Raw genomic sequence first — 143,841 nt, forward strand, 5'->3', positions numbered from 1 at the left:
GTTTGTTACAGTTTGCTCAGCCACTGTCTAACGCAGCTTTTTAGCCTTGGTCAAATTTTTAAAAATATTTCAGCCCCCTTCACGAAAAATTGGTCTGTTGGTTGATCAATATTATGTTGTTTTTAAAAAAACAACTTCTAGGTAAAGTAGGAAAAATGTCCTAAAACTTTGTAAATAAATAAAGTGAAGGACTTTTTAAAAGTGGTAAAATAAATGAATAAGTACTTGAGTGATTCAGGTGAAGTACTTAAACTTCTGCTCCACTATAGTTTGGATACAAATATTGTACTTTTTACTCCACTACATTTATTTGACAGATGCAGTTACTTGTTACTTTGCAGGATGAAAATATTAATACAGAATATGATCAACTAATTATTATATGATGTATTATTAAACACTAAGCTATCCAGCAGCATACAAAGCAGTGGACATTGGCCCCAGCTGTGCCGGCTGCAACATTAAAGGGATGCTTACACATCTCTGCATCCAACAATAGAATATAGACTGACCGGGCACTTTGCTGGGAACACCCGTACACCTGATCCATCGTGCCGTTAATAAAAGACCACGAGCCGCCTAGAAGCCGTGCAGGAGTTTTTTCCAGCTCCGCTACTTAAACCACTGCTGGGGCTGAGGGCGGGCGGAGCGCTGGCGGTAATCGAGTGACGTCAGCAAACTCAGTCGACCAATAAGAAGCAAAAAAAGGCCTAACAGGTGCAGCGAAACTACCGGGGGGGCGCGGGAGAGGTCAGTCGGTCAAACGCACACACCCACCCACAGAGTCCGGATGCAGTGCAAATGCCAGTGTGAGTGGACCAGGGCACTGGAGGAGCTTTACTGGTGTTACTGGCCAGTTACCGGCTCTCTACATTTAGTACGACATTACAATGGACTGAAGAAATAATATGCAATTCATCTACATCCTCCACAATCCATTAATCCCTTTAGTCATTTTAAGGGGGTTCGGAACGAATGAATGCGACATTAATGCGATTTTCAGAATTATCAGAGTCTAATAACCGAAGACTCTGTACACAGTATCAGTCATTTCTATCATGCAATCATAAAAAAAAAAATTCCCATTTCCTCAATTTTCTTTCACTCATTCTCCTCTGAATGGTTGATGAAAAGGCTCTTTTCCTGCTTTCGAGTGCGCTGTCAGATTTTTCTCCAACAGAAACAACTTTTCTGGTCCAGCTCCAGCCGCTGATGGAACCCAGATGCCCGTTCTGATGACTCATCTCCTTCGTCCGCGGCGCTCTCTTGAAATATGGTAGCGCCGGCGCAGTGCAACTGTGACATTCTTGCATTGTCTGATGTCCATGAGAATGAGCAGAGCGGTCTGCAGCGCATGTGTTGACTGACCGGTGCCGTACATGTGGTGCGGCTCTGCTCGCTGACAGATGATGCATCGAGAGGCCGGTGCTTTTGGAGAAAATGTTTGGCCTCTGCGGTCGTGTTTATATTCTCACAGAATCTGATACGCACTCTCAAGGCTGAGCGCGGAGCGCGCTTGGTCCAGCGTGGTGGTTTTTTGATCTGTGTTGGCTGTGAGATCCGCTCCGTCCGAAATAATCCAAAACTGCTTCCTTCTCAGAGGGAAAGTGTGAGTTTCACACTTTTGTTTTTCTATCTCGTGACGACGATAACTTCCCAGGTGGATGCTGCGGCGGTGAGGGCTTTAAGAAGTGCTTTATCTTAGCAGCAGCAGCAGCAGCAAAAAAACAAAATGAAAAGCCTGGCTTGTAGGAGTGGCAGCAGCCATGATAGACCACCATGATTTAAAGGATGGGTTGGATTTATGTTGCCGTGGGAATGTAGTCAGCTGATGCAGCCCTACAGGCCCACACCATACCCAGCTCAATTTAGGCTACGCTAGGCTACTGTACACTTTACAGATCCCAAACTGGTATCAAATGCTCGCAGTACTTGGGCTGACTTTTCCTCCAAGAAAAAAAAAACCTGCGGGACGTTGTTCACCCCGAGCGGAGGTCGGCTGTAATGAGGCGGAACGTTTCAGGCCATAAAAAGCCGGCGGTACCGATCCCACCCGCTTCTCACATCCACATGTGGGTCAGATATTCTCAGCTCCGCTCGCTGTTTTGACTGGAAGGTTCAAGCTGTCCATCATCGCAGGATCTTTTGAAGTTATGATGCTGCGTCGTTAATGTTTATGCCTCCGTCACCGTGATTGTTGCAGGGATTTATCGTGCTCCTGCACCGTTAGGCTGCATGCCTGCTCCTCTATGCAGATTTATGGGAGGCCTTCAAGCGCCGCTCATGCTCCTGCTTGTGTTTGGACGCTTTTCTCGTCACGGTCACAGTCTGATTAAAGCCACTCCGCCCACCGAGGTTAATGTCCACAGAGTAAATCTTTCAAATCGATTGTTTAGTGCCGTTTTACCTTCTGTCATTAGTCTGACGAGGGCGAGAAAAGCTGTGAGGCTGCTACTGTCCTCTGTCACTGCTGGTTCCTCCACCTGGTGGTCAGGACCCCTCTAGGGATCACGGAAAGACTTAAAATGGGTCACGGGATGAATTCGGAAAGGAAATTACATGACATATGCAAAAACTAGGATTTTTTTCATTGTACATTGGTTATTTTGGCCCAGCTTTCTGTCCTGTTTCCTTTTTCGCTAACAGATTTCAGCTCAGTAGAGCTGAGGTGGTGTTGGCAAGCAGCAGCCACCGCAGATGAATGTAACGGGCTGAGATGCCTGTCGATCATGTGAACGAGCCAGAAAAATAAATTAAAAAAAATTGTTTGCCCTGAACCTCAAGTGCGTCATACAGCAGAGGCGTACGAAGGCTTATGTCCTTGAGTGAACTCATCAGGACACGACACTGTCCGATTTCCAAGCGTCACCACTCGTCAACTCTTCATCACATCTGCTCCTGGATCCTGGATTGTTACATCCCGACGGTCGGGTCTGAAGACTACAAGTTGTTCAAGAGTTAGAAAAACATGAGCTCACCAGACGTCTGTGAGAAAAAGACAATGGGTACTTTAAATTTGGCCAAGTTTGCTCCTTCCTTCCCTTGAACACAAAATAGAACAAAGCTGCAAAGAATATTTTCATAATTCATTCATGATTCAGGCTCGACGCACATAATGTTTTTTATTTCATGACACAGCTGCTGTTGGCACTGCCATTCCTGCTTCTACAGATATTTTCCCTACGGTATTATAAATCATGCCAAACGGCCCTGCCGCTCCTTTTCTTGTCCCATCAGATCAGCTGGCCGACAAATAAGCTAAAAAAAAGATTCATTATGATGAATCGATGGATCGAAATCAGACCAGAAGTGGAGTCTCACTGTAAAACCAAACACACATCCAATACAATTCCGCCTGGACCAAAGCCAGAACGGATCGCAGCATCAAAAACGGTTACTTGACATTGTAAAATATTTGTTAAAGGTGTACAAAGCAAATTTCTACCACTAGAGGATTGAAAGACGCCCTGATATACCGTAAACCCATTAAGTTGCTTTGACCAACGTGTTAGCCAACAGTTGCGTATTTCCACATCCAGCAGTTATTGAGCAACATTATCATTAATTTGGACTCCTGTTTTTGTCCGTCTGATGCATGTTAGTCCATATTCACTCTCCTTTTGGCTCTGTTTTGGTCTCCACCATCTCCTGAGAAAAATATCTGGATAGTTTTTGTCTGTCTGCTGTTTGGAGCTGGATTTATCAGAGCTTTTTCGCTAAAAACAGCTGCTTCTGCTGGAAACAAGACGGCTGAGTCCGAACCATGCAGCAAACGTTTCTTCTAACTGATTTGATTTTCAATGTTAACATCAAAAATATCAATTACTGGATCTTAAATCTCTGTAGAGCTCTTTGTTTTTTAATCCAGCTCTGAACAAGAGGGGACAACGTGGCTAAAATCCAGCTGGCTTGTTACTGGTTCGGTCAAAACTTCCCTTACCTGGTTCACTTTGGCATTATAGCAGGTGAAATGTTTCCCTCTTGAATCTGTCCTTATTTTTCTGAGGCACTTAACTAACTAAAGTGGACATCAAAGTGGGTCTCCCCTAACATAAACTCCCAACTCTTTTAGTTTCGGTTTGTTCTCTCAAGTTCAGACTCCCAATAAAGGAACGTATATGTTTCACCCTGAATGTAAATATTCCACTTTACAGATGTGAAACACCATTAAAATTAAGTTTAACCTGGGAATTTAAAAGCTGCTCTCCAGTCAGAGTTTGAAGAGTTTAAATGTTGGACATAAGTCATGGCTCCTACTTCACTGTAAAGTCCGCTTTCAGTGTATGTGCACTGGAGGTTTCAAATTTCCCCATCACACTTTTATACGTTTCACACTGGCTCCAAACTAGTTGTGGTGTCACAAATCCCGGCAGGTACGTCCAGGTGTGAACCTGAGATTTTAGGTCAGTTCAGAGGTTCAGTTATTTCAGCCGATGAATGTGAAAACCAACTCTGCACTTACATCGTCGTGCACAGTGAAGCGACAGGAACCAAAACACTTTTTTGAGACTTTTAAAAATACCAGTCATGTCGCACAGCGCATGTAAACGCAGCCACTTTACCTGTGTAGAAATACAACTACCACAAAAATTTGGTCCAGACAAAGTTATACGTCTAAAGCTGAACCAGGGTTTGTTTAATTCTATTTACACGCCGAAGATGATGAAGAGAAGGAGCAGAGCAGGTGGCAAACCGGTCAGCGGGAGGTTTGGGCCGCCGTGCGACGCAGCGCTGGGCTGACGATAGTCGTCCGCTCTGCACTCACTGCAGCCGTCACCACAGAAGGAGCAGGTGGACATATCACTCCTCCACTCTGACTTATACGTCCTCGCCGTCCTCCGTCCTGGAAGAAGGAGTGAGAGGTCAGAAGTCAAAGGTCGAACACGGTTTCTATCAGGTTTTCCGTGTCTGTGCTTCTGTAACGTAAAGTTGGCATGTGTAAAATTTGGACATTTCAACTTTCAGTCTTAAAAAAGACGGCGTGGCAGACCTGAGGAAGAGGACCTAAGACCAGGGGGAGTCAAATGCTGCACAAACTGTAAAGTTCTCTGAGGCAAATCTGTGATTTTGTGGTGTATGAATAAAAGTGACTTGGACTGAGATGTGTCATTGATCAGAAAGGGAACGTGCTATTCCTCAGTAGCTGTTAGTCCAACTGACACATCAGCAAACTCGATTCGGTGCAATTAAGCGGCATACCTGCTGAAACGGAACGAAAATATGAAATATGAAGCAATTCCTGCAGAAACACTACTAACTTGTAGGTTGTTTGGACGCTACCTAGGTTTCCATCCAAACAGATCACAAATTTTCACCGAACGTCCAGAAACTCAGAAAAAGAAAATGCAAATTTCACCATGTGTCATGCAAATATTAGGAGCCTGCTCGTCGGGATAAACAGAGGGTGGCGCTAGGTCCCCAGTCACTGCCGCTAAACCACCGGAGAAGAGGACGGTGCAACCAGACAGTATAAGTAATGCCAACTGCTCGGAAGCATTTTGTGGGCTGTTTGAGAAGATAATGATTCCATAATTATAAGACAGCCGCTCCAGTTTGTTTCGGATAAACACTCAGTGCAGCTTCTTCTCTGCCGTCCCGTTAGAGGGACGCAGGGACAACCCTGGAACTGAGCCGTCTTTCCCCTGCAAAAAGACACCTGTGTACCTTCTGTGCAGTAGCCCGAGCATTAGGAGCAGTACCTGCACTAAAGCTGTACAAATGAGAATGATTAGCGGACCGTGGCCTTACTTGGTTCATAATAATCATAGATGAGAACAGCTGCCTCCTGGACTTTGGCGACTTTATACTCCATGACCAGAGGAATCAGCAGACACAGCTCATCTGTCGTCACCTGGAAACACGTTTACATTTTGTATTCCAGTCTTACGCTTCAGACAGAGAAACAACAGTCAGACACAGTACAGGGTGTCTATGGTACAGAATGTTTCGCTAACACCTACAGAGTCCAGGTACAGGATGATTTTCCCCGGCCGCGCCTCCACTCTCCTGACGACGCCGTCAGTCTGGATGCCGTCCGGTGGCAGGCCGAGGCCGCTCAGCAGACCCACCTCCAGGACGGCCATGCCGGTCGCACTCAGACCCAGACCCCCTGACAGGCTGCAGAGGGCAACGCAACAATGTCAGGACGTCAGAAGGCTACATCACCGGGATATGGAGCATTTCATTTGTCTGGCGAAATAAATTAACAGGACTTCATCCATGTCCAACTGCAGGAACAGACTCTAATGTCAGATATCATCGTCTGAAAATAAAATAGTAAGGTGTAACATGTTGGACAGCAGGAAAACTGCTACTCTATAACATCATTCGAATAACATTTTGATCATCATTTTATTTAGGAGTTATTAGGTTAATACTTTAAAATACATTAAAATATTTATTTTATTTGTTTGTCCTTTTATTTTAATTTTTAATAGTTATTTTATTTAACATTTTGCTGATGATACATTGATCATATTAGAAATAAAATGCATTTAATTACATTAAAATCAACAGAAAATAATTGTATTATTCTATTTTTATTATTTATTTTATTACATTTTTTCTTTTTTACAAATTTAAAACCTGTTGCTCATATTTATCAGCACATTCCCTCATTTTACGGAGCAAATAGCGAACAAATGGTAGAACGTAATTCATCTGAAGCACATTAATTTAGTCACTTTTCAGTGCTGTAAGCGCGGCGGCAACCGGACTCGCTCGAAGTTCTTGAAGACGTTTCGCCCGTCATCCGAAAAGGCTCCTTCAGTTCTACCGGACTAGTTGGGGGTACCAGGTATTTAGCCAGGATAAGCACCCCCCCACTCGTCGGACGAGAGGCCAAACGTCTTCAAGAACTTCAAGCAAGGTCCAGTTGCCTTCACATAGCGCTCACAGAAGACCGTGACCTGCATGACTGAGAATCTTCACAGACATCATTTTTCAGTTTTGTTTCTATGTAACCCCTTTTTCTCAAATTGACAGCTGCTATTTTATGATCGTATTGACTTACATTTTGACTGATTATGTTTTATTGGCCGTAAAAAGATGTCATAAACGTTTGGCAGACATCATGCACATGTTGTTGATTGTTATGTTGCATCATGCCGTCGGGTATGTGAACAAAAAGGAAAGAGGATTCAATTCAGTTCAGTTCAATTCATTTCAACGTTAATTATACAGCGCCAAATCATAACATACATTATGTCAAGCTACTTGACAGGGTCTGGTTGCAAATTATAGAGAGAAACCCAACAGTTCCGAACGTGAGCAGGCAATTGGCGCCAGCTTGCTTTAACGGGGAGAAACCCCCAACAGAACCAGACTCGGTTTGGGCGTCCGCCTGCTTCGACCGATTGGGTTGAGAGGAGAAAGATCCGGGGAGAGAGAAAAAAAAAAGACAGACCGGGAACAGCTGTCAGAGAGCCGGGCCGCCCACCTGCTGCAGATGTACAGATGTGCTGAGTTTAATTCTGTGTCAAACAGCTGGAGGTACAGATGAAACGCGCCGTGTTCGCCGGCCTCTCGTCTCCTCCCCAGCAGCTCCTCACTCCTGACGTTGTAAAACACGTTCAGCTGAGGGATGAGAGGAGGCGCATTTTAAGGACAGGAGGGAAAAGCAGACTGAGACTGTTCAACAAGAGAAAGGCCCAAGCACCGAGAGGCTCAGTCCGGTTGGATGATAGCACCTTAAGACTTAAAGGCGTTCGTAATGTCATGTGACCAACGGGGGGTGCTGTTGTCATGGACTCAAGACCCTTGCATGTTAAACTTTTTTTTACGCCTTCACGTTTACTGCGTTACGTTTACAAGCTCCAAAGCCGCCGTCACTCGTAAATGGTTTTGAAACAGTCTCGATTTCCTGCAAATGGTTTTACTGTTTCAATGACACCTTTTACAATTTTCTTATACTTTTCCCAACAAGAGTAACAGAATCATCCAAATAAAAAAACACCCAAACACATCTGATTGAGTGAGCAAGGTTTTTTCAGACATTTTTTTTTTTTTTTTTTTAATTCTGCATCAGAATGAAGAAAAATGAAACCAGATTTTAGAAGATTGTCTTTGGAAACCCTTTCAATATTGTTTCTCTGTTGGCAGATCATTTCACTTTTGTTTTCTTGGGGCTTCAAGGACTCAAATTCTGAAAAGCATGATCAGTAGCAAGTCAAGTATCCGACCTGCCAACGTCATTTCAGTCGTGACGGAAGGTGTTTTGAATTACAGGACAACATCTGAGACGTGGCGGATGATTCAGGGGTTTGGAGTCACGCTAGATTTTTGCGGTGGTGACAAAACTATTTCACTGATCAGCAGAAGTTTCCATAAGAGTTAAAAGATTTCTGTCGTGGTACCTGAAACAGAGCGAGTCCACGACCCTCTGCAGTCACCTGGAGGTGCAGCTCCCCCTCTGGCTCGATCTGAAACGCAACAAGATGAGACAAGATGTTGCCTCCAGATTTCTGTGTCCTACCTCCACATCAGTCCGTTCATTACCAAGATGACAATGACGGTTGGTCAGTCAGTTGGTCCATCTGTCCATTTTGGTAAAGAACTACCATCCTCCTTCGATTGATTTCTATTAAGCTGTGTTGTGTGTGGAAATTCATTGTCCCCATATGACTGCATTTATTTTAATCGAGCAGTGACCAATGGGTGAATGGTAGCGCGCTGCCATCAAGCCCAGTGAACGGGTGAATGAGAAATTGCAAAGCACTTTGGGTAATCCACTGATGATCCTGTGGTTCCCAAGTTTGGGGTCAGGATCCCCCTAAGCAGTCTTGAGGTAAACCTTATAGGATCAGGGAATGATCCCAGCGCTCACACCTCATTAACACACTAGTGAGGCCACAACCTGTGACAGGGGATCAAAAGCAGACATTACTTCATTTTAGACGGTCACGAGCCAAAAGTTCTAATCTTTAAGCCAAAGTGCCACAATCCCAGAGGATGAGTCCTTCAGATTTTGATGGCGCCCTCAGGAAAAACTTTATATTTTAGCTCCACTGCTGACTGGGCTCGGAGATCAGTTATGTATCATGTTTAGATCACACGTGTGGTCTCTGGTCTCGGCGTACCTGCTGACTCTGCTGGAGCAGGAAGTTGCTCTGGTGGACGTGGAAGGAGGCGACGGCGGTCGACGCGTCGGCGTTCACCCCGACGGTGAGGTCGAAGTCGTGAGAACGGCCGAGAGCCGCGAAGGTGGACAAAGCCTGCAGGGCCAGGACTGTGTCCTGAGGGGACAGCAAGAGAAGTCAATTCATATCTGTGTGCGTCCGATTCAACCTCACACATCTGCTCCAAAATATTCCGTTGCGGTTCAGTAACCGAGGGACTCGCTTTGATATTTGCCCCTGACTTCCTGTTTACAGCTGTGTATGTTTTTGTGTGTGAGTGAAGCTGCATTTCTGCCATTTCACATGTGTCTGCGCATCTGTTTTTGTGGTCAAATTGAGGAATTTTTGCCTGCCTGAGAAAAACCTTTATTCAGTGTGCTGTGTTTGGAGCCACTGACACAATATTTAGATTTTCGCGTTTCCCCGTAGCATCTGCCATGTGTGTTTGTGGGCGCATGAGTGTCCACGCATTCTAGGCGGTTAATCACATTTCAGTCACCACATGCACAGAGAGCCACAGTCTGCCTCTGATGTGAAACAAGCCACAGTTGGAAGCGGAAGTGGCACAGACGGGAATTTCTCCTTTTGCATAAATCCGGTTGTCCGAAACTGAAGAGCCTTAAATGCTTAAAGGTTGAGTAAGGTTTGTTTTTGTTTCGGTGTTTTTATCAGACGTGCCAACAGCCCGACGGCAACAGGGATGCACATACACCTCAGAGACAGAGTGGATGCGAAGTGAATATTTCTGCAGAGGGAGCTGGTGGCAGTAATGCAACATAAAAGGTAGTGATTCACCTGTCTGTGCCTCTCAGCTCCGAGCCCATCGGTTCATACCGGAGACGCACATTTTTAAAAACAGCTCACAGATATGTAGTTTCATTTCAAAAGGGAGCCAGTACTTTCCCAAAACAGCTGCTCGGTTGAGTATTTGTGGCAGCGGGACGGTGTGTGTGTGTGTGTGGGACTGGGTCTAAATGAACTGCAGCGTGTGTGTGTTCATGGTGACGACAAAGGGAAGAAAAATACAGAATATCACCAGAATGGATAAAGAGGAACATTCTGCTTGGCAACTTTAACACAACGAATCGATCACATTAAAGTTGTCATATCTCCAGTTTGGATGATTTTCCGTCCCGGTCAAGCTCAAAGCGTCCGACCTGGGTGCTTCCGAATCCTCCCCTGTGGTTACGCTGCTGACTGAGCCACCTCCCGAGGCCGAGACCCTCGGCGGCGCGGCCGAGTTTATGCTGAGAGAGCAGCAGGTAGGACGCCATCTCGATGTCTGCAGAGCGAGGCTGCCACGACGATGACAGGCCGGCGTCCGGGGAGGCCCACACGGGCACGCCGTCTAATCCCAGTCGGAAGAGATAGAGCCATCGTTAAAATATGGTCAGTCAGGAAAATTACACTTTAGAGATTCAGAAGACAAAGACAAACCTTGAAGAAACGCACAAGATTCGCCCTCTGAAACCAATGAGAGTTACGTTTTGGTTTTTTTTGAGATGGAACATCTCCAGCCTAAACACTTTCTCCTCACTTTCCTGCTGCTAACGTTGCTGTACCACGTTAGCAGGCTGCTTCATGCTCAAATTAGAACAGTTCTGATTGGCGGCTATTTGATGTCATTCTACTTCCATGCACCAGTCGGGATTTAGCAACATTTGAATCAGAGTCTGGTCCAACCACAGGCACACAGTCCTGATGAAGCTGATTATTCAGTTCCTCGTCAATAATAAAGAAGGTCGGGGTTTTTTTCCTGAACTCTATACTTTGATTGCTGCATATTTAGTCATGAATATCGAATATTATTGAGATTATTGAGATTTCTCATTGGGTTAATCTGCACACACAGAGAAATGTAGGCATGATGATTTGGTGTTACGTGCTGTAGTTCCACCACATTTACGAGATACAAATTTCTAATAAGAGAGATTTAGAGGTGGCGGTAGACGTGCTTTTGAAGTTTGAACAGAGCCAGGCTAGCGGTTTCCCTCTGCTTCCGGTCTTTATGCTAAGCTAAGCTAATTGCCCCCTGGCTCCAGCTCCGTGCACGGACACGATATTGACAATGACATTCTCATCTCACTCTCGGAAAGTAAGCAAGTAAGGGTATTTCCCAAAATGTAGAACTATTGCTTTGAACTATGGAGTCAAAAGTTATGTCTTTCCTGAAGTTCCCCACCCCCACATTTCACACACTCAGTCAGTCATCACACCTCTCATCTCTGCCCGTCCAGTCAGTTCGCTGAGTGCCGCGCTGGCGCCGGAGCCGCCGGACAGAGCCAGAGCGTAGACGAGCAGGTTGAGGCTGTAGTTGCTGGGCACTCCCAGAGCCAGACGGGTCTCCAGGAAGACCAGGGCGGCAGACACCTGGCTCCCATACTGAGCCTGACGGACAGAGAACGGGGCAGCAGCATGTCAGACGTCAGTTCAGCTCAATGGCATTTATGAGATCAGATCATAAAGACGCAAAGGGATGAGGCAACATCTTTGGACCCGAAAACGCTCATCTTGTTAGGATTTTCAAACACATCTGAGGTCACATTAGTTCTCCCAGCTTTCGCTCTCAGTGTTTTTAGAGACTGCTCATTAAGATCAAACTTTATTGATCCCTGTGGGGAAAACAGACATGCACCAAAGAGCCAAAATCAAGTCAAACAACTGGCCTTTTTGTTACAAAGCCCGATCTGTGCTGTGGCTGCGGGACATCTCTGCCTGTTTGTTCAGAGATAGTTTTCTCCATCGCTCGAGGATCTGTAAACACCAATGCAATGTTTTAACAAATTATCTATCGTAATTTTAAAAAAGGATAAAGAGTCGGTTTGGTTATAATGTATATTTTTCTTACTGTCAACCAATCCTATGAAAATACCAGAACCAACACTGAATGTCTCCCATGAATGTTCCTGTTTGAGTAAAAAGTATTATTTGTGGATCCAAAGCCTGATGTGTATTATTCCTCTGAGCCACAGAGCTCCATTGTTTCCAAAAACCATTAAAAACACATTAATGAGCCGCACTGTTGCTCTGGACGACATGTTCCTTCATGACCGCGAGCACACGCACACGCACACACACACATACGCACGCGCACACACACACACACACACACACACACACACACACACACACACACCGTAGTTTATTTTGACTCAGTCCCACAAAAACCGTCCTGCTGCCACAATGACTGACTGGGGCACTAAATGTGGATTAATCCGCCGCTGAAAATAGTCCCCGACAAACGCACGGTTTCCTCCTGTTTGAGTGACGTTCACACGTGACGCAAATGTTACATTCCCACTGAAGAAAGCAGCGAGCTTGGGGCTGGGAGACACAGACAAAACGGAAAAGTCAGAATGTGTTGAGAGAGTAACACATTGTTGGTTGGTTTGACATTTGTTGACAATAGCAAAAATACAGAAGCCTTATCCTGATAGTACACTGGTGTAAAACTGTAGTGACACACAGGAAATAATGCATTTATGTGTTAACACAGAAAAATTATAAAAACTATATTACTGTTCCAGGAGTGTTTGTGTTTATTGTTCTCAGTCTGGGGGTCGGGACCTCAACGAGGGGTTACAAGATAAATCTGAGGGGGGGTCGCAAGATGATTGACCGGATCGGCAGGAAAATAACGCTACATAACCTCATATCGTTCCTCTACGTTTGGCTTTTATTCCATGTGGATTAATGGACGATTCTACCTCTTTATGCCTGCCATTTTTTTAATAAACTAAAAAAGACATTCCTCGATTGGCCCGGTCATAACATAAAGACATATGCAAACAATGATAATGGGTCACAAGGAGGCCGCACACTCTCCTGTTTTTAAGGGGTCACAAGTATAGCCCGGCCGAGACTTGAGTTTCGAGGCCAGTATTGAAATTTTTAAAAATGGTTATTGGGGAATTTAAAAAAAAAAAAACTTACCAGATCCAGACACAGGTGAAAACGTAACCTCCGTGGTGGATGTAATTATGACCTCACGTCCACTGTGGCGCCAATGTCCCAAATGATCACATCATCAAGTGTTTAGGGTGAAATTTTCCTGTAATCTGTCTCCTTTTTAATGTTTTTACTCCATCTAATTTTGACTTTTATGTATTGACTGTTATATATTTGTCTTATTCTCAGCTTGTCAGTCGTCTTTAAAGCACTTTGAATTGCACTAACCTGTACAAAAGGTGCTATGGAAGCAGTTTGGTGGTTTTATGGACTCTCACCCTGATGTCACTGTCCTCCAGCAGGGCGATGAGGACGTAGGCTGTGAGGGAGACGGGCCCATCCAGGCCTCCTTGGAGCTGAGTGTGGATGACCCGGCCGGGCTCCTCGAACCTCCCGTCAGCCCCCTGCTGGGATCCTAACCAGGCCGCCATTTTGTGCAGCAGGTGGACGTCGATGCTGATGAAGGGCCGCGCCTGCAGGAAACATCTCAGCACAAAAGCAGTCAGCCTGCGGAGATGGGAGTTTCTTTCATCAGTGTTTCCGAGAAGCAGAAACGGGTTTGTGGCGTTTTCTGTCCGCGTCTTAAGCTGAATGTACGAACTACTTTCTTACGCACCAGGTGCTTCCAGATGAGTCCTGGTCTCCGAACGCGCTGAAGGAGCCGTCCGCTCTCTGATAGGACAGCTCTCGCTCGTAACCTGAGGAAAGGGACAGCAGAGATTACGTCATTATCTGGGTTCATATCTGTAGATGCGCAAACATTGTTTTAACTTGGATATATGTCAGGAGGTATCTCCCAAAATCTGATTATTTTACTCAGGAGAAGCAAAATCTGTCTCCAAATGACAGTGAATCAAGTTGTTGCAAGAATTTTGGAGACTGAGATATTTCTTGCTTTGTGTATTGAGATTTGGTTACATAAACGTAATTCACACGACCAATTATAATCCTGTAATCCTGAGCTGTACCACTGATCTTCTCGTTGTGATTTATGAATTCGTTGCTGTGACATAAGCCATGGCCTCTACCTTTCATCATGTAGCCTTTGGCTCTGTCTGTGGCGTCCTGGTTAGCCTGACCCGTGGCGCTCAGATACTGGAGGACGTAGATGTTTGGAGCAAAGTTGACCATGTTCTGTTCACCGCAGCCACTGGGCAGCTGGATCAGAGAGTCCAGGCCGCTGATGGATGGGCCGAGGATGTCACCTTCATCACCGTTGGAAACCAGGCGAGTCGGACATGGTGAGAAACACCGGGGAGAAGAGTAACGTTTACATGTACTGAGCCAAACTAAGCGGTCAGATCACATCGCCAGGCCGGGCGGAGGAGCTGTGAATAAAAAGATGTTTTTCTGCAGCAGCAGATTAATGTCACAAATATTTTGTTGATCTGGAGGCAATCCCACTGGTTGAATTAAACCTCAGCAGACGAAGTTAACCAGTCACAGTAGTCGTAGATGAATAATAATGAGAGGAGCCTTCACACGTAACACACTTCTGCCTTCTGTGAAATCTGCAGACGTGGCCTCTTTGAGTTTCACTGTTTGTTGATGTTAATTCAGCCTCATATCTTTGAATTATTTCATTTATACAGAAAAGACAAATCAAGCTGCTTATGTCCGTAGAGTTACTTCTGCTCCCGCACGAGTTGTTTTTCTTCTGCAAACGAAGCGCAGACAAAGGTTTTACCGAGCTCTTATTGTTATGGGAAACCTTCAGTTTGTCAGCAGGTGCATCTGTTTTTGGTCCACACTTGGGAAAAATCGGGGCAGAAATTGGATTATCAAAACAGCATGATCATGAAAACACTAACCGTTTATCACCTCTGCCTAGGAGGTTATGTTTACACCCGTTTGTTGGTTTGTTTTGTTTGTCAGCAGGGTTACGCTAAAAGCACTTAACCATTTGCACCAGACTTGGTGGAGGGATGGGGTCTGGGCCAGGGACGAATCCATTCGGTGTCGGTGCGGATCCATTGAAAGGGACGGATCCGGGGAGTAATTAGATTGAATCTAAAATTGAATCTGAATTTCGTCAGTATTTGGCCCAGGCGGAGGTATGCGCTCTGCGGTATGCAGTTCTAGTTGTTTCAATGTATCGCTCCGGCGAGGATGATTTGCTTACTTCAAGGAACTCTGGCACATAATTAGCAGCTCGTCTGTTTTTCCAAAAAAAATTAAAAAGATGAGTCTTGATGAGATGAATGCATAAACAACCGGTGACCCTAAAGTGCCCCTTTGCACCAGTGTTCCATATCCTCAGCAGTTTTGTAAATATGACATTATCTGTGTGAGCTTTGGCCTGAGTTAGCCATCCCCATCGGCAGCAGTTCAGTGTTTATTTAATTAGGATTGCACACTGAACATTTTCTTACTGGTGGATATTCAAGTTGCTAAATCTCACTGTTGTTATAAATATTTTCCATGTTCAACACTTGAGCGTAGGGGAACTTATGACCGCAGCCTGGTGCTGCATGTTGTGCGGCCCGTGCGTGTTCATGTCGAACATCTGCACCCTGTTAGATGCAGAAGCGCCACTTTAACTTCCTGCACAGCTTTCTGTTTGAACACGCGTGTTTCATGAAAACCGGAAGAAACTTCCTCTGGTCATTACAAACCATGTTGTTTGGCAAACACATGTCTGACGTTTCAAGCACGTCTGAGTCGTTATGTGAGACAAACCGTAGGTTTGCATCTGTCCGTTACAACTCTGACAACAAAGCCATTCCAGGAGAGTAAATTATGTCTGTATCAATCAAATGCAAGTGGTCTCATTTTATTTCTGACATTGTGGTTTCCTTTCTGCGACTCTTACTTCTGCAAACCACTGAATTGTCAAAATAACCTTTCATCTACATGAATCTCTTCTTAATTAAGGCCAAACCACCATAAAATGAACCAACGGATGCTGGTAACGCAGGAGGAGAATACATCAGTTTTACAGTATTTTGCGACTTTCTGAAATAATGAAACGAGACAGAAAATGAAAGGCCGTGAGGCTCATGGAACTTGTAGAGTAAAAAATGAAAATGAATGTGGTAACTTTAACTTCATCAACATGAAATAACTGAGCACCTTTGATTCCAAGATTTAGTCGACAATGACGCTGGTCATCAGGTTTTCACTGGTTTTTATTTATGTTGCACCATAAGTTGACATTTGTTGTTTTGTGCGTGTGTAAAATATCTTGGCAACTACCGGATGATATTTAGTTCACACATTCATGTTCCATTTTGGATGAACTGTGATAACTTTGGTCTTTCCTTAACTTTTCATCTAGCGCCATCATCTGGCAAAATGTTCTGTTTGTTCAATACTCTGGTTTTTGACTGAATATCTGCAAAACTAATGACACTCCCATCAGCCTCAGTTGTACTCAGGGTATTTCCAGGTTTTAAAAAGTCATTAAAAAGACTTGATTTCAGGTTCCTTTATAAAATGCCTTCAAAAGTATTACATTTGTTTTACGAAGAATTTTCTACCCTGCCATAGGCAGCAGTGTTAGTTACAAAATGTTTTTGTACGTGACTTTAGCAAAACTTGCTGAAATTATTATTGTTCCAGACCTCTGACCTTATGTAAAATATATTGGTTATTTTATTAATTGTTTATTCTGTAATCCATTCACTCATCAATTTTCTGCTGCTTATCCAGGTCCAGGTTGTGTTTGTTGATTAATTAAGGGAACCATTAGGAATTATTGTTATATACAGTTATATACAGTCTTAAATTTAAGTCAGACATTAACATTTAGCTGGAAGCCTAAGTACAGCTTCAGGGAGCTGCTAACACGACTGCAGACACTTTTTCTTGCTAAATTTTGGATTTTTTGTGTTTTAAATTAAAAATTCCTCGGTAGAAGAACTTTTATTGTATAGATTCCCGATGGTTTTCTATGCAGATGACAATAAATTTGGACTTGATGATCTAAAATTTCATTAAGAAATTTTGCAGCCCTCACGGTAATATACATGTCATACATACACAATTTTAATTTTGGAGGTACTTAATCTACAATAAACAAAGGGGGCAGGTACAAATCCAGGGGCCCGTAGTTTATCGGATCATAGGAAAAATAAGCTGAATCTTGGAACATGTGTTTGTTTTTTTGTATATACTTTTTAGTTAGGAATCGATAGTTTTCTTTTGTTCCGTTGTTTTACAGAAATCCGACCTCAGATGATCTGAGCCTGGATCGGTTCCACGGCAGGGTTGTGACTCAAGGTTTTTCCTCGGCGTGTTTACATACCAACGACTGTCACTGAAGCTCTCTCGCTGCCCTCAACGACATCTGCCGGGAAGGTGAACGCGACGCGTCTGGAAAGACTGGGCTGCGATGGAGAAACCTCAAACAGCAGCGAGGCGGAGAACGACTGCTCGAGTCCTTCGGCCTGCAGAACCAACAGCCGTGAAAAATGAACACGCAGCACACAAACAAACATGCTGAGTAATATTTCTGGGAAGGCCAGAGCTGTAAAACAAGATCAAGATTTGTTGGGTTACAGCGGAGCAGCAGATGAGGTTTGATTTCATTAGGAGTGTTTCTTTTCTTTGTTTTGGAGCCGTGGCAGTTTGACGGACGCTCTGATAAACACGATCTGACAGGTTCCAATCTCACTGGCAATGAAGTTTTGTTGAGCAAGATGCTGAACCTCTGACTTCTCTCTTCACAGGCTGTTTCACTTTCAGTTAAAAGCGTCAGATTTAATAGAAATATTAAATCATATCAATGCGAAACACTAATCCAGTGGTTCCTAACCGGGTGCTCAGGACCAACTCGATTAAATCTGGGGGGCCACAAGATGATTAACATGTTGGGAAAGAATAAACTGAAACATTTTTCATAACTTTTATCAGGACTCAGACAATATATCAAAATTAAACAATATGAGAAGGGAAATTAAGTTGTTGGAGTTTTTGGTTCTGTTATTGATCATAGATTCAGTTTCCCTGAAACATGATCAACATTGAGTCACCAATGTTCCACGCTTAGGTCACGGGAAGAGACCTGAACAATCAGAGGCCACGAGAAGCAGCTGAAAGCCACAAAAATGCTAATATGTGGACGTCTGAATGTGGATTATTTTGCCACACAAATTGAGATTCCACACAGAAATAGTCTTGTTTGTAGAAACATATAATTTGGTCAAATGCTCGAGGTATTGCACCAGGCTCTGCAGATGCAAATGCAAAGATTTTCTGTGTCATGGTTTTGCTGTGTAAAAAAAAAAAAAAAAAAAAGTAGCTTGATAGCTTGTCTGCAATTAAATACATTTTTTTTAATTTTAAATTTTTTCTTGTATTCTTATATCACACATTCAGGTACATTTATAACTGTTAAACTCCAGCAGTTTTAAAAGCTAAATATTGTAATACAAATTGAGACAAAAACTGTGGCCTTAAAGTAACAGTTCGCCACCTTGTGAAACGTTTATTTCTTTGCTTTTCTTGCGGAAAGTTAGACAAGAAGATTGATACCACTCTCATATCAGACAGTAGTTGCGGCAAATAACTCCCCATTAAACACAAAGGTGTTGTTTTAACACGTTGGTGTTTGCGTGGATTTAAAAAAACAAAAACCAGATGCTACTTGTCAATCAGTGAGCTTTAGAGGTGCTGAAAGGTGCATATGGTGCAAAGCCAGGCTAGATGTTTACCTCTGCTTCCAGTCTTTATGCTAAGCTAAGCTAATCCACTTCGGTCTGGTTTTTGTGTTGTATCTCCAGATGTACCTAATTTGCTTTCATTGTTGTATTTTTGCAACTTCTCCATTGCAAGCACATTATTTATTGCCTTTCCCCCGTGCGCCTTTCTCACCGCACCTTGACGAGCACCGTCCTCCGGACGAAGTCGGACGCCGCAGACGACATGGCTTTCACGGAGATGGGGATCTCTCCGAGGACCAGGGGCTTGATGGGAATGAGGACGGCCGTCCCGCTGTCGCTCCCCACAGACACCTGACGAACACTGGGCGTGGAGAGCTCCTCATTGTCCGGGAAGACGAACTCGAAGGTGTCACTCTCCGCTACGATCACCGTGACCTGACAACAAAGACGGGGAGAAACCACCCAGATCACGTTAAACAAAATACAAAGAGTGTGGGAGGAAACAAAAGATGCATGTTGTAACCAAATATCAAATTACAAAAATAATTATAAGACCAATAGCTCTCTGAGGGTTCGATGGGATCTTTTATTTAGCTTTTATGCGTTGAAGGATTTAAAGATTAAACAGTGCCCGGGTCCTGTTCGTATCATATCTTCAGAGGTAACAGCAGAAGATGTTAAAACCACTGATGCTACTTTAGATTATCGCGACCTGACGCCTTACACAACCCCACTAACCCCGTGAACCACATTTAGTTCACAACAGTCACCAGTACACAAACACCCGCTGCATTCTGCAGCTGGTACACAGTGACATATATCGCGCTGTTAGAGTCAACAGACTGGTTTAAATCAGACACGGTAAAGCTCGTGGTCTGGGAAATCCGACATCACTCACATTCTGCCTGTTATGTTCACAGTGACCTACATTTTCAAAACACTGGATTAACAGTGGGCGTTGTCTATTGTCGTTGGCAGTAACCCCAGACCTGCTACAGCTCAACAACTTGAACTCCAGTTAAACCGTGTGAGTGAACTACAGCACCACAGTCAGAAACTGACACGAGCTTTTATTAATCCCCACAATGGATCAGGATTGTTGATGATTTGATACGTGAAAATAGTTTAACGTCATTTTGTCAGATTCAGACGATATGGTGAATACCTTCATCTCACATTTTCGGGCCTTTCTTCAAAGCAGTACATTTCCAGATTTGAGCGAAATGACTTCTTTACACAATATAGAGGAATTCCTTTTCAAAATGCATAAAATCCTGTGCACCCTTGCTACGGACACTGTTGAAAAGACCAGATCAGTGTAGAAGAGAGACTCTGAAATTGGAAATCTGAATGAGGATAATTGGAATAAAGCCATAAACCCAATTAATTCTTCTTGTATTTATCTGTCATCGGCTACATGGAACACAGACACAGACTCCCAAATCACACTTTCAGTTTTAAGCAAATTCAATACCCAGGTCTCTCTGGTGTGCACAAAATGCAAATTTAACGCTGCCTTCTATATACATTGTTTTTTGCTCTTGTCCCTAAATTACATCATTGTGCGAGGGTAAAGGTTCATCCCTCCTTTCGCCTCCTTAATGTTTAGAAAGCGACATTAGACCTGGAGGAATTTGAATTTAAAACTCCGGGAAAACTTCTGTTGCTTGAAAAGAAATACATATAACGGAAATGGGTCGAGTCTGAGCCCCCTGCATTTAAAATACATTTAGCAATCTTCCTCTGGAGAGGTTGTTGGCAGTCCTTAGTGGCAGCGAAGGGAAATTTAGTCAAATATGGAGTTCTTTCGGAAATCGCTTACCATAGTGGATTGGAAATAGAGTACCCTGTTTGCAGGAACAACCAACCGCCTGTTAAATTATCCTTATATATCAAATCTGAAATGAAGGGAATTGCAGAATAGGATATTTATTTATTTATTTGGTGGTGCGGTGCCGTTTATTTTCGGGGCTATTTGATCTGAACGCTCTCCTTTTCGCGCTCTGTATCACATTAGGGTGTTTTCTCGTCTTGCATTTGTCTTGGTTGCAGAGCACTGACTGGGCATGTTGTGTGTAATTATTGGTGTTGTTTGTCAGGGTTGCTGGGGATGTGGTTTTTGGGGGGAGGTGTTATTGTCAATATAATTTCGTTTAGTCTGGTGCCTATAACGTGTATGCAAATGATAAAATGTAGCGCCACCGAAATGACCGATCCGAAAATCAAGTAGTTAACCTCAGAAAGGAGGACTATATTTAATCTCTTTACTACTCTCTTTATTTATTTAGAGAGAGTAAATAAATGGAGAGATCCATCACATCGATCCAAGTATTCAGCCACTGGTCTCCGCTAACCACCACCAGACTGTCTAGACTCCGCTGGGGGATACTCCTCCATGGTTCATGGCGTGACTGCCCCGAACAGAAATGATAACGTCACGATGGGGTATAATCCCCAAAGGCTCCTCACATTTCTCTTCAGTTTTTATTATTTCCCTTTTATAGCCAGCCTCTCTTCCCTCACCATCCAGTAGCTCTACCTCAATTGGTCCTCTGGGGCATGGCAACGAGGAATCGTTCCAAACATTGTGAAACTATGCATGGGAATATCCCCGGTTCTCTTAAACCAAAGCAGCGGAGGAGCTGGGGCATGGGCGTCATCCCTCAGTCCATTAAACGGAGACACAGAGTCAAGAAATTACTTCTGTGGGAAAGTTTTTGGATTTCCACCTTTAAAACAACATGGTAACCTGGGTTTAATGAATCCACTGATATTGCTCCTCTGTTCTAAAAGTTGTGTTTGTAGGAGGTGTCTCAACATCTACTCGTCTCACTGTGGAATTTTCAAAAGCACTTTACCGTATAGATGATAAAGTACAAATTTGGATGCTCAAACAAGATGGTGTGTGTTTCCCCTACGACCCTGATAAAGTCTTTTGCTGAAACCTGTAGCTGTCAGCCACGCAATGTTAAAGGTTTTTTATTTGTCATTCTCAGGACTCAGGAATCCTAATTCTCTGAATCTCCCGTTTGCTTTTTGCACGGTCATCCGGCCCAGCCCTGTGAGGAGCGACAGACTGACCGCCAGGTCCTGCGGGAGGTAGTTGAACAGAATGATCTCCAGCAGCAGCTCCTCTCCTCGGACGACGTGGGCCGGCAGGTTCAAGGACAGGAAGAAATCCTGGAACACTGTGAGCTGCAGGAACGACACATGGAAATTGTCTTGTTAATACTGACAGGAAAGAAGCGCTAATACCAAATAATAAGTCTAATAAAATAGGTCCTTAATTTGCTTTTGTCTAGTACAAGAATTCAAAGGGTTAAAAGGTGTTTTAAATCCAAGGAGAGACAGACTGAATGAATAATTCAAATTTCAAAGCAATAAATTAAAAAGAATAGACAAGAAATACATAAAGGAGGGTTTCTCCACATGTTTTTGGGACAATTATTCTGTCTTTTAAGGGAAGTCGGCAAAATGACAAACACCTCTGCAGGCCTCTCCACGATGCCCAGACCCAGGTTCTCAGACATGACAAAGGCGGTGGCTGTCCAGGTTGTGATGCTGTCTGGTACAGTCAGCGTTACCTCTGCTGTGTCTGAATCACTGCGATTAAGATAAGAAAAGGTGATGTTTTACCATGGGTGTTCGTATAAAACCATGGTAAAAAATTAGGATACAACAGCTACTGTATATACCTCATATGAAACGTACGTTAGGTTTGCAGGTTAATCCATATTTTCACAATGGCAACCACGAAGAAGCGCTGTAACTGAGCTTCATCCTACAGTGTACTTTTAGTTTCTTTGTATTTTTTGAACAGTTTAGTCTTAGTGCAATTGCGATCAACTGAAATATGCCATTCTTTTACTGTATAATTTCAGCTTTAGACTCTGCAAATGTGCAAATTGGCTTGAAGGTTAAAACAAACACAAATTTTATGAGTGGAAATTAAACCTCATTGCCGCTTTTATTATCTGCACACAGATGCATTCTGTAGTTCATCTGGCCTCAGCTATGAGACGTTTTGGCCTTGGTAGCTCTACTTCAGGCGTTTTTTGGTTTGTATTTGACTCAGTCTTTACTCAATCGTGACAAATTATACATTGTTTGAAAGCTCTGAGTCCCCTGTTTCTATCTGTGCTAAGCATTTTAGGATACCCACATCACTACAGCAGCTTTTGACACAGAACTGGTACAGACTTGTGGCTCCAAAGTATTTTCCGTACAAAAAGTCCTACTACAAATCTTATATTCCATTTTTTTATGCAATTTTCTACCATGTTTGTGTCTCTCTAACTTTGGCTCAGTATCTCTTCTACTCATTCCGACTTTTTCTCTGTGCAACTTGAAGAGTTACCTTGCGAAGGGGACCAGCGTTATGCCTGCAATGACTGTAATCAGAAGGATCGAAGACCTTTTTATTTTAGGCACATTATTGTCTGGCTTATGCACAAAAGTAGGGGCGTCTGGTAATGGGTCACACTACCATATCAGTGACCTGACACTACGTTCGTGCTTTTCCACTAGCTACATAGACGATCAATATTCCTCCCTTACAACGAGATGGACACCCCTGAATCTCCACTCAAAGTGCGGCCAATGAACGAAACCCTCTCCACCAACAAATCATAAAGTTTACTTTATCATAGAGTTAATGTACCCTGTCAATAGGACATGTTGTTACGGTGTGAGGGTTTTGTGGATGTCAGACACAAAGTTTCTTGCCAAACATGGCCGATTCTAATTCAGCAAGAGGCTGAACATTGTACTCGTTTATTTTTCCTGAAGCTTCACCCTGTGTTAGTATCCGCCCATATCCAGGTCTCTGGAAAGTTCCGGCGCTCTCGTGGCTCCTGTTGTTGATGTATATGTGGACCGTCTGTCTGGGACAGGGGATATATTTCCTCCCCTGCTGTTTAGAAGATCAGCGTCAGATATGTTAGCTTTGCATAGTCACAAAAGTCATAACAGTTAAGTGAGGGCAAGCTCTCGAGTAACGTTTATTTTTAAAACTTACGAAATACAGGCCTCGGCGGATGTTCCATCATGTGTGAACTGGCATCAGTCAACACCACAAGATCACATGTCTGCGCAAAGACGAGGAAGACATGAAACGCGTTTCGCTCCAGATACGTCCGATACCTTCAACAGCCTCTATGGCCACAGGCCAGATCTACATGACTGAAGCTTCACATTCTGAGCTGAGGTATGTCATCATTACTTTGAAAAAAAAAAAAAAAAGTAGATAAATTAAGAAGACGCTGAACACTGGTGCACCTTGTTAGAAATTTCAAAATGAAGGGGTTTCAATTAGATTACTGATAAGTATCAAATATCAAATATCAAGCATCAAATAGCAGAACAGGTATTGATGCCGGTATTGATAAAATCCTAACAATACCCATTGCCTATTCACATAGCAGATAAACATAATGGAGTAAAGCACACTGATTTATTATCATTACTTCTGTAATAACTAATCAGCCACAGAGAAAACACAGTAGCTGGTGGCCATAGCTTTTCACTACTTCGGTGGACTAGATTAAGACGTGGAAGACACAGAACTATTCCCGTAATTGACATACAGTGCTGATGAAAACAGGCTATCTATTATCTCTGTTTTTACTTTTACACTTTAAATCAAGACTATGTTCTGAAGCTAAGCAAAGCTAACCTTGAAGACGGAGTAGGGATCTCCAATTGTCAACATGTCAGAGGCGGCGTCAGCCATGGAAATGCTGTACTCCTTCAACTCCTCCAGCACCTGTGAAAGCAACACCAACAACATCCCCAGAGCCGCTATTGTTACAGCCTACAAGGACCAGCGACACTAAGCGGGACACAAAAAGAGCACTTGTTGTTTAAAACCAGTTTGACTGAGCTGGGATAGAACAGTTCGTGGTGCTTTAGATCACGCTGAACTGATACTGGGGTGGGGTGGGGGGGCAGCAGATTGGGTTTCATAGGTGTCCCTGCAGGGGATGTTATACCAGGAAAAATATGGGTGTGAGGGTGATGAACATACAGCTGGAGAACGGTTACTGGAAAATATCAAACTGGAGAAGACCCTGGAGAGTTACGGGAGCGTCTGGTATTCACGGATCACAGGAGGGACTGTTGTAAGCAACAAAGCATGTTATATGACCAACAAAGGTCCCCACAAAACAGGGAACACATGACCAAAGGCTCCCAGATTTATCTCTTTAACTGAGGCTCAGATTGAAGACACAACGAGCTGATTCACTTTCAGTGTTTTTGAGAAATGTATAAATAACAAGTTCATGACTTAAAGCCAGTGAAGAAGTTTCCGAATCCCACGATAACAAACAGCATCCGCAGGATCCCCCGTGATTAACATCATCGCTAACATCAGCATCCTAACATGCTCACAATGATTGTCACTGTGCATGCTATCATGATGATGTTTACCATGTTCACAATCTTAGTTTACATCATTAGTTTTGCAGGTATTTGGTCATAAGCCGAAGTACTGGACAATCAAATTTTTGATGATACTTCACTGGATAAATACAAATTTTGACCAGCTGGCAGCGTTAGATGAAACGTAAGGAGATCATGATGGTCGCCGGCGATCATCCTCTGGGCGCCATGGTGATCTGCACCAAATAGTCGTCGAGATTTTTAAGTCTGGACCAGAGTTGTGGACCAGCTGACGGACTTTACCATTCACAGAGCCATGCTTCTGGCGTGGCTGAAAACTAACTAGCTATGGGAATCAAACTCTGGTGAGACTCCATATCTGCAGCCTACGCAGACTTAGTCTCACGCCCCTTCTGTTCTCAACGGAGCACTGTCTAATTAACCCAGACTTTCCCCCCAGTTCACTGTAAGTGGTTATAAAGGTTATAAAGAAGTGTTCGGCATGTTTGTGCTCATAAATAATTATTGTGGTGTTTTTGGAAACAGGGTTTTTGACTAAAATTTAAGAGTCGGCTTTGTGGTTTCAAATCATTTTGGGCTGTGCGCACTGAGGTTGTAATGATGCACCAGTTGTGCTTGTAGAAGGGTTGAAGGTTAAAGTAATGTTAAACATATTTTTAACTATGACAATTTCATATTTTACCATACTAAGCCAAAATGAGTGCAGGGCAAATGAAAACAATATGAAACTGAAGTAAGACAGCAATTCTGAGTAAAACACTATAAATGCAATGCATTTTTAGGATAATTGTGGCTCATATACAACTATCCAACTCATAAATGGTGACTCTGAAGATTGTAAAGTATTTGTTGATGCTTCAATTCAGTTTACCGTGAATGTTGTCCTGATGACTTTGCTGTAGAACCGAACAGTACCTTTACCTGTCCCTGTGAACTGATGGCAACATGCTGTATGTGCATTTTACCACAGACAGCTCTGCACACATGTAGTCGAAGCCTGCAGAACCAGCCGTGCCTCGGCAGTCAGTCGGCATATGTTCTCACCCTCTCCTTGGTGATGTCGTTGTGTGATCCTGTCCGCTGCGCCGCCTTGTCGACCACCAGGATCCCGACCAGAGAGCCAGGCTCTGTCGCTGCGACCCTCAGCGTGACCTCGTCACCTGGCTTCCTCGTAGCGCTGCTCCAGCTCAGGGACACCTGCCGATCACAGTCTGGTCAGTCACGTACCAACCATGAAATACGCCAACATTACACAGAGTCCTACACCAATTTTATACCACTGTACACTGTTAAATCGGGAAACGTGGCCATCAGATTTTCCTCCGGAAAACTGGTCTGAGGAGGTGAAATGTATCAAATGTAACAGGTATCAAATTTCTTACATTTTGGTCTAAGATATGATCAAAGTTACGTTCAAACTTCAAGACGAACAAGTCTGTAAGGCTGTAAAAACTCCATAATCATACAAAAGCATGGATTTCTTCAAGGAATATGTAGGGGTCAGCTTCAGAAGATGAGTAAACTGAGTTCAAATGTGTTTATGTTACAAATTAATATGTGAACTGAGGACCTCTATGAAAACCACCTTAAAGTATGTGTTCCCCTTCTGACTGCATGGAAGTTGTCATTAGCTGAGCTCTGTCTCTGCATGACGTCTTTTGTTACAACTAGATGACGGCTTAATTGATAAATATCTATTTTTCTTTCTGGAGATCTGTAATTTCGTTGAGGCGGTCCACCTCCTGCTCCGTGCGCTGTCCGGGCAGCTGACTGTTGTGATTTAAGAAAGTCAAACGTGTCCACTAACTGCTCCTTTTTCCAAACATTTCACAAGACCACTCCGGTAAAGCTAGTTAGCATTGATTAACTTGTACTCCACTTTTCTGTTCACTGGTTTTTCCACTGACTAAAAAATTGTAAATCACCTGGTTCTGTAAAGTTTGTGTGATGGGCAGCTGGAGCACGTCGTTGACGATCTCTCCAGTAGGATGCACACAGTAGACGACGATGCAGGCCAGAGGAGCCCAGGAGATCTCTGGAACCAGAGTTAGATCGCCAGAACTTTTCCCAGCAGCAACCACCTGACCTCTGGACTTCACCTTCACACACAGAAAACAGATGCAAGGCATTATTCAAAGTGCATGGTTTGATATATCAGAGCACCTTGCGGTGTAAAACGGTCTATAGCAACGAGGGTCGTGTTTACATTACAGCATCAAATCCCTTGTTTTCCAATCATTTGGACAAAGCGTTGCACGAGATGTTGAACACACACAGTGTAAAAACATAAAAAAATATTGTAAGTATAACAGAAAACATCACAAACAAGTAGCAGTGCAACATTGAAAATAAAATTAAAAAGTGAGAATAATGGCATTAATGGAATTTTGGCATTACATATATACATATACATACATCTATATCTATATATATATATATATATATATATCTATCTATCTATCTATATATATATACACAATTCTAGATAATGTTTATTCCATAGTTTCACTTAATAACTTAATATAAGTCACTCTGTGACTTTATATGAAAGCCACTGGAATACTGAAAAAAGGTATATCAATTAAATGCAATATATTAAATGATTGAAGCATGCTTTTTGAGTATTATCATAAGTTTCTTACCATGTAGTGAATCTCAGTTATTGGAAAATTCCTCTCAATGTTCAGCAGGAGGGGTGAACCAACCTGAAGGAAGAGAAAATGGTGATATTTTATTCCCACCACAGACAAAATATGTTTAATCGCTTTTTTTTCTCCAAGCGTTTACCTCTGGAGGTCTGGTGGGTTTCTGAATCTGAAGGTAGGAGTGGCTGGGTGATGTGTAGCTTCTATAGAGCTGAAGAGTGCTTTGGCTGTCCTCAAAAGAAGCCTGGAAAAAAACAAAAAAAAAAAAAAAAACCCGACAAATATGTGAAAAAGGCTTTAGTTTTCTGTCCTGGTACTAAATCATCTTGCAGAAAATCTTTGACGTCTGCAGCTGACTTGAAAATCCCATTTTGTTTTTGGACATGGTTAACACCTGTGTAGCTTTAACCCCCTTTTTTTACTTCCAATAGTTTAGTTTCATGCCCTCTAATATCTTTTCCATAATGATCAAACACAATGACATTACCTTTACGTTGTCCCTTTCTCCCTGTGTGCTTTAATATTGAGTACCTAGTGCTATCGAGTCTGAACTAGTAGTCACGTTTTCCGGGATAAAAACAGCTGTGTAGGTCACATTTAGTTGACCTGAGAATCAGTTACGATAAATAAAGGTTTGAAAATGGATGGGATTTTATAAAGATGATCTTAACCGACCAAAAACTGGTGTGATCTGCATCATTTGCCTCTGGAAATCTGCAAGTGTGGCTCTTGGTCTTCTATGCAGATGATAAACCACTTCATATTTCAGTAAATCGCCTCAAAATGAACACTGTGTTCAAATTGCACATTAAATATCAATTGCATAAAATGATCACTATGTTTTAATGTTAACACTGCACTATGGCAGAAGACAATAAAGTTCCTCGCTATTTTGTACCCACAGGAAATCATAGAGAAAATGCACCGCCAAATGTCAATTATACTGTTATAATGTAATGCTCCTGCCAATTTAAAAGTTGATGGTATTTTACAAGTGCATACTTTGTGAATAATTTGAAGGAGGTTTACTATTCCATTTGGTACATATTAAAAGGAAAAACAGTAATGTCACTGGAAGAAAAGCCCAGTTTAAACCCAAGTAAATATTCATTACTATTCAGTAATTCTTCATTTATATTTGGAAAATCTACCATTCATATGTTGACAAATTTCGCGTTATTGTATTTTCAGCTGTGCACTGCCTAAAGGCTCTAGGTTGTGCAACTAATTCACTGGGATTGATTAACTGGAAGTTTACCGATTGAGCACTGTCTAGGTTTTCCTCATAATTAGTACCAAATTACACAGTTCTTTCAAAAATGACAGACCCGCAAAATAAAGCATCACCATTTTTACAAGTTCACAGTAAGCTGGTAATTGTTTTAAAGGATTTATTCATTTTTTTCTAGTCTGTCACTGGATCCACTGAATTACATTTTTCCCACTTTTTACCAGCTGTGAGCGCTTCCACGGTTTTCTGTTGAGCACTGCATTGTGGGATAACAGTGATGATGTCCTGCATGCCGACATTTTAAGGTCCATTTATTTGTAATTTTTACGGTGTGAAGGTACTGTTTTGTTACTTACATCAATAGTGAGTGTTTCAGTTTCATTCATGACCTGGATATAGAGGGATATGACTCCATCCGCGGGGACAGGAAACTCCATTTCTTCAGGCGGCGTCTCCTCTGGACGGGGAGGCCTTCCTGAAGGACCTGACGTGTTTGATGTACGAGGCCTCATTTCTTCCACCTTGTCCATTTCCCAAATCCACGGACTTTGCTTTCGTTGCATCACTGACACTTGAACGATCTTTTGCTGATCCTCCAATGACAGCGCTTGATCGTTGTATGTAGATATTTTCAGCTGCAAAAATCAAGAAATGATTCAATTTTAACTATTGGCAATATGCTTTTTAAATGAAATGCTTTATTTAGAAATATACAGCAGTCTATATAAATAATAAATATATGATATATAATCTATTGTGCATGGGACTGTCTGTGCTAAGAGGCTCAGCTGGCCCTGGTCCTTGTGTTTCAGTACATTAAGTACTGAGGAGTCAAGTAATTTTGAAGATGAACCTGATAAATCCGAAATAGTATGACCTGTTGTATTGTTGTGGTGGCAAGACTGAACTAAAGTTTTGAATGTGTTGTCCTGATGATCTTATAAAAAGGTTTGTAGAAACATTGGGGTATATTCATAAAAATGTTGATTTCCTTACCCTGGCAACGAAGTTTAACGACGGCCTCAATATTCTGGGATAGCCATCAAAGCAAAGTTTATATCTGTGTTTCGCCAAAGAGACTTTTGCCACACTGTTATATGTGAGACCTGAGAGATGAGAAGCATTCGCAACGGTCAACGATGCACAGAAATATCAAGTTAAAATTCAAAACCATTGTAGAGTAATTAACTGTAACTGTGATGCAAAACATAACACAACAAAACAAAAGGCCCACTAGTTCCCCCTAGAGGCCACAGTGATCTTTACACCCCCCAGTACAAACAGAGCAAACTGCATACTGATGATTTGTTTTGTTTCAAACGCATTTCACAGCGAGATAAAGGCGGGAATGGAGCCAGGACTCCTCAAGGAAACATGGAAGTCCCAGGATGTAGATTGTTTGCATGTAACCTATTCAGTTAACCGTCCAATTTCATTTCCCACCATGAAAGGTCTCAAGGCCTGGTCCCACCAGAAAGTGGCACAGGGACTTCGCGTCTTCGGAAAATCTGTGGTGCTAGAATTTTGGCAACATAGTGACGACTCGCAGGGCTGCTTGGTGAATACTGTACCTAGCGAGCTAACTGCTAACGTGCTAGCCAGTCCTATTAGTTTCTAATTTCTTTGTACTGGGCCGTTAACCCCCCCCCCAGCATTTGTGCTCATGTTTATACATCATCTCATTTCATTCGGAGTTTTATTGAAGATGGGATAAAAGCTCTTTCAGCTAACAAGCTTGCTAACCACCTGTTAGCTTGGTTGCTACCAGGACATTAAGTTCGCACAGTTTAAATAAGTCGCACAGACTTATTTGTACTATTGTACCTTAACAGTGTGTAAATGTCAAGTCTCTGTTGTGGAGCAGTTTAATAAAAGTGGACGGTGCAAATAAGCTACCGGAGCTTCAGCTTTTCCAATCTCCAGCTCTCCGTTTCACGCAGATTTGCTGGTCAAAGTGTACCAGAGTTGGACGTAAAAAATTTGTGCAGATTTACTTTGCCTCCAGGAGCAAATCCATAAGTTGCAGTGATTAAATTTGGAGTGAAGGGATTTTTCAATTTTAAATTTGGGTGTGACCAGACCTTAAATGATGTTCCCAAGCTTTTTCAACACTGCCAAAAATAAAGTTCTACTACCGAATCCATTATTTATTAAGTAATTTGATAGCCTATATTCAGTGTAATTCAATATTGAAGCTAAACAGTACTGCAATCAACCTGTAAGTGCTTTCTATTATAGCACATAAACTCCCCAGATGAGTACTGGGGGCATGACCTCAGTATCTTCAATGGTAGCTACAGCCCTGGATAGAGCAAACCCATCCTGTGAATTAAAACTTTTAGCTAACCGTCATTTATAAATCAACCTTTAAAACAATGCGCCGAAAGTCATACGAATAAATGTAACCTGGAGGTGAGGTTGGGACGTAAAAACTGTACCTGTCAGGCGTTCGGTCACATTAACCACAATGGTTATGAATTCATCATTCATGTATTCGTCGTAGAAGACCATTTCCAGAGCCCTTTTGTTCATTGGATGGTAGTCAGGAACGTCAAACGCGAAGTCTTCGGTGCCGTCAATCTAAACCAAAGTAACGGTGATGTAATCACGGATATATCTCGCCATCAGTTCATCCGCTAATCATATTTATTAGTTCAATGATTAACTGGTTGGTCAAAAAAATGTAAAAAAATGATGATAAATTTACATCTCAACAGTCCAAAAAAAAAAAAAAAAAACTTACATAAAAATACTTAATGTTAAAAAAGTGAATCCTCTAATGACTAGCAACGTTTTGTACTTTAACTTGATAAATTACTTAAATAATTGATGTGCTCATCTTTTTAGCGCAGGATACTGTACATATCTGACCAAGTACGGTGGGTAACATGATAATGTAAATGCAGTTATTATTACATCAGGAAACCTTGTGTGTGTTGGGTTCATTCTGTGAATCCTAAACACAAGACAATGTTTACTTTTGTAGTAATCAGATAATAATCAATACGTGTATCAGTCTGCCTTCAGATCACACCTTTAAATAGAATCACATACCTCTCCGTCTTCATCGTAAGCCTCTGCAATGCCATGAAAGTGATGAAGGAATGTTAAGTTCATGTGTCCCCGAACAGGTTTCCCGTACAAGTACCTGAGGGTGAAAACGCAATCGTGCGAAATAATCCTCCAGTCTCATTCACACACGAGATTATCAATATAGAGACATTTAAATGAGAGTGACAAAGCTTGAAGACTGAACGAAACAATGGTCTCACTTTGCTGTGACGGAGCCCCGCAGAGCGTCCTTATGATAAATGACATCTGGGGCATCTATCGCAACCTTAAACCACGGCAGCACTGCGACCAGACACACAGTGAACGGATTTTAGAGTTGGGTGATGCTGACAAAGTTAACGATGCAACAGTGCGTTCTGGGGTTTCATGTCTGTCGTGGACGTTTTACGCGTCCCAGCTCTCAAATGTACAAACATAATATATGTACAAACCGTAATGAGCCACTTGGAAATGCTTCCCACTCGAAATGCCCTGTAAAAGAAACAGAATTAAAAACCCTTTTGACTCAAGTAACAACGCGACCTTGGCTCTGGCGCCACCCTCAGGACAAACTGTGCAAACTGTCCCCACCACCACCACCACCCCCACTGGTGGTAAGGAGCTTAGAATAGCACAGTTTCTCTCCACTTTTCCTCCATCCAGCAGTTTTGTTTTCTGGTTTATCATGATCATTACAGCCCCATGGGGACTCTAGTATCCCCGTTCAGTCTGGTTAAGGCACCGAATTAAAATTATTGGGGTGAGAAAGGGGGGCTAAATCAAATATTTCATTTTGTAATAAAGTTAAGACCCTCAACTCTGTTATTGATATTTGTTTCGACTCTCTGTGATAACAAAATCCTCCAAATGAAATAACAAAACAGTGTGTTTGACTTGTGACTACGCTCCAGAACAAAAGCAAAATAAATCCATTGCATTATCAGACAATGCTACGGTTGAGGTTTTGTCCCGTTGAGGCACAAACACGACATTAAGGTTTGGGTTCAAATAAAGACTTTGTGAAGGTTACGGGGCATTTATCATCACGCTAACAATAGTAACCATGTAGATATGATCAGGGAACATTCAGAGTCATGGTTTAAAGAAACTAAGGTTGACCGCTGTCCCGACGTCCCACCTGTGGGACGCTGTGGTCACAAGCGGGACCAAACACGTCAGGTGTGTTTCAGTCGGTACCGGACTCGGTCTTCACACAACCTTGACAAAGTCTGCGCGGTTTGAAAGCTCTAAGTCTCCTGATTCTGTCTGTGCAGAGCACGTTAGGATCCTCATGTCACCGCAACAGCTGGGGGACGCAGGACTGGTTCAGACTTGTGGCTCCAAAGTGTTTATTGGACAAATGGTCCTGCTAGAGGCCTTACACTCCCTTTTTTATGCCAAAATAAACAGACAAGGCCAAAGAAACTTAAATTTTACAGTGTTTGTGCCTCCGTCACTTTGGTTCAGTGTCTCTTTCTCTCTCATTCTGAGTTTCTGGTTGTAAAGCCCAAAGAGTTACGTTGCAATAGAGACCAGGGTTATGATCAAAGGGTTTGAAGAACAGGAACCCTTTTTATTCTGAGTACATTATTTTCAGAATTGTGCACAAAAATGGGGGGTGTGTCCGGTAGCAGGCTGAAGCCCCACTGTGCGTCTCTATAGTGAGGTTGCACAGTTTCCTGCTTTCCCAACGGAAAAGAGTCGAAATGACTTCCGTCGCTGGAGGGCTTTGGCACTCGAATGTAAACAAATGTCGGCTTGGGGTCTGCGCTGAAATGAGCGACGCTGTCCAAATACATATGTATGAAAAACATATCAAAAATCCAGATACTATTTCTTGAATAAAAAGCTTCTAAATGAACAGTAATTGCTGCCACCGAACCAGACACAGGCGCCTGCTCCTTGGGTGCTGATGGACTTGGGCGCCGCAATACTTTAGCCCACATCCAGATTCCCACCAATAGAAATGAAAACTAGTAAAACTACCAAAACTAGTTACTAAGAAAAATAAGTCTAAAGGAATCAAGATGTAGCCGACTAAGCACTTCAGGTTGCTCAGTGCTGACCCACTGAGAGGCAACACCACCTCTACTCGATTACAGTGGCGTCTCAAGTCGAGACTCACAGCAAAGTCCTTAAATTTTACATCAGATTTGAGTCCAAGTCTAAGCTCCTTCTGCTCTGCATTCTAGTTTGTAATTTGGTTTCAAAGACACCGAAAACGTCTTTGTCTCGTCAAGGAATTTGGTGCATGATCAAGAACCAGTTAAGAACCCGGTTAAGAGGCGGGAAAATTACAGTCCTTGCAAGAGTTCATAGGCGTCGTGTCCGAGAAACACCCAGCTGGGTTCATACAGTCCTTATGCAGGCCCGGTAAGGTACACGTGACGCACTCTGTGAGAGGTGTCAGACTTACACTGACTGTAGTGACGATGGTCCATTCACCCAGAGGAGGGTTTTCAGACAGCCGAAACTCTCTGGACACGACCCCAAGGACGCTGCCTACAGACAACCACTGCCTGAGCAGGTTTCCCCTCGGGTCCTGGATCGGGGAGAACGTGGACGGAGAAAAAAATGAAATGATCATCCACCAGCGCCAGAGAAAGGTCAGTCAATTCACAGTTTAAAAAAAAAAAAAAAAAAAGTGCCAGTGGGTCCGATTAAACAGCATCATTCGTCTCTGCCGTAAAAAATGGAGGCCAGAGCTACGATCCACCAACCAACACAAAGGCCAAAACGGTTTTTTAAAGACCTCTGTTGTTGTTTTTGAGTGATGCAAACATCGCCGGGTTTCCAAAGACATGAGACTGTGCAAATTATCTACTCATTATTTTTATTTATGATTATCCCAATATACATAACACCAGAACAAAAATACAGAAATATGTCTAAAAATATAGTATTATGACGAGAGCTGCAACTACTAATCGACTGATCGAGTTCGCAAGTATTTTGTGATTATTCTCGTATTAGTCAGCCAAACTTTTGGTGCTTCCGGCTGCACAGGCGTGAGGATTTGCTGCTTTTTCTTTGTCACACGTGATTGTAAACTGAATATCTTTGGGTTTCGGACTGTTGGCTGGACAAAACGAGGATGGATGGATTGAGAAGGTAATCGGCGGATTAATCAGCAGTGAAAATCATTGTCAGTTGCAGCCCCTAGACATGGTGGCACGGCAGTGGACTGTGATTTTGATGATGTGATGGCTCTCGTTCATATCTGGTTGGTTGGGAATGAACGACTGCTGAGTTTCTGACATATTTTCGTTTGTTTTCGCCGGCGCCTCAATCGCAGCGGACGTTACGAAGTTCGTTATTGTGATGATTAATGTCCTACTTGCTCTTGTCTTTGGCACAAAGTAGCTGTGCACCAAGTGCTCTTATTTTCATATTTGGGGCGAACTTTTCCTTTAAATTCACAACATCGTGTCGGTCAGACTGTTGCGAGTTGCATGAGGAAAATGTTTTAAAAAGATACGTAACATAAAAGTGGGAATGTCTGGATTGAATGATGCTGAAGAGGTTTGGTTACTGATATACGGGTATTTAAAAAAAAAAAGAAGCAATATATCTGAATGTTGTGTTGGAGAAGTTTCGTTTTTTTTGACATGTAAGAGGTAAGATACTGAGGTCAGACTCACGGTGACGATGATATCCACCGGGCTGACGCAGGGCTTCCCGTCAGGGTGAATGGACGCTGCTCTGATCTTCACCTCCTGCCCGGGCAGGTAGTTGAGTTTGTCTGTTTGAATGAAGGTGGAGAAGCCTTTGGGGTCAAAGGGCAGGTCCGTTGAGTCGGAGAAAACCTGGATGCTACCCACGTGACCTCTGACCTCCAGGCTGTAGGGCTGCCAGTAGCTGGACTCGCTCTCATGGATCTGCAGGGATACAACACGGAGGCCAGTGACAGAGGAATCTTAGTCTAGAAATGAATTTGGTCCTTTCATCGACGTCTGACCCCTGACACCTACGTAGAGCCAAAATTCTGCTAAAGCCAGCGGAGGAGAACGGACTGAAGTACGATCTATTCTCTTAACAATGCAAATCCGAGACACTGAGAGACCTGACCGACCTTGTTGTTGTTTTTGAAGCTGCTCCGACCTGAATCTAAAAGCTCTCAGGTGTCTGTAAACTGAGGGAGGGCAGGGCTGAGAGCTGAACCGTGGTCCAGATCGGAGGCTTTAGCTGGGGACCTGCTCAACATCTGCCCGTGTTTGTATCCGTTTCCGTTCAAAAGCCTCATTTTACGCTTCAAAGCAAAGCCTCTACTCTCCGCTTATTACCTCTTATCACTCCCAGAAATTTAATTTCAGGCAGTCTGTCAGTTTCAACGTCACTTAGCATGTGTTGCCTCATCTCCAAAAATGATGGATTTAGTCTTACTTCAGCGTCATTTTATTCTAATGCTGTATTCTGCCCTTCAAAAACACTGTGTGGCAGAAGAAAAAACTAACAAAGTTAAAAGTATATATATATTAGAAGCACTGGAAATTAAGACCAAAGGAGCTCAGAGTGTAGAAGTAGATTCAAAGCTTAAAGGCTCCTCTCAAATACCGCAGAGCTTGAAGCCTTAAAAGTGATGTGTCATACTTACAGGTGGCAAAGTCAGCAGCTCCGTCGAACCTTTGAACAGAGGAGTTGACAGCGGCGTTAATTCGTGTTGGCCACGCTGCGGTTATCAAAACCAGAGGAGAATCTTTGGCCGACGACCGATCGATCATTTACCTCCTTCGACCCTAACTGATTTTGAGGCCACCGTCTGGTTACCGTGGACGATGTGAGCGGATACGACGACCGGCGAGTCGGTGAGGACGGTGACCGACGCCGATGGTGGGACCCCGGGACGGAGGGATCTGGGAGCCAGCAGCAGGTAGGAGGGCGGAGGGTCGGAGCTGCGAAACCAGATTAATACGAGCAACAAGTCAGTTCGGACACACAAACACCCTGGAGAGAAGAATCTGGGGGAGACAAAGATTTTCTTTGGTCATAAACGTCTCACAAACCAGGAGGAACCAACAGTGAGTAGCCACTGAAAACTGTCCAGAGTAACTATGAAACAGAAAGTCACATCAACAAGATGCTGGGAAAACATTTTAATCAACCATTAAATTGTGAAATAACTTTAGAAACCATTAAAACTCAACTCACTGTTACTTCCTTTTTCTTATTTTCACATAATTGGAGTTTCATTGGAGTTGAAACAAAGGAAAAGAAGAAACAGTTTTTATTTCAAGCCCCTTCTAGTTTCTCAGTGTCGGTTTTCATTCACCAGCCCCTCGCCTCTCTGCCAATCCCAAATAAAAGGTGGCATCAAGAAATCAAACCGCAACATGAGGTGTCATCGGGGAAAACGCCGTTCTGAAGTAAAAAGAGTTTGAAAAAGGGACATTGTGGAATGAGGATGTCGGTTATCATTACAAATAAAACTGGTATTATGGAAAATAATAACATCATAACAGTGAGGTTGAGTTTTAATGATTTTTTCATTATTATTATATAATTTCATTTCGAGAATTGTTGGTTCATTTATAATTACTTTTACTTGATAATGGTGTTTGTGTTCTGTGGTTCCATCCCATGTTATCGGAAACACACGCGGCCGCTCGTGTCACCGTCGGCACCGCGGACTAAACTCCTTTCACCTGCCGTCGTTTTGTTTTGACGCGGGGGCGGGAAACACGTGGACAGGTATCCCAGACCCTCCACAAACCAGACCGAGGCTTGATGCCGCGGGGGGCTAAGTGACAGGACGTTTTTTTTGGGGGGGGGGGGTTTAAAATAAAAAATCGTCGAGAGGTTTACGGCAAGAGAAGAAGGGAGAAAAGAGGGGAAAAAAAAGAAAAAGGGCAGAAAAAGTAGGTTTAAATACAAGCAACAAACATTTTTTGAAAACTTTTGCTAAAGGATGAGTCTGGTGATGTTGTATATGTCTCTTTTTCTCAACTAATCCCATGGAAAGACCCAAACCGACACTGAGTGCCTCCGACTAAGTGCTGTGTTTGTGTCTACAGCCTCTGGTGGATCTGGATCCTCCGAGCCCCTGAGCTCCACTGTTTCCAGAGGCCGGTGAAAACACATCAGGGCGCCGATGTGTTCCTTCATCACCACGGACACGCACACTGCCCCCAACACTAGCTACAGCAGCAAATGTGGGTTCTTCCGCCGCTGAAAGCAGTCCCCGACAACGGCGCTATTTCCCCCTCCTTAAGAAACATTTGGTGAAAAACCACAGCGGGCAGCCGTCTGAGGAAATTACAGACTTTTTTTAAAAAGATGAAACTATAATCTTACTTAAAAATTACATCTTCAATAGGAACCAGTGGGTATTTGACAGTGGACAATAGGAAAAATACAGAATAACAGCAGCGTTATCCTTTAAGAAAACGAGCGTCAAAAAAAATCTGTACAACGAAGGTCACAGAGGCCATCAACTCTGACTATGTCTCTGTTACAGAATACCGTAAAATCCAATGAGATTTTTTATCTTAAATTGAAATTCATCCAGATGTGTGAAGCAAGAGAAAAGGAAAAGAAAAGAAAGAAAAACTGAGGAAAGCTGGTAAGAGGCTGGTTTGTATAGGAGCAACAGTGATACTGGCTGGAATGGACTGATTTAGAAAATTGGAGAAAAGTCATGTTGTGCCCAGAGAACATGCTGATAACCGCATCCTGATAATCTTAGAGATAAAGTGGAAAATCCATAAAACTTCAGTGCTTTTTTGACTAATTAGTGCACAGAAGTTCACTGTAAATGTGTTTTAATAAACCATACACACATCAGGTGACATGTGAAGATTGTAAATAAGAAGATATCTCAGCTTGGATGGTAAAGGAACCTCAGACTGGCCCTTAACTTGACCCGCCCCTTTACCTGTGCGCGGTGCTCTGAGCGGCGGTGACAACGACGAGGCCGAAGAATCCCCACACCCGGACGCGCTCCATTCGCCTGAACGAGTCTCGCTCAGCGCTGGAAGCAGGTGATGTCGGCGGCAGCCTTTAGTACCTGCAGGCAGCGACCGCGCCTTCCCCCCGCCCGATTGACAGCACCGGCGTCAGTTTACCTGAACACCACCACCCCCCTCCCCCGAAAACAACCCGGCCCTCTGTCTAAAACACGCAGACTCACCTCGCTGTGTGCAACACTCCGGTTCTCCACCTCTGGTTGAACCGTGAGGTTCCACCTCCGTGGCGGTGTGAGGTTTCTCAGAAAAAGGGGGGGTGCGGTTCATTATTTCAACGGCAGATGGCGATGGTGACTGAAGACGAACTGTAGTGGAAATGCAGATTATTTAGTTCACTAGGAAAAAAACAAGTGTGCTTTGGAGAAAAGGGGAAAAAACAGACGTTAAAAATATAAATGTACAAATCAAACATGGAGTACTGTCTACAGAAAGCATTCCTCCACACTGTAGCACATCCCAGTCAGCAGGGGGCGCTACTCCTCCTTTTCTTTTCTTTTCTTTTGCCTTTTAGCGTTAGCCGATGTCTCTTTGCCCCTGCGAGGTGAAGGGTCACACAGCGGCGGCCAAGATGACAACATTGCGACCGTTTACCTGCGACGATTTGTTTAAATTCAACAACATGTGAGTGAAGTCTTGTCAGCGTCGCGACTTAAGATGTATCTACCGGGCTGGCTGGTGTCTGTGTAAGGAGAGAGGCATCCTCGCATCCTGTGTTTGTGTGCGCGGCAGCGTTAGCAGGCTAGCAAAAGTTATTGGCAAAAAAATAGACACTTTTGGCACATGATTTTAAAATGCTGGGAATTGTACTATATCATTTGTATATATATTTTTTTTTTAAAAAGATCGGCACATATACAATCAGTCAAACACCTTTTTTTCCGGTAAAAAAAAAGTGAAACCGTTGCCTCGCTAGTTAGCTAGCTACAATAAGCTCACGCCGCAGTGGGCTCTAGCCCTCCAGTTCAGTTGATAATGTGTAATTTCACACAAAATTCATGGGTTTTGCTCGGGTAGAGAAATCCCGAATTTACCAGTAATCGCTAACGAATGTAAATAATAGTAAGTCATCTTCTTTAGATGAACCTTCATAAATAACATCAACGTTAAACGAAAAATGTAAAGTTATTCGATTGAGTTTGGTGTGTTTGTTTTTTTCGGGACTCGTTATCAGCTGGTTGTGACTAACTACGGTTTTTCTCCTTGTTGTGTCCAACAGCAACCTGGATCCTTTGACAGAAACTGTATCCTTCATTTTGGGCTGAGTGCCACCGAGCCACGGTGGCTCACTTTACTTGTCAGTACAGATGTCCGGTGATGATGGACGTTACAAAGTAAACTGGCCAGTGAGGTTTAATCTAACAAGTATGTCCATCTTACCGTAACTAGTCCAGTGCAAGGCAGCAATCCTGCAATAGATTCTACCTTCATGGCGGTTACAATGATCAGTTTTTTGCCGAAACGGTTCCTTTAACCTTGGACCATCAGTATGGGATCCCCTTTTACCTCCAGTACCTGGCTCACTGGCCGGAGTACTTCATCGTTGCAGAGGCTCCTGGTGGTGAACTGATGGGCTACAGTAAGTTCCTCTGCTCGCTCAGGTTTTCCTGATTTACCGGCTGAGACGGTCCAGTGGTCAGTAAGATCACTGTCAGTGCAGAACTGTAGGTGTAAAAATCAAATTAGAAGAAAAATAAGTAAAATAATATATATATTTTAAAAAAAGAATTAACCATTTTTGTTAAATATTTGATAACACACATCCAATCCAGTGATTTGATGCATAGCATAAATAAAGACTTAGACTACTCGTAGCTTGACAATGAATGAGTGTAGTGACAGGAATAAAATGGATTTATAACAGTATAAACCAACTGTCAAACTGGTCACGTTGTCCCTCTGTCACCGGTGAAAGAACATTAAGGCTCCACAAGAGACACAACACGGTATTAGACTAGTAAATATACACATACGCTAGAGTCCACAGGAGTCGCACAATACAAAAGAGTTTCAGTTGGACTTCTATATCATTGGTGTGTCTTTGCTGTTTTTAGTTTGTAGTTTGGAAACACTCGACATCGCTCTCTTTAGCGCCATCTGGTGATCAGTTGATAGGACGGTTCCTTAACCATCTCAGGTGAAAACACTTCCGAACATGTCGTCCAAACAATTACTGTTTAATATTATTAAACATTTTATTGTGTCTGAACATCTTCCCCAAAGGCATTCAAACATGTAATGATAAAACGAATAATGGCTGAACTCCATTTAGCTGCTTCGGTTTCAGGGTCCTGGTACAGCACAGGTGTCATTTTTAACGTTAAACCCTCTGTGAATCTTGCTTGACATTCACCTCGCCTCACCCCCATTTGTTTTCCTGCAGTCATGGGCAAGGCGGAGGGATCCGTGGCGCGCGAGGAGTGGCACGGACACGTCACGGCTCTGTCGGTTGCCCCAGAGTTCAGGCGACTCGGTCTGGCGGCCAAGCTCATGGAGATGCTGGAGGAGATCTCGGAGAGGTTGGTATCGTCATTTCTTCACCCCCCTCCTTCACCTTTTTCATGGGTTTGCGAGGCCTAAAATGCACTCAACACATATGTACCCTTTGTTTTGTTTTTTTCTGAAGACCACTTTGTCTGATAAAGGGACAGTTGCTGAGGCGTGGAAGCTCCCAGGCTCCATGAACTTAACAACTGAAGTTATGTCCTCACCAAGGAGGTTTTCACTGTGACTCTTAACCTCGTGTTGTCTTGCAGGAAAGGTGGATTCTTTGTGGATCTCTTCGTGCGAGTCTCCAACCAAGTGGCGGTGAACATGTACAAGCGTCTGGGCTACAGCGTCTACAGGACGGTGATAGAATATTACTCAGCTAGCAACGGAGAACCTGACGAAGACGCTTACGGTAAGATGAGTTAGGAAAACTGAAACCGCCGAACCCTTTAACGAGCTTTTGTTCCCACTCAAGTTCTGGTGGCTATAAACAAAGCCTCTGTGCTTCCTTTTTCCTCGTGATCCAACATGTTGAAATACAGAGTGAAATTCCAGCAGATCTGAAGAGGCTGAGACTAGGTTTGAAAAATTATTGATTTTACTTTTTTTTTTTTCCCTCTCTTTGCAGATATGAGGAAAGCTCTCTCCAGAGACACGGAGAAGAAGTCGATCATCCCGCTGCCACATCCTGTCAGACCAGAAGACATCGAATAACAGTGGACTGTGGCTCTCTGACTGATAATCAGATGTGAGATATGTAATAATTACAGGACCTGCTCAGTTACATTGTACATAGTTAAACTGTCACAGATGCTGCTTTCCCGATTCTCAAAGTCAGAGAGCCGCTGCTTGTACAAATTTAGATTTTCTAAATCAATAAATAAATTCCCCATTCAGCTTCATTTCCTGTAAATTCTAAATCTGCTTAAGAAATAACACAAGAAGGCCGGTTTGAATTGATTTGTGTATAATGGCACAGTTCCAAACAAAACATGGTCATACAATAAAGCGTGCTCATGAGCTGGTTTTGTTGTTTTTGATAAAATACAAAATAGAAAAATTAATCCAGGACGTTCCTTCCCCTTTTGTCCCTGAGTGAGGAAACTAATTTTTATCTTCTCCACTGCTCCTGCTCTCTTTCTCCTTTTTCTCTCCATCACCATCCTCACTGTTGCTCTCGCTGCTGCTGCTGCTGCTGCTGCTGCTGCTGCTACTGCTTTTGTCGTCGTCGTCGTCGTCTCGGTCGTCGTACTTGTTCTCCTGTTCCTTCTCAGTCACACCGTTTCTGTCGGAGTCATTCTCCGGCTGGTTTTCAGAAGGAGCTGCAGGTTCGTAAGAGGACGGCAATGTCGCCTCTTCAGCCGTTGGACCCGTTTCTGGAACCTTCTCCCCCTCGTCCGTTACCTGCTGCCTCTTCCACATCTTGGCCATGGCCAGCAGCTTGAGGTTGGGTTGGTTGGCGGCGTCCTCTGGGAAGATGTAGTCGTAGTACTCCTCCCAACCTGCGTCCGACTGAGGGAATCGGGGAAGAGGATTACGATTAATACCCGTGACTGGCTGCAACTAATCACTATTTTCATTGACGACTGATCTATGGCGTTCCTGAGATTTATTATTTTTCTTAAAAATGAATTATCAAGCTTGTGCTGAGTTCAATAGTTTAACTGAGTTGAAAATTTAGTGCAGTTTTCTGAAATAAAACTCTTTATTGTCATGATGAAATTCACGGTAAAGATTTGCTAAAAATCTCCATTTAATCCCCACCAAACTATTTAGTTTCAATCCAAGAGTAGGTTTTTATACTACACTAAGATTTTAAAACTTCTGCCTTAAACACGAAACAGGGATAATTTTTGTTACTGGCACTTAACAAACCATGTGGTCCTGCCCAACCTTCTGTTGGATTCATTGATTTTTCTGTGGTACTGTCCTTTGCTCACAATGAAAACCTGGCATAGTAAAGGATGTATAGATTTTCCAATTTCTTTTAATCTAAAGCCTTTAAACTTATTAATTGATGTTGAATTTGAATTAGAATATAAACTACTTGACTTCAAACCAAAATCAATTGTCTTGCAGAAATCCACTAAAGAATTGTCAGCAATGAATCAAAGTGTCTTGAAATTACGACATTCATTTAGCTTAAAACCAATTATTCAGGCCAAAAAAAAAAAAAATATATATATATATAATATATATATATATAGGAACTGTATTGAATTAGTGAAATATCGATTTACTGAATTAAAAACTTCAGCCCCTCAATCAACTATTTTTCTATTTAAAAGCAGAAAATCCTCTCTTCTGCCTGACGAACAACTAAATTATCAAAATTGTAGTTGATTAACTAAGAAATGAATCCCAGTAGCACCGATTGGACCCTACTAGTTACTTACCCAAAAGTTTTCTCTCTGATTTTACAGGTGAAATCTTGAAAGAGTCACATTTTTGAATTTTTGGTGGGAAAAATAAAGAGACCTCCACATCCCAAATGACATTCTGCTGTCCATTATTTACAACATGACATCACACTGCTTTGTTAGAAACCGGTTTACTGGTCGACGTCCAGTTCTTACCCCGTCCTCGGCCGTCAGCTTCCTCCTCTTCTTCACCTTCTCTGGCAGCAGCTTCCTGACTCTCTCCCTGGTGCCGTCGGAGCCGAACTCCTTCTCAAAGTCCCTCCAGGACTCGAGCAGCATCAGCCGCTCCTCCTTCTCCTCGCAGCTCCTCATGCCCTTGTTGGCCTCCTCGTAGATCTGCCGGCACTTCTGCAGCCTGTCGGGGCCGTCGATCGACAGCTCGAACTTGGCGTAGCTGATCCAAACCTGCGTGGGAAGGAGGAGAGGGGGAAAATAAGACGACAGAGGTCGGATGGTGTGAGGCAGATAATCACAGAGCTACATGAAAAATGATCAATCTGCCCGTTGGAGTTCCTAATGCAGGTTTAATCCTGGTTGAAGTGTCAGCAATAATTTGTAGTGTTGGTAAATCACTCTATTAAATGAAGGTCCAAAGGCAGAGGTAATTTTTTCCAGATTTTTTTGATTGCCTTTTTTTAAACCAAAATCCGGAGCCAATGTTCACAGTTTGCAGAACTCTTAACTAACTACACTGGGTTTGGAAAACATAACGTCACACTTGCAACTTTTCCAGGTTCTGAGTTCAGAAAGCCGGACTGTAGTTCTCACCTTGACGTGCTGGGTGCGCTGCAGCAACCGTTTGTAAAGGTTCCTTGTGTTTCCAAAGTCTTCCTGCTCAATCTCAAAGTCGATGTAGGACTTCCACAGAACCTGAAACGATGAGACACAGATGCTTTGAAATGAAAACAAATGAAACAAAGGTATGGGTTTTTTTTTGTGCTGGTTCTTTTTATGTGCAGACCAAGCTATGCCCTTTGTGAGAGACTAATCCAGTCAGTGTGAAAAAAGGTACAGACACTAACCACCTAAATGCATTTCAGTCATGAGGTGAAGGTGAGAACTCCACATTGTGGCGTTAAACTGTCAATCTACACTATGACATTCTTGTCACTCTCTCTCTTTGTCTGAATACACGAGCCAGCCATCTTGAGTCGATGGTAAATGTAACAAGAGACAATTCTACATTTTCAGATTTGATAATCAAATGATTTGAAAATCATTAAATCAATACTAATTAAGCAGAGAAATTGAGCCTTACTAGCGAGTTTCTAACTTTCGTCAACAAAGGAATTGAAAAGCAATATTGGATAATGCAAAAACTATTTAAAAAAGGGGGGTTAAATGGACAAAACTGTTATCAATACCTCTGGCATGTCCAGACGTGGTTGTCCGATGGCGAGCTCAAAGATGGCTCGGGCCCTCTCGACGTCTCCCAGGATGGTCTCCAGCTCCGCAAACTTGATCCAGGTGGTGCAGTTTTCCGGACTGAACTCCAGGTATTTCTCGTACAGCTTCCTGCAGCGATCAAACTCACGCAGCTGCAACTCCAGCTCGATGTAGCCCTTCAGCAGTTTGTTCTTCGGGCATTTACCAATCGCCGTGCCCTAAGAAGAGAAACAACCATGAGTGGAAATGACAGATGCAAACTGACCGTAGTTTTGTTCTCTCTCGTCTCTCTCCTCTCTCTTCCTGTCGCTTTCTGCAGGTGTTTCTGCCCCGCGAGCTGCAGAGTCTGGATCTGTGACTGCAAACCACCTGCTGCCCCCCTGATCCTGCTCAACACCCACTACTAGAATTATCTTTATTGGTCTTATTTATTTTACTCCTATTCTAACTAAACATCTCTATGTGGAACTTCTTTTTTCTCCTTTTGTGGTCCCAGTGTTTTTATGCTGCCATTTTAGCCAGGTCTCTCTTGAAACAGAATTTACCTGGTTAAATGCAGGAAAATGAAAAATAAATGCTTGTACCAGTTTGTGGACAGTGGAGGAAAAGATTATTTATGTAAATTCAAGTCAGCTAATATCTGATCAGGCTAAACCTCTAATAAATCTTTAAATTAACTAAATCTACTGGATTTTATTTTCTAACTTTGTTTCTTTTTTAGCCTGGTCTATATTTTGATCTGAATGGCAAGCATACATTACAAAACCTATCAGTTCTGCTGAATCTTACCATGACCTTTCTGGCTCCCTGCAGGTTCTTCTGTCGGATCTCGAACTGAGCATAGAGCAGCCAAATCTTAGCGAATGTGAACTGAAACAAAAACATGATTATAAGATTAAACAAGAGCACCAAGCCTTTTGCTGTCATATCAACTGTATCTGCATTCTGTTTTAGTATTGTAGTTTATTTTGTATTATAACCTATTATTTATATAATTATACCTTCAGTATAAGAGTAACAACAGAGAATCAGGACTCATTCTAAGAAAATGGCAGAAAAAAATCTAAATTACCTTTTTATGAGGGGTGAGTTCCAGACAGGCTTGGTACACCTGCCTTGTTCTCTCAGGATCCTGACAAAGATATAGGGATTTAATATAATTAGCATTGATTTATTATTTGTTAAACAATGAGATGGAATCTCATTTCATTAGAAATTAGACTGGTTAAGAGAGAATTTAAAAACAAAATAACAACAAAAAACATTCAATTGAGGAGAGACATTTTGACAGACAAACCATGTCTGCATCTAATGAAAACTTTTTGAATTTGAATGTGCAGTTGGTCACTTCTGTGAGTGTTAGAAATGTTCTTTTGCCCCAGGTCCTCTTCTCAGAGATTTTGACTGTGAGACCTAATAAAATAAACATCAGGTCTGGGATTGACACGTTGGTTATTACTGGAGGTTGAACATATGATCTTCTGTTTACAAGATGGTTTATTTTACCACAAGGCCACTTTGACACAACCTACTAGTAAGAGATGTATACGGTCGACTGTCTACTCTTTTATGTTCTGTTTATTCATACCACTCAAATTAAACGTTTTATTTACTGTTTTCTTTTAACACTCAATTACAGAATTTAATTCCCTTTTATACACTGCTCAAAAAAATTACAGGAGCACTTTTTAACCAGAGTATTGCATCAAGTCAATTAAATCTCTGGGATATTGATCTGGTCAGTTAAGTAGCAGAGGGGGTTGTTAATCAGTTTCAGCTGCCTCGGCGTTAATGAAATTAACAGCAGTTGCACTAGAGGGGCAACAATGAGACGACCCCCAAAACAGGAATGGTTTTCAAGGTGGAGGCCACCGTTTTTTCCCTACTCATCTTTTCTGACAGTCTTTCACTAGTTTTGCATTTGGCCAGGGGTTAGTGTCACTACAGGCGATACCTGGACCCTACAGAGGTTGCACAGGCAGTCCAACTCCTCCAGAATGACACATCAATATGTACCATTTCCAGAAGGTTTGCTGCGTCTCCCAGCACAGTCTCAAGAGCATGGAGGAGATTCCAGGACACAGGCAGTGAAGGTTCTTAACCCATCAGCAGGACCGGTATCTGCTCCTTTGTGTAAGGAGAAACAGATGAGCACTCCCAGAGCCCTACAACATGACCTCCAACAGGCCACTGGTGTGAATGTCTCTGACCAAACAATCAGAAACAGACTTCATGAGGGAGGCCTGAGGGCCCGACGTCCTCTAGTGGGCCCTGTGCTCACTGCCCGGCACCGTGGAGCTCGATTGGCATTTGCCATAGAACACCAGAATTGGCAGGTCCGCCACTGGCGCCCTGTGCTTTTCACAGGTGAGAGCAGGTTCAGCCTGAGCACATGTGACAGACGTGAAGGGGTCTGGAGAAGCAGGGGAGAACGTTACGCTGCCTGTAACATTGTTCAGCATGACCGCTTTGGTGGTGGGTGATGGTCTAGGGAGGCATATCCATGGAGGGACTCACAGACCTCTACAGGCTAGACAACGGCACCCTGACTGCCATTAGGTATCGGGATGAAATCCTTAGACCCACTGTCAGGCCCTACGCTGGTGCAGTGGGTCCTGGGTTCCTCCTGGTGCACGACAATGCCTGGGCTCTTGTGACAGGGGTATGCACGCAGTTCCTGGAGGATGAAGGAATTGATACAACTGACTGGCCCCCACGCTCACCTGACCTAAATCCAATAGAACACCTCTGGGACATTATGTTTCCATCCATCCAACGCCGCCAGGTTGCACCTGAGACTGTCCAGAGGCTCGATAATGCCCTGGTCCAGATCTGGGAGGAGATTCCTCAGGACACCATCCATCGTCTCATTAGGAGTACAAGAACGTGGGGGCAACACACAGTACTGAGTACCATTTTGACTTGCTGCAATGGAATTTCAGCAAAATGGGCTGGCCTGCAGCATCATTTTTTCACTTTGATTTTTGGGGTGTCTTTGAATCCAGCCCTCTGTAGGTTGATCATTTTCATTTCCAAACGATGTGGCATCCTTTCGTTCCTAACAAATTACCCAGTCCATATCAGTCTAGATATCCAGCATAATTTTTTTCCCCATTGAGATCTGATGTGTTTTCCGTTTTTTTTCCTTCAGTTTTTTTGAGCAGTGTATATAAATGTCTGTAGTACCAGAAATGTATATCAGAATCCCTTCCTCCTTGGTGTCTCGAGTTGAAATTAAGGTTGACGACGACAATGATCAAAAGTGTGTGAACCCACCTTGACCTCCAGCTCTTCGTATAGAGCGTAATTGATCCAGAGGTAGATGTATCGTCTCCAGTGTCTCTTCTCCTGGATGGGGGGGATGTTGGCGATGGCTCTCTCATAAACCTCCCTCACCGTGTCGGGGTCGGCGTCGCTCTCCACCAGGCGCAGATAATCAAACCAAGCGTCGTAGTTGTGTGGGTTCGCCTGGATACAAATGGAAAAATGTTCGTCATGAGGGCCGGTGTAGTTTTACCCATAAACTGGTCACACTGCCTCAACTGCTACTGTAGTGCTTCAACAGAGAGGTTTCTTTGACTAGAAAAGGACCTCTAAATGATTGCTGGTAGACTGACATAACCGCTATTAAAACTTGTTTTAATAAAACATGATTTTATGACTCACTAATAGAATCAATGTTTTTTTTTCAATCAATGATGAGGTTTTTTGTTTAGTTTTTTTTTTTACAATCCAATGGCAATGCAAAGTAAACCTAAAGGGATCTGTACCACTCTATATATTATAATAATTCCAAACAACACATGATATAACTACATAAAATACAGTTTGTCGTCATCTGTATCAAAGACGAAGAGCAGCTTTTTAATGGGACAGTTCCTGGTTCTTCCGTAGAAACCTGAATGTGACCATATCACTTTTTCCTCACTTTACTAGAACCACATACGACTAACTCCTTCAGGCTACTGATGGTGGTTCAGACGCTAGTTTTCGTGGTTGATACCTTCACTTCCTCCTCGTACTGGAACCTTCGTTTGCTGACGATGACGTCCTCGATTCCCCTCCGGTCTCCAAACTTCTTCTCGAACATTGTGTAGTTTTTGAAGAGCTCCTGTGCCTCGTGTTTAGGGATTCTGTCCAAAGCGTACTTGTATATCACCCTAACACGTTCAAACTGTAAGGGAAGGGACAATTAATCAACAAGTTGGGGTTTTCTTTGTGTCTTGTTTTTTTTTTTTTAGTTTTTGGTGAAAAGAAATCACACTTTAACGGCCAAAAAATACCCCTACAAACCACAACTCACTTCAATCTTAGGACAAGGATAATTTTAATAGCTGTCCGGTACCTAATTTAAATTCATAAAAGATGAAAAGTCCTTAAGCCTGTTACAGGATGGATTTTTTTTTCTATGCTGAGTTACACAAACCTCTTTCTGTATCTCCTCAAACTTGGCGAAGGCCACAAAGAGGTTTTCATCCACATGTTCTTCTCCAAAGAACTCCACCGCCCTCTCGTACACCTTTCTGCTGTGAGCAATGTAGCCATGCTTTTCTTCAAAACGAGCGTACTTGATCCAGTTCTTCACTTCGGGGTGAACGATGACGAGTGCAGCAGAGTTAAGGAGTTTTTAAGTGACAAAAACACAAACAGTGACAAAGTGACAAACAATCAATCATCCCACTTTTATAAAATACTAGTACCAGTTCCTATGAGACAGAGGTGAACCCATTATGTATTTCTACTCATTTAATCTGAACTGTTCTGATATCTGTCTGTTCAGCACTTTCGGCAAACATTTTCACACTGCATGCAAGTATTTGTTTAAAACGTGCATGCTCTATACTCTTTGTTAAATGGTGTTTAAAAAAAAAAAAAAAAAAAATCACGTGAAACTGAAAGGACTCTGGAATACAGTAACTAGGTGCAGTATTCGAATGATTCCTGTTTTCTGAAAGATTGTTTTGGCATTTTACAATGTATTTTCTTGACTGCTGGATGTTATAAGTTACAAAAGAGAACATCCCATAATTTCCTGTTTTTGGTACCCTGCAAACAAAGTGGATCGAAGTTTTATTTGTGTGCTGTGACTTAACTTTCAACATTATTGGGGGAGGACAGGTATGCTGCATGTGCCTGCTTATGTTTTCATTTTTTTTACCTTCACTTTTTGAATGTTGCACAAAGCTGCTTCTATTCACCTGAGAGTTTCCTGCGCAAACAAAAATAAATGTAAATCCAAAACTAAATCTTTGCTGTGAATGTGGTCTAACCACAACCACAACAAACCTCCTTCAGATCCTGTCCACTGGTAAATGCTGCTCTTTTCAGTGGATTAAAACTCCGACCACCCCACATGAAAACACCAACAAAAGGATATATCGCTCATAAATGGTGCGAGCTTTGTCCACCTCCTTGTAGCGCAGCTCAAAATTGATGTAGGAATGCCAGGCCTGTTCGTCAGGCTCCCACTCCATCCAACGCTCAAACACCTGCCGGCAGCCAGCAACGTTCCCCAGCATCTCCTCCATGTAGGTGTACTTGTACCTGTTGGAAGGACAAATAGTCAGACATTAAAAAGCAGAAATATTCCCCGTGGAACAAAGGACAACCAACCGTGTAAAAAAGTTAAAGTAGGCTACAAACACATACTAAAGATTCTCTAGTTATTCTTTTACAGTCACACGCATCAAGCTTTTCAAAGTGTCAAACCATCATAAATACATCCAAGTATTCCCTCCTCCTGTATTCTCTAAGGTAAGCAGCTAATCACCTGTTTCCTAGCAACAAAATTCAATTGAAAAATAATCACCACTTTGGCAACACTTCAAATAAATGTATCAACAAAATACATTTCCTGTGCGTTGTCGGAGAGAATAACATCTACTCGGTGCAGCACTTACAAACATCAGTTTCTTTTACAGGAATAGTTTGAAATTTTGGGACATACGGCTTTGTGCATTTCATGCAGATAGTTAGATGTCTGCTCTCTGACAATGAACCTGTAGCCAGGAGGCAATTAGCTTAACTAACCATAAAGACATTAGAAGCAGAGGAAAACAGCCTGGTTCTGTCCAGTTTTTAAATTTACTAATTAATTTTTTATTTCTCGTTTTCCCCTGTTTCCAGTGTTTATGCTAAGCTTAAGTAATCGGCTCCTGACTCTTCTTATCTGCAAGCAAGCAAATAAGTGTATTTTTCAAGATTCCAAACTATTCCTTTAGCTTTTTGGAGAAACTGCAAAACTGTCATTACCACCAGGAATCGGTGACAAAACCTTAGTCTATTAGGAAGTAATTAAATGTAATTCATACCAGAACTGGTTAACTCGAGGGAGGATGGTGATGGCTCTGTCCCAGATGTTGCGGGCGTGGTTCACCTGGCGGCTCTTCATCTCCATCTCGGCATACTTCAGCCACAGAGTGATGTTGCGGTGATCGACGTCCAGCGCTCGCTCGTAAATGGAACGAGCCCTGAAACCAGAGTAACCAGTGATGAGGGAAAACTGTACAGAACAGATACAGTGGGACTGTTCTAACGGAAACTCGGTTTAAATGATGCAAATTTTACCCAAAATATCAAAATTGATAGACCAGGCCAGATTTCTTCAATTTTTGTTTTTTTGAAATTTTGACATCCTTAGCATGAGAAAGGTTAATCACAACACAGAGCACTGATATTTAAAAAAAAAAAAAAAAAAAGGTACATATGCAGGCTTGTCACCAGACTAAAACTGACAATGAAATAAGCCTGATTTATAGAGGGTTTCTGGAGAAAATAACAATGTGCTGATATTTTATAAAATACTAAATACAAGCACAGTACCTCTGGATCTCTTTCAGGCTTTCTTCCCATTGTGCGTATTTAATCCAGTTACTGATGACAGTGCGATTTTTTCTTATGTTGTCCTCAAACCCCTGAAGGAAAAGACATACAAGAGTTTCAAAAAGGTTAAGTCTGCATTTGTTCCTCTTGTTGGGTTTACTAGTGCTTAATTAGAGTGATATACAAGTACATTTGAATGAACATAGAAGTCAAATGATGCAAATGTAATCATTAATTATTGGGTAGTAGAAAGAATTACAGAAGAATTTTAAGAAGAACCAGAGAATGTCAAATGTCTGTGTTAAAGATTGCACCCGTCAGACAGAAAAATGCAAAAAAAGGCAAATGATACATTGGTGTAACAGACATTTGACTGGTTGTAAGCACCTACCTTCCTCTTCCTCAGTTTGTAATCGTTCAGCTCCTCCTCATCAGTGATCTTCTGTTTCGGTGGTGGTGGCAGAAGTTCAAGCTCCCTCTCTTTGGCTTCTCTCAGCAGCTGCTCAGCGGTGATCTGAACCTCTGCAGGAGCTTTATTCTTCACCTAAAACACACAAAAAGAAGCCGTCTAATACGATGCTGCTCCAGCCGTGAGCATAATGTCTTGATGTTCTGCGTGTTTTAACACTGAATACCAATAGCCTTTGGAAAAATAAAAAATAAAAAATCCAAAACCAAACAGAAATTTCAGAAATGTAACAGAAAATGTTTCACTGAATACTTTGGGAATATTTTAGAGGTAAGTCGCACAGCAAATCAATGCTGTGTGTGTTTAAGCAGTATTATAAAAAATATGCAAAGTAGGAAGATGTGTGATACGCAGTATGACTGTGTATGACTGTGTGTATATGAGTGTTATATTTACAAAACTTAAAAGATTTCTATGTAGACCACTACATTTAGGTACAACACCATTACACACAGTAACGGGACGATATGAAGGGGGAAGGCTTTTGTTGTTATGTGATATGGGCGAGACTGAAGATGAATTCCTTTATATGTATCGGCTCGTTATAGGATGATTCCAGAACTATACTTTTTATTAAAATATAATTTTTTGCTAACTTCTTCTGTTTGGGCTGTGGGGAGCTCGAGTCTTTTTTTGTGGCAGACTTAATTATCAAGCTTTGGAGGGGAGACAGTGCACTTTGCCTGCATGTTTAATTGAATATGTTATCTTTGCTTACACGTGTTGTTTCACCACTGCCAGGGTATAGAGTATAATGGTGCCTTGTAAATCCAAGTAGGTTTGACACTTACACGTACATTATACAAATAAACAACTATCACATCTCCTATTACTACTACTACTACTACTACTACTACTACTACTACTACTACTACTACTACTATATATTATAGTATGCACCCAACCCATCTGACTGTCTCTGAGGTGTCTTTGAAGCTTTGTAAATATGTTTGTGTAGGTGTAAGTCTTTTCAAAGAGTACTATGCAGTGTCTTCAAAAGACTTCCCAAAGAAGTAAAAACCTACCAGTATTTAGCTCTTTGTACAAAAAACAGAAATAAGTGGCGTAATAATGTGTAAAAAAATAATAATGATGATGAAACGTAGGAAACCCAAACAAAGAGCACCATCATTAGTTAGCGTTGACAGCAAAGGTAGCTTAACTGTTACTGCGGCTAATGAGGTTTCCGTCAGCGGCTAATTTTACTCCTCCTATAAAAGTACTTTAATCAATGTTCTTAGTGGAATTTACAGATGCGTAAGATTTGAACTTAGAGGCAAACATGAGCGCTATCTGGAGAAGTTTGCTTCATTAAACTTTACCGCTGTCCGTTAGCATTAGCTTAGCCGAAGTCAGCTCATGGCTCCTCTCTCATAATGTGTTTTGGTTTTTTTCTTACCTTCGCCACCTTCGGTATCCGCTGTTTGCCTGCCGCGGTGGAGGCCATTTTTTCTGGTAGCTTTAACAAAACACAAAAGTCAGGTTACAAAAGCTTTTTAAAATGTTTCGACAACGACAAAAACTGTGACAGAGGACGAAACGTTGCGGTCTCAGCCAGCGCCGGCCGCCATTACGGTACCCAGAAGGCTTTGCGACTTACCGTCCACCGCGGTGCGGCGTTCTATTACTATGGTAACAGAGATTGTGTCAGTTAGCAACCACCGCGACGAAACGTTACGGACGATTTCGTTTCTAATTTCACCCGTAAGCAATAGAAAGTTAGCCTATAAAGCTAGTTTTGTAGTTTGTCAGAAATAAATCTGCAACAAGTTTGTAACAGCCGTTCAGCTTAACTTTAAAAAATGTGCTTATGTTTTGTGTGTGTTTTTTTATTGTTTAACTACATTAACCCCTCATCGTTGTTGTTGTTTTTATTGTGGTTGACATGATACGGTGACTCTCCATTAACAACCAGTGAAGATGAGGACTGTAACATCGGACAGCGGTCAAGAGGAAACTGTGACCGTGAGAAGAAGTGAATCATCGGATGCTCAGGGGATTGACGGCCTCGTCAGCCCTTCAGCCCTGGCGGTTTTTGGAAGGGTGAATGTAATTCAGCTACTGTAAGAAAACCCTTTTCTTTTTTAGTATCTTAGGTATAAAGTTCAGACAGTGATCGACAGGCTTTGTGTACAGAAGCACAGTAACTCACTGGCCTGTCAAACTAACAATTTGCCTATGAAGCTGCCCATGAATTATTTTTGTGTCAACAATAATGACAAATATCCGTGACAACATACCAAAAACAAAAAAACTTTATCTGAGTATTTATTGAACTCCCTTGTAACTCAACTCTGATGTTTACTTAACGGTTTAACCGTTAACGCTACTGTTCAACGTGCTGACGTGCTGCGGTAAGCGTATTGTGTCACTTCCGGTTGCCGGCGTTTGCGTGACTGCTAGCGAGTTTTGCTGCTCTGTCTCTACCCGGTTAATTTTGCTATTTTCTTTATTGTGCAATTAAAACCACATTAGTTTTGCTTAAGCACTCTTACCCCCCCTTTTAGTGATTTTCTCGCTACTTTTGAGTTGTTTACACGGTATTCAGATCCGCTAGTTACTTTAGCTTAGCAGTTAGCGATGGCCTCTCTCCCTCCCTCTCACTCTCCTGCTCTCTCTTGCTCGGTGTGTCTTAACTTGAGTTCCAACTCTGCCTCCTTAAGCGATAATGGTAAATGTAATAAATTTAGTTTATTTGCAGTGATGGAGGCCAGGCTCAGTGAACTAAAGCACGGCTGCGCACCATGGAAACCAAATCGTTAGCTGCTATAGTTAGCCAGCAGGCAGTAGCTGGTGCGGGCCGACGCAACGTATCTCCTGCCCCCCCGGTAGCTAGGAAGCCAGGTCGGCTGGGTGACTGTCTGTAACACGAAACATATTTATCTAGATGCAATTTGGTACCGTTTGCACTCTCTGGTTTGATGCCTGACTGTATTTCCTTAGACTGATACTTACTCTTTACAATGACAGTAAAGTTTTATTTAATCAAATGCAATTATTTATGCTCAAAAATGTCTTAAAGATTCAAATGATGGATTCCAATGATGACAAGTTTTCAGGGTGGAAAAAAACCATCAAAATGTCCATTACTTCTGAAACCACTACAGCAGCATAATCCACATCTTACCTGTTCATCTGTATGCTCAGTTCATTTCTAGTACTTATGAAGGCAGTACACAAGGCAGTAAATGATGACTGGAACATGAATAGAAAACAGAGAGGAGGATAATTTGTGGTACAAGAGTAGTTTGAAATGTTTCTGTGGACATTTTAGTTTTTAATTTGTGAAATCTTGCCACCGCTCGAGTAGTTTGTATCTAAGCTAACCATAGTTGCTGTTCTACATATGCTAAGCAACAAACTTTTACCATTTACTGGCTGTGATCCTGTGGGAGGATGTAGAAGATAACTACTAGCTATTGCCATTAGTAGTAATCATAGTAATGATGACATAATTGCAGTATTCATCTACATAAAGATCAACATCTTTATGTAAAAAGTCACTTAGTGAGAGTTTTAATGTCACATAAACAGGATTTTCTGATTCTTGTTTCTTCTTTGCTGTCTTGGACCCTCTAGAGAGAAAGCCAACCTAGCAGTGACCTTGGCCAATGAAAAGGATGACATCCTGGCCCACGCTTCCTTCTTCGATCACCCTGTTGGAGATTTGGTGGATCAGGCTCACTGGGAACCTTTCCTGCAGAAACACTTCAGCGCTGAAAACTGCACGGTGTGTATCATTCATGAATTCAGACAATACTGCACAGAGCTGCTGATGTACAGTTGTTTTTAAAATCCATACTGGTTATTAACCTGTTTTTGGATACTAGAAGTTTGTAATTATATCGGATAACATGGATCTTTGGCCCCAACAAAACTAATCTGGCCATATGCGCGTACTAACATTTTTTCAACATTCAAAGTTTAAAGTCAAAATACTCTTTAGATCAGATGATATGAAGGTGAACTGATACTTGCACTGGAGGAAACTGGCTAATTTTTCCCCCTCTGCAGCCTTTGAACACACTCTTCCTCCACCTTTTCGTGGCACAGCCGAACTTCACTACAGCAAGTGTAAAGGAGATAATGAGGTATGAAAGATTAGGTCATATGCTTTCACATGTTGTCTCTTCTTAAAGTTGAGTAGAATTTGTAAAATTTGTCAGGGTTATTAAGTATTCATATCTGGAATCTTCACTTTCAAAATGTCCCTTGTTTCAGTTCTTGTCATTCCATAAAACGTAATCTGAAGGAATAAAAAATAGCCTTATATGTCAATACATGTGGTGTAGCTGTTATAGTAAGCTGAAATGTAAAATGATGATCACCACACTGTCAGGGTTCAGCTCCCGAATGTCATGAATATTAAAATTAGTAGTTACAGTAAAGTGCTTTGGTTAGAAGCAACCACAGAATATAGATATGTAAAGGTTTATACATTGTCCACTAAATTTTAATTCCCATGTTGTTATACATCTTTTTACAGGGCTGTCTTTAATGCCATTGCAGAGCTTGAATATATCTGCCTGATCAGCCCAAATGTCAGCGATTTAGGTGAAGAACTGCTAATAATTCATTGTTAACTGCTTCTAATTCATTGTTAGATTTACATTTAATTTCATGAGACTCCGCCTTGTGACTTTTGTGTGTCTAGAGCCAGCACTGGATGACATGTTTGAGCCGTTGCAGCGCCTGACTGACCCCGGGCCACAGTGCTTGGCATTAATCTGCCACAGGCAGGAGCACTGTCCAAGGCTTCATATCCGCCCTGCCAGGTGATTCCAGATGATTCCTCCCCAGTAACATAGCATCTGGCTAGAAAACACACAAACTTGTGTGTGGTGTATATATACAGAATGTACAGTAGCTCAGGCACTTGGGGGCAGATGAAGTCATATTATCGCCTTATATAGTCCTTATGGTTATTAAACAGTTGCCTATTCCCACATCCAGTAGACACAGAGAAACATAATAATCCCATTGGAGTCATGTTTGTGTCCACTTGATTAATGTAAGTCCAATCGCCTTTTAGCTCTGTTTTGGTCTCCACCAGCCCATGAGAAACATATCTGTCTCTTTAGCTTACTAGATGATCCTCTTTGTTCACCAGCTGGTCTCTAACTGAGTTTGTCTGCTGTTTGGTGCTGGGCAGGTAGTGGACACTGGCTTTATCAGAGCCTTTTTTTTTTTTTTTTTTGCTGTAAACGATAATGATATCCATTGGCGGTGCTTTAAGATGTAGACTACTGCTCTTTTTGCATATTACAGGGTTGAAGATCATGATGACATTGTGAGCATATTTGAACAGGAGACAAAACTATTATCAGTCATCAATCAGCCGTACTTCCTGGCAGAACTCATTGAGGCTCAGAATGAAGAAAATCACACCGCTGTTTGCGAGGTTTGTTCCAGCTTTAAGTCTCACTTACACACACAGAATTCCATGGATTTTTTTTAAATTTTAGGTAAATTTTTGATCTTACCTTAACAGTTTTGAAAAGTAATCCACAACAGCTGTTAAACTGAGAAACTATTAAGTTCATCACAACCGTTTTGTGTGGTCTTATGTGAGTTATGGGATTTGTTCCCAGTCATTTCTGATCCACTCTTCCAGTCTAAAAATGATGTAATAGCAGCTCTCTGATGATGCTCTGACTGATTGTCAGAAACCCTGCTGGGGTCTGTTCCCTCGGGACCTGGGAGACGACAGATCGTCTCCCCCCTCCCTGCCAGTCGGGCTGACATGTGTTCATGGCAACATATGGCAGATACGAGCTGATACTTGGCCAAGAGATGCTCTCACTGAACATCTTGTGTCCAGACATCTGAAGCATTTTGGGCCTTTTGTCTGAATATGTTCAGCACTCAGAGAACAAACAGTCCAACAATGCCAGAGGGTTGGCCTGTTCATTCAACTGAATGCCATAAACTATTTCTGTTATATGTAATTTAACCCTAACAGTTGTTTTGGTTATTTTCTTCTTCTGGAAGATGATTTGTTACAGAAACAGCTACTTGTGCTTTATGTGTCAAGAGCATGATTTCAATCCAAACCCAAATTAATAGCTTTTTGTAAACCCAGTTCCACAAAATGAATCCTTCTCAAGATTTATTAATAATTACTTTTTATATTACATTTATAAATGACAAAATCTCACTGCAAGGTCGAGTTGGTAGTTGATCTGAATCTTTCAATCATATCACATGATCTTTCTAAGCAGGTGGAGTTTGCTAAGTCTTCATAGAATTGTAGATGCTCAAATTGAAATTTTTTCCTCTGCAGTTCTTCAGGACTTCTTGTCTATGTTGCCTTAAGATCCATCTGCTGATTTCTCTTTCAGTAGCGATTGATGGTCATGCTAATTGCTACTGCAAGTTCTGTTTCTGCTGTGTATTGTTAAAAAAGCAGAGATGGAAACGCTGATGACGTAGGGAAAAGCTCCCAGACAGCGAGGGTTTAAAACAAAAAATGAAATAACATTAATGCACTGGCAGGATGCTGCTGGATTATAGACGTACAGTACAATCTGAGTGTGACTGTGACTGTGTTTTCTCCACAGATTGATGGAGTAGCTGTTGGCTTCATCAGTGTTACTGCTGATGTGGATTTGAAACAGCTGCGCAACAGCTTTGAGCTCGGTGACTTCAATGGTTTGTACAAACTGCAGCAAACGAAACGTAATGAAGCTGCTGCTTCTACTGACCCCAGAGAAGACGAAGAAGAACCAAGACAAACCCAAACATCCACCTCACAACAGGTAACCTAGATGTAAACACTTATCTAACGTAGCGTGTGTTAGATAAATGAAGACATGGTGAAACTTCGAGTACCTCCCTGCTACAGTTTACATCACGATAAGGATCATAACTTGTGATATATACCTTGGGGCTTTTTTTATGAAAAAGCCTCTAATTGTGATGGAGAATGCGTTTCCTGCTGAGGAAGTGAAAGAAACGTAATTGTCAATGCACAGACATCTATTAGAGAGGAAAATGTATTCCTTAGGCATTTAGCTGAGTATCGTGTTGGCTCTTTACTCTAGAAAAATGAATATGATTTGAAACAACCAACACTATCTAGCTGTCTAACCACTACTACAGATTGTAATTGAAACTGAAAACTTGAGAGTGGAGAGGTTGCACTCTCCAATAGTGAAGCAGCCATTAACCATATAGTGCTTAGTCTTCACCTTCTCCTTTATGATTTAATTGTTGTTGCTGGCACTCTCATCTCAGCAGAAGGAGATACAGTCAACTGGAGCAGGAGGGTTTTCAGAGAAGCCCAACGCTTTCTGTATTCAGTTCTTCGTTATTGACAAGAATTATGAAATGAGGTAAGGCTGCTAAAATTACATGATGAAGAAGACGATAATCTATATTTTCTTCTTCTCAACAAATCCCATGAAAAGACCAAAACCAACACTGAATGTCTCCTACTAACAAGTACTGTGTTTGTGTTAAAGCCTGATATATCTTATTCCTCTGAGCCACAGAGCTCCATTTCTCCAAAAACCATTAAAAACGCATTAATGAGACACACTGTTGCACCGGGCGACATGTTCCTTCATCACCATGAACACACACACTGTAGTTTATCTTGAGAAAAGTCCCACACACACTGCTGCCCCAAATACTCACTAGGGCACCAAAATTGGATTAATCCACCACTGAAAATAGTCCCCAACATATGCACTGTTTGCTCCTCTTTGTTGCCTAAAAACATCAGTGAATACCTGTTGTTTATTTTTTTTTTAGGAAATTATTGAGCCTTTTTTAAAGAAAAGAAAAAGAAACTATTTATTTGTGAGCCATTTTAAAGGTTTTCATTTTTAGTAGGAACTAATGGACTTAGAGCCACAGAGTAGGGAAGTGAGAAAGTATTGAGAAACGCACTAACACATTGTTGGTCTTTGTCTTTTCATGGGATTTGTTGTCAATAAAAAACATAGCCTTGAAAGCTACTGCTGAGACAGAGTGGAAACAACTGCACTCTGCTTCAGTCTAATGCTAAAATTTACATACACTTTGTTTCATTTCTTTCTTATTAAAAATGAAATAAACACGGTTTCCACTGGAGTCTGCCATTGCAATTTGCAACTATTAATGGTTTTGTTTTATTTTTATTTTTTATTTTCTTTATTTGCTTGATTTATTTAAGTGGATATTGGACATTTAGTTAAATGATTGAATTAAATCTTCAAATTTAAATCAAAATTTAAATATAATTAAATGCTTAGTAAATATTTTTTGACATGTAACATGACATGTAAGCCGTGGAAAATTCACAGTAAAACAAAATACTGCAAGGTGTTGGACAGAATAGTTTGTTTGTTCTATATAAAAAGTTGAGATGAACAACATAAAAGTGAAAGAAGATAATAAGTGCAACCAGCAGAATAAATAGGGCAATTAAAAAAATATCTAAAGGTTAGTAGGCAACTTCAGCAAAAAGATACTTTAATGGAATTAATATTCTGTAATTCATAGATATCAAAAGTCAGAAACCACAAATCCATTTTTTAATCCAACTATATTTCAAAAGTTTAAACGTTTTCTGACATTTGTAAATTTTTGAGGTGGTGCTCCTGCAGCACCGGTGGCAGCCGTCCATCGTTACATCAGTCATATGCTGTGTTAAAGCAGGGAAAGTGACTGTTAGTTGGCTCCTGCTGAGCTCCTCTCACCACCACCATACCTCCCAGCTGTTACTGAATATGGAGTCGATTCACTTCCTGCCGAGAGTGAGCATGTTATTAATGAGAGCTGTGCTAAAAGCGACAGCCGAGCTGAAGACGAGGAGTTGAGCTGGAAGCAGCAGGCAGATTGGTGGGCCAGTTGTTCCACCACAGTGATCACCGACTTGGCTTTGATTCGGAAATTGGCACAGACACATATTTTCACTGAACTTCCCCTTCCTCTTCTTCTTCTGTTCCAGATCAGTGGACTTTATTCCATATGTATTCAAACTTTTCCCTGTGAGTATCATCTCTGCCTGTTACGTGTAAGACATTGGCTCATGTTCTCTACCAGACGATGATTTTTGGTTTATGAGCCGTGGAGACGGTAAATAAGTCAAAGATCACTATGTCAGCGTGAGATAAGATAAATACTCCTGTGTCCCTGGAACGTAAGAATTGTGCCAGGTAGAGGAATAAGTCCCGGTATGTCATTTTAAAAAGCTGGATTCCTTTACAGATCAAGTTTAAGATTCTTGAAAATTCTTTAGAAAATTACTTTTTTTTATGACATACTAAATATACTGTATCTGTGCAGTGAAGTGTATTTGTTGGTATTTGTTGTCCTTGTGTCGGTCAGGACCTGGATTTCTGCGTCATGACGGTACCGACTCTTTCCCCTGAGTTTCCGTTGCTGCAGAGCTTCCTCAGGGTGCCGCCCCGTGCCACCCGCTCGTTGCCTCACGAACTCTACGTTTTTCACCGCGTTGGGCTACGGTGGGTTGTCTGTGTGTTTTAAAAAAAAAAAAAAAAAAAAAATCTGATGCTGCCTGCCAGACCAGTGTTCCTCTCCCTTTATTTTCATGACGTGGTTCTTGCAGGCCGGTGGAGGTGAGGCCGGCTGTGGCTGCAGACCAACCTGCTGTCTCTGACCTGGTGAACGGTCTGAAACTGAACGAGTCCCTGCTGCAGGACCTGAATGGCTTCTGTGAGACCCGCAGTGGCCCAGTCAGTCAACACACTCATACCAACACATCTGGTCTTCACCTTCAGCCACTTTACAAAATGTTTTTTGCTTCCTTCAGACTGTGGTAATGAATGATGCTGATACAACCCTGCTTTCCCATAAAGATCAAGAATGAAGTGTAATTTCCAATTTCTTTTTCTCTTCAACAAAAACCCAAATGTGAGAATATCTGAGCTGATCAAAATGTAGATGTTCACTCTTCTGAGTCAACTTTAATTATCACTTTGAGCTCAGAAAAATAAGTTTCATGAGCAGCAGTAAGTGTTATAGGGGATTTTTGCCCTGGGTTTTGCCGCTAAGGCTGCAGCTGCCCTATGTTAGAGCATAATGGGGCCTTTTGCACCCTGAGAGGAATAATGCAAACACTACTCAGGGCTGAAAAGAATATGGCCACCTCCTCTGTATGTTTTTCCGCAAAAAAATGATCTTATACTTTGAGGACAAAGCTCTTTTTTTTAAAGATGCAAATACACTCAGTTGGCAGTTTATTAGGAACAGTCCTGCAATAAACCCTCCTTCATGAAGGTGATAACGTTCAAGTTTTGGTCGGAGCTCTGTTCAACAGGCGTCGACTCAACTGCGTGGACATTTTGGAGGAAGTGCTCTGTGGTGCTGTTGAACTGCCTTGCGTTATGTTGACAGGTGCCCTTATTATTGTTGTCCACTGCAATCAAATCAAAGAGGGGTAGGCCAAGTTACACACACATCTTTGTGTAATGCAACACAGTTCAACAGCAGCACAAACTGCAGCCTCCAGAATGATCAGAAAAAGTTCAATCAAAACCTCTCGAACAGTTTCGACCAAAACTTAAACATCGAAACCTTCATGAAGGAGAATTTATTGCAGGACTGTCGTATTAGACTGCTTTAGTTTTAGCAAGGTGTTCCTAATAAACTGCCAACTGAGTGTAAAACATTATCATAAAGCTTCAGGTGTCTATTAATGAACTAAATGTGATTTTAATTGGAGGAGGTTTAGGGTTCAGATTTTTTTCCCTGCATGGTGTCCTCCAGTCATCTACAGCTAAAACTCACAAGCTAATTTAGCTACCACCGCTAAAATATATAAAAATAAAACAAACTATTAAATATGAACCAATTTCCTTCTTAAAACAAACTGGCCTATGACATGGTCTGTGTCTAAAAAGAATTTTAACATGTTAATAAAGATAATACGAGGGTCGTTATTCTAATTGTGCCCCATTTAACTTTAAAATGAAATGATGATTGTTTTGGACCATTGAGTGTGACGCGCGCTGGTATAATGATGATTGTCTTGGAATAACGAGGAATATCGCACCCATGCCAGGGAACAGATTGGTGAGAATTCAGCTGAACGGATTTTCCTTTCTGACTGACACCCCAGCTGTCACTGCTGCAGCTCCAAAACTGATAATTACTTCTCAAATAAGAATGCAGCCACTTCATGTGTATTCATGGCACTGGACTCAGCTTTTGCTTGAACTCAGAGGGTGCGTTCAGCTCAAGTTCAGTTCAGTACACATGTAAATTTCCATATATTTGTCTTGTTTTTCCAGGACGGGGTGCCGCTGCAGGCGTTCGTGGCTCAGGTGGACGGTCAGGTTGTGGGGATTCTGATCATCAGAGATGAGCAGGTAGGTGCAGTTTTCTAGTCATTGTCCTAAGATGAACCTTAAAGTGCAGGATGGGGATTGAAATATACCACAAAAATTTCTTCTTCACTGCAAAATTACAGATATCACCATTGAATGTCTTTTTGTCCACGTGTTGAGTTTTAAAATTTAACCCCTCATGTTCACAATATTCCTCTTTTCCTCAAATGGCTTTAAAGTTAGATAAAATTGTTTTCCCACATTGTTTGACAACAACACATATTATATTATATTCAGTATCTACTTTAGTGCTGAGAGGATTAATTCAACAGTTTTGATAGTAGCTTAATTTCAGTCACTTATCAAGCAAAAAATACCAAACACTATGATGAAATCCTTCTTTTCTCATTTTTACTTCATGGTAAATAAAATTTGTTTGAGTTTTGTTTGTTGGACAAAACAAGATTTCACCTTGGGTTCTAAAATTTTAAACACAAAATTATTTTAAATATGATCTTGAGGTTATATGACACTTAAACTAAGAAAAGGGCATTTTTATAATTGTGTTTAAATCAATCAAATAGAAATTTAATTAGAATTTAATCAAATATGTCTTGTGCATTAGTGTGTCTGTGTAATTCAGTCTGACATTAGTATTTTGGAAAACTTTGGAGGAGGTGTGTTTTTAAATAACGCAACATCTGTTGATGAGGTTAAGTTAGTTCTTTTTTTGTCAAAGTCATAGTTTCATTTATTTCTAGAATATCTTGACACCATTTACCCTATAAAGAGATATAATTTCATTCATTCAAGAAATGCTGAAAAACCTGGACAGGTTGTTGTAATAAAAATATTGTTGCAATAATTGTATGCCATATCATTGGCAGCTTCTGTTTGTTTTTGTTCAAATGGCAGAAAAACAGGGGAACTGTATTAAAAGAAAATTAAAATAGGAAAATATAAAATACTAATATTTGTCTTGGAAATGTTCCTGTGTCTTGGAGTCAGTCCACATAGAAGTGACGTGAGTCTGTCTTTGTCAGGACGTCGAGTACATCCGAGCCCACTACAACATCGAGAACTTCATCTATTTCAGCCATCACCGCTATGAGGAGCACGCTCAGATACGCCACTTTGTCCTCAAACCCTCCCTCCAGCACTTCACCAGACACTTGTTTAAGGAGGTCCTCCGGCTGGCTCACAGATCCTGCCTGTACCACAGGATCTACCCCCCGTATCACAGCCAGGAGGTGAGTGCACAGGGACCGTCAGGCCCTTACCGGCCCTGCATCACAGCCTGCGTGCATGTCTGCTCAGATCCGCGTTGTCATCAGTGTAAGGATGCTCAGTTCATACACTGCAAAAATACCCAAATCCAGCCATGAGCTGATTTCACTTGCTGACCGAGATGACAAAATAAAATAGGCAGGTAACTCCAGGATAATAGAATTTTATTCAGGAAAATTAGAGTACATTTTTTAATGATAATTTAGTGTCCAGAGTTCTTTTTGTTTTCTGAAAACTGCCAAACATGACATATTTCATAGGTCTTCTTAGGTTTTCTGTTTCTACCCAGTCTTTATTACACTGATGTTTCCCATCATTTAGGATTATAAAAGAACAATTAAACACACTATTCTGCTGCAGCTTCTTGTTGTTGGGTTGTTAAAGCCTTCAAAAACTATTGTTATTAGAATTTTCTAAAACAGGCACACAGCCAGACAGTTCACATGCCTGTGTTCATATGTTTGACTGATAAAAATTGCGGACCAGACTGCTGTGCGAAGTTGGGCAAAATAGTCTGTAAAGCCTGATCAAAAGTTTTGGTAAACTTTTCATGACACATCTAAATCTACTCTTAAATTCCTATATGCCAAAAAAAAGTTCTTATGGTTTCTGAAGCCCTATATAGTTATATTATGATTACAATTGCTGCATCAGTGTTCTGCTGATTAAAATCTAAAATAAAATCTGTCTGATTAAAATTGAATGAAAATCAAATTCAAGTTGTAAAAAACAGTTCATTTTCCTTCCTCCTTTTGTTAGTGATTTCCTGTGATACAGGAGAATTTCAACTCCGCAGCAGCTCAGCTATTGCAGAGGAAACTGTGTTCTGAAGCGGTCCAGATCGATCCGACAGATGGATTTTTGTCTTGCAAAAATGTTGTAGCTTTAAGCGGGTAATTTTTTGCAGAGTGTGGCCCTCAGCAGACTGCTGTCCCCGGGGTTGGGGCAGCAGGTGCTGACAGCGCTGCCAGCTCCACCTCTCCACACCATAATAAGACATTTCCTCAACGTGTAGAGGCCTCCACTTCCTCTGCTAATTACTTTCCACAAACAAGCACCAGACTGGGAGATGATGATTTGCAAATAGAATAACGGCCGAAGATAACCCAAGAATTAGCTCTGCTCGGGCAGTGGATGAAGCTTTGGGTGAGGTTTTCCGGTCATACTCAGCTGGCGTCAGTGGCGTAAACCTTGCATCATCTAACCTTTTCACCAGAGCTCATTATCACGTTGCCTCCCGAGCCCCCTCATTGATTCTGTTTAACCTCCGAGGGGATTTTCTCACTCTGAGCTCACAGACTGTGCCCTCTTCCTCTGCACTCAGAATTCCTGCGTCCACCATCTGGATTTTGTCCTCAACTGCGCGGTTCCCGTCCGCCCACGACGCCAGATCATCTACCCACTGGAGGAGCTTGGCATCAACGCCCCGTCCAGGCGGATCACCGAGGACCAGGTGGGCACAGCGGCAGCTGGCTGACAGGGAGCAGCCTGCCAGGGAATGTAGATTAGCTGTCAGGGGGAAGGCAGCAGGGTGTTAATGTGACCACTAGACGGAGCTGTTTCAAAAGGGAAAAGCTTGTAGTGACCCAGATAGTGGTTCACTTAAAGGTATGGAGGGGAAGCTCCAGCAGGATATAAAACACAGCATGATGGAATGACCATGAAATGTCATCGATTAGGATTTGTCATAAAATGTATCCACAGACGGCCTTTCCAAGTAGTTTTATGGTTGCATCTGAGCAGCTCTTTTCACGCTTGTGTCACATTAACAGAGACATTATACATGTGAGTTTACTGTCAAACTGCAACCTGAATCACTGCAAACAAGAAAAATCTTTTGTGTGGAAAATGTTGTTTTTTCAGTTTTATTTGAAAGACATCTATCGTTCCTCACACAAGGCTGAAGATATTAATGTTGATGAACTCATATTTCAGAAACATATTTTTTATAAAATTCAATTTCATATTGATATTTGTGAAGACTGTTGGATCTCAACTGGAATGTAAAATAAAGTTATGTTGGTTTGAACAATGTTTGGCTACACAACAGGTATTTTTAAGTCGAAAAGGCAACATTTTTTAAAGAAAACGTAAGAATGCTCACTTCCACTGAAAACTGCAGAGGACACATTTTAAAATCTTGTTTGTTTGGTTTTTTTGAGCTTTAGAAAAGATTTAGATGTGAGTAACGAAACACTTAAAAGAATTTGAGTGGTCCTGAAAGCACTGAAAGGAGATGAAGTGTCTGGACTTCCCGTGCTAGTTGAGGTGTAATTGATGAAAGGAGTTTGTGTTGGTTCAAGTGTTGAAATGTGAACACAGAAAGAAAAAGGCCAAAAACTAAAAAGGAAGGGAGGGAAGAAAGGAGAAAATGAGCTGGTTTGGTGGGGCTGAAGGTTTTTTCCTGATGCGGGTTTGAATCGTGGTTTATTTAAGTGAGTGTTCCTCACGTCTGGAGATAATGCCAATGACTGTTTGCACATAACTACATTAAGTTCCTAAATGAGGAGAAACTACAGGTCTCCTACACAGATAAACATGATCTGAAAATGTACAAAACAACATTTAAAAATATTTGGGAGATCTGTTGCTTCAAACTCATATTTAACAACAACCCATAGTTCTTGGAAGATTATAGAATTTTGAAATTGTGTAGCTCCGAAAGTGTAAGTCAAACCGAATGAGAAACCCCGTCCTCCGACACCTTTCCAACCTAACGGAAGGGCCAGGCACGTGGCGGTGAGAAAGGGAGCAGGATTCACCTCACGCAGCCACTTTCCGTCACTTCCTGTATGCACCGATGAGCGCAGCACCGCGAATGCCTGCGGGGGAGAGACTGTCCAACAGTGCGCGGTGTCATCCGTGTTTATCCCTCTCTGTCACAGCAGGCTGTCCCCCTGCCTGCGAGCAACCGTAAACAGGTTTACCTTCAGATATGGTTGGACAACACGTCCTCTTAGGAAATCGGTATGTTTTCTCAGTATGTCCATTCCTAGTCACTTCGGCAGATAGTGTCCCTTTAAGAGCAACTTTTTCTTCCTCTTTAATAAAGACTGAATTATCTGGCATGAGTTAAAGCACCATGTGAAAAATGATAATCCCCGCTCGGGATGGTTTCCTCTTTTGTTTAAACTGTACCGTGAGACGTGTTCTGGTCGTAAATCTTCCAAGCCGGCCCAATCTTAACGTGGCTGTGATTTATTTAAATGTCCTGTACTTCAAATATTTACCACATGTGCTGCGGCGCTCTTTAGACCCGAGGTGTCACCGTGTACACTCACATGTTCATTTCACTCCATCAAACCCGGTCCACCCCCTTCGCCTCGGTAACAAAGCAGTCATGATTTCCAGGCTACCGTGCAGATAAGAGCTCGCCTCCGAGCTTTGTCTCTGCCTCCTGATGTCGGCCTTGGGAAGATTAATCTAATTTAAAGCACCTGTTCCCTCTCTGTCCGTACAGGATCATATTAAACAGAGCTGTGGTCATTGTGAGTGGGAAAGGTGAGGCATCTCCAGCGAGATAAGAGCTGCTGCACCTGCTCCACCGCTCATGCAGATGAGACAGGAGCTTTGTTCTTCTGATGACCTCATCTGGTTAATTCCTGCAGTATTCAGACGGATGCATGGAGGCATTTAATATGCTTACATGCAACAAAGACAGGGTTTTTACACATAAAGTAATACTCATCTGTGTCATAAATGTCAAAATACATCATCTGCATAAGACAAAGATTGAAAACAAATGTTTATCTAATCTGTTTGTAAATATCACTTTAATAAGAGTATTTTAATGACCAGCAACATTTTCCTAGAAATATCTCCACATCTCTGCTGCTGTCTGACTGCTGTAACTAGCAGTGATCCAGTCCAGCTTTTCTACTTACTCCTGTACAGTAAAAAAAAAAAGGAAGCAAATTCACAGCATTTTATCCTTGAATGTGGGAACAAAATACAAATGTTACCCGGAATCTTCAAATAAACTGTTGAATATTTTCTACAAAGTTTCGTAGCAGACAAAGCAGAATTTCAAGTTCTGTGATTGGATGGTTCCTACCAAAATGCTCCTGGGGAGTCGTATTTGACTTCCCTCTCTCAGTTTTTGTGTTCACAGGCTTGAAACCCCCAATATTTTCTGACGGAGCTGTTTCTCTTTTGACCTGATGAATCAACCAGGAGTGTTTTATGTCCAGGCAATGAACATAAAACACTCTGTGCTCCAAAAATATCTCCAATTTGACCCGAACACAGTTAAAAAAAGAAATTTAAAGTCTGAAAAAGAAAAAAGACATTTTAAAGTTTTAAATTCAAAGCTGGGAGAAATGCTCAGAAGTATGAGTAGGCACTATTAGCTGCCCTTGATTCATTGCTACAATTAAAACAAAATGAAAGCTGAGCAACTTATTTTTGTGATGTGTGCACACATGCATTTGTTAAATAACATAGGCTCCTTTATTTTTTCTGCCATAGTCAAACCCTGAGCCAGAACATCTCTCTGCATGTGACAGATGTTTGTGCATGGAAATAATTTTAATATTACATAAAGGTTAATTCCACCCTCGGGTTTCCCCTTTTTCGCTCAATGCCGTTTTGATCCGGCAAGGTGCATTGTGGGGCCTATCTGCCTAATTATAGATGATGAAGGAGCCATTAGCCGCCTCAGATCACTGGGTGAGGACCAGAGACGCTTGGCGGTGGAGGAATTGGGAAATTAGAACGCCGTGTTCTAGCAATTCCTGTGGGACTCTTTCGTAATTGTTGTGGGAAAAGTGTTCGTTAACTGTGAGTTCACGTCTGACCCCTGTGTTTCCATTTCATTAGCATGCGAAGCTGCAGTTATTGCAGTTCTCATATTTTTCTGTTTGCTTTAAAGGTTTTTGGTTGAAAGCTTGGACTGTCTCTTCTGCAGGCAGATTAAGTGCTTTGATGAAAGCTGATTCCTCATAAAATTCCTCATAAAATTCAAATGGTAAAAAGTGGACACATTATGCAATGCTTTTAGTGGGCTAATAATTACGGGTACATGCACTTGATGATTATTTCATTTTCAGAAAGTGGCACTAGACATTCTGGGAATGAGAAATGCCCTCCAGATTGAAGTAAAACCAGCGAATCTGACTGACTGTCTCCTCTCTTTCTCTCTCAGGCACCATTTGCTCTCAGCCTCATCAGCAGAAAGTTAACCATGGAGCCAAAGGTCACCATTAATGCCAGGACTGTGGTGGTGGGGGCGTCAGACACAGGTTTATCTTTCCTCGAGGTGCTTTGTTTCTGGTGAGTTTGACTCAAAATGAGTTGCCCAGTGTCCTTTTTATTCCCAGATGTGCAGTAGATTGTGTAGTTCTGAATTAGTAGCAGCAGTGACTGACGATGTCACGACGTTTCCTCTGCTGGATTTAACATGGCCGGATTAACCTGTTAGGGGGCCCTGGGGCTGCTGTCGGGCCACTTTTAAACCCCTCACACACACACCTCTCACCATCTGTGCATTGTGTATGTAACCTGTCATCGCCAAGTTCCCATCTAGGACAGTGCACACGGCAGACCACACATGGCAGCTTCACTATTTACTCAGAAAACAGCCGGTGCTTCTGTGCTGCGATGAAATTACCTGGTCCCAAGTTTTTCACTTAGTTTGATGTGATTTGATTAAAGGACGAGGCTGATAATACGGTCTTTCTCCTTGTCAAGAAATGCAATGAAAAGACAAAACCAACCAATGAATTAATCCAACTAACAAGTATTGTGTGTGTAAGCCTGATCTTATTTAGCTGTTGTTCCTGAGTTCCATTGTTGTCCAATTATTGACAATGATTATTTTGACTCAATCCCCCAAACACCCTCCTGCTGCCCCAAATACTCACCAGTGTACCAAATGTGAATTAATGCACTGCTGAACAAATGCACTATTTCCTCCTGTTTTAGTAATGTTTGCTAAAAACTACAGTGACCAGCTGTTTTAAAAAATTAGTGAGCCGAAAATACTGTACGTTCGTGAGCCGTTTTTACAGATGTATGTCTTCAGAAGGAACCGATGGGCTTGGGGCCTAGTGACACGGTAGGGAAGTCTTATTTAGAGGTGGACTAACATGTTGTTGGTGTTGGTCTTCTCATGTGATTTGTTGACAATAAGGTATCACAGTAAATGGCGCTGCCAGGAATAATTTTGTGCTGCATCCTGCAACAGAACCAAAATAGGGTCAGGCACCAAACCAAAATCAAAAATTGCCACAGGCAGAGGAAACACTGTCTGTTTCTGAATCTGTCAGTAATTGTGTATATGTATAACACAGGCAGGTAACAGAGGGACAGTCACTTTTATCTCCAAGAGCCTGTAAACACAGATGAGTAGCTTCACACTGCATGTGGTTAAAAACACAAAAGAGTCTCATAAAGAGCACCGAGACGATTCAGGAGGTATAATAGACAGCTGGCAGCTGTCATAATGAAAAGCATTCAGATGATCATGTTTATCACTGATTCTTATGATGCCGTAGAGAAATACTCCACAGTGTCCCCAGAAAGCCTGAACCCAAGGAGAGCAGTCCCACACTAAAGCTTCTCTTTCATTTCTTTATCGTCTTTTATTCCGGGAATCCAATCTCTGGAAATGTCACTTGACTCCAGGCTGGACGTCTTACATGTTTGCCTTCGTCCTCGCTTTGTGAGATTAACTGCACCAGCAAATAATAAGCAGCACAGGGCTACTGATTCAGAGCCCGGCGATAGCTGCCAGGCAACCAGGGTCGCTGTTTTGTGCGAGTGAGATCTCACAGCTCGCAGAGCTGCCGAAGCTGGCGCGGCACCGGTGCCAGAGTGGGTGAACACAGCTGTCTGAAGCCTGGCATTCAGGAGGGCCAGCGCTGGCCCCCTTTAATTAGCCACTCCACTGTTTCCCCCCATCAGGGATCTTCTGCAGCGATCTGTGTTTGCTGTCACTAATGAGTTGACTAATGAGACGGTTAGTGTCCGCTGAACTAATGGTGAGGCGGAGACGCATTGAGAGGGTGAATGATGGGTCAGTTTCGGCCTGCCGGGGCCCCCCTTATCAGCCCTGCCCAAACGTCCGATCCCCCCCGCCACCTCCACCCCAACGCAGCTTTCCGCGCGCTCATTCAATCCAGCCCAGCAGCACCAGCACCACCCCCAACTCCATTACTGACTGGGACGGGGTCAGATAGATAAAGAGCTCTGTGGCGGCTCGGCCCTCGGCTCGCCGCGGTCAGGCTGCAGGGTCACCGCGGCCGTCTGTCACCGGCTGATAACAGAGCAAATCCAGAGCCGCTGATTCAGTCACATCCAGACATCAATAATTGGCCTTAATGCCTCAGTGCTGCAGCGTAAATCCACCTTCTGGCACAGATTAACAAGGAAAGTTTGACTGCTGTCATTGTCTGACGTTTGTTGCCATTGTTATTATTTGCATGTTCACGACAAAATCAATGATCGAACCCCAGTGATGACACAGAGCTGAAGAATGACGGCTAACGGTTTTTTATATAATCTATCAAACACTTAAAATATAAATCTTAAACATAAATCTACAGACATATATATCGATATTCAAGTAAGTAATATAGCTTTTATGGAAGCAATTAGTCAATGAATCCCTCAGTTCACCAACAGAAAAAGAAATCAACAACAATTTTGATAATCAATCAATCATTTTTCAAGTTATTTATCAAGCCAAAAAAGCTAAAAGGTGGCTGGTCCCAGCTTCTCAAACGTGACAATTTTCTGACGTTTTATAAACTAAACTATTAATAAATAAATTAAAAAGCCAAAACTCTAATGTGCAACATCAGTGGATTTTAAATGCATGTTTTACACTCTACTTGAGAGAGAGGGTGGATGATGTGGACCATCTACCGTGATATATGTGATTCTATATTGTGATACTGAGATACATTCAGATCCATAAGTATTTGGACAGTGACAAGATTTTCATAATTTTGCCTTTACACACCACCACGATGGATTTGAAAGGAAACAATCAAGATGTGATGGAATAGTGGACTTTCATCTTTAATTCAAGCGGTTTAACAGAAGTATCACATAAATAGATTAGGCATTTAGGAATTACAGCCATTTTTATGCATCGTCCCTCAGAGGCAAACAATTATGTACCTAACTGTATATCACACAGTAAATCCTCTCGCTATTTAATTGTGAAGCCATAAAGGTAAAATAACCAGATGGGAATGTCTGTTTTTGTTTAATCCGGTGAATAAAATAATTATCCACAACGGTCTAATCCAACCAGAGATTTGAAATTCACCAAATCTCTGCTAGTTGACAAATTTCTGTCCTCTCACTCATGGCCCATATGCCCATATTGTCCACTCATATTACCGGAGTGTGTCCTTCCAGCATCCAGTTCACCAGCGTTGTGTCGTCTGGTGTTGCAGATCTGTGCCGGTGAGCGTTAATTTAGCAGGAAGCTGAGATAAGAACAGTGCATGAGGTGATCGGAGGCATCGGTGTGATAAGGCTGGACACTGCGAGGTACACACTCCGCTATTCACCGAACATAGGAGCTGCTGTTATCAGTTGTCCTGTAGGCCACCACAAAAGAGGCCATTTGCATCACAACAGATGGGTTTTTTTTATCGTGGACAGTAAACACACAAGAGGTGGGAAGGCATTTCAGGATTATTCAGGCTCTGAGTACAAAAATGCATCAGTAGGCTGATAAGATTTAAAACATACATTCGACATCTGAGACTTTGTTCTTACTGTATGTTTAAGATAGCTCGATTTCTTTATTAATCCCAAGGGGGAATTCCAGATGTCGCTCTGGACTTTGGGATCTTCAGGCTGCATTAGCCACTACTGGCATAACACACACTAATCTCCAACTGAACTGCTGGCAGTTGAGTTACATTGTGGGTGATGTAGGCCTCAGGTTTTATAAAATATAATGAAAAAAAAACACAATATCTCTGGTTCTGCTGCATTGATTTTAAGCCTTTTTTTTTCACTGTCTATCTTGAGTCCGAAACATTATAGGAGTGCAATGATAAATCAGTGGAGTCCTCTTTTAAGCAGCTGATTTTTGATTCTCCTGCACCAGGGGAGGAGGAACTCTACATCATGTTGTGCTTTAATCAGAGCGACAGCTTCAACAGCACACTTTAGTTTAGTTGACAATATAAGAAGGGAGACATGGAATCACACACATCTCCCAATGTCAAGGCTCATTGCCATCGTTGTCCTCAATGTAAAGAGAGTAAGGATGTGGGTCCAGATGGCAAACAAACAAACCACCGAACGAACCGATAGAATAAGTAGATTAACGTGGAAAAAAATCATGGATAATCGAAAAGCAAAAATTAGATCATCTAAATAATTATGTAGGACCAATGTAAATTTACACTAAACCCTAATTTGATCTTCTTTTTTTTTTAAAGTTATGGGGTTACTCAGGTAACTTACTCCAATTCCTGGTATGACACTCTCTGAAGGAATAGATGACACACGTGAGACTTCCCCAAAACTAGTGAAAGTGGTCTCTGACATAGTCAAGGCTCTACTCTTAGACATACTGTGAACCTCAGGTGCTTCCTTACAACTTTCTAGCCTCTAAATGTGTATAGGGTTTATTGGTTGAGCTCACCGAAGCACACTGTGTGTGTGTCATCTATGTTGCAATGGCAGAATGGGATGTACATGAGGTCACCGGATTGCTTGAACTAACTAGAAGGATAAAGATGTGCAAAGCTAACAGGATAACTGAACGGGAAAAAAAATCTAACCATCAGGGACATTAACTTGTCAATCGCAGGTTTTGATTCAAATGGAATAAATTTTTTTTTTTTTTTCTTGTCTAAGCGCCAGTCCTTGATCTTACTGTCCTCCCCTCTTAAGATTTTTATCTGAGCTCATATTCCTTTATTTATTTTCAGCACTAATGATATTAGCAGCAGCAGCTACAGCTAATATTTAAGGAAAGCAAGGGCCAAAAATCTCTGCATTTGTATCAGAGTTTATGCACGATACCGACCGCCCTGGCACATAAAGCAAAGTTAAGACTTTTATTTATTCATTTTCCTCTTGACACAGCTGACCTTAGTCAGCTTTCTAAATGTTGTTAGACATGTCTGGATGAAGAAAGTAGATTTTCAGAAATTTAACTTGTCCTTCCCCAGAAAAAATCCTCTCAACCTGCGTCCTGTAAGTATTCACCGTATTCTGTGAAAAGCAATCATGCTTCTCTGTGTCGTTTGATCTCTCGCAGCCCTCACCTGAGGTTCAACAACCTGACCCTTATCTCGACACATGGTTTCCCTGGCGACTATAACCACGACGACGTCGGGTTTCTGTCCACAAGGTCTGTGAGTGTAACGGGGTCAGACAGGAAAATGGAAAATTCATGTGCTGCAGCTAACATTGATATCAGATGTATCTCAGCGTACCATGAGAATGCTGTAAAAACATTTAACCTGTGTGGAAGTAGTAGTAGTAGTAGTTAGTTAGTTAGTTGTGAATGATAACTCAAGTTATCGTTCACAACTACTCTACATTAATTTGCTCCAGAGTTTTAAGAAGTTGGCCAGGTACTGTTTCAAATTCATAAGTGCCCCGGGGATTTAAATAATGATTCCCAGGTTGTAATGAAAGCAATGGTCATCCATGACCATGAACACAATCTGTGCATATATAATATATATATATATTTTTTTTTTTTTTTTGCCCAACTTCCAAGATTAGCTTGAAGAAAACCTGTTCAAGCAGAATCTAAATTTCTCAGTCTTACTGTGTTTTCGGTTTCCTTCAGTCATGCATACAGCAGCAGAGACTTGGCCCAGCTCCCTCTGCATTCCTGCATCAATTTGATGACTGAGAAGGTGGTGGGCATCAACAGGAAGTCCCAACACGTCCGGGTGTCCGGTGGCCAGAAGGTGCCCTACGACCACCTCATCCTCTCTACAGGTCTGCAGTACCAGGTGAGAAAAGGTAGCATACGGCGTACGCAAAGCCTGTGCTTTTTATTCATTTATCAAAACACAAAATTTCATGTTACAGTCATCTGTGTGCTACAGTCCTAGCTGAATAGAAACACGTGATTATGAAGTGTCCCCCAATAGTTGAAATATGGAAATGTGTCCCACTCAGTAAACGATGTACGTCATCGGAGCCCTCCAAAAACTAGAAGAGCAAATTTGCGCCTCCCAATATTCAAATATTCAAGTTAAATTGACTCCAAACGCACTGGATGTGTAGCACAAAGTGAACGCCTCTTTCTTTGCATTATTATGACAGTATCAACCAACAGCGAAAACAACAGCTGCTCTCAGCGACCAAGAGCTCGTCGAAAGTGTCGGGCCTGTTTCAGTCCCTCTGTCAGCTGCTGTTTTGAAAACTGGCTCAGTCATTGTTCGTCGCTTAACCGTGTCACCGTTAACAGCCAGGTCGTCATTGTGTCGCTGGTCAAAAGGCAGACGGACTCGCAGGGGTAGACTTGAGCGAAGGGTGCACTGGCCCACGCATTATCTCTGGTGCACAGTCCTTATTCCTCCGTGTTCTGCGTTTGACTGTACATCCAACGTGTAGCTGCCGTCACCTTCTGTGAAAGTGCGCAGGAATTGGCAAAGAGCTCAGGGTGAAGAGAAATGTTCACAACGTGTTTGCATTCGTGTGCAAATATTGGTTTCTTGCCAATAAATACTTTTTAGACCTTAGCCGATATTGCCTTTTTCAGCCAAAGCGACCATTCTACAAGCAAAAATACTGTAACCGGTAGAAATATTAATTGTCCCATTCATCTGCCCTTTCACAATCTTCATAGTCTATGATTCATAATTTTTGCCAAGACCCGGAACAGTTTTAACTGTTTTTAAGTTACTGTGAGCGACTTTGTTGTCTGTCTTTCTGTTTACTTGTGTCACGTGATGCTTTAGGTGCCCTGTCCCACCGGCGTGGATCTGAGCCAGCCGGTCTCAAACAGCCAGCTGCAGACTCAGTCCGCTCACCGCAGATACACCGAGCCCGTTCCCTCCAACCTCTTCACCCTCAATGACCTCAGTGACTGCATGGCTGCTCGCCGCTGGCTGTGTGCCAACTTTGTGGAGCTGCAGGGTAAGTGAGCACCTCCCTCACTCACACACACGCGCACACACACACACACACACACACAGCCTGAAATTAATCTGTTGTAGTATGTCATTACTCAGCCAGTCAGTGCTGAAGTGCCCCGGTATAATTAGCAGCTAATTAGCTGCAGAGAAATCTTTCATCTCTGTGAATCAGGTTGGCCTCTTCCATCCATTTTCCATTATCATATCACTTTCTAAGAGGCAGGCTTTTCAGAGCAGGAAAAAATACACAGTGTCATTAAGCAAAATTAATCTGCTCTCTGAAGGAATTGTGCAGTGATCTAGAGTGAGGCTTTTATACATACTAATTAGTTGATCCCAGTCATAAAGGAACACCATTAATAAATGCAAATTGAAAAGGCAGACTCCAGCAGATATCATGTTTATTTCCATATTTTAATAATATCAACAAAAGGAAATAGAGAGTGTATGTAAATTTTAGCATTAGACTAAAGCAGAGTGCGTTTATTTCTGCTCTGTCTCAGCAGAAGCTTTCAAGCATATTTTTCTTATAGACAACAAATCCCATGAAAAGACAAAGACCAACAATGTGTCTCTCAGCACTTTCTGACTTCCTTACTCTGTTTGTGGCCCTCAGATCCATTATTTTCTAGTGTTGATGTACATTTTTAAAAATGGCACACAAATATAATGTTTCATATATTTTTTAATGTCTCAATAAAAAGCTGCTCAGTGTAGTTTTTATCAAACAAACAGGAAGAAACAGTGCATTTGTTGGGGACTATGTTCAGCGGCGGATTAATCCAGATTTGGTGCTCTAGTGAGTATTTGGGGGAGCAGGACAGTGTTTGTTGGACTGAGTCAAAACAAACTACGGGGTTGTTCATAGTGATGAAGGAACATGTCACCCAGTGCACCAGTGTGACTCACTGATTTTTTTTTTAAATAGTTATTGGAAACGTTGGAGCGCTATGGCTCAGAGGGATAACATACGTCATTTCATGGAATTTGTTGACAGGAAGAAAAATATAGAAAATGTAGTTTTTCGGCAGTTGTCTTCATGTCCTTTGATACACACACAGTACTATTTACTTGTCAGTGGATTTTCTGACCAACATGAAAAATACAGAATATCACCAGAATTGTCTTTTAATGTAACAGTAAAAAATAACAGTGATAGCAAATGGAAATAAAAATAGATTTGATAAAAAACTGTCTTCCTCAGGAACCTGTTAAAGCTGTTTTAACATGTTAACCTCAAAGCACTGTGCCTTGACTTTCCTTCTTTTTGTGTGGACACTACAAAAGCCTGTTTCCTTGGGTCACTCTATTAGTAATGAAAGAAGTTAAGAGAAGAAGTGAGCAGTGGAATATGGATTTATTGACCACAGTGGAGAAGCTCTGTGTCCTGTTGCCGTTGGTGGTTCAGCAGCAGCAGCAGCAGCACCATCCTCTTGTTCAGCACCATGGACAGAGTCAGTGAACAGCAGATGTTAAAAGCTGTGTTAATCACTAACCTCTACTCTACTCTACTCTACTACTGACATAACATCAGACTTAACTTCACTCCAATTTTAGCGTGGTTTTAGTTCTTTTGGCTGGCTCTTTTGGTTCTCCCAGACTGTGCTGAGCCTGGTTAGAGATGTAGCTGCATTTTCCCTGGCAGCCACCAATATTTTTATATGGTTATTTTGATGTTTAAGGTTTATTTCTTCCTTTTTTTGTTAAACACATAATATTAAAATACACCGTAGTGATTGTAAATGTCACATCGTTCCCTCGTGTGTTGAAACCTTATTAAAATATACAGTAAAAAAAAAAAGAAAAGGAAATGGAGAAATGTTACAGCACCCTGTCCTCTTTCTTAAGGCACCCCAGATTGCTGCACAACCCATTTTGCGAAGCACTACCCTATATAACAACCTCACAATCACCAATCAATCCATCTTTGTTCTAGGAAACCAAAGTCCCACTGTGCTTCACAGCTAGGTTTGGATCCATTAGCTTCCATTCCATAAGGTATTTTTGTTAGGTTTTTTTCATCAGTCTTTCTGAAAGGCTAAAATGTCATACTCCCCATCAATGCACGTAAATTACTAGTAAGTAGCTCTAGTAAAATTTGAACAACACTTAATTTACGGCACATTCTGATCACGCTTTTTCCCCCTTCATCCTGAGTCCGTTAATATTTAGTGGATGCAAGTAATCACGGTCATATTTTAGTGTAAGTTTAAGGCTGGCTACAATTCAAACATAACCTGCGGTAAGTCTGCATTAAAATCAGTGAAGCAGTTTAGGTACTGTTAGATATTTGACCACTAAATGTCTCCGAGGTAAGAAAATATATCCTGTATCAAAGCCTTGCTTTGATGGTTTTCTTTATTATTTTGTACAGTGCAAATAAAGAGAAGATCAGAAATGGATCAGGCTTCATGCAGCCGAAGCCAGATCCCGGGATGTCCTGATCCGTACTTCATTTTGGTAGCAATCAACAACTACAATATACTTCCCAATAGTCTCCGACATAGTGTTTTCTAGAGGAAACCCTGTGTTTATCTATCTTAATCCTAACCCCATCATACCCTCTGTGAATTATGGGCCTGATTTCCTGATATTCCGTTCAGTGCAAGTGTTAAAGGTTTGCAACAGGTATCTTCTATTTTCTTCCATTTTCTTTCAATTAGAGATTTTAAGGAAGTAAATGATGTGGGAATGCAATTTGTGACGCTTCACATTGGACATTGTAATCATATCTCTGCCTTCAACGACAGACAGACAAGAGGATGACCTGAAGATGTGGCCTCAGAAAACGTACAGTAATATATTTAGCTACTTTATTTTTTCCTTTGCTACTGAACTGAATTATTTCAGGACAACCTGAAAAGGTCTGTGGCTTGTCAGTGCTTCCATGCTAATACAGTGTTTTATAAAACAAGGTGGAACAGACCCTTGTCTATCTCAGAAGAGACGTAGAGTTCCACACCACAAAACCAAGACTTCAGTTGTACACATAAACCCTCGTAAAATGACAAATTGACTGTTAAACTTCAGGTTTTGTACAGATTACATAAGATACAATGTGTTAAATACCGAGCTAGCTAAAAAAAGCTCAACAGGCCTGCTGTTTTTCCCTGTTTTCGGTCTCAGTGCTATGCTAAAGTAATTAGCCACTGGTGGTAGCAGGAGGAAATTTGAAATGGTCTACTTCCCAAACCATCAAACGTTTCCTTTACGTTGTGACAGGCTCTGTCATGCCCATCATTCATGCAGTCATCATTGTGAGGTTAGGAATAACGAGGATGCGATTTTTTTTTTTTTTTTTTTCTTGATCAGATACATTACAATTACAGGTTTTACCAGAATGTGTTTGTCAAAAATTCAGGTTTTTCTGCTTCTTTTTGTTATGTATTTACACAGGACAACATGAATTAAGGGATAAATGATCTGTTTTATGACCAACATTATAGGAATTCCAGTACCACCAGAAAAACATCATGAATTCATGCACGTATTAAATCTCAGTTTGTTTCACAGACCTTTGGAAAGATGGCCCTGATGCTTCAGGCATTGCGCTTTTAAAATTGAATATATCCATTGAAAGATGAGGAGCACATACTCTCATTCGTTATAATAATTTTCTGCAATAAACATCTGTTGTCTCTACAATCACAAGTAACCACAAGAGCACTGAAACTTTTTTTAGTGTGTAAGAGAGTGTAAAACCTAATCATGGTGTTTCACATCTGTCATTCATGAACAGAAATAGCAGCTGCTCCTGTTTCAGTTGTGCCATTTAAAAAAGTATGAGTAACACTTTTAATTAGATATCGGGTGGTGATCATCTGTAAGTTGTAGAACTATTCTCTTAATAGTGATTTTTAGCTACGCTAGTGACGTGGTTCTAGGGGCGGCACTGTCAGTCTGTCAGTCCACTACTTTGGTCCAGACTGAAATGTCTCAATATCTATTGGATGAATTGCCATGGTCCCCAAAGGAGGAATCCTACCGATGTATGTCTTTTTTAAAAGGGAATTACTGCTCTCAGATTATTCTTCGTTGCTGTTCGGATTCTTTGGGAGCGCCGTTATTTAGGAACAATATTGAAAACACTTTGCTAACTGTGCTTCTTTCTTATGGTTCTCCAGATAATGCCATTGTGTACGGAAACAGCATTGACGTCTACACCACAGTGGAGACTTTGCTCAGCCTTGGTGTCCATGGATCTCGTATCCATCTAGTCATCCCACCTCCTGAGCCCGTTGCCTCCTGCTTCAGTGACCCCGCTGTGGGGAAAGCCGTGGTGACGACCTTGGAGAAGGCCAATGTCCAGGTCCACCATGACTGCTTGCTGGCCCAGATGAACAATGGCGAACACCCCGAACCTCTCACATCGGTGACGTTCACCACCAACACAGAGCCTCTCCATCTGCAGTGTGGTGTAAGTTGTCTTACACCAGCCAGAGTTTCTGGTGACTTTCAAAATCCACTGGAGGATTTTGCTGCTTACCCAACCAGTTATTAGTTTTTACAAAAGAAAATGTTCTCCAAACAATTGTTGGGTTACCAGCCAAGGTGTCTGGTAGAGCTGGAAAGCTCGACAAGCTGAATTCACCAGCTTGTGGCTGTGTGTTGGATGTTAATTTCCCTCCTGGACTGCGTTTGTCAAGCACAAAATGATTTTGGTGTGTTTCCCATTTTCATTGTTTCAGCCAGTTTGTTTGTTTGTTTTTTCGTTTTACTCTAAAATAGAAACACACTGTAGATGAGAACCTGTTGTCCCTATACTGTATTCTCTGTGTAAGTGTACGTACTGTGAGACAATGCAGGTTCCAAAGTCTTCAAAGATTTGACTTTGCAAAAAAACATTTTGAGAAAGCAAAAGTTTTCGACACATTTGTTAGGTCTTAAAGAAGCACAAGATGTGTTTTGGAGAGAAACACTGAATTTAAACATAACTGTGCTGTTTACATGAAAATCCCACAAGCTATGTTTAACTTTGCTAATACTTTGCAACTTTTTTCCAGCTTCACTCTTCTAATCAGAGTTTCATTTTGCTCAAAGAGCATACTATCTTTTTTGAAGGTGTGCTGTTGGTTTTCATCTTTCTTCCGGTTTTTTAAAACAAACATCAGCAATCCAGTTGACAAAACAGTCTCACCTCAGTGTTCGCTTACCTGTTTTGGAGTTATGGACTGTATCAAGCGGTCCCATTATGAGCAACTCTTGTACTTCTCAACTAAAGTTAAACTACAGTCCTCAAACAGCATGAAGGTTCTGGGTTCGAACCCGGTTCAGCCAGGGGGTTGTGTTTGGCTGTGGGGAGTTTGCAGGTCCTCTCTTTGCTTGCGTGGGTTTCCTCTGGATATTCTGGCTTCATCCCACAGTCCAAAGACCGTGGGATGAAGCCCATTTAGAGTCACCAACTGTAATTGGTGACTCTAAATGGCCCGTGGGTGTGAGTGTGAGCATAATTGGTTGTTTTACTCTATATGACTGGCAACCTGTCCAGAGTGTACCCTGCCTCTCACCCAATGTCAGCTGGGATCTGTTCCAGAAGACGAGCATAAACATCACCTTGAAAAATCACCTTGTGAACTGGCCTACATTGTACCTTTTACAATAGAACCCATCATGAAATCACAAGAAAACACACCCATTTTTATTTTATTTTTCTCTTTCAGGTGTTCATCAACCTCTCCAATAAAGGACTCGACTATGACACTTTCAAGAGCATCAACAACTCCTTCCTGGTTTTTGACAGCAGGCTTGTCATAAACGCAACTTTCCACACCAACGACTCAGCCATTTATGGTGCTGGACCTCTCACCAAATTTTCCCGTCGCTACCACACAGACGAGTGGTCGCATGCCAACTTCAATTCCAAGGAAGTGGGCCAGGACCTGGCAGCCATGATGCTGCCCCTTTTCGACCCGACGCTGGAGCCCGCGGACGAACCTCCACATGAAATGGATCGTCTCGTACCGCTGTACAAACGAGCCAAGATTCAAGGTTTGATTTCAACTAGTGGTTTGGTTTTGATTGTTGGATTCTAGGAAGTCTGGAAAAATATATTTAATGAGTTATAATGAGAAGTAATGATATCCTAGATGCTCCTCAACATAGAAACACACACACACAGGATCCTCCTGGATAATGTGATTAGATTATAGGTCTAAGTTATAGAGCTCAGTTTTGATTATTTCAGCTTTGTTTCTTGAGAAATCCTGTTTTCTTGCCATTAGTCACCCACGGCTCCAAATATTACCGAATCAGAACTTTGTTGCATTAGAGTTTGGAACAAAATGCATATTGTCTATATTCTGCAGCTCAGTTCAAGGTTCGTGGTGACCTACTGTAGTTTGTACATTTTTTTTTTGAAGGTAAGTGATCGCGTCACTGTTCAAATGCTGTTGAATTTGGTGCAGATTTTCAGTTCAGCAGTATGTTCAGTCCATTGTTGGTTAAAACCGTAACATTTAGTCCAGGACAAGCATTCTTTGTCAGGTTAATCAGCAGCCAACAATATTCTGATTGTTTCTGTGACGTTTGCTGTCCGTCAATAAACTTTTAAAGAGCAAGTAACGTACAGTATATCGCAGCTGAGCTGACAACCGTGCTTTCAGCGACCACTGAGGAGCTGCACTGCTGAAAGCTAGCAATTCATTTAATAACAATGGAAATTCAGTATGGTCAACACCTCTAAAATGGCCCAGAATCTGAAACTGAACTGATTTCAGCTACTGTATGTTTCAGCAGCGTTCTCTAAATTGTAATCTTTCATCTTTACCATGCACTAAAGTTTAAGCTCTGTGCTTGATTTCTGCCAGAGATGTTCCATGGACCTTTGACATTTCTCCTTCAGCTTTTATGTCCACTGTCTTGAGTTTTTATCAAAGAACAAGATATCTTCTAACACAGTTGTTCATATTTTGTACCAATGATTCAACCAAACCGAACCGGTTTCATGTCCATCCAGGACTCGAAGTGCTCCAGCTGTGAGTCACACAACGCTGCCTAGAAAAAACTCATCTCACTTCACTACTCTGTTTGCTTTCCTGCTATTGTATTCAATGTTCAACAGGCCTGTTAATAATCTTTTTTTATTATTTAGTAGCTTTATCATAAAAACAAAATTCCTTCACATTCAACAGCACGTCTCATTTCCATATATTTTCGGGGTTCGTCAGTTTAACTCAGCACTCTCCTTTATGTCCTTCCTCCTGTCCATCCATGTTTTTGTCTGCTTTTGTCTGAGACAATTCATGCTGCCAGTATTTTTTCATTATGCTTTTGTGAAACATTTTCCAATCTTTTACCCACCCACCCACTGCCAATGTTATTGTGGAGGACACTCAAACCACAGCAAGGCGTAACAATGCCACATTGTGTTTCTGGGTATTCAGAGTAACCAAGGCCACTCCACAGGTTATATAAACACAACAGCCACTCTGCCTCGCCCTTCTCACAGGGATGAAACACACATGAACTTTTCAGAGGGATTTCAATGTTCAGGGAGAGCGGAGATGCCCTATCACCGCATGAGTTCATTGCCTCAGCTCTGTTTTCCTCTGTGGGTGGATGCTAACAGTGTATGTTATAATTTATCTGCCGTTGTCCCAGTTTTGGAGCTAGTGCATGTTTCAGCACTGAAATGAATCTTATTTGAATATTTTCCTCTGATAAAAGGATCTTCTCTTAACATTGACCTTAAGGTTGGTCTTTTTAACTACGATATTTTCTAAATTTCAGATTTTCTGTGGCAATTTTTCTGCTTTTCATTATTTGTCAAGGTGGGCTGCAACTTACAGTTATTTTTCTGGCTATTTATCTAGTCTTAGTTTAAAAGTACTGAACAATGCCTATTGTAACTTCCCAGAGTACAAGATGATGTCTTCAGATTCTTGATTTGTCTGACCAAAGGTCAAAATCCAAAGACATTCCATATATTTACAATGACATAAAAGCAAAGAAAAGCAGAAAATTCTCACATTTCAGAAGCTGGAACCAGGGAATCCTTAACATTTTTGTTTAATAACCAATTCATTGATTATTATTGGTAAGAATATTCAGTTTATCGACTGATCCGTTAATTATAGAGTCATTGTCAATCGACTAATAATGACTGCTGCCTTCGCTATTTTTGACTTATCGTTTGTAACTATTTAAGCAACTCTAACATCACATCCATGTTGTCTTATTCACTCACTGATAGATTTGTGTATTCTGTTACCACGTGAATTATATAAACCATATCACACCTTAACCTCTGTCATGTGTATACCTTTTCTCAGGTGGGAAGCTGCCTGGGGGATATGACTACCTGCACGTCACCAAGCCGTCCGCTACCAACCTGACAGGTCCCCCTGTTAAACATGTAAGTTTTTATTGTCTGACATATGTCAGTGTTTGTTTTTCTCTGGTTCACACATTATCTGTTTGAAACAGCTGTAGTGTTGTCATTTTTTTTGTCTTTTGGTAAGGCTGGTAATGTTGTATTCACAATGTCGCCAATAGGTGACATGAGTCTGAACTGGTCGATTCCCCCGACCTGATCCACATGTATTAAAGAAACCTGGCAAGCTCACTTGTTCACTTGAAACTTGAACAAGTAAACCACAGGAGCCATTACAAATGACTCAACAATTGACATGACACACAGCTGCTAATTAAAAGAAAGAAAGAAAAATATGACAAGAAGAAAAAAGAGCCAAGATTTTAGTTGACGTTTTATAAAGCTGCTGTCCATCTGCACAGCCTCGAGAAATCGTAACAAATATCACTTGACATGATCGTTACTTGAATTCCAGTCTCAATGTTAGGCACAGATCACATAGGTCAAAATCAGGACCAAATACTGTACAGGACAATGGCCCAAATCTAAGTTAAAAATGCAACATTCATTGTGGTTTATTGCTGTTCACACTGTTATTTAAAAAGATGTGTCACGTAGAAGGGAAACATGGCTTGGAAGTGAACGCTGGCTGACATGCAGTCTCAATGGGCCACGTTTCAGTCACTATTTCCTATTTGTTACGTTGTCTCACAACAGAAACAGAAAACCATGTAAATGAGAACAGCTTGATTGGGTATTCGGCTGTATTACATTACTGTATATGTGAGCACAGAGAGTTGGAGAGAAGCAAACAGATAAAGAGATGAAACCGGCCGACACTAGGCAGAATGCAAATGTGACACGATGATCTCATGAATATGCTAATTAGCATTTTACATCAGCTAGCTGAAGCTAGGCTTCAGCTACTTTCCGTTGAAAGTAGTTGTTTACAGGGGTTCCACAGCAGTTTTCAACTACGTCCTCAATTTTGCACATTGACCATACACGGTCCAGTCATACTCTAGGTTTTGACCTAGTCTTGTTTATCATACTTAGGACTCAGAGTCCTGTCACTGCCACTGGTGGTAATGTAAATGTATTGATTGCTCACTGAACTTCGACATCAGATATCAACAGGGCAAGTTTCCTTCTAGTGAAAGTTTTACAAAGGTTTGCCAAAGCAGCACACAGGAAGTGACTCATTAATACATGGTTTTGAAAATCTATCAAAAATATCCTAGCCAAGTTTCCATAACCTCTGAATCGTTACCAACAGCTCTGATTTTATCAGCAATTCAAATAGGTCTGGTTTTGTTCTCGCCCACAGCTGTTTTCTGCTGAAAAGTGTGGATGAGATCGATGCGGTTGTACAGGTTGTTCTAAGTCAACTTAATGAAATAACAGTTCTTATAATTGACATATTTCTTGAATCAACATGACAATCATTAAGTCAACTGCTGGTAAGTGCTACTGCTATCTGCTTATGGTTTGAATGAAAAGGATTTTTGCGGGATGGATGCATCACACACGAGTTATTGGCTAGGACAAAATACCCCCTTCTTCCCTTACAGAAATCGGCTAACATGAACGCAAGGCTGTATCGATTAAGTGAAAAAAAATGGCAGTTTAGTCTAATTATTCGGGTTCATGTCCCTCAACAGCTCACCTAAATTACCAGGTTCTCTCACTAACTTTTGCATTCATCCATGAAAAGTTACAGGACAGAGGGATTGTGACCGGACGAGTGGAAAGCGGGAACTACTTCTGTTTGCATCTCGACTGCAACGAGCTGGTGGAGACGCTCACCTGCTTCTCTCTGAAGCCGCTCTCCGTCTCCAATTACCTGAGTCTGTATGGGAAACACCAGCAGCTGCTGGGCCAGCTGCTGACCCGCTACCACCAGGCCCTGATCCACGACCTGTACAGGTGGGACAAAAACAGATGGTTACTATTTGTTCACAAATCTCTACAGACATTTTGAGGGAAGAAAATCTACATTAATATTTCACTATTTCTAGAATATAAAGCCAGTGTTTCCAATTTGTAGACAAAATCATTTGTGGTTTGATAACAATTTTGCGGAGTGAATCATGACAAGGTGACAAGGGAAAGTGTTTTTAGAGAGCACAGGAATCTGTTTGAAAAATACAGCAGTGAGGACATTGTCAGTCAATTTTGTTTAAAGAAAATCTTGATTTGCTCAGAATTCATGGCACATTAATTCTGCTTAACATAGTCAAGAACTTAGTGAATTTTGACATCTATCTGAAGTCTGATCTCAGCCTTAGTCAAAGTCGTTCTTTGTGAAACCAAACCCTGGGAACACGGTGACAATGCTACAAAGAAGTTTGACAGGACAGAAAACACAAAACACACTCAGGCAGCGTTTAAACAAAATAACTGCTTATCCATGTTATCTAAACCATGTTCTTTGGATGTCAAACTGAAAGTGCTTGCACCCGAAATGTTGGGTCCCACATTGCACAGGAAAACTGGTAAGTGTGGCAGGTCGAAGCTGAAGCTGGACTCTAAACCCAGGTCATAGAAAGGAATTACAGATCCTCAACAGAGAAGAAATGACTCCTGCCTTATAAATAACAATCCAAGAAGAGACATCTTTCTTTATTATTATCTTTTACTGAAGTCTTTTTTTTAGCTTCAGGAACTCATGAGGTAAACAAACATCAAACACTACAATAGACCTGCTGAAATCAGTAGTTTGGTGAAGCATACGATGTCTGTTTTTAGATTGTTGTTAACAAAACAGCTTCACGAAATAGGTATTTTCTGCACTGTTGTTGTGTTCCATATGGTGCCTCCATTATTTTGCCCAGCCCCTATAGTAGTATTATTAGATTTCTGCAGTTTGTCAGTCATTGTACAAGAATACATGCTGCTCTTTTTCAGTGGTGGCTGCCTGATTTTGGTACCAGGATGTGACAGATGGCAGATGGTCAAGTTTTTAAAAAATAGCTGTTTTCATAACCAAGTCCTGAGTGAAAAACAAGCCACTTTCACAGTTTCCGAAGCTGCGTTGAAGCTGAGAGAGGAGCCGAAGGTAGAGAAACCTCTCGTCATGTGTCGGCTGACTGATGACCCTACACATCAAAATGACACATAAGAGGAGTGAACAGTAGACAGAGAGATTCAGGCCTGCAGTGTCTTTTGTCCTCATGCTGTCCGTGTATTTGCTGGTGTGACTTTGCAGTGTGTGTGTGTGTGTGTGTGTGTGTGTGTCAAACAGCGGGTGACCTGCTTCTGAGGTTTCAACACAAATGACCCCCAGACATGGACGTCTATTGTCCCCCGCCTCCTAATCTGTTTATGCAGCTCGCCAATCTGTCTTTGTGGCCGGTCGAGGACGAGACAAAGCCGGAGCCTCCCCACTGCAGAAGCTGATTCCTCGCTACACCACTCACTCAGCTGACTCGTAAAGTCATTGTGGAGGCTGACAGAGCATCGTGAGCCGTTAAAATAATTGATTGACCGTTTGGCGGCTGGGGGTTATTCAGCAAACACACTGAGTGTGGCTTCTGGGCGTGTGTGTGTGTGTTTGTGTTTCGTTGCTTCAAGGGTTCACTGATTCTGAGCTGAGGATTTTCTCTTGCGGTGTCTTGCCATGCAGAAAGCCAGCGGTGGAAGAAGTAGTCAGATCTCTAAGACAAGTAAAAGAAGCCAGACCACAATAAAAAAAATTCCCTATTACTAGTAAAGCAAATGCAGCGGCTTTTGTAAGGGGTCACAAGCCAGAAAGGTTTTTAATTTATTTTAATTCCTTTTTACATGAAATCCTAATCCGTATAGCAGTGACGGCCCGTGGGCCAAATCTGGCCCTCTGCCAAAAATGTTAGCCCCCCCAACAAAAGCTAAGGGTTTCTCTTTTGTAGTTTGCATCAAAACTTTTTACTTTCTCACAGATCTACTGTCGGTAACGTACTGTAAATACAAGGCTGCTGTAATTCCCAATAAACATGACACTATAACATCTGATGAGAATCATTGATTTGAATCTAGAGCACAAATAGGTGGCAGTCTAATAGACGTGCTGATAAAGAATGTATATTTAAAGGTAACAGCACTGCTTTCATGTAACCATAAATGAAACAGAAGGCTAATTATTGTGTGTAAATAATCTATCCATTACAACACATTACATTTTCCTATATGAGTCATTTCTTTTGCAGAATGAGAACTAACATTAGCTGCTATAACACCGTCAGGGGAAAAATCACATCTGCCCTCAGGTACAATATTAAAACTACCAGTTTTATAAATGCAGTTTATTTTTTAAATTCCTCTAAAAAAATCAACGTACACGACTGCGTCTCCACCAGGCCTGTAAAACTGTGTCGGCATTCCTGAAAACCACTGGACCCAGGGATGATTATAATTGCTGACCCCTGCTGTAAAGTGACTAGGAACTACAGCTGTAAAATGAAGGTAGTAGAAGAATGAGGAATCTCAAAAACGCACCCTAGCGCAGTACTATGTTACTCTCAGCCACCGCTGATAGTTTTGTTCTGAGGCTGAAATCTGCCGATCAGACTCAAGCTCTCATAGTTTCTCACAGGTATGAACATGTGAAAAGAGGATTCAGTCATTTTGCTGGTCTAAAGTTGGAAATGTCACGAATAGGTTTGGAGAGTTGAGTTAAAGTATTCCAGTACACATACAAATACTGATGTTCTATATTTATGGCCCCCCATCAACAGTAACACTGAGGTATTTGTTGCCCTATGACGAATCTTCGTCTACGGAGAGATGCGACATTCTGGAGTCGAAGGCCATCAACAGCAGGGTTTTAGTGGATGAAGTCAGTGAAGGACTCTGGTGGCGAGGGAGTTTTTGTGAAGGTGCACGAGTTCAGATCATCAGTGTTGAAAACAGACTGTGTGTCCTTCTCCTGCAGTTTCTTCAGACAGAGCTGGTGTTTTGCCGTTTATCACGACAGATTCTCCGACTTCGAGCAGGAGCTTCGGCAGATCGCCTCAACTAAGCTGAAGGTTTGTGCTTTGATTGTTAACCCAGACTTCACCTAGATTAATTTGAATTAGATTCATTTGTTCCTATTCTTCCTTTTTTCTTTCTTCCGTTCTTTGTTTTTTCTTTAACTTTCTTTCTTCTCCTTTCTCTTCTGTCACTCCTCCTTTTCTTTTCTTTTGTCTTTTTTGTCTTATTCTTACTTTCCTTAATTTTTCCATCTTTCTTTCTGTTTTCTTTTTCTTTCTTTCTCAATTTTTTTTCTCTTTTCCATCTCTCTTTCCTCCTTTCTCTTTTATCCTTTCCTCCTTTCTGTCTTGGTCTTCCTTCATTTCATAGATTTAAAGATTTAACATAAATGCCTATGTTAATGCCTATATTTAAAAAAATGACTGAAACAAAAAATAAAATAAATGCACTGTATAATGGTAAATGCATGTGTACAAATAACAGCATACAAATACAATTTGCCAGAACTTTCTAGGTTTATTTAAGCAGGTGGAAACAGATGTGAATATTAAGGCGGCATACAAGAATAATTAGGTTTATCCTGTCAAAACACGTTCATACCAAAACAGGGCAGTACAGCATATTGTTTTTAAACCTCTGTTGTGCTTGAAACATCAGTCGGACTCTATGTCTCTGCGGGACGACGAGTCGAGGCGGCAGGTGATGGTGGACGATGACGACTCAAACGTCCTCCCTCAGGACAGGTTTAAAGACGCCGAGAGTCGAGCTGCTCTGAGAAGCAGCGCTGTGAAATATCTGACCTACAACAGAAACCTTCTGCCAATGTTCGCCTGCCCGGGACAGCTGTGACAGAACAACGAGCATCAACAAGTGAGCAGGGTTTTTTTTTTTTTAACCCGGTTACATGTGTGTAACCTGCAGAATAAACAGTGTATCTCAAACACACACACACTTCAAAACGTACTGTTTAAATCCCTGAGGTCCGAGACACATTGAGTGTGTTTCCTTCCTCACAGAACACTTTGTAAAGCTTCTTTCTGATCATTTGAACATTTCCTTTCCTTCGTTTGCTACGGGTCTTTGCACGTTGCCACCGCCAACTTTCGGCAGGATTGTGTATTTCCTCACCCTCGTGCTTACGTGTGTACGATACAAACAAAACGGGGGCCCACCGCTATAAACATTACGCCACAGCACAACTAGTGGTCAGAGCCCTCGCAGGGTACCTTTTAAAGGGGAGCTCCACGTGTTGAATCACTTCTTGAGGAAAAGTCCCTTAACTGAAAAAGTCACTGGAAATTCTCCCTTGATTTAGAAAAGTCCCTTCATTTGATCCCATTAGTGTCGAAATTTAAGGGACTTTTCAGTAAGTCATGATGTTACACGTGTGAAATGAATTTAGTCGTCACTGCAAAAGAATATCAGAGCTTAAAATTAACATTATGTTTCCTGTCAGCTGCAATTGTTTCATGTTACAGTCCTATCAAATCAAAGAACTGCCAAAGGATAAAGTCATTTCATTTCATAAATTCTTTAGATTTGTCCTTTCGTTTAATGACATTAAGGCACTTTTCCAGGACTTGAGTGCCAACCTTTTCCATTTAACACTGTCTTTGCTAGTACAGATGTTTATAGAACGTTTGACTCATTTAAACATCAAATTAAATCCAATTCCTTGAATTTTTAGCATGGACACTCCTTATCTTACTCCTTACTTAAATATGACGCACATTAAATAGTCAAATACAAGTAACAAACGAGGATTTCTGTTTTCTTATTTCCACCCAACAACATCTCCTCCATAATGTTCCAACTGTAACCGAGCATGACCTCTCCCCCTCGGTGACTCTGCAGCAGCGTGACCAATCGCACGGCCCGTGCAGCCACCGGAGATGAAAGTGGATGTGTGGCTTTTTGGAGGAGGGTGGGGAGGGGGAGAGGCGGGGGGTGTCACTCTACAGCTGTATGCTAATGAGGCTGAACCGAAGTCTGTCGGGGAAAATAACCGCACACACACACACACACAACCGACATATGTCCTGCTAACGACCCGCAGGCTGCTGGTGTCGATAGAAAGTCAGAGATTTCAGGTTTCACGTATGAGAACGAGTTCTGTCTAATAGTTCATCCGATGACGCAGATCACCAGTCTCCCCAAAATCTCTTTCATCTCGGTGTTTCCGTGGTACCCGCTACTATGTATAGTGATTGAACGATATGTTCAATTCCAGTGACCTTGCCATTATGTTCTCATATTCTAATACTGCTGCTCCGTATTAGTGGATTCATATTATATTTGACAGGAGGACCTTATTCCTCCAAGGATATTGTGGTGTTCAGGTTTGGGTTTCTTCTGTGCGTTTTACCTGTTGGAGCTGCATCAGAGTTCATATTCTCCAGCTTCGGTTTCGAAACCGTTCGGATGTCAGTTTGAAGTGTTTTTGGGATATTTAATGAGAGTTTCTTTATTTCGCTGTGGTACTGCAGGTTTGATAGGTTGCATACAGGGGCTCTCATTCTTGAAAGGACATTCGTGGTGCTTAGTTTTGAGTGAATAGTCCCGTTCCAGTATATTAATGGGTTTCTTTTGTGAATTGTACCTGTCGTAGCTGAACAATATGTAAGAAATCTCAGAGAAATCGCCATTTTATGAGTGGCTTTTTTTTTTTTTTGTCTGGTTATTGAGTTATTGAGTTTATTTCAACATGTTTCCAATACAGATCCACTTGTTTCAGGAATTTGTGTCCGTGTCCTGAAAAACGAGGCAGAATGAGGAAGGCCATTGCACCACAGCCAAGAAGTTTGGAGAAAATCCTTCGGACAAGTTGATTTATCCCGAGAAAAGGTCGAGATTTTCTCAGCAAAGTGGCGGTTTTTTGACTTCAGGACTTCAAGGTCTCAATAATGGACCAAAGGAGGCTGGTCAAGAGTTTTTAGTTCAGACGAAATCAAATTTTAAAACATGATGAAGGAAAATAATGTTTTGTCAGTTACACTGAGATGATGACTCAGCATTTGAATGTTATCGATCATATATCAGCTCTCAGTTTGGACGCGCCAACGCTTCCAAATGAGACCAAATCCGTTAAAGGTGATCCTGAGCTCAACATCAACTGAAACCTCCTGCTTTCCAAACGTCTTTTCTTCCGCATCGGCACAAACCTCCACGTCTGGATTTCAAACATTTCAGAGGTCTCCTCGAGCTCAGCGCCGACCCCAGTGACATCCCGTCGTCCCTCGCGGTGGCGAACAGACTCATATCCGGCCGGCCGGGTTGGATCCGACGTGCAGAAATTGGGTTTGATGTTTTGTTAACCAGTAGATAATCTCGGTTTGCCCCATTTGGAGACACAGAAAGGGCGCACTGATTACGCACAGCACGCGCCGACGGTATCTGGGGGCCACCACCACTACTATTACTGCTCTCTCTCTCTCTCTCTCTCTCTTTTCTTTTTTTCTGTTTTTCTTTTTTTTTTTTTTTTTACAACTGTGCAATTTCCTTTTCAATCACGGCGAGTCTACAGCTCGCACAAGCGCTGCCATTGTGATGCAAAGCAGGAAACCCTCCTCTCGCCATTAATTATGCATGCGTGAGATGACGGATTCATATATCCGGAGTTCACTGTCACGCCAGCGCACATGCTGTAGGGCCGCGGCGGGTCGAGGCGAGGGTTAGTGGCCGAGTCTCGCCTCATTGTTCGGGGCCTTGAATTCTGAAACCCGAACCCGAGTCCCCGAATCAGCTCAGTGAGGGAATTTAAGCAGCTTGTTCTTTCCGGGGAAATCGGATTGGAGTCCGTTTTCGTTTTCACTTTTATTTCATAGCTGAAACTGCTCTGACATTTCCCCCCAACATTTCTAATTCGAAGTAACAAACTCAAGCTGCGGTTTCCCTCGCTGCTTCATTTTCACTTTGCAGTTCTACACTTTCCTTCTTTACCTACTGTTGTTTTTTTCCCAGTCACCTCGTCTTGACGCCCTTATGTTGGACGGATGTCTCCTTTTTGGACAAATCCGAGCCCCCACCACCCGACGGAGACACATAAAGCCGAGGCACGTGTAGATTTCTATACAAACTCATCAGACCGTAAAAGCAGGAGGCTCCTGGCGTGTGCCCGGGTCGAGACGAGGAGGAGGAGGAGGAGGAGGAGGAGGAGAGAGTGTGGATCGAGTGTGTGTGTGTGGGGGGGGGTACAATAAACCCTCAGGTACATCTGCTTTGCAATCTGCAAATCCTCCCTCCGTCGCCCCCACCTCTCCTCCACCAGCCTCTCCATCCTCCCACACCCACTCCCCAAATCCACGGGGGGCCTCGGCTCCTTCTGATTGGTCGGGGATGAGGCAAGAAGGGGGCACGGGAACAATGTCATCATGTCGCCTTAAAAAGAGTGCAGCTATGTTGTGGCGAAAGCACCTCGGGAGGAGAACGGAGGACCGGTAGCGGGAGGAAACAAACGAAAAGCGTCAGATGTTTCTGTCCGCGAGCGGCTGAACGTGGATTTCTTCTCCCCGCAGCAGCGTCCCAAGTGCCTTCAGCTCTCCGCCCAGCGCGAACATGCCGAGAGGATTTTTGGTGAAGAGGAACAAGAAAGCCAACCCGGTGTCCTACCGGGTTCGGTCTGACGAACCGCCGCCGCCGCCGCCGCCCTCCTCCTCCTCCTCCTCCGCGTCTCTCGCCTCCGTCCCGGTGCGCGCACAAACGCCGACGCCCACCTGCGGGGCAGCGGCAACAGCTCCGGAGCCGGACGCTAAACCGGTTCAGTTCGGGAACCCGGAGGCGGCGTACCAGGCGCTCTACAGCCCCACCCGCCCTGTCAGCCAGGACCACGACCGCTCCTACTTGGAGAGACGCTTCAACCTCGGATCACCGGTTTCCGCGGAGTCCTTCCCTACACCAGCAGCCCTCACCGCCTTGGACCACCTCTTCGCCCCCGTGGACCTGAAAATCGGCTCCAGCAACAGCAGCCGCACCGACGCCGGCGCTACATCCACCGGGACGCACCCCGCCGCCGGGGCCAAACGGCCGTCGAGCGACGCCGAGCGCAAAGGCAAACCGCCGTCCAAGAAAACCAAAGCTATCCGGAAACTGCACTTTGAGGATGATGTCACCACATCTCCGGTTCTCGGGCTCAAGATTAAAGAGGCGCCGGTCGACCAGAAGCCTCCCAGACCCGGGCCGACCGGAGGAGACAACAACCCGCTGGGCGAGTTTGTCTGCCAGCTGTGCCGGGAGGCGTACGCAGACCCGTTCGCTCTGGCGCAGCACAAGTGCTCCCGGATAGTCCGGGTCGAATACAGGTGTCCCGAGTGTGACAAGGTGTTCAGCTGTCCGGCCAACCTCGCCTCGCACCGGCGGTGGCACAAGCCGAAGCAACAGAGCGGAGCCTCCGGTGCGCAAAGTCTGGAGAGCGACAAGGCGCCCGCGTCCGGTAAGGCAGCGCCGGAGGAAGCCAAGGATTCTAGTGACAGGGACACACCCAGCCCTGGGCCGTCCGAGTCCGGCTCAGAGGAAGGGCTTTATGATTGTAACCATTGCGGGAAAAAGTTCAAGCGCCAAGCGTACCTGCGAAAACACCTGGCCTCACAGCACCTCACCTCCTCCGCCCCAAAGCCGGCGGAGGAGGAGGACGCGCCGGCTTGCGAGCAGAGCGCCGCGCCGCTCAACCTGAGCTCCTCCACCTGCCACCTGTGTCCGGTCTGCGGGGAGAACTTTACCAACAGAGGCAGCCAGGAGCGGCACATCCGCCTGCTGCACTCCTCACAGGTCTACTCATGCAAGTACTGCCCCGCCATCTTCTACAGCTCCCCGGGACTCACCAGACACATCAACAAATGCCACCCGTCCGAGAACCGGCAGGTGATCCTGCTGCAGATGCCGCTCCGTCCCGCCTGCTGATCCGGACCTTGAGGCAGCCTCCGCATTGTCAGATAACAAGAAAACCAAGTCCAGCCTTGTTTCTGAGAGGATTTGAGGGTTACACTGCAAAAATCCCCCCCCTTACAAAGCATCATTTTACGTTTGGGCTCCTAAAATCTTATTGAATTAAGTCAAGTCAAAGATATATGGCACCTCTGGTTGACTTCAGCGTTGATGGGAATTATTCATTTTCTTATTTCTTGCAATTATTTGGCACAAAATCATCAAATTTTACTCAACACTGCTGGAGTGTTTGCCTGTTTCTGTCTTGTTTTTTTTAAGAAGCACAAATCATATAAGAATCAAGCAGAATTATGTTATTTTCCCAAACAAAGTGCCACCTTACTGAGGTCAAAATGAGAAAGGAAAGCCTGTTTTTACAGTGTAACTCCTGCAGAACCAGAAAATGTCAAAAACGTTATAATCCTGACTCACATCCACCGTTTAGAAAGGTCAGAGGTCAGGCGCTCACCTGCAGCAGGCAGGAACTCAGCGTCTTGCTCGAGGACACTTCAGCAGCTCCTGGGTGTGTGTTTGAACCCTTGGCCTGCACCCCCCACCCCCACCCCCCCCAAAAGGATCTTTGACATCATGTTTCAACCACTTACAAAGCGTTAGACTGTTCATTTATTTTTCTAGCATCTCTGCACAAGTGCTATTAGCTTCTAGACCTAAGAGAAGGGACGACCTGTAGCTGATGAAAACCAGAATTCACAGGCCTGAACAGACCTTATCTCATCACTCTGATTAGCTTTAACATAGCTTGTGGATCTGTGGATCAGTAGCCGTTGCCTAAACACAAAAGAGAGTAAAACTAGTGTAGCCGGTAATGCCTTTGGATTAGAGACTCCTGCTGTAAAACTGCCTTAAACTCAACTGATCTGATTGTTTTTTGATGACTTATTTATCACTGGCTGGGTACGATACGGTTATTTTCTACAAAGCCTTCTGTATTACCACTATACAGTATATCTCACTCATCTTTTTTCTATTTATTTATGTATTTATTAAATTATTTGTGTAAATTATTGCTCCGTGTTGTCAAGCCTGTGATCTGTTGCTGTGTTTTTTCACGATGTAGCCAAATTGTTTTATTTTCTTTAACTTATATTAAAACAGTGTGAGGACGGTGTGTTCAAGTGACATTATAGCAATCAACGAGTTTTATCAGCCGCTCTTGAATAAAAACTGAATGCAATCATGATTTTATTTATATTTTGTTTTGGTTTCTTTGTTGCCCTTTGCTCTTACACTGCTTTGGATGTTTCTGCAGTATTTTGCTAAATGTCCAAAAAAAATAAAAACCAAACTGAGACACTGGTTTGTTTTCCACCTTTTTTTGTCTCCCAGATTCAAATATATTTACAGTGGTTGGTAAAACAGCTGGATTTGAACCCTAGACGATGGGTTTCGTGAAAGGAAAAATGCCCCACATTCTGTCTAAAAAGCAGCCAGGGTCCTAGCTGGAAATGGAGAAACGCTGAGGTCAAAGGTCACCTCTCCAATTTGATCTCCCTTCACATTTTATCTTTATTAATGTATTCTTTGGGGCTAAAAACAGTCAAAACTTTAAGACACTTAGTCTAAGACTTGTTGTAATACATGTTGCCTGTGGTGGAATGTAACTAAGTACTTTTACTCAGGTTCACATTTGAGGTACTTTTACCTACTGTACTCTCCATTCTATGCCTCTATATTCTTCTACAGTATTTCACTACAGCTCAGAGGGAATTATCGTACTTTTTACTCCACCACATTATTTTGATAGTTACACTTAACAAATTGAAGACTTATAATGAGCTTATAAGGTGTGATGCATTGTTTTAAATGAAACTCAAACCGTATGTAAAATGCTTAAAATGATTATCTCCTCCTCGACCGACTCCAACAGTAAAATGCTACTTTCACACGAATTCATCAGGCGTAATAATCCAGTTGAACTCAGAGTAATTCTGCTTTTGATACTTGAAGTATATTTTGCTTCCGTACCTTTACTTAAGAAGCAATGTCAGTGCAGAACCTTTACTTATAACAGAGACTCTCTTCAGCGTGGCACTGATTTACTGCTACTTCTGCTAAAGTAAAGGATCTGAATACCACTCGCACAGTAGAATCCTCCGAACTCCCGGAAATACGGCTGAGAGCTCGCCGCCCGCGTCCCGAATGGCAGCTGAAAGCGGCAGCATGTGACGGTATTTGCAGTGACCACGTCACATCCAGATCTTTCTGGCATTTTTTTATTAATTTTTCTCTGATGCCTCAGTGTCAAAAGACATGGCTTAAACAAATTAAGACAAGTACACTACAAACTTTTATGTCCCACCAACTCTTCCAACTCAACGTAAATATCTAAAGATCTGCACAACAATTGGGATTTTTGTAAAGATGAAGACACAATGAAAAGCATGTTACTTTTATATGGTGAAAGCAAAAACAGGAATATTCAACCAACTGTTACCTGAGTAAGTTAAATGATTTCCAAATCTGTCCCATTGTTGCATGACATCCCATAGAATTTAGAAAAGACATTGAGTCTGTTCGGTTTATTAATGATAAGGAATTTGTACATATATTTATGCTGCTTGAAGACTTGTTTAAAGAGACCTGAGTAGGATAACTTTGACTTTTGGATGTTGTTTAATTCATTTTTCATCTATTATATCATCATTTGAAAATCATCTTACTCTAGGTTATTTAATGCACTATGTATATTTACATTTGATTCGGGGGGGGTCCTTTCACCCCAGTTGTGTGTCACATGTGTTTCCATAAAGTTGGAGAAAATTAATAAATATATAAAGAAAAGAAAAGTAGCAGTAAAATCAATCAAAACATGCAGAGAGTAGATCAGAGATTTAAAAAGAAATCAAACGTGCAGCGAGAAGAGTTTGACCGTACCACACAATGTAAGAGTGAGCGGTGTGTACTGTGTACGGCAGAGGTCAGAGGTCGGCTGCGGGTCAACACACACAAAGCGTTTCTGGATCTGAAAGGCATTCCTGCAGCTCCAGTCCTCCTCCTCCAGCTCTCTCTCTCTTTCAGCGTTTCTGAAACACTGATACACGGCTGCCGGCTCTCTCCGGCAGGGTGGTGGCGCTCCGTGTGGCTCTGTCTGATACGGAACTCGATTAGTACCATTTAAAGCCCTACGCAGACTGCGTTGTTCCAAAGCTAAGCTTGGTAAAGTATTTAAACCAGGTTCTCCTACGTGTGATAGATGTGCTACTGCTGAAGGGTCGCTATCACATTTACTGTCCAGTGCTCCCTAAGTTCTGTTGTGACACATTTGATTGGTTTTTCCAAACATTCAGCCAGACTGTGATTTACCAGTATCTGGATGCTCTGAGAGGACAAGGACTCTTCTGTCTGATCAAACGCAGGCTCTCACAGTGGCAGCGAAGAGATAAATGTGACCGAACCGGACGTCTCCATCGTCCCCGTGTTCAAGGAGAAGGCTCAACAAAATGCCGGCTAGTGCTGTTGCTGAGATGGAACGGATTCGATTTAGAAAATGGAAATTCACAAAGCTATTTCTTTAAGATATGGAGGCTTTTTTTGACTTTCCTGGATGAGGACTAACCGTGTACCTCACGAGCTCTTCTGCTACGTTGTACATTTTTGTTTGACCTGTTTTGCTGATACAGCTGTGGACTGGCAGCTTTGGACGATTACTGGTGGGAGATCTGGAGATTACTCCCCTGCTTTCCTGTCTGTTGTTGCTGCAATGGTATTGGGTGTTTTCTGTGTATTGTGCGTGTGTGTGTTTTGTTTTTTTTTAGAAGTATAAAAACAGTTCAAAATAAAATATTTGTATAAAATATCATTTTTCTGAATGGAAGTTTAGCCCCAGGACGACATTCACCGTGCTGCACTCAGCTGTGCACGTGAAACGTGACAGAAATGGTGTCGTTCAGAATGAAAAACAGAGCCGGAGAGAGGGATTCAAACCCTGGCTCCCCTCTCTCCTCCAATCACGGCGTGAGGTGGGCGTGACTGTCGGTTTCGGAAAGTTACAGAGAAGGTGGGACACGGCCGCCCCTGATATGACAAATGATACCATGTCCACGTACAGCCCAAACCTTTTAGTCTGCGCAGACTGTCGCTAGCGCGCACTGCGGGCGTGTCAAGACAACTGGATCCTCATTTTGTGCACTCTACGTACGTACTGTTGTTTCCCATCCTTGGTCCTGCTCTTGTTGAGCAGTCACACGCTGTTATATGAAGTATGAAGACAAGCATGTCCACATCCGAAGTCTGCGTCCGTCCCAGGGTGAGTGGAAACCATGAGGTGACCGACTCGACAGCTACCAACCAAACAGTTGCTACGAGCCTGGATGAGATTGATGCAACTGTTGCTGTCGACTTACAGAAATAACTCTTAAATCAAACCTTTTTTTATTTGATCATTGTAAAAAGAACATTAACTGCTGCCAGAGCCTCTGTGTCCACTGAGTTGACATTGGTGGGATGGGACATCAATGAAACATATACTCCGTCCAAAACTGCTTGTCTAATGGTCGGATAGCTTTGGAAATGCCCCCCCCCGACACCTTTCCGATATCGGGTTGGTAGCATCTGTCTCTGACAGTTTGTCGGTTCCACCCACCCGCTTTTATGCACATTTTCAGAAAATATAAACTGGTTTTGGTTCGAGCATTTGAGGTTTGAGCGCTGCTCTTTTAATTGCATCATCTTGTTACAACCTCTTCTTCTGCAGTGGTTTTAATGGCGACCGACCGGAGAATTAGCGCCACCGACTCAAGTAAAACCCCAATCGCCTCTCGACGAACCCGCTCCTAATATTCACCCTTCAGCGGTGGATGGAAACACACATTCATTTGCATTTTCTTCTGCTAAATGTCTCAAAGTTCTGGTAAAATTTGGCTACATTTGGGTGCGTCGTTGAATTATAAATGATCAGTTTTCCCTTTTTTTCAGACCACATTCACGTTTTAAAATTGAACACGTTTAATTCCACGACACAGAGCAAACAACACTGTTAACTTTGAAACTCAATAAATCAGTAGTTGATTTCTATTGAAAACTATTTATGAGGTAATTTAATTTGCATTTACACGATTATTAAATGCGCCAATTAATAATTCCATGTTATCATTCTGTTGTGAATAAATTAACTCTTTTAATGGATTCATAATAAGGATGGATGCCTTTTTAAAAGGGCTTTTGAATTATTAAGAGGCTTTTCGCTTGATTTATTCAATTTACTAATGTCTCATATCTCAAATCTCAATTTATAACCCTGAAAATGAAGACTTGTCCTTTTTTTGTTAATAGTTATAAAAAACTGGAGAATTTAAATGTGATTTTTATTCAATAATTCATAACTTGTTTTTTTTTGTTTTTTTTAAAACGCCCATTCAGTAGCTGTTCTGGATCTTTTCAGTCTCATCACGTGACCCTCATCAGCAGACAGAGTTTGCCCAGATGTCACGAAGATCTAGATTTTTCATCTTTATTTCCAGAGCTCTTCAACCCAGTTCAGTCCCCGCTGAACTTTGGCACAGGGACCGATTGGTTCACCTCTCTGTTGATCAGCATATCAACAGCACTGGTTTGCACGTTGTCACAGCGATCCTGTCAAGATTCAGTCTCCCTCATGGTAAACGCCGCCACACAGATTAAATAGCTGCCTGTTATTCATTGGCTATGATGCTTTGGTGAATGTTCACATTGCAGGTTTTGAGCCTCGATCCCTAAGAAGTCAGAAAGGATAGTGACATGGTTTGATTAAAGTACAGTTTGAGTAAATCTCTGTTGTCGCTCTTTATTAATTTTCCCGGGCTTTATTTAATGTTATGAGGCCGTTGAATGTCCATAGTTACTTTCAGTTTCACCAAAAAACCTCCCAGATTACACTAGTTAGTTGTGTTACTGTTAAGAAATGGGCATGAACATATCTGACATCCACCTAAATTTTACATGTGTATAAAATCTATTATAGACTTTAACGGCAACTATTCAAATCAAATAAATCTTTATTTTTCAAATACTCCTGGTTATTCTGGGGGAAAAAAGACACCTTGGAAACAACATTTGGCAAAATAATCAATAATAATCAAGTTCCATTTCCGAAGCTGTTCTGGAGCTTTCTATCATATCACACAAGTCAAGAATGAACTAAACCTCAGTTCATCAACTGTTTTATTAATGTTTCGGCTAATTAACATAGTATAGCTACCTGCTGAAAATGTGTTTTCAGCGGTGTTTCTCCAACCCAAGTCAATAATGTCTGAAGAGACAAATTAATAAAAGCCTACATGTGCTATAGGCAGCAATGAAATTCAGTAACTGAGCAAAATGTTGATAAAACCAAACTTTGGACTGAATTTGGACTGTTTCACCTCACAATAACCCCTCCATCTCACACACACACACACACACACATTGGTACTTTCTCCCTGTCTCTAGCTTTTACCACACACACTTTCACTAAACACACACACACACTTACGCACACACAAAGGCAGGCCATCAGTCTGCGTCTCCCTCCCTGTGTGGCTCTGACAGGTGTAAGCCAGCTGGGGAGCAGACTGCAGATAAGAGCTACAGATAACACACACACATATTAACACAGACACACGCACACACACACACACACACACACACACACACTCTCTCTCTGAGGAAGAAATAAAGAGAACAGAGTCTGAGGAGAAATCAGCAGCTGTCAGATCTGCAGATCTTAGACCTGAAACTGAACATAGCTGAGCTACAACAGTAAATATGGACGTTTAGCTCAAGAATACCGGTTACTTCTGTCCTTTTCAGCTGGATGTAATGAAATGTTAGCACCGTGACTTCATGGATGGCCATGTCAATCCACCACTTTGATCCAGAGTGTCTTGTCTCTCAACAACTACTTGACGGATTGTCATGACATTTTGTGCAGGCAGATATTCATGGTCCCCAGAAGATGATTCCTATCAATTTCCACTCTGGATTCACTCACTTTTCAAAATCCTGTTTTTATCCTCCTCGCTTTTATTGTTTCAGTTTGATTCATTCACTAAAGGACAACCTTTACCCCGGATTCTTCCTTTTTTTATGGCTGTATCCAGCCGGGGAGGACGCCTGCAGACACTACTCAGGGCTGAAATATCATTTAGTTGTTTTTATTTACAGATTATTTCTCCACAAAAGAGAGAACTAATTATCAATCAGCAGAAATAAAGAAAAGGGAATGCTCTTTGTAGCAAAGGTAGAAATAAAATATCATTTATTGAGTTGAAAGGTTTGTTGTTGACACTGGAAATGGTAGTTAAAAATGGGAAAACATTTCTTATATAACATGATGTCCCTAACAAGAAAATGGTAGGTACTTATGAGCCTTTTTTTGTACGCTAAGATTATTGTGACATCCATGTCTACCCGGCAAGGAAGCCTTGAAAAATGGTTAAATCAACGCTTAAATAGAGAGAAGAAAAACAGACATTTATTTATGCAGAACTGCTACAGATTATTCCTTGAACCAAGTTTCCTTGTATCTCAGATGCTAATATCTCAGATAATGTGTTTCCTCAGCAGATCTGCTTTTGGTGGCTTTGCTTCTCTCTGCTGCTGTTGTGTTTTTTCTTCACGTCAGACGACTTATCAGACATGAAAGCGACACGATGTGATTCAATTTGTCTGGTTTAATCAGACATCCACTGCTCTCTAATGCTGTTAGACCAGCACAGGGAGTAATGTTACACCCTGGGTGTGTGTGTGTGTGTGTTTAGATAAATGAATGTATTTGTGTTTACCTGTGGAGCATGCATGTACAAATAAAGATAAACAACATAATCAGTCGAATATAATGCTTCTATTTTTGCTTTATTTAGATGAAAAGGTGTCATTAACAATCAAACTAAAATTTACTTTATCTCACACAAATAGTGTCAGTGCTCAGGTTTCTCAGCATTATGACTACAAATCCCATCAGCCCCCTCGCCTCCAGGCTATCCATCCATCCACCCACCATTCCACCCTTCTAACCATCCAATCGTCTATTAATCCATTCATCCATCCACCATTATTCAGTCCATCAATCCATTAATGCATCCATCCATTATTAGTCAGTCCATCCATTCATCCATCCGCCGTTTGATCTAAACACTCATCCATTATCCATTTATCTACCATCCATCCATCCGTGACACATCAATCATCAATCCATCTACCAATTCGTCATCCATCCATCCATTCATCATAAAACCATCTATCTATCCGTTATTCATCCATCCAACCAACTAACCAACCACCCATCAAACTATTCCATTCATATTTTCTCCCATTCATCCATCCCACCAACCAAAAAATTCATCCACCCATCCAACCAACCAACCAACCAACCAACCAACCAATTAACCATCCATCCCTCCATCTTTCATCCATCTATTAATACATCCATCAATGTGCCCATTCACTTGTCCAACATACATCCATTGATTCTTATATTCATCCATTAATCCAACCATCAATCATCATCAAACATTTATCCCTGCTAATATTCATCCACCCATGCTAATATCAATCCATCCATCCATGCTTCCATCACCCATGTGTATATTTATCTGTACAATCATCCATTCATCTATATGTCCTCCCGGGACATACGTCTTCTCCTCCTCCACAAACAGCACTGTCCCATATCTGATTACACCATAGAAAAGAAACAGATGGTTCCAGTTGAAATCTGTCCAATAAGACTCCTTTTGGTTGTTTTTAAACTGTGCATGAAAAAAAGAAAAATCAATCATCTGGCCAATGCTTTATTTTACTTTGTCTTGCAGGCAAATTACTCAGACACATAGAGTAAACAACACAGAACAGCATACACATTATTTACTAAATCAGAGAAGATGCGGTCTAAATTCTTCTTCTCTAATGTCAGTTTTTGTTTGGCGATGAGTAGGTGGCAAGTTACATCACGCCTGCTCCCTCAGATTTCAAAGCCTTCTCATGCATCATCTTGTATCTAACGACCTCCTCCTCTGCCCTGCCCTCCATCGTTTTCGCCCTCCCTCAGCTGCTGCCTCCCTGCACGCATCTCCTCTTATCTCCGACACACTCAAACAAAGAGGAAACAAAAAACCAAAAAGGATAGGAAAGCTGGAGCAGACAGAGTAAACACTGGCCTTGCCGCCTCTCTGCGTGGGCCGAGGTAAGTCAAACAAACCTCGGGGGCATTTTCCAGGCCGGCAGGTGTTGGTGTCAGAGGCAGGCGAGCGTGGCATCGAGAGTCAACAAGTGGAGGGAAACAAGCGGCGAGAGGCTGACGAAAACACAGGAACAATGTGTTTTAAGTGCAGATTAAACTTTAGCTGCTGCTACTTGTAGAGTGTTTGCAGCCTGCGCTGTCTTTAGTTCACTCGACATGTGGGAGTTAAAGTTAAAGTGTAAATCCTTACCTTCGTCATGTTTGTTAAATTTACTCTCCATCTCCACCGTTGTCGTGTGTCTGCACTTCATGTCCTCTCAATCAAAGCAGAGTGGGTGGGGCGTTTCCCTACTTGGGTCGTTTCCATTCAGCTAATTTTGCCTCCTCAAGTCTTCTGGCCTGCAACGTATGACCTGGAAGTTGACTGAGATCCACCGTTATCAGATCCATAAATGCATCGTTGAGGAGACGAGGACCGAGGAGAGAAGAACCACAGGTGAATCCTATTTTTTTTACTCGACGGCAACGACCATTGGATCAGACTATGTTTATTGACGGGTCTGCGGACCCGATGGCATGGTAAAAGGAATGGCTGGGCTGTTGTGTAGTGATGAAGAAAACGAAGCACTGACTCATTACGAAACGATTGTGTTGACAATGGTTCGTTATTTCCAAGCGTTTCATGCAGTCAAAATAGCGACATCTGCTGGCCAAACCTTTGGTATTGCATTTGTGTAGATGAATTAAATCTGAGCCCATGATGATACGGTCAGAATACAAGTGAGCTTATTGCTTTCATTATTGTTATTTTTGGTCAGTAAAAGCCTTGGAATAAAAACATCACATTTAAACAGAGTCTGCAGCTCAGTTTTCAAATACTGAGTCAGACTGACAAGTGCATCTCGTATTTTATAAGTGGCATGTAACGAGGCCTCGTTTGGGGTGGTCACGTGATGTTTGGTGTGGTGAAGCGAGGCATCGAAACACTTTGCCGCGACACCTCTGCCTTGAAAGGTCGATACCGTATCAAGCTCTCTGCTTAAGTTCAAGCCTAACATCGTTAGAAAACTGCATTATTATAGTTAATATATCAATAATTTGTAATAGTGTAGATTAGGCAAACTACCTGTGGAAACATGAGCACCGACAGCAGCTCTTACGTTATTCACGTCTACTCATTCATCCCAGTTTAGCGTGTTAGCATTCTAGCAGTTGCTAATTGGCCTAAAACCCGAAGTACAGCTTAGGCCGACGGGAAGGTCATTTGTTTCGCAGGTATTTGGTCGTAAACAATCACTGGAAACACAATGAACAGATGTTCCGGTTGTAATTCTGTAATTCTCCACAAAACACAGCACCGCTTAGAATCCAGAATGAGTTAACTCTCAAGCAATCCAACATTGCTACAGTACGTACAAAGATTTAAAATCATGTGAGGAATTCAAACATGCACGTGGCTTTATAAGACTCCCAAATGACGTGGACTTAACACCAGGAGTAAGGTTGGAGGAAATGCATGAAAATCCTACCGAGGCATCCTGCAGAAACACCTACTTGTTGGTCATGTTAGCGGTTTGATGCACTCATCGCACCTTAAGCGCTTCTTTCCCTCGACAGCACCTATTCTGAGAACGTATTGTGTATGTGCATCCAGCCTATGTGGACGTGTGGCGTCATTCCCAAGGTCGGGGTCTGCAGATGACTGCTGATCGGTTTTACAGAGCAGGATACAGCTGGCCGTGATACCCATCTCCCCTCTGATTAGCGGGGCTCAAGTCAAACCTTAATCGCCTTGTTGACTTGAAAGGCTCTCAGAGTGGGAAAGCTAATTTACTCTACCCAGCAGCACTCAGACAGAGAGGAATTTTAACCTCAGGCTTGTTTTTATTATTATCTTCATTATTTGCAGCAGTTTTAAAAAACTCCCTCTGTTCTGCAAAATAATAAATAGATATGATGGAATTATAAAACTTTATCCAACTATGGCACAGAGTGTACAATTTTATTGGAGGTACAAAAAGTTCAGGACAACAACTTGATTGCTTTGCTAAATCCCCTGCATGTAAGAGGAATGTTTTCTCTCACCACACACACACACACACACACACACACACACGGGTGTTACTGTTTGTCTGACCGACGTTACCTGCCCAGTGCATAAATAAAGGTTGTAGTTTGAGTCATTCAGGCGTAGGCGGGACGGGGATCCTACAGATTGTAAACAGTATTTGAAACGATGCCGGCAGGGGGTAGACAATAACAACAATCGGTATCAGAGTCAGACGGATCAATATTGATTAAAAATTAAATAATCTAACCATGAACAGTTTAATTGCTGCTTTTTGTTTTTCCAGTCTTGAGCTTCTCTTCTCTAATCGATCATAGACTTGTAGACATGCATATAATTGCACACAAACCACCCACTGTATGCGTATACTTTAAGTAACTGAATACTCTACCCATACAATAATATACTATGTACTTTGCTCATTCCAGCACTGTTTGCACTAGTACCCACCTTTGCACTATTGTATCCCTGTTTACCGAAACAGTTCAACTTTCATAGAGTGTGTCGTTGTCCGTTTGGTTTTATACACGTGTACAGTGGCTTCAGAAGGTTTTCAGGGGCCCTCACTTTTTGCTCACTCCATTGTGTTGTGGATTTCATTCTAACTCTCCGTAGACCTGAGCGACCAAGCTGTGGTGAAAGCGGCAGGGACGGGGAGACCGGTCAGAACTGAGGGGAACGATGGAGGCGGCCGAATACAGCGAGGTCCTCGAGGAAAAGCAGCTCCAGAGTGCAGGCGGTCTGAGACTGGGGTGATGCTTCGCCCTTCAGCACCACAATGCAAAGGAGCAAACAGCCAAGAAACCGCCACCACCACAACCACACAGTTCAAACAGTATTCAAACATCATTTAACCTTGATACAGAGCGCAGTACACTAAGTAAGTGGTACTCTGCTCTTACCACAGGCTGAAACCTCACCTCCCTCAGCCCCTCGGTCAAATATCTGAAGCATCTTTGGTATCTTGCAGTCATTTTCTTTTCTGTCTGTGCAAACCTGAAACTATGGGTGACTGTAGAAAGTCATTATCGGGTTAAAACTGAGTGTATTGACGGTGAAACACTGGGGATGCACTATGTCATAAAAGTACACAAGCCTGCGGTGGAAACTGGGGAACAGCTTTTTGCATGTGCTGCGGTTGAAAGCCCACTTCTGTTATGTAATTCCTAACAATCTGCAAAACATCAGTGTGTTCTGTAAGCTTTTGTTCAGAGGGTTGAGGTGAAGGGTGGGGCAGGGGGATGGTGTGTGTGTGTGTGTGTGTGTGTTTGGAGCTGAAGGGGGGCAGCTGATTTGAGGGACCCAAACACAAAGGGGCCAGGACCTCCTCCACACATGCCCAACACAATGCCTCGGCCCTAATGCTTGTAAATCTATTCACACATCCAGAGGCCAAAGATAATAACAAGCTGTTCAGAATGAATTTCTAATGAGCACACCGAAGCCCCTCGCCTTTGGAAACCCGATTCTGGGTCAGCAGAAGATCCTGCTTCACACTCAACCCTGAGACAAACACGCCTGTCTAGCATCGAGGCAGAGATGTGCGCGTCCTCCGACGGACAACGGGCGAGCAGGATGCAGCCACACTGAGGGAGATGGACAAAGGCCTACACTCTGAGCAATGCACACACACAGATTTGACATTTTAAAAATTTGGTCGATCCAAGCGTCCAAATCTTTTGGTATTTTAATTCCTAAATAGCGGTCAATACTATACACCCTGTTGATAGTATTGCATAATCAAGGGTCAAAGCTACTCAGGTTTAAAAATAAATATTAAATCTTAAAGTTTTAAACCTTAAAGCAGCTAAAAATCTATATTCTAATAATGTATCAAATGACTGTGAAAACAGTGTCACAATGTGAAATGTTCATTTATGTATTTAGGAAGTCGCAGACACGTTGGTACTTAACGTATTAGTAAAATGTTCATGGACAACATATTTGTTCTCCACCAAAAATATCTGATGTTGCAGTAAAGTATCCGCTTGTTTCATGGTTCTGTTTAGACTCTCACAGCTCTTGGTTGTGGTTGGGGAAAGATCCTGGTCCGGTTTAATACATACATGGCTCTGTACCCCCACCATCCCCCCTCAGCCGCCTCCTGGCAACTCTGCCGCGGTTAATAAATGCAAAACTCCATTCATTCAAAAAAATATGTTACCTTCCGAAAAAATTCCAGCCACATTATGTAGCTCTCTTTTTTTTTTTATTCTTTACATGACTGGTTCTCTCAGTTTTAATGAGAACTACCCAGTGCGACCCTACAGATGTCTTCAAGGAGATGCTGTCTGAAGATGTGCGCCACTATCCCCGTATTCTAAACAATATCACACCTCATCCCTCTCTCTGACTGACACAAACATGATTTACAAACGAATGATGCTGTTTCTGTGGAAATGCTGGGTGTGGAAATAAGCTACGTTTTCGTATGTCAATGTTGTGTTCAGAACCTGTTTCCACTGCCCCCAAGTGACCGAAATACCAAGACTTCGGTCCTGGTTGATTCGGTGAAACCTGTGGTTACAATGGTGACAGCGAGTGCAGTTTAATACGACTACAGGAGCAGCTGGTGTTCACAGTGCAGCCAAACGAACTCACATTGTCAATAATCAGCCTTTTTTCCATCATGCCAGGAGTGACTGCAGTCTGGTTTCATGCTGCAAGTAGTTTTCCACACAACAGCAGGACACAGCAAAGCTGACTACCTTGCTGAGGAGTTGGAGGTGTGCAGCCAGTTGCCTGAAACTGTGCTTGGACCTTCCGCCTGATGGATCTAAGTCCAGTACTCCCTCTCTTTTAGCTCTGTTTTTGGTCTCCACCAGTTCCTGACGGAAACATCTGGTTCTTTAGCTGCTAAATGCTCCACCATGTTCACCAGCTGGTCTCTGACTGTGTCTGTCTGCTGAGTGAACCAGAAAGTTACGGTAGCCAACTTCAACTAGAATCCTACCAGTTTTGCTACCATGACCAGGAAGTTATGGTAGCAAGGCAAAGTTATGGTCCGGACAGAGAACGACGAGACCGTGAGCTGAAACTCACTGTAAAGCCCCGTAATGCCGAGGGGAGCTGCAGATTCAGATGATAATTCTCCGTCATTTGATACTTCGCTGTTAGAAAAATATTGATTACAGCAGCTGTGAGTTATTACTTTGAAGCTTAAAGTCATAATCGTTGGGGTTTTCAGGATATCAAACCCTGTTGTTTTTCTTCTACTTCAGCAATAGCCATTCAGTGTATTTAGATTCTGTAACCGCCTCCCTGTTCAGTGCTTTTTATTTCGAGTGGTGGAGTTCACTCAAGGCAGTCGGATTATATAAAACACCTACGCACGAGGGACTCACAAGGAACAATGCAGCATGTAATCCAACATTACTGGTTTCGGGGACACCGCCGGGTGCTCTGGTTCTAGCTTCTGGTTGCGAAGGGGACTTGGGTCTCGGAGCAGCTCGGTGCTGCAGCTGAAGAAAGGTCATCACAGGTCACAGTGGCTCCTCTCCTCACTGCTGCAGGAAGCAGGGGCATAATTATGGAAATGAGCCTGGATCCCCTCTGCTGCTGGACACACACACACACACACACACACACACAAATGTTATTTTTATTTTACCATTCAGATAAATGGTGACTACTGTGATATTAAAGCTGATTACTACAGTTAATCTGTAATAACAACCATAATGATAATGCCAATAATTAGAGTTAAGATAGAATCTAGTTAAACGATATAATCAAGGTTAACTACTGCTAGTACAACTAATAGTCTGCTACTAATGCAAATGATAATGTCAAAATAAGAATATTAACATACTGTAGTTGTATCATCAAAACATTGTGTCCTACCAAAACAATTAACCCAACTTTTTATCGTGATCACTACTTATGCTAGGCGGTAGGCCAGAATAGTGCTTCATTAAGTAGTGCGTGCACACGATATCAGGTAAACAGACAAAAAAATGCAAAAACAATATGAAGAGTAAAAGGCTCCAAAAGAGACAATTAAGTATAATTACGATGTTTTGACATTATGTTTTCATCAGGTAATGTTGAAATGTGATAATTGTACTTAACAAACTGTCTTTTTTCAGTAAGTCGGTGACTTTCTCTGATATTGAGAAGGCAAGAACAGCAAACACCGTGATGTATTTGTGTACGGCGGAGTCTAACTGCATCAGTAAACAACAGAGCTGCTGATTAATTAAATAAAAGAACAATAAAGCTACGAAAGAGTGAGATTAGAAACAATGGAGACCTAAGTTAGTGACAAAGATCCCGTCTGACGTGTGACAGGGAGGATTTGTTGATCTGCTCGGTTCCACGTCGATGCTGCCGTGACCTTCACAACACGACTTCACTGTAATCACTGGTCAACACAGTTAAACGCTCGCTTTGACACAGCACTGCGTGTGTGTGTGTGTGTGTGTGTGTGTGTGTGTGTGTGTGTGTGTTCAAACCCCTCCACTTGTCTCATTTGGTCCTAACCTCCTGATGACTGCAGCTAATGAAAAGCCTGCAGAGACGAAAGAGCTGTGTGTGTGTGTGTGTGTGTTGCTGCCTATTCTTGTCACTGGATGGGGTGGGGCTGGGGGACCGGTTGCCAGGGCCAACAATGACTCCCGGGCCCCTGGCTGACAGCGGCAGGCTGTCGAGCCGAGCGGCTGTCTGGCAGGCAGGCCCGGCCCTCCTCGGTGAGCTGGCAAGCGCCGGCGCAGCAGCCCGGCCGAGGCATGACAAATCACTGAAAGAGACCTCCGCAAGGCCGCGCACGGGAACACCTGAGCCGCCGAGCAGGGGGTGGGGTCCGACGGCCCGTGAGCAGTTCACACTTAGACAAAACCAGACGGGAAAAACACTAATGTCCCCATCGTTCCCCTTTCATTTCACCTTTAGGGGTGTTGTCACTGGTGTCGTATTTCCTAGTTCCTGCCACCGTTTCTATTAGTTGTAATATCGCCAAAGTCATAGTTGCTTCGGGGAACTCGTCAACGGTAGCTCAAAGAACTTTCAGTGGAAGAAAACAAAAGCAGTTAGACGATCAGACAGGTTGTAAACCTGTGTAGACACAACTATCTGGGCGTTTCGTGACCTACCAGATTTATGTTGCCATGTTTGCAGATGTCATCAATTACTTTGGTGTGCGTATCCATCCACCATGCTAAGCAAGGTAGCCCACGTGTCTTCTTCCTCAGGCATGTCCTCCGGGTCGTCCAGGGGAATCCCAGCGTCGCTCCCAGGTCAAATGGGTATCGTAATCCCTCCAGCATAGGTCTTCCCCGTGGTCTCCTCCCAGTTGAACATGCCCAGAATACCTCCACAGTAGATCTTCTGCGGGGCCCCCCGATTCGACACCCAAACAACCACAGCCGACTCCTTTCAACATGGAAAAGCGGTGTTTCTACTCCACAACTCTTTCTGGATGTTTGAGCTCCCCGCCCCGTCTCAATTGTTGAGCCCACACACCCTATAAATATGAAAATAAGACTGAAGTTGAAACAAACCAGACTGGTCCAGGTTCTTTGCCCAATATCTAATATTCGGTGTTAAAGGTCGCAAGTTCCGTCCTTCACAAAGAGCTGTGCAGCCCACTCCTGCAGCCTAATCGTTTCCTCCCTCCTGTCGTTTTGTATTGACAGTGTGTTCAGAACACCTGTTGTGTTGCAAGTGACAAATGCGAACGGCTACAACCGGGAAGCAGTGTAACAGTCACCGTATGCTTTAAGCTTTAAACAAACTTCGCGATCAGTGTCATCTGATCACGTCTAAAGGCAAAAGATTTATACCTGTTCCTAACCAATCTTTTGTGTGTCCTACAATTGGACGCTTTCGGACACGTTGTGCACACAAAAAGTGACAAAGCCCTGCACAATTTGACACCTCCGCACACCTCGCCAATCGCTGTATAAAGCGGGCCTGATTCTTGGATTATCTGCTTTGGAAAGTTGAAGATGTTCAAAGTTCAGCTCCGTTTTTCTTTATCCCACGTGAGGTCATGGTTGTAAATGCTGAGCACTTGTGGGATGAATGTCTGTCCTTACGGGTCCGCTCCTCGACAGTTTCACGTTCCCTGTCTTTGAATGTTTCAGGGTGAACCGGAGTTCTAACTGGAGCGTGACCAGTTCGGCTGCTATGGCAACCAGAGCCACCACCACAAAAATCACCTTCTCCAGTTAAACTTCAATTAGCAAAACAATTTTTCCCAAATGCCTGCATGTAACTGCGGTAATTCATTTTAAAACGAACCCGGGTCCTTGATCTCCATAGGAACGGGGCTTTTCAGATTCGGTTTCACAGAAATGAGCCACTGACTGATGAGCAGCTGGTCGGTTACACGAAGGAGGCCGCCTGCACTCCCTCGGGTGAGTATTGATCCGGGAGAGAAAAGGCATTCAAGTCTCGCACATCTGTTTGGGACTCGGAGAGCGGTTGAAGGAACAGTTGATGACCGTGTGAGGGTCTGTTCATATTCTATATTTGAGGCTCCCACACTGACATAAAACGTCTCACTCGGTCTTCGTCACCCTGCCGAGGAGTCCTTGAGCAAGCCGCCGAACCTCCGCCTGCTCAGATTGGCTGCCCGTGACCTCTGACCCCTCTGCGGAGACAAGTGGAGCTATGTTCGTCTCAGAAGGAGGGGGAGTGAAGGAAATTCAGGGCTTACATTACAGTGGCAGTCACGTGGGAAACTTGCACGTGATTTCAAAAGCACATGTGCTTTATAGAAACATGCTCGTTCTCATGTATGAACACGTGAAGTTCCTTATTATACTTCAATATAACATTTTCGCATGTGAAGTAAACCCGATCTACGTTATGAAAATATGAGACTGCAACGAGGAGACTTTTAAAAGATTAGAAAAATGATTAGCAACCATTTCAATGACTGATGAATCGTTTCAGTCAATTTTCAAGCAAATATGCCCAAACATTCTCTCCGTTGCAGCTTCTCAGTTCGTGAGAATTTGGTGCTTGTCTCCGTTTTGTATCATTGGAAATCGAATATCTATGGGTTTTGGACAACTGGTCAGACAAGGCGAGCAATCTGATGACATTTCTTTCGGCTTTAGAAAAATTTTTGTCACTTTTCTAACATTTAATAAACCTATCGATTGATGAAAATAACTGGCAGGTTAATCGATCGGTAAATAAAAATAATTGTCAGTTGCAGCCCTAAACTTTAGCTGACTAACATCGGGCTGCCGAATTTCTCAATGTGGCGGAAAAGGAGCCTCCCTGGGATAGGAACCTCCGGTTCGGGCCAGCTGGTGTCCACAGTTGCAAGAAAAAGTTACACATCGTTTGCTGTTTGAAGGACTCTGATCTTTTGGTGTTCGGTTGACAGTTTTTAAAACAGCGCTTTTCATCTCTTTTTTTGGAGACGTTAAAGCTGCATTAATCCGTTCTCATGCCAGCCGGAGGGCTGCCTCTTCCATTACTAATGATTATAGATAGAGATGCTAAATCTAGCAGAGTGGTAGACAGGAACTAAACTGAGTTCGTCTCCACTTGCACAAGTGGCTCAGTTGGTACAGAAACAACAGATGTGCCGGATGTGGAGAACAGCTGCACCGACACAGGCTATCGAACACTTGGATACCGTTAAAATCGTGTAAAGAGGGCGATCGCTAACTGGGTTTCATGTTCCATGACACCGAACTATGTTGCATATAATCTAAACCAGGATAATACTATAATACGTTAGAGTCACACGCTTCATGTATGTCAGAGTTTAGTCACTAAGTCTGTTTCCATTGTTCTTTGTCACATTTTAATCTAGGTTTGAGTTTTTTTTTATCTTAAATGTTGTTTTTTGTTGTTGTTTCCACTTTCTGTTCTGTTTTTGTTTTTTGTTTTTAATTTGCAAAACTAAAAATAAAACAAGTGTGTGAATGAAAACACACTTTGGGACTTTGGCACCGCATGTTCCCCCTTTCACATTTCACAGAGTCATTTGATTAAATATTAACAGGAAAAATATTGATGAATTTAGGTGGAGTCATATCTTAAAGACTTCATGAATGATTTTTTTCTTTTCTCAAACGTATGACTGTGGAGCCAGACTGCTCAGCGTTCAAATGGATCTCTGCTGTCACGCCCGAACAATGACAGGCATCAGTAATTGAAACATTACGGCACCCCAGTGTTGTAGCCCGAGGGCCTGGGCTCTTTGGAGACAGCATGTGCGCGTATGTGTGTGTGTGTGTGTGTGTGTGTGTGTGGGGTTGGGGAGTTGAAGAGGGCGCGGTGCAGACCTGAATCAATAAGGGTCAGGGAGAAAGGGTCTTCTGAAGTCCCCATAAACTGACAGAGGTTTCAAAAGGCTTGGACCGTGGCAGCTGAGGCCTTTTACAGAGGGGCTGCTGCCGGATTAACCCCCTCCAACCCCACAGTTGGACAACTTGTTTCATTGCCTAATGGAGCTGCAGGCAAGGGGATTATTGCAATGGCAGACCATGACGAGAAGTCTCTCACCTCAAAGATTGTGCGAGGACACAAAGTCTCCTGGCATTTGACAGGTCATTATCTTGCACCGGTGCTTGAGAGACAATCATTGGGCGGAGGGAGCGGTGCTCCTGTTATATTTAACCTTGAATTATCCTGAATCCCTCCAGCGTACTTTTATCCGTAAACATGAGTAAAAAGAAGTGATCTGAAACGAGGAGAAAATTCCACCAGGGGTGCTTTTAAGTGTTGGCGGAGAGGTTCGAGCACGCTCGTGGAAACCGTCTCCGCCTTAAGACGCAGATATGTCCTTGAATTCAAGAAAGGAGACATTCCCCTGATGGGTAAAGTACCGGGTGACTCACACTCGACCGCCTCTTCGGCGCTAGTTGCTTAATTAGCCCCCAGTCAACAGCGCTGACCTTCCCGTAACGTGCTTCAGAGGCCTGCGGTCACGCCGACCCTCCCTCGGAGAGATAATTGGCTTGTAAATATGAAGCGCTTCGCGGGGCGCTGAGTATGGTGCCGTTACCGACGCACGCAGCCGCAGACCGGCCGGGCCCCTGCCTTCCTGCCGGAACAATACACCTGGATGTCAGTGATCAGCTGCAGGGGAAGATTTGCATTAAAATGATATCAACGAGGTCATGAGAGTAAATGCCCAAATAAGAATATATATATATATATATTCATTTACATATATGCACACTGCACTCGTAGTTGGACTTCTGTGTACAGAGTCCGTCGGTTTCACAACACTTCCGGGAATAGTTCTGGGAAAAACTTTGGGACATGTGCTTAATTACTTTCCCTCCAAGAGCGAGATGAGAAGATCAATGTCAATCTCATGTCCGTGTGTTAAGGACGGAGCTGGAGTCAGGAGGAGACATGATTCGCCCAGATTAGCATGAAAACCGTAAGCGGGGGGGGGGCAGCTTGACTAGCGAGGACCACAAACAAAACACAACGACGGCTGGTTGAGCTAAAACTGCTCAAAATCACTGCCTGTGATATATTTAAGCTTCAGATTCAACATGTTCATGACCTCATTCTTTTCCAAGAGAGTTTATCACGCTGCCTGGCTAATATTTCGTAGCTTGACACCTCAGGAAACACGTTAGCTACCACGAAAGGTCGTAATATTAGGAGAATAAAGTTGTAATTTTAGGATAATAAATCGTAACATTTCCAAGAAAAAAAAAAAACATAATTTTTGGGGAAATATATTGTCAGCAACCGACAAAATGGGCCAGAGGACAGTGAATTGCAGCCCGACCCCGCAGCCGACAGGTTCTGTCCTCAGGAGACGCACAGATTCTTAACGCAACTTCAGCATCATCTAAGCAATCGCATCAAACCGACTGGACGCTAGTGGTTAGGACGAATAAACCCTGGAGTTTTAAGAAAATGACCTTTCAGTCTGAATAGCAAGCTGGCAAAGTAAAAACCATGATGGAGAGACATGCCCGGTGTCCTTGGAATTTATTCGCTGGGGTAGCTAAAACCTGGTCCATCAGTTCTCTCGCTGTTATTTATCCCCACACTCTGGGATCTAGAAAACTCTGCGGTGCAAAAACGGAGTTGCCGAAGGTAACAAGCATCAGTCTTGTCCCAGATGGCTCGGCGCTGAGATTCGGCATAATCTAATTTCCATCTCCATTACCCAAATAAGTGAGCAGATTAAATTTTCATCTGCATCTAGGGTTTAGGAAATTAAGACGCTGCTGTAACAGAGATGAGGCTTGATTACTGCTAATGTGATTGTCGGTGCGACGTTTCTCATGGATGACATCCAGTGACGGTGAAAATTGGGAATTTTTTTTATCATCCGCAAAGTGCTTCATTATTCATATTCTGGAGGAAAACTGAGATGAGTTAAAAGTTGGAAGTGTCTTTGAAAGTTGCAAAAGTTGAAAATGGAATTCGATTTTAGTCGGGGTTTGTAGCATAAGCGCGTTACGTAAGACCTAGTGCTAAAGTTTTATTTTTCCCACCGGAGGCACTCGGGCTCATATGAGAACAAAGCCTACTGGTTTACGCGCGTCTTTCTCAGTAGATGGCTTTCCTACGGATGGTCATGAAAACACTAGTCATACGTAGAATCGAAGGGTCGGTGTGATGCCGTGTGCAGAGCTCAAGGTCGGTAAGAGATGAAATAAATCAAACATGTAAAACGGCCACATCTCAAAGTCCCCGGTGATTCAGGGAGAGCGTTATTTGTTGTGACACCATTACGAAGTTGTGTGATCCGTCACTGTTGGTTTTCAGCAGTGAAGGTATATTTATGCGACTATGTCTTTTGCGACATTACAAGAAAAATGAATCCAGAAATGTTGTTGTTGTTGTCTGCAATCTGTTGTAAGGATGCCGTTGTCTCTTTATTGTTTTGTTTTTAAATTAAATTCCAGTAACAGTGGCGATGATGCGAAAAGTCAACGGAGGCGTTCGTCACTTCCTTGCTCCCCAGTAGGAAGGATGGTAATTCTGACGTACCCACTTGTGAATCTGCAGTGTTCTCTCCTTTCCAAAACAAAAGCCGAAGCCTTAAAGCTGGAGCGTGTGTGACCCTCTCCTTCCCGCTGAGCGCTGATCAGCCTCCACCCTGTCTGGGCATGCCAGCACCCGAGCGTCTAGTTAATCATTCTGGTGGGAACGGCAGGAACAGCGTGTGCCGAGGCGGCAGGAAGACGCAGAGGCGGCTGACGAGACTCTCCCCGCTGTATTAACAAACCACATAACAGCACACAGCAGCACCTCCGAGTTCTGAGAAAGCTTTTCGTGTGATCATTAGAGAGCAGAGAGGAGGGAAAGGCATCTCCCCGAGGTTCGGCACAATACAACAATCACAGAGGATCTGTGGAAGGAGTGTCTGCTCCAGCAGGCAGCTAATGAAGGCTGAGAGGACCTGTGGCGGCTCGGTAATTGAACCTCGGGGACATTCTCTCGCTCTACATCAGCATTCTGCTCTCCTGAAGTTACACTCAGTTTCATACTTCTGCTGCTGCTGAGGGACTGTTTAATGTGCAGGACAAAGGCATTGTGTTGTTTTGTGGTTAGGGGATCGTCTCGATGCTGTTTACTGAATGTCAAGCGTGTTCAGGTTGGCGGTCATGAGCTCAGTGGCGACCGTGACACCAACGGTGCTTCGGTTCACCTTTGTTGGCATTTCTGCGCTGAAACAGATGTTTTTTAGCAGCGAAAATTGAGCAAACGAAATTGTAAAAAAAAAAAATTAAGAACGCAGACAATTTAGACTTTTCTCCTACAAAGGATGTGAACTGTGAGAGATGTGGGTAAGTCCAGTAGCTGGCGTCATTTGCTCACCGGACTAGCGCGTTTCGGCCACCGGGCCTTGACGTCTTCTTTCCAGCGCATTTGCCATCGGGTGTCAAATTAGATGCATCATAAAATGCAATGAAAGCGACATGGCCGGTGCATTTTGCTCTTTACCTCCACACAGTAGCGGACGAAGCAGTCCGAGGGTTTACTGACATGCACACGAGTATGCCGGTGATGATCAGGTTTTCCTGAAATGTATCCCCTACATGTGTTGCTTAAGTAAACATAATACCCTGGTTTAAGACACCCGGATAATCCCTTGTCGGGGTTTTGAGAGACCTGGATGATGCAGCCGGAGCGGTCTGGTAGAAACAGCGATACTGTGGCAAGTAAACACCATTTTTCCGTGTAAGGGTCATATGCTGGAGTATGATCAAGACCAGGTTAAGACTCAAAGCCAGGATACTAATGTGCCTGTTTGAAGCATTTCTTTCTTAAACAACTGAAAGGAATTTCTGATTTTTTCTTGAATACAAAAAATACGACACCTCTCCCTCTGCACATGTGTGTTGATGAGTCAGTCATTGAGACAAAAGATCGGAAAGAATCCAAACAGGTCGACCTGATGCGGATCCTTATGAGGAAGATCCTCGTCAGATCGAGACACTGAGTCTTTGTTAAGAAAATTAAAAGTTCTAGTGGTGAGCTTAAAACGATGCGGGAGAAATGTTGTGATTTTTGAATCCGACTTTCATGGACAAAATCACGTTGGGACTGGTAAAGATGAACTTTTCCTCCATGAACAAACATGTGACTCAATGTGGATCCGGCCGAGATGGAAATCGGCCTCAGCGCCGTCGCTTCCTGGCACCATTTGAGACTGAAACAGACAAGCTGGGGGACGTCTACCATGTCTGTCCCACAGATGGCCCGGCCCTGCTCTCCCTCTGTCCACTGGCTCGACCGGCTCTCCGCTGGACGCCACGTCGGTGCCAAATCATCTCCAAAAAAAAGAAAAAAAAACCGCCGCCAGCGAGTCCCTGGCTGCTCCTGGCACCGGCCGCAAAGCTCTCTCCTCACTCATCTCATCTGACTGCTTCTGTAAATAAATAACAACAACAAAACAGCAACAAGAGGGTGACACCCGGCAGAACCCGGTCGGCCATATGGGACCTGCTAGTTGTCGGCGTTTGGCGAGGAGCGGGGGGTCACAGATGGCTGCACAGCCCCCACGCCGTCCCACATTTTTCTGGGCTGCTGTGCTTTCAGGTCGTCCCCGATCACTAAACCGCCCTTTTTAGACTAATTTTTTGACTGTTGACACAGGCTCAGATGGGTAACACACAATAGCAAATAATTAACCAAAGGGGGCTGAATTAAAGGGGGACTTATTATGAGACGGGTGGTGGATGACTCACTTTGCATTAGGCTTTGAAGACGGTCCCCCGCGGCCCGGCGTCGGGCGCTCCGGCATTAAAAGCCTGTGCGTCTTGGCACCTTGCTCAATAGAAAAGCAGGCGGTTGATCTGTGCTGCATTAGCGCCGAGCCTTTGTTCTCCCGAAGGGCTGTCAAATGGAGAGACGGCTCCCTGAGACATTTTACAGATACATTCCCCTCAAAGGCAGCTGAGCACCGGCAGGATGAAGCGGGCTCAGAGAGTATTAGGGCTGCGAGCATCTCCGTCATCCATTTGTAAACGCGGACGGATACGACTGACAGACAAGCCAGAGGTCGCGTGAGAGGATTTGAAGTTCAATTTCATTCTTGTCTTTCTGTATTTTTCTCTCCCCTCCTGGGTTTTCCTGCACTCTCTGATTAAATGCTTTCATGTGTGTCGTACAAAGGTACAGCAGGCGAGGAAATGGATTCCCTCATACTCTTTGCGCAGCTCGACAGAGGCGCTCTGGAGTTCTGTAAAAATCTTTCTGAGTTGCTCCGAAAAGGATCTGCGCTGAATCTCAAACGTACGCTTCAAACCGAATTTCAGAGCGGAAAGCCGCTGTGGGTGTGCGGCGTCAGGCTGACATTCTCATCACCTGATGTTTTCAAATATACAGTGAAACCAGTGTTTCACTGTATATTTAGGGCAGGTGTGGAAAAGCTAATGCTGCGCAGAAGTGTTGCTGATTGACTTAAATAACCCTCATGTAGAAGAAAAATTATTAGTGGTGAGGAAACTTGTAGTAAACTTGCTCTTTTGGATCCCCGTTTCCACCTGGTGTTAACGTGATCTGTTTGTCCCAGATAAGAAAAAAAACGCATCCTGAAGTCAGGCGCGAATACGCGCAGAACACCGACGACTGAGTCGGTGACCAGATCAGCAAGAGCACATCTGGAGGAGCCATCAAAGCTCAGCCAGGCGTAAATGAAATCCAGAGCAGCTGCAGAGGCGTTAGGCTACAAACTACAGGACCCCTGTTGATAGTTAGCCGTGCTGGCTCGAGAGATGGCGGCGCCTGTCGGTTGGTCCGCCATTTTGGTTCGGACTCGAATACGTCATCAATTATCAGATGGGTTGTCATGACATTTGTCGCGGACATTCACGGTTCCCAGAGGACAAGGATTTCGGGGATCCCCTGACTTTTTTTCTCCAGCATCACCTCGGGGTTCACATGTGGGGTTTTGAGCGAAAAATCTCAGCCGCCTTTGGACCTTTTGCCGTGAAACTCGGGTCCAGACGTTCACGTTCCCCTCAGGGTGAAGGTGCTTTCAGGCAGCAGCCGTCGTGTTTACACTCACGACACTGGAGGCGGCAGCGGCGAGGAGAGAGAGAGAGAGAGAGAAGGCGGCTGCCGCTCCCACGACCACGCGCAGCTATTTGCTGCTGCGTTTCGGAGTTTACGATGGTTCTACTTTTCCCGCTCGCCACTGCGGAACATTACAGGAGCTGATCTGAGTGTATCCGAGCTCCCTGAATGATTCACCCCTTCAGCGGCGGAGAACAGACAGATGAGTGAAGAGCAACGGCATTGGAGCGACATCGGCTTCAAAACTGATTATTCGCTAAAGATTAGACGCTAAACAACGTTTACCACTAGTCTGCACAACTTGTGGTATTAATCTCGTCACCCGCTCTATGTAGCTGCGGGATGAGATTGGAGTAGGTGGGCCGCAGAAGCCCGTGGCGTGCAAGCTGGTGGGAGCGAAGGCAGCCGGGAGCTCCTGGCGCCGCTGGTTCCTAACTACAGGACACCGGCGTCGCGGGGCCGCAGCGCAGCAAGCGCTAACCGTCTGAAAAGATCTTCACTTCAGTGACTGTGGGGATCCTTTAACTTCTCATCTTATTACCTAGTGCCATCATCACTTTGAAATTTGAATTTGCCAAATACTTGGGTTTGTGTCGACCTGCAGAACAACTCCCATCAGCCTCAGCTGTGCTTCGTGTTTAGTGCTAACATATCAGAGCGCTGCTACACATACGGACAGCCTCACAGAGCCCAAAAAGACCAATCACTCTCTGGTTCCAGCCTCTGAAATGGGAGAATTTACCGGTCGGTTTATCTGTTTCTTTGCTTAATATGATATGTGACTGAATATCTCTGGGTTCTCGACTGTCAGTCGGACAGAGCTAGTGATGTAAAGATGCTACTGTAGACTCGAGGAATATTGTGATTGTATTTCTCAGGTTTTTTTCTCGACGTTTTCCAGAGTGAGCAATGAATCGACAAATAAAATAAGTTTTAGTTTTAGAAAGCACTAAGTTTCGGAAACATATGAAAAAGCTGCTCAATCACAAAAAGCAGAGCACGTTAACATAATACCATTCCGGTGATATATTGCATATGTTGAGGTTTGATTAAATGATGCAGAAACCGTTGGTCTGCTCTTTCACATTCACAGCTTAAAGGTTCATGTTCAGTGTGTTGTTCTGTCGTCTGTAAGTACAATAATCCTGCTGATGCTGCTGCTGCTGCTGCTGCTGCTTCGGTCCCAGCCGAGCTCCTGTAGCCTGCCAGCTCCTCCCGGGATCGGGCGGTCAGGCCCTGCGGACGGTTACCTGGCAGCCGGTGCAGAGGGGAGGCTGCAGGTCCCTGAACACAGCAGCACTCAGCCTCCTCCCACCGATCCTCCTCACCGCACCACATCCATCTGCGGCCTCTGCTGCGCTGAGGGAGATTATGTTACGTCTACAGTCTGCCTGAGAACTCGCGCTTTGTCTCAGAGACAAACAAGGGTGACTCTATGCTGAAAGAGCAGAGGAGAATAGATGTTTAATAACAGAGGTGTTGCGAAGAAGATTCTGATTCTATCATACCTGATCCCTCGAGGATGAAGAGTGAAGTGGGAGGGATGTCGGCGCCGTGGCTTTTACCCTTGAAGTGAACAAAATAACACGAACGCGTGAAAAACGACGTAAAAGCACAAATCTTCTGTTGTTCTTAGGACGACATCTGTGATGGTTTTAGCTCTGCCGAGGAGATCTTTATTTTTATTTCTAAATATAGTTTATTGATTAGTCTGCAGCTGATGTTTACTTCGGAGACGTTCACGATAGTCTCGGAGAGCGCAAGCGTTCGGAAACTGATGCGGACAGCAGCAAATCCAGTTCCGGTCGTGCGGAGGGTCAAGTTCTCTTGCGCAGACGTTAGCCCACTCCTAGCCGCCCGCGGTCCTCGGGTGCCGCCGCTCCGCTACCGTGGAAGGGGGCCTGTCTTTACACCCACTTATCACACCACCGCGCATCCACACTCCTTTAGTTCAAAGGACATCGCTGTTTCGCCCAACGACGTACACCGCTCTGAATTTCATCACAACTCATTTTGTGCCCAGAGTGGTTCATTTTGTTTGAGTTGAGCCTGGAAGAGACGCCGAGATGAACGGTTTAACGACCACCGACTCTGGTTTCTTTTGTATTGCACAGTAAAGAGCAACGAGCTGTTAACGCAGCGCTGACATATTATCACCATACAAAGTTCAATTGGCAAACATGTCGTTGTTTATTAACACACCCGGCAGACACAGAGCAGGATTGCCTTCCCCTCGGAGTGCTGTTTGTGTCAGTCTGATGAATGCTAAAGTCTAATATTCCCTCTCTTTTGGCTCCGGTTTGGTCTTTGGTTTGGTATTTACGTCGCGACGGTGTACATCTGCTTTTAAGGGACACGCGGACGAGAGCAGCCATCAACGGGACAAAAGATAAAGAACCCAGCTGACCTTTTTTTTCTGTGTACTGCGTGATCACAGGGTGAATTACGTGAGCTCCTCACAGAAAGGCTCCGGATCGGGCGCCGGTGGACTCCAAACCCAGGATCCTCGGTCTAAACTCTCAGCCTCTCTGGTTCTGTCTGTTGGCCCAAAAACTACTTATGAGATTTGAGAGAACTTTGGCCGTGGGTCAAGGCAGAGGTGATTTCTTTTTTTTGTGCGTATCTAGGAATTCTGAAGATTTCTTAACATAGTTCAAATGTACATTTTGAACTTCTGCATGTACTGGAATGAAACCATGTTCCTCCATGCATGTGTGTATTTTAATCCAGATCTGGATCCAGATGCAGATCAGAGCAGTTTCTTATTATAAGCTCATTATTTGATTTATCATTTTTCGGATGGTGTTGTGGCGCTCGTTCACCTTCATCGGCTGAGGCTTGAGCCTCGGCGGCGGCTCAACAGGCTTTCGAGAGTCAGACTTGCCGAAGGCTGATGCTCGGCTCCGTCCAGCCGCTTTCAAGCCTTCTTGTCACCCAGGAACAGATAGAGACGCTTCAAACCCCCGGACACGGTGGCTGTTCACCTCAGATAGCCTCCTCGAGCCACGTAGCCAAGTGACAACTACGACTGAAGGAGTGCGTGTGTGTGTGTGTGTCGTAGTGGGGGGGTGGGGGCGCGTAGTGAAAGAAAACGGACTTCTGTGAGCAACAGCTTTTTTTAATCCTAGCCCCAAGCCGCACTGTGCACTGAAGCAAGCTATTACATGGCACCAATTAAGAGGCTGGAGCGCAGCACCTGGTCCTCGCAGTTCGCCGGCCTTCAGTGGCAGCTGACTATACAGTTCCCCCTGCCAGGTGGTTCCACTTCAATCACATTAGCTAGTCACTGTAGGGTTAATAAAGAGCCTGCTCACCCTCCCTCCACCCCCTCTGCTTCTTTTCTGCAGCGAATTAAAGAGATGGAGCATTTCGAAACTCGTTAAAATTAAGATCCCTCCGCCTGCGCTGGATAATTAAAGCAATGGCAGGACGAGCTCCTTGGAATCCAGGGCTAATGTTTCAGGAAGGGGGTTGCCGACGGGGAGGGGGTGGGAGGTGGTGGGGGACCCCATCCGCTTAGTAGTCCATTTGTACAAAGAGCAGAGGATCATAATAGACCTTTTCATGGATAGACAAAACAGATGGAGGCCAATTGAAATGAGACAGGCAGGGAGACTGTACATATCTGGCCCGATACCGGCGATGTGGAGGGATTCACAAAAACAAGTGGCGAGCCAGCAGCCGCAGCAGCCGCGGCGAGCGGCGAGCGGCGGCTCTGCTCAGCTTTTGTTTGTCCCCACCGCTCGAAGCGTTATCGCACTAAAAACAGCTTGAAAACCGAAACCTGTAAATAAAGGAGTTGGGGCCGAATGTGTCAGGCTCACAATCAATAGTCATTTGTAAGCATAGAAAGCAGATGTATGCGGTGACATTTAAAGCCGCTCAGCCTCTTTTCAGCGGGATGTTAATGGTACGTTTCTCAACTTACCTCCTGTTGCTTTGTTGTTGTTTTCGATTTTCTGAGTTTTGGAAAAAGTTTTATCCGTTACACTTTTTTTCTGCTCACTGGCTCAAGGACGATGCCTTTTGTTTGTGGACAAAAAAACGGATTTTTTTCCTGGATTTTTTTTGAGGAAACTTCTACTTTATGCAGGGAAATGTTCTCATGGCTACTATACGTGTTTGATTTAAAAACCACAATATGGTTAACAATATGTTTTTTTAGGGTTTTAGCCCTTTAACATCTGATGATTCCCTTTTAGTTCCCTTTAAGTAGCTTTGATGTTGGAAAAATCATCTCAGTTTATCTGACAGTATCAGAAACAGCATATAATCTGTATCAGCCTGCTCCCGCTCTTAATTGAAACTATATAATGTTTACACTGAGTAAAACATTCAAAACTTTATGTTTTTTAATGCTTCAACCTTCAACCAAACGGCCTGACGCGTTTGGTTTCTTTGGGAACGTTAGGATCCCCGATTTTTTTTTTTTATCTCCACAGCAAGAGTTTGGAACTTCACCGGCAGCTCGGTGAAGTTTAAGAGGCTAAAAAGTAAAATAAAATCCGCCGTCAGCTGACAACAATCTTTCTTTTTATTAGTTTTCTGATTGTAAAATGCAACAGGAAACATGCAAGTAGAAATAATAATACATTTCTTATAGTCTGCAACCCCCCTTCTGGTGAAATGTATATGTTATGTATTAGATTGGATTATGGGGAGTCATAAAAACACTTATCCAGGTTGAAACGCTAATCTAAAGGGAAAATTCCTACATTAACCCCAGTACAAAGGACAAGTGTCTAGGAGTTGCGTAAAACAGCGGTGTTAAAATAAAGAAATGATTTGTAAAACCCTCTGTTAAAATCTATTGTCAGTCTTTTGTTTGTTTCTTTTTCATCAGCAGAATAAAAAAACCCGCTTTTGAAGCCCTGATGCTATTTGTACTTTCTCTGGATGAAACTCGACAGTATTTCATGTCTGCCTTCCTCAGAAGCGTCACGAGACACATCAAAGCCCCGAGGCCGAGCTGGAGATGGAAGGAGAGAGGAGGGCGGGGGAGGAGGGAGGATGGGAGGCGGAGGAGGGAGGGAGGGAGGGAGGGAGCGCAGGATGCCCGCACTTTAATCTTCTTTATCCGCTGATGTGAGGACAGACCGTCCCGAATTCCATTTATAAAAGAAATACTGATGCAAAAAGGTCTTTATACCACAGTGAACAAATTGGGATGCAAATTCGCAGCCTTTGAACTGTGTAAAGTGGCATAATGGGATGATCCATAAATTATTAATCAGTGTTGGTTTAGAGCTGAACCCAGAGGACGGCTGACATCACCGCTGCACAAGAAACGCAACGAAGAAACGATTTTTTTTCCCCCTCCGGTGTTGACTGAGAAACCACGAGGAAAGTTTTGGAAAATTGACAAGACTGACAAGGCTGTAAAAAGGGGGCGGAGGTGGGGGGAGTGGTGGTTCAATCTTGAAATGAGTTTTAATGAGGTCTGCTAATATGCTTTAGGTCATCTTTTCCCAAAAGCGATGCAATGATTTTATTCATTTTCCAGGAATTTTCCTGAGTTTTTCACAAGGGTATTAGGTTTGGTATCGGAAGAGTCAGGAGTTTAAAAGAAGGTACAACGACTGCTTTTTAAAATGTATTATTATTGTTATTAATATTTGCACATATGGGAAGAAAATAATGACTTAACCTTTCACGGATACACATGTGAAAACAATAATATATATGCATAAACAATTCAGAACACCATCCTGTGCTACCGCATCTTTGAGTGATTCTGTTTTCACATTTTTGGGAGAATATTATAATTCCATTTTATAGGCTATAAATAAAAACAGAAAGCAGCTACAGTCAATATTTTTATATTAAGAGCAGGCAATACGAAAGGGGATGAACCCACAGGGAATCATCACCCGACTTTGCATTTCGTCCGAGGAATACTGAGTGTTTTAGCACCTTTCAGCCTGTTGTTTTGACCGGCCCACATCTTTACCGATTAGTTTTACTCTCAGTGTTCTCACCGGCGTCGTTTTCGGGCAAAAAAAAAAAAAAAGCTGGTGGAGGCCAAAACCAGAGCTAAAAGAGACTTAGATTCATCAGGATACAAACACCACTGTAACTGAATGATATTGTTGCTCGCTGGATGTGAAAATAGTGATGTTTTAACAACACTACTGGGATTTGGAGCAGCCTCCAAGTGGCCAAAAATCAGTTATGGTTGGTTTAACTCATTTTTGTCCAAAATCGTTGCAGTGGAGGTTACATCATATAGTCGGGGCAGCCTGTCAGGTGAAACCCGGGGCAGCAAAAAGTAAGGTTGCGAAGATAAATCAGACAAACATATCACCATTTTTAATGCTCTCTTCTCTCATCTGAGATTTTTGCAGCAGGACAGTTTGAGGACACTGTTCAGAGATTTTAGTGTGTAAATTGTTCTGAAACTGTCCATCTACCTCTAACCTGCCTTTCCTCAAGAGTGTTTCCTAAACATCTCAAACGAATTTTGGCAAAAACGGAGCTACAGTTACATTTAAAAACATTTTAGGCAAATTAAACTCAGTTTGGGGTCATATTGTTCTCTGCTGAAGCCTGACTGCCCGCACTGAAGGAAATGTACATAAGCTGAAAAGAATGAATATAAATACAAACGTTTTTAAAATGCTGAAAATGTGAAAACCAGTCAGCCAGTCAGCACCTCTCACTTGTCTTCAGAATGAAATGCAGATGAAATTGCTGGTTAAAACAGTTTTTCTCTGCTCGTTTGTCACACCGAACACAAAGAAGCGTCTCCAGGTTGCACTAATCTTCTCCTACCTGCCCTCAGACCCTGTGGGGCCTCTCACATTGTCTGGGAAGCTGGATTAGCGTCGCTCTGAGTGACTCGGCATTATTGTGCTGCGTTGTGGAACTCCGAACGCCGACTTTCCACGGGGCTCCACGCCACATGCCGTCCAGGCTAGCGGACTAGCGAGAAGGCAGCAGAGCCAGCGTGGAGGCCGATAGGCTGGCAGGCGGCTGGGCCTCCGAGCCAGAGCACACTGCAAAACGTAGTGCTCTGAAACGGTCTCAGAATCAGGATTTTATAACAAGAACACAACATAAGATGCAAATGTTTTTAGTTTGGATAGATAATGCTCAGACCACAGATTACTCACAGTGAATGTAAATGTGTTTTCTACATGAACGCACTACATTCGGAGGGCCTGCATGAGGACTTTTCTCCTTTTTAATAATGTATTATTGTCAGGTTTTCCATGGAACCTCATGGGGATGCAACCCTCATCCCGCGGAAACCCTGTCTCCAGTTACAAATAAATGTTCGGTGAACACTGTAAAATGCTCTCTATGAAAAATTCTTCGCATTTAGGGGAAAAGTACAAGGTTCAGACGCCAGAACTGGTTCTAGGTGCGGAGGTGCAGCCCGTTAAGTGCTATGTTTTGGCTGCGTTAGGTCAGGTTTAGGTTTACTAAAACACCATGGTTACGACGAGGGAAAGGTCTCGGTGTTGATTAAATATTGAGAGGTAAACACCTGCTGTCTTGCGCTTCAGGTCAGTGTTGACCTTTTCAATATTCCGCCAAGACCATGAGAAATTTTAGAAAACAAATAAAGTATTGTTGTAAATAGACATTTTGTGACTCTGCAAACATGTTTATCAAAAACATTTCCATATAATGTGCGGCCTTACAGTTTTGTCCATGCATGTTTCCACTGTAGTTTCTGTGTGCTAACCACACAAAGGCAGCTTTGATGCTATTTCCTATGTGCCACGTCTGGTATATTAGTATTAGTATCAGTATATTGTGCACGAGTGTGTATATATTCGTATCCGCTTGTGGGCCTTTTGAACACACGCAGCCAGTCGATGAGCTCGTGGAAAAACACCTTCTGCAAAATTGAGCTCAAGTGGGAGTTGACAGACGTCAGGTCTTTTCCTAACGTAACTAGAACAGATGTCTGCTGTGAAAAAGACTTAGTGTCAAAAAAAATAGGATCATGTAAAAAAGTGGTCCCTAGGCACATGAAAATAGTTTTAAATTGAATAACCATGCTGAAATCACAAAGCAACAATAATAGAAATCTGTGTTTTTATCATCCCCCAATTATTTTCTATATCTGGACACCTCAAGGGTGCATTATCACATTTATATCACAGAGATTTACAGAAGGAAAAAAATTGGACGTTGTGTTCAAATTATCATGCTTTTTTTTTGGTTGTTTTTTGTGAGTGTTTAACCCGTGTTTATGTTAGTTTCACCGGTGAGAGATAACTGGTGATGTGGCCTGAAGCATCAGGGCCGTTGACGCGATTGGCCGGTACGATATACTTTCAAACTCAAGACCAAGTGCCTGTTGTGTCAGGATCGACCAAATGTAAGGATTTCTCTGGCTTCCTGCAGCTCTGTGACTGAAGACTTGATTTTAGCCGACTTGTTCAGACTGACATTTTTTACAGCGTGTGTGTGGTGGCCAGACTCGGAGCAGCTGGTCAGTTAGCAGGCCACATCAGCGTCAGGCCGCCTCACTGATAATGGGATTAGCTTAAGACAGGCAGCAGGGAAAGCAGAGAGGGGGAGAGTGGGCGCAGGAGATGAGGGCGGGGGGGGCAATCGCCACTGTAAACACACAAACACAGGCTTCACTTAAACCCCCCAAACCCTGAAACCCTTCACTGCACACTGCAGGGTCTGGACACTGCAGGTATGTTTCTTCATATCAGTGTTGAGCAGATGAGTGAAGCAGAATTGCCAAGATGAGTTTCTTCTGTATTTCAACTTGCCTGTTTAAAAATGACCACAACCATCAGTTACTTAAACCTGGTTTTAGTTTTGAACTTTAGTTTTGGGCTCCCTGTGGCTGCAACGTTCCTGGCTCGCTTCCCGCTGGAGGCCTTTGTTTCATGTCGGTCTCCATCTCCGTCCTCCCTCATTTCATGTCCCCTCTCCACCGTCATTTGTCCACTATAGGCATGAAATGCCCCGAAAATACCTCAAACCCCCCTTTTTTCCCCTCCTCTGTCAATACCAGCATACGTGAACTTCTGGGGCGGATATTTTTTCTCAGCGCACACTCCCCACCCGCCGGCTCACCTGCAGAGGAGGCGGTTAGACCACACTGGGCTCGCGGCAGATCTATTATCATAGCCAATCTCACTAGATTGCGGCTTCATCTTGTGCTGCGCCGACCGCAGGCTTTAATGGCTGAAGTCTTTGCCGAGGGGGGCGCTAATAATGGCATCAATACGAACAGCAATTTTGGCGTGATGAGAAAGCCCTGAAGTCGACATATTACTTCCTCTGAACCAGCAGCAGCAGAAGTACTACCACATAATTTCACCCTAAAAGCCCCCGGCTCTCCTGCTGAGGGCTGGAGAGGATTGCAGGGGGATTGATCTGTGAGAGTAGATGGATGTGTGAAAGCCGACAGAGCTGCCTATTGATTTCAGACGGCGTGCGGGATGAATCCATGATAACAAAAGGTCACCGCTCCTTAATCCCGGTCTTTAATCAGAACAGAGATCCGGCAGCCTCCGGCAGCCCCGGGCCCTCTTCAAAAGAATCTGAAGCAAACTGGAAACTCGAAATAGGGGGGTGTTTCAAAAGGGTGTGAGAGCAATACATTCCCAAGGATCTGTCTCGCTGGCTGGTCATGTAGGAGAAATTGCTGCACTCACGAAAATACAAAAAAGGTTGTTGATGTCAAGTGGCAGAGAGGACAGAGGGCCGCGCCTCCACATGTGAAAAGTTTCACTTTCCGGCTTCCTAACCAGCAGCGGCGTCCCGGTGGTGCCGATTTCTGTTCCCGCTGCTGCTCGAGCAACAATACGCAGAAGAAATGTCGACTTTTACCTTCCGAAGCCGCCCATGCTTTCTGAAATGTACATGGACTCCAAAAATATCCTAATTTTTCCAAAATTACCCCAAATGCCATCACTTCCCCTAAATCTTCCCACTTTTCAAAAACATCCTCACTGCCCCCCCCCCAAAAAAAAGATCCCTAATTTTCTATAACTGTCCACATCTCTGCTTCCAAAAAAGTTTCCAGTAAATGTTATCACTCTTTAAAAATGTCATTACTGTCCACAAATATCATTATTTTCCAAAAATGTCCTCGCTTGCCGATAATAGCATCACTTTCCAGAATGTCTCAGCTTTTTAAAACTGTCCTCGCTGTCCGAAACGTCCACATTTCTAAAAATGTCCCCATTGTTCAGAATGTCCTGACCCTCAAAAGTTGCCCCCCACTTTCCGAGAATAGTCTCATCCTCCAAACAATCTCCCCAAAAAAAACGCAGACAAACAAAAGAAATGGTCACTTTCCACAGAAATGTCTGAACCCAGTCACGTCCTCAGAGAGATAGAAAGCACCAGAGAACATACATCTATAGACTCAGCTTACATACACGTACATGCAAAATAAAAAAAATCATATACACGGACAAATACACTGCTGCACACTACTCCTAATTACTTCACACACACACACACACATTTCCCATGAGGCACCTGACACATGTGGTTCTGACATGTTCATACATGTCATTCCAACATGCAGCTGCCTGTGGTTCTGACATGTTCATACATGTCATTCCAACATGCTGCTGTGTGGCATCCTGGACACACACACACACACACACACACACACACACACACATTTATGAGGCACTCTGACACATGCATGCTGCTTGTGGTTCCTGAGCATGTTCATACATGCTGGCCCAACATGCTGCTGTGTGGCATCCTGGACACACACACACACATTTCCCATGAGGCACCTGACACATGTGGTTCTGACATGTTCATACATGTCATTCCAACATGCTGCTGTGTGGCATCCTGGACACACACACACACATTTCCCATGAGGCACCTGACACATGTGGTTCTGACATGTTCATACATGTCATTCCAACATGCTGCTGTGTGGCATCCTGGACACACACACACACATTTCCCATGAGGCACCTGACACATGTGGTTCTGACATGTTCATACATGTCATTCCAACATGCTGCTGTGTGGCATCCTGGACACACACACACACATTTCCCATGAGGCACCTGACACATGTGGTTCTGACATGTTCATACATGTCATTCCAACATGCTGCTGTGTGGCATCCTGGACACACACACACACACACACACACACACACATTTCCCATGAGGCACCTGACACATGTGGTTCTGACATGTTCATACATGTCATTCCAACATGCTGCTGTGTGGCATCCTGGACACACACACACACACACACACACACACACATTTCCCATGAGGCACCTGACACATGTGGTTCTGACATGTTCATACATGTCATTCCAACATGCTGCTGTGTGGCATCCTGGACACACACACACACACATTTCCCATGAGGCACCTGACACATGCAGCTGCCTGTGGTTCTGACATGTTCATACATGTCATTCCAACATGCTGCTGTGTGGCATCCTGGACACACACACACACATTTCCCATGAGGCACCTGACACATGCAGCTGCCTGTGGTTCTGACATGTTCATACATGTCATTCCAACATGCTGCTGTGTGGCATCCTGGACACACACACACACATTTCCCATGAGGCACCTGACACATGTGGTTCTGACATGTTCATACATGTCATTCCAACATGCTGCTGTGTGGCATCCTGGACACACACACACACATTTCCCATGAGGCACCTGACACATGTGGTTCTGACATGTTCATACATGTCATTCCAACATGCTGCTGTGTGGCATCCTGGACACACACACACACATTTCCCATGAGGCACCTGACACATGCAGCTGCCTGTGGTTCTGACATGTTCATACATGTCATTCCAACATGCTGCTGTGTGGCATCCTGGACACACACACACACACACACACACACACACACACACACACACACACACACACACCCTTTGCAAATGTTTTTATGAGGAAAGAAGCGAACTCGAGGATACACACTGAATGTAAACATCCACAGGTCACATTTCAGTTAGCATGTTGTGTCTTGTTTGTTTGATCCTTTACACGCACAGAAATGCAAATCAACGAGTGGCTCCGTCCCGTTCCTCCCCCCTTGAGGAACAACAAAGCTCCGGGGCCTCTCGGCCACAGCTTTGTACTGCTGCAGTCGAGTGGACGACGGCCGAAGCAGCCGCGGAGAGTGAGGACGAGCTCAACTGTGGCGGGTAAGCGTGCGGCAAACCGAGGCATTTATGTTATGTTGCCGCCTGTAATTAAATCCCCCAGAACTAAAACTAGTTGTTTTACCAGTGCGACGTGTTCCGTGACAGTAGCGGTGGTAGACGTCGTGTATGAGTATGACATTAGAAAGTCGAAGGCCTATTGGTAGGAGTGTAGGTGGACGCGGTAGAGGCAGCAGTGGTTCCACGAGCAGTGTTAGTCCTTGTTGTATTATTGGAAATACCTTTAGCATCACAATTAGTACTTTACTTAATTCGATCCAATAATAATTCAACTTACAGGCTTTCTCTGGCGCTTTAAACAGCAGGTCAGGGTTGCTCATGGTCAGTTGTCATCACATGATCTAATTAGGGAACTAACAAGTCACATGATAACAGGTGCAGCACGCGGAGGTGCGTTATATTATGGTATAAAGGTGTTTGGGTGGTGCCACTGCTGCAGAGCTGCAGCGGATCACAGTCTCGTTATGCAGATGATGTTATAATGAACAGAGTCGCCCCCCCATTAACAGGCTGGGCTGAAGGAGCTGCAGCAGGGGCTGCTGGGAGTCTGACAGCTTTTTGGGGGGGGGGGCTACGGTTGAGGCGGCAGGAACTGCTGGTGCCGTGGAACGATGCCTGAGCTGCCAGCAGCGCTCCTTCACTTCTACTGCATCGAACACAAGCTGACCCCGCTCCCAACACACACACACACACACACACACACCCTTTACACACACACACACACCCTTTACACACACACACGCTCGGCCAGCCGTGCCTTTGTCTGGCATGTCCACATGCATCTGTTATGCATGGCAGCGTTGGCACTGACAGTCTGCTATTGTTGCCCCCCCCAAAAAAAAAAAAAAAATCCTCCGTTCGCCCCCCCCTCCATCAGGAGACACAGCCACAGTTTGGGGTAATTGCTGGTCCTAATTAGTTCACACACACAAGGACACACACGCTCACATAAACACACACGTATCTGCCAAAAATACTGATTAAATGCCCAAATCCTGTTAAAGGGAAGCTTCACTAAAACAATGAATTTTCTGAAGCGTCATTGTTCATTCCTGAAGTGATACAGAAGGAAGCTTTATGCAGTAATTCCGTATTTAACAGCACAGTTACGTTGGACGCCCATTTAACCTGCTGGTGTAAAGTTTTGTTTTTTTTACTCTGGATGAGGTCAGTGGATTAAGAAGGTAAAAAAAGCAGCGGTTTAATTTCTAATTAAAGATAAACGCTGATTCTTAAAAGAGGTGAGGGGATAACGGACTTAATTTAATTATAAATCTCTAAAGGTGTGGGGAAATGATTTGACTTTGCAGAAAATGAAAAATAACATCTTTGTATTCACAAAGACTGAAACGTTTCAGCTCCCCTAAGTGACATTTTTTGACACGGCTGTGAAAAAGCACTTCAGGTATTTCTCTTTTAAAATCCCTTTGGTGCTCACATCGTGTCACCTCCGTCCCACCTACATCACATCGCCCCCCGCTGTCCTGTTCTAGACTCAAAACCACTACGTTAGGAAGGACAGACTCTCTCGAAATGTCAAAGTGGACTTCGCTGATGGAGAGCGCAGACATATCTTCTAATCCTCTCTTTTACTTGAGCTGGCGGCTGAGGTGTTTGAAACCGTCAGATAAACCTTTAAAAGAAGAACTTAACCCGGTGTTTTACCGCTCTTTCGCCTTGAAAGTTTAATGTCAGTTTCACCCGTGATCACCGCGCACTGCGACCGCAGTGATGTCACTGGGTCCCCGGGGTGCACTGCTACGTCACTGAAGCGAGGCGAGAGGTTAAACCTGGGTCTTCGTACCTGCAAAGTTACAATCCACATTCCTGCCAAGGGTTTCGTGCTATTTCACTGACCTACAGGAGGCGGTAAACGCACCAAGAAATGCAGCAGAAGGAGAAGAAGAAGGCTGCAGGCTAGTAAATATGAACGTGAACAATGCGGGTTTCAAACATTTAAGAAATTATGGCTTTTCAAAAAGTTTTTGAGGACGAAAATCATTCAACATGGATATTAGACCTTCAAACTTTGTCCACGGGAACATTTCACCTTTAAGTTACGCTTCAAAATGTCTTCTGTGTTCACAACGGGCTCGTCGCTGCCACGCTTTTAGCCAAAAAACCGTCAGTTAAGTGGCACAGCATGAGCAGGGTATTGTTCTACATCTTACAAGCCCCAGGTATCAGATCCGGTGTTTTCAGCGGCCACAGCAGGTAGCAAGGAGCCCGTTCCTGCTCGGTGCACTAGAATGAGTCGGAAGCGTCCTTCGGAAATGGTGCAAAAAAAGTTTTTGAACACTCGCCTACTTCCTGGTGGTGCGTTTCTTTTTCTGTAGCTTTCGGTGGCATCCAACAGCCCTTCTCAGTGAACCCTCCAGGTCTGAGCCACCTGAGGGTCATGGGGTGATGTGCTTCCCGGAGTGACAAATGAACCTCCATGCTCAGGTGTGTTTTGCTTTTACAAGAGATGGGGCTTCGAGGACGAGAAGGAAGTGTCTGGCGAAGTTCGCCACCTCTGAAAGAGAGCAGCACGCAGCCGCTTCTTGAACGTTACCGTGGGAACCACCCCGGGCTGTGTGTGAGACGAGGCCGGTGAATGAGACGGTCTCGAACGGGGCGAGTAGTGGTCGTCGTGGACAGTGCCACCACCTCCCCAAACGGCCACAACTGTCCGCTAACGACGCTAATTTGCATGTAAAAATATAAATAGCTTTGTGTCCGATTTACTTCTCCTCCACTAAATCCAACAGGCACCAGAATTCTGCTCAACTCGTTAATAGATGACGATACCAGGCCTGAAAATGTTTGGACTCCTCTCCTATAATAAACCTCAGAAAAGGCACCAAAGCAAAAAAAGAAATGAGTCAAGGATCGCTGCAGAATTCGACTGATCTCCTGAACTGAACTGAACTCCTTCTCACTAAAGTCCTGTTGCTTTAAAGCTGCAGGCTGTTGTCATGGACGCTGTAACCTGATAGTAATCAGGGCTTCGCGGGGGGAATACGTGCCAGCGCCTCTACTGGAAATAATCGCCGGAGCGTGGCCTCGCCGGCTCCCAGGAGCCCCGACACCGCCACAACCCTGATTTAATCTGCTCATTATTACACGGAAAAGTACTGACAGAAATACATCAGCGGGTCTGGGACCTCTCTGTGTGACTGGATGATTCTGACTTGTAAAAACCCCCTTTGGAAAATACACGGTCCACCTCTCAGCTATTTAAAAAGACACAACAACTTTGGTATTTAATGAAAGCAAGAGAGGCTTTTTTACTATTGATCATTTATGGTAAAGATGTTCTGATTGTAAAAGTCTGGATCACTGCTTCGGAAAAATCTGTACTCTTCACCTTTGTCTTCATTATTAACAGTACAAGACCCCATTCTGTGCTCTTGTTTTTCTGCTCTTATTTCTTGTTATTTACTTCCCTAATATGACGACTCTGGAGACATGGGATTACCAGCCCTCTGGGACCTCTGACCTCCTCACTACTGGTAGCGCACGTTGGATTATTTTCTTAAGTGAAGCTTTTTCTGTTGTTTTTCTCATCGAAAGCCACTCGGCAGAAATGACTAAAACCTTATCCTGCATTATTATTGTTACTGTGTTATGTTTTTGTGTATTTGAAAATGCCTTTATAACATCCTGCAGCTTTTCTTTCATCGATTTACACTTTGCCACCATTTTGGCATTTTTTAAAGTTGACTTTACTTCTAATCTTTTCGCTTTGACTTTTAAAGGCTTTAGACTTTTCTTAATTCAGGCGTCACCCCTCGAGGAGGCGTTTGAACATAGTCACACACAAAAAAACAAAATAAAAAAACAAAATCAGTTTTGAATAAACCTGTAGTTTCTGCACGTGGGGTTATTGTAAGCCTCAATCCTGAAGATCCATATCCTTGAGTAACTTTAGTGACCAGAAAATGAACATAGTCCGTCCTGATATGTGAAATTAATTTGACAACCAACGTTTGTTAAGAAAGGTTTTTAACCTTACTTTGAATTCCATTTGCCAGTATCACACACTTCCTGCGGCAAGTGTACGGAGTGTTTTTTGGGCACCGGCCTTTTACGTGAACCCAAAAACTAATCATGCACATTTTTTCTAATTCTGTCAACTCACACATTTCTCCCCACTGTGCTACATGAGCTACAGTTCTCTGGATGGGTGTTGGGATTGGTGCACTGCTTCTGCAGACCACTCAGTAAAACGAAAATGAGGTATCTCAGCTAATTAGTTGCATTAAAATTTAAATTTAAAAGTTCAAAGTTCAAAGTCAAACCCTGATTTTGCCAGTTCATAAAAATGTCTAAATTATGGCACTTAAATCTCCGCATGTCATTCACTTCAACACTGAGCCTCACGGAAGTGTAACGTACGTGTCATTGGGTTGCTCTGTGTGGACCCTGTGGCAAACCAGCTGGTCGGTTCCAGATTATCTCAGCCTGTGGCAACATGTGGAGAAAGTCCAAGGCGTCTACATGGCTTTGTGTGAACCTTTCGATCGGGCACTTACGCTGCAACCAGCGCGTGATGCCAGGCGGGAAACTGTGAGCCCCCTTGCAACGGGGCTCATTCTTCAAACCACAGCACCATCTGGGGTCAAAAGCAAAGCGGTTCCCTGCACAGAGCAAGAGTTGTTTTAATCCTCTGCAGGAGTCCAAGTAGGTTCAGGTTTGATCTTTCACTGAGCGGTTTTTTTGTTTGGTTTTTTTTTCACAATTTTCTCGAGCTGGCTGTGAAAAGAAGACTGGCTTATCACTGGTCATGACGAATTCCTCTGCGGCCTTGGAGGAGCTTTCTGAAGTCTCAGCTTGAGCTTGGAGTTTTTGGAGCTCGACCCTCAATGGGGGATTCGAAATCGGTCTGTCTATCTCTGTCTACCTCTTTAGAGTCAACAAACCATCAAAGTGCGACACTAAATTGCTGGAACACCCCTTTAAAAAAATATGAAGATAATTATATGAGGTCACCCAAGTCCACAAAAACAGAGACTGTCCATCTTTGAATAAAATATCTCCATATCTCTGTTGGACAAATAATCTATGCAACTGAAGTACAAAAGAATCTAAAGGGTGAAACAAAACTTTTTTTTAAAGATGTTTCAGACCAACATTATTAGCGTTAATCTGTAGGGAAACCACAGGTTGCAATTTTCTGACTTCAGCACTGAAATCAAAGTCCCTTTTTTGTTTTTTGATTGTTTTCAGATTTGCCTGTGAATGTTTTTCTGTGTGTATGTGTGGTTGAGTGTGTGTGTGTGTGTGTGTGTGTGTGTGTGTGTTTTGTGTGTTGGATTTTAGCATCTCAGGCAGTATGTAGAGGTTGCTCTAACTTACTAGTGGAGGTCGTTGGGGTCACATAAAGCCTGAGAGTAAAAAAATGCAGGCACTGCTATAGCTGACAAAAGCGCTGCCCCTCCAGTGCATGTTTTTCCCATTTGAGGGAATCAGTCCGTTTTTTAATTACAGTGAATATTCTCCTGAAAACGTGAACGTAAGTCAAAGGCAGCAAAGCACGAAGCCCTTGGCAGCGAGGGTGATAGTACGACACTGTTTGTCGTAAAGGATCAGGTCTCGATCTAAAATTATTATTAAATTAACATTATTATTAAATTAACACGGATTTTAATTGGGGTTAGTGCATAAATAATAACAACAGTTTACACAGCATTTCTACTACACAGCCTGAATGTCTTTATCTTTTCTTTAGGTTCATCATCTTTGTTGTCTTTAAAAAAAAACACACACCTTGGACAAACATTGGCAGCTTCTTATTTACAGCGCTGCCTGTTAATCGACTTCCTGCCTCTACTGCACAAGCTTTTGTTGCTTTAAATTCATGTACATCGGAGTATTTGTAAGTAAAAGCGTTTGTATATCATTTATAATAATTGTATATTATTATCATTGTTGTTCTTTTGTTACACTCCCGTTATCATGAAAAATGCACTGCAGCCGTTCTCATCCTAAATGTTATTTGCTAGACTGATATAGTATAGAGTATATATAAATTCATAATTTTGTTTTTTTGACTCCACATCCGAAAAAAATAGAGAAGAAGAATTCATCTAGATTTCCCCAGGCTGCTGTAATATATATTCCATTTAATGTTCAGTCATGATATAACTCAGTAAACGTGTCTACTATGTCGATGGTGCACACACAACAACATGGAGCCCAAGTCTGCTGCCAGCTGCCGAGCTCTAAAGTCACCAGCGAGTGGCAGTAGAAGACCAGGAATAGAGAATCCCGACCCTCTGCCGGAAGCTTGGGAGTTTCCGCTTTCTACTGGGCACGCTCAGATCCCCTCGGACTGGGAGGGTCCTGCACGTGTGTGCGAATGCAAACGTTTGACTCACGTGTTTGTGGTCAGAGTTCAGTCCCCCGGGAGCCTCGTGCAGAATGGTGAGTTTACGCTTTAGTACTTTGGATTATTGAAAAAACATCTGCACTCACCTGAATCCACAGCAGAGACAGAAAACACGTGTCGACCATCCACTTGTAGATGCCCCCAGCAGGTTTGTTTCCCGCCTGCTATCACTCCGCCAGAGGTTTGGTCTGGTTCTCACGAAGCGCTCTCTCTGCTGCGTTCAACAGGTGTAAGATAAGTGGTAAACCTCGTGCAGACTGCAGCAGAGGAAACAGTGAAGAGCCAATAAAACATCGTAATCGATGGTTCTCTGACTCCTGGAAGGGCTTTTCGCTCTCAGAGCTGCAGCAGACCCTCGACCGGCTCCGAGGCCAATCTCTGACAAATGACTCTGAAGTGTCTCATGAGCCGTTTCAGCCAAAAGACCCACGGCCACCGTCACCGCTGGCGAGTGAGAGTCATCCAGACAAAAAGTAGACCTCGTTCCCTTTCGTTCTGTGTAGCCCATTCATTTAATGTCTCTTATCCTGAGAGCTTTGGGAGCGAGCCCGCCGCCTCTCCGTGGCCCCCGAAGAGCCTCTTATTTGTTTTAAAATTCATTTTGACCAGTTTTGAGGTACTTACCCGTTACTTTACTCAAATATTCCCATCTTCTGCTGCTTTGTGCTTCTCCTCCGCTCATCCTCAGAGGGAAATATCGTACTTTTCGCTCCACTAAACTATTTCTTATAAAGGACTTTACATGTCGAACATGTCTCGACTATGGTTCGTTGTTTTAGGTTAAACTACCCAACGGTACATTGGGTTGTGAAAATTTAGCCCCACCTCGGCAGCATTAAACTCAGCTTACATGTAAACGCATCTGTAAAAATAATGTGAAGTATATATGATAAATATGACACCGTGACTAGTGCCATTATTTTATGGCAAACTTGTACTTTTAATGCTTTTAAGTACATTTTGCTGGTAATACTTGTGGGTTGTACTCAAGTACCGAAGTATAATTTTGAATGCAGGACTTTTACTTGCAATGCAGTGTGGTTGTAGGGTGTTTTTTCTAATTTTACTTGAGTACAACGTCTCTGTAAGGCTTCCACCACCGGCTCTGCGTGGCCGCTGTCCTCCTCCATCAGACCCCCGATGGATGGCGGCCTCTTACACACTGAAAAATCCGATCTCCTTTATAATGCATTCTCAGGAAGATGTTCGAATAAATTTCCGGCAACTTTCAATGAAAGACTGGTTCCGAATCTCGGAAACTGAATCAAATTTTTGAAGTTTAAATGATGAATTACGGCGACTGTTGAGGCTGAAGAGGACGGTTCGTTCAACACACATGTGGAGTTAATAAATGTAAAGCAATGCGATGTTTGCTCCTCCTCTCTGGCTCTTTTCTAAAAGCTCTTTTTCAAACTGCGGATCAGTGTGAGCTTCATTAATGTCGGGTGACATGACGACAACCCCCCCTCCTCCTCCTCCACAGAGGGTCAGAGGTCAGGCTGGTGTTTGGTTAAGCACGGTGATCCTGTTAAAGATCTGAATGGACCACACACACACACACACACACACACACTGAGCAAAAACAGAGAGATTTTTGTCTGGATAACACACGTTTGTGTTACTTTCACTGCATTTAGAGTCAGTTTTACACAGAACCGCTTTGTGCTTCTCGAGCTGATCCAGGACACAACGGGGCTGGATTCAGACGTGAGAACGAACTCGTGCAGAGTTTCTGCGACGAGATTGTCCTCACCAGAAAAACCACAGCATCAGTTGTTTGTTCAAATGCCTGAGGATACTCACTGGATTTGAACATTTCCTGGATATATGCGTCTGCTGGCTCGGTGAATCATGACTCTTCTGGGACGTCGTTATGGCAGCAAAAAAATGTCCAAGGGGGGACGGGGCTGGGTCAACAAAGCCTGTTACGGTGGCGGTTAGTTGTTTTGATTTAATCCACCAGGCTGCGAACCAGATTTCTCCCCTGGGGACAGTAAAGATTGAATGATTGACGGATTGATTCATAGCTACTTGCTTGTTCTGCTGCATTGGACTGTGTCACACAGTCTTTTTCAGCAGATTGGGTTCGCTCAGTTTTTCTAAATGTCCTCACATCCACCGTGGCTTGAAAGCAAGTCAGGATCCCGGGTAGTTCAAGCCTCTGCAGCTCCCTCACAACGTAGCGAAGCCTATCTGCTGATGAAGATCATGTGATATTGTCAAAAACAAAGCAGGTAAGTGGGCCTTGTTTCATCGAACGGCTGTTTCCAAGGTTGAGAACGAGAACCAAGTGGTTCCAGTTCCCTAAACCCAACGGGATTTGATAACGGCCTCGGAGAGCACTGACAAGATGAATCATTCTGCCGATTGGGGCGTCAAATCCTAAAACGTGGAATATTTTGGAAAGTAATGACAAAACACAGGACTTCTCGTTTGATACACAAGTTAGTTAAAGGATTAGTCTGGTGATTTTTCATATTTTTCTTTTTGTCAACAAATCCAATTTTAAAAAAACCAACACTGAAATGTCTCCTTCTACCAAGTAGTGTGTCTGTGTATCTACAGCCTGATGAATGTGGTTCCTCTGAGCCGCAGAGCTCCATTGTTTCCAAAAACTGGTAAAAACACATCAGTGAGACGCACTGTTGCACCGGGGGACGCGTTCCTTCGTCGCCACGAACACGCACCAAATACTCACTAGAGCATTAAATGTGGATTAATCCGCTGCTGAAAATAGTCCCCAACAAAGGAACTGTGTCCGCCTGTCTGAGCAGCAGTTGCTACAAGCCACAGAGACCAGCTGTGTTAGGGAATTAACGAGACATTCTTTCAAATATTGAAACTATATATTTGCGAGCTGAAGATTTTCGGAGTTGGACAATATCGGTTAGATCCCATCAGATTTCTGGCATCGGTGTTGCTGTTTTTAAAGCCGCAGCACATGGTTGAGAAAAAGCGGCCAAACCCCAAATTTTCCCAGGAAGTTTCTCTCTAATGACAAAGTGTAAATAATAAACCATAGGACCCTGGCAAGATATTTAAACAGTACCAACTTTAAAACACAACGGACAACTGGGAAACAGAGTAGCAGATTAACAGTAAACCTATTCACATAATAATCACCTTCATAATTACTTTTTTAAAAATGTCATCGCATTTATGTATTTATTTGTGTATAAATTATTTTATTTTATTTTAACAGAAAAATTGTGAATGTCAATGATAAAAAAAATAGTAGAAGAAAAGAGAAGTCAAGGA

At 43.0% G+C, this 143,841-nt stretch overlaps 6 protein-coding genes across 10 annotated transcripts in view; 4 read left to right on the forward strand and 2 right to left on the reverse strand.

The window, feature by feature from the left end:
* Window positions 1–3,124: 3,124 nt before the first annotated feature.
* On the reverse strand, window positions 3,125–39,019 carry cd109 (CD109 molecule). Of its 2 annotated transcripts, XM_040124836.1 has the most exons (34): window positions 38,868–39,019; window positions 36,722–36,888; window positions 36,591–36,619; window positions 35,638–35,874; window positions 34,413–34,538; window positions 32,449–32,488; window positions 32,218–32,299; window positions 32,000–32,093; window positions 31,384–31,525; window positions 29,942–30,051; window positions 29,302–29,580; window positions 27,857–27,958; window positions 27,712–27,774; window positions 26,995–27,168; window positions 26,114–26,266; window positions 24,342–24,431; window positions 23,685–23,754; window positions 23,462–23,579; window positions 22,153–22,270; window positions 21,749–21,862; window positions 18,884–19,102; window positions 17,311–17,452; window positions 14,093–14,269; window positions 13,681–13,762; window positions 13,343–13,571; window positions 11,333–11,504; window positions 10,274–10,464; window positions 9,078–9,233; window positions 8,355–8,420; window positions 7,439–7,575; window positions 5,961–6,117; window positions 5,749–5,851; window positions 4,651–4,843; window positions 3,125–3,258 (listed from the first exon to the last, which is right to left on the reverse strand). In XM_040124836.1, exons 1-34 carry the CDS (start codon window positions 38,936–38,938, stop codon window positions 3,234–3,236), a joined length of 4,428 nt encoding a protein of 1,475 aa, XP_039980770.1. In that variant the 5' UTR covers window positions 38,939–39,019; the 3' UTR covers window positions 3,125–3,233. The 2 variants fall into 2 exon arrangements, with proteins under 2 accessions (XP_039980770.1, XP_039980771.1); XM_040124837.1 differs by lacking the exons at window positions 3,125–3,258; window positions 4,651–4,843; window positions 5,749–5,851 and having other exon boundaries at window positions 6,092–6,189.
* A 72-nt stretch (window positions 39,020–39,091) lies between these two features.
* naa20 (N-alpha-acetyltransferase 20, NatB catalytic subunit) lies at window positions 39,092–42,341 on the forward strand. Its single transcript, XM_040124839.1, has 6 exons — window positions 39,092–39,579; window positions 40,175–40,199; window positions 40,444–40,534; window positions 41,339–41,474; window positions 41,712–41,857; window positions 42,074–42,341. Exons 1-6 carry the CDS (start codon window positions 39,479–39,481, stop codon window positions 42,157–42,159), a joined length of 585 nt encoding a protein of 194 aa, XP_039980773.1. The 5' UTR covers window positions 39,092–39,478; the 3' UTR covers window positions 42,160–42,341.
* An 83-nt stretch (window positions 42,342–42,424) lies between these two features.
* crnkl1 (crooked neck pre-mRNA splicing factor 1) lies at window positions 42,425–54,128 on the reverse strand. The gene is made up of 14 exons (XM_040124838.1): window positions 53,942–54,128; window positions 52,465–52,617; window positions 52,074–52,165; window positions 51,563–51,721; window positions 50,629–50,795; window positions 49,678–49,856; window positions 49,255–49,425; window positions 48,528–48,719; window positions 46,324–46,383; window positions 46,041–46,121; window positions 45,230–45,469; window positions 44,634–44,735; window positions 44,022–44,270; window positions 42,425–42,957 (listed from the first exon to the last, which is right to left on the reverse strand). The coding sequence occupies exons 1-14, from the start codon at window positions 53,987–53,989 to the stop codon at window positions 42,550–42,552; spliced, it is 2,301 nt and encodes a 766-aa protein (XP_039980772.1). The 5' UTR covers window positions 53,990–54,128; the 3' UTR covers window positions 42,425–42,549.
* Window positions 54,129–54,163: 35 nt separating this feature from the next.
* On the forward strand, window positions 54,164–108,369 carry cfap61 (cilia and flagella associated protein 61). Of its 4 annotated transcripts, none has more exons than XM_040125837.1 (26): window positions 54,164–54,246; window positions 54,458–54,605; window positions 56,122–56,272; window positions 56,557–56,633; window positions 57,029–57,096; window positions 57,197–57,317; window positions 57,811–57,943; window positions 59,103–59,300; window positions 59,779–59,876; window positions 61,478–61,517; window positions 61,858–61,994; window positions 62,099–62,225; window positions 63,783–63,860; window positions 64,862–65,068; window positions 66,430–66,558; window positions 70,249–70,376; window positions 75,340–75,432; window positions 75,880–76,048; window positions 77,003–77,180; window positions 81,304–81,596; window positions 82,840–83,167; window positions 85,450–85,532; window positions 87,205–87,416; window positions 90,400–90,493; window positions 91,098–91,310; window positions 108,200–108,369. In XM_040125837.1, the coding sequence occupies exons 2-25, from the start codon at window positions 54,463–54,465 to the stop codon at window positions 91,287–91,289; spliced, it is 3,477 nt and encodes a 1,158-aa protein (XP_039981771.1). In that variant the 5' UTR covers window positions 54,164–54,246; window positions 54,458–54,462; the 3' UTR covers window positions 91,290–91,310; window positions 108,200–108,369. The 4 variants fall into 4 exon arrangements, with proteins under 4 accessions (XP_039981771.1, XP_039981773.1, XP_039981772.1 ...); XM_040125839.1 differs by having other exon boundaries at window positions 59,782–59,876; XM_040125838.1 differs by lacking the exon at window positions 108,200–108,369 and adding an exon at window positions 93,175–93,192.
* insm1a (insulinoma-associated 1a) lies at window positions 94,645–96,922 on the forward strand. Its single transcript, XM_040125841.1, has one exon. The coding sequence runs from the start codon at window positions 94,995–94,997 to the stop codon at window positions 96,333–96,335; it is 1,341 nt and encodes a 446-aa protein (XP_039981775.1). The 5' UTR covers window positions 94,645–94,994; the 3' UTR covers window positions 96,336–96,922.
* A 32,119-nt stretch (window positions 108,370–140,488) lies between the features above and the next one.
* Window positions 140,489–143,841, forward strand: part of LOC120788551 (bifunctional protein GlmU-like) — a 4,840-nt gene continuing 1,487 nt past the window's right edge. Inside the window, exon 1 of the mRNA XM_040124395.1 lies at window positions 140,489–140,618. Within this exon, the coding sequence (XP_039980329.1) occupies window positions 140,616–140,618 (3 nt within the window). The 5' untranslated portion in view covers window positions 140,489–140,615. The remainder of the gene's footprint in view (window positions 140,619–143,841) is intronic.

The sequence above is a fragment of the Xiphias gladius genome, chromosome 4 (genome assembly GCF_016859285.1).
Source record: "Xiphias gladius isolate SHS-SW01 ecotype Sanya breed wild chromosome 4, ASM1685928v1, whole genome shotgun sequence".
Taxonomy (NCBI): domain Eukaryota; kingdom Metazoa; phylum Chordata; class Actinopteri; order Istiophoriformes; family Xiphiidae; genus Xiphias; species Xiphias gladius.

Coding starts and splice junctions, on each gene's coding strand:
- crnkl1 (XM_040124838.1), bottom strand. CDS start 53,989: ATGGCCTCCACCGCGGCAGGCAAACAGCGGATACCGAAGGTGGCGAAG. Junction 52,618..53,941: donor GGATACCGAAGGTGGCGAAG/GTAAGAAAAAAA, acceptor TGTGTGTTTTAG/GTGAAGAATAAAGCTCCTGC. Junction 52,166..52,464: donor ACAAACTGAGGAAGAGGAAG/GTAGGTGCTTAC, acceptor CTTTTCCTTCAG/GGGTTTGAGGACAACATAAG.
- cfap61 (XM_040125837.1), top strand. CDS start 54,463: ATGAGGACTGTAACATCGGACAGCGGTCAAGAGGAAACTGTGACCGTG. Junction 57,097..57,196: donor CCCAAATGTCAGCGATTTAG/GTGAAGAACTGC, acceptor TTGTGTGTCTAG/AGCCAGCACTGGATGACATG. Junction 75,433..75,879: donor GTCGGGTTTCTGTCCACAAG/GTCTGTGAGTGT, acceptor GGTTTCCTTCAG/TCATGCATACAGCAGCAGAG.
- cd109 (XM_040124836.1), bottom strand. CDS start 38,938: ATGGAGCGCGTCCGGGTGTGGGGATTCTTCGGCCTCGTCGTTGTCACC. Junction 27,959..29,301: donor CTGAAACACTCACTATTGAT/GTAAGTAACAAA, acceptor GTTTTTTTCCAG/GCTTCTTTTGAGGACAGCCA. Junction 5,852..5,960: donor TCATCCTGTACCTGGACTCT/GTAGGTGTTAGC, acceptor ACGTGTTTCCAG/GTGACGACAGATGAGCTGTG.
- insm1a (XM_040125841.1), top strand. CDS start 94,995: ATGCCGAGAGGATTTTTGGTGAAGAGGAACAAGAAAGCCAACCCGGTG.
- naa20 (XM_040124839.1), top strand. CDS start 39,479: ATGTCTCTTTGCCCCTGCGAGGTGAAGGGTCACACAGCGGCGGCCAAG. Junction 40,200..40,443: donor TGGATCCTTTGACAGAAACT/GTATCCTTCATT, acceptor TTGGACCATCAG/TATGGGATCCCCTTTTACCT. Junction 41,858..42,073: donor ACCTGACGAAGACGCTTACG/GTAAGATGAGTT, acceptor CTCTCTTTGCAG/ATATGAGGAAAGCTCTCTCC.